Source organism: Lytechinus variegatus, chromosome 3 (genome assembly GCF_018143015.1).
Source record: "Lytechinus variegatus isolate NC3 chromosome 3, Lvar_3.0, whole genome shotgun sequence".
Taxonomy (NCBI): Eukaryota; Metazoa; Echinodermata; class Echinoidea; order Temnopleuroida; family Toxopneustidae; genus Lytechinus; species Lytechinus variegatus.
Window position 1 is genome coordinate 64,742,987 of NC_054742.1, and position 121,368 is coordinate 64,864,354.

At 35.6% G+C, this 121,368-nt stretch overlaps 3 protein-coding genes, 3 long non-coding RNA genes and 2 pseudogenes across 6 annotated transcripts; 2 read left to right on the forward strand and 6 right to left on the reverse strand.

The window, feature by feature from the left end:
- Positions 1–7,779, forward strand: part of LOC121411669 — a 15,215-nt pseudogene extending 7,436 nt beyond the window's left edge.
- A 5,814-nt stretch (positions 7,780–13,593) lies between these two features.
- On the reverse strand, positions 13,594–106,325 carry LOC121412114 (plexin-A4-like). Its single transcript, XM_041605020.1, is given in 36 exon segments — positions 13,594–13,691; positions 14,271–14,408; positions 15,071–15,212; positions 39,307–39,473; positions 40,196–40,306; positions 40,994–41,076; positions 45,175–45,280; positions 45,743–45,834; positions 46,250–46,403; positions 47,584–47,730; positions 48,424–48,490; positions 52,883–52,960; positions 53,282–53,347; positions 58,309–58,430; positions 59,373–59,512; positions 60,501–60,729; positions 60,845–60,907; positions 68,537–68,773; positions 69,764–69,863; positions 70,446–70,622; positions 71,395–71,528; positions 73,386–73,500; positions 74,292–74,446; positions 74,679–74,869; positions 75,740–75,833; positions 77,383–77,484; positions 82,009–82,146; positions 83,281–83,398; positions 85,132–85,231; positions 86,035–86,188; positions 87,737–87,866; positions 90,317–90,432; positions 92,693–92,766; positions 92,769–92,829; positions 93,583–93,856; positions 106,051–106,325. Coding segments are annotated over 36 exon segments (4,737 nt in total). The 3' UTR covers positions 13,594–13,604.
- LOC121411670 lies at positions 27,773–30,772 on the reverse strand. The gene is made up of 3 exons (XR_005969519.1): positions 30,666–30,772; positions 28,807–29,062; positions 27,773–28,311 (listed from the first exon to the last, which is right to left on the reverse strand). It is a non-coding gene; the product is annotated as an uncharacterized LOC121411670 (long non-coding RNA).
- Positions 31,091–34,355, forward strand: LOC121411671. Its single transcript, XR_005969520.1, has 3 exons — positions 31,091–31,130; positions 33,776–33,894; positions 34,328–34,355. It is a non-coding gene; the product is annotated as an uncharacterized LOC121411671 (long non-coding RNA).
- Positions 64,855–67,339, reverse strand: LOC121411672. Its single transcript, XR_005969521.1, has 3 exons — positions 67,243–67,339; positions 65,461–65,599; positions 64,855–64,882 (listed from the first exon to the last, which is right to left on the reverse strand). It is a non-coding gene; the product is annotated as an uncharacterized LOC121411672 (long non-coding RNA).
- Positions 106,326–106,365: 40 nt separating the features above from the next.
- LOC121412115 (plexin-B2-like) lies at positions 106,366–108,761 on the reverse strand. The gene is made up of 2 exons (XM_041605021.1): positions 107,756–108,761; positions 106,366–106,544 (listed from the first exon to the last, which is right to left on the reverse strand). Exons 1-2 carry the CDS (start codon positions 108,759–108,761, stop codon positions 106,366–106,368), a joined length of 1,185 nt encoding a protein of 394 aa, XP_041460955.1.
- Positions 108,762–111,547: 2,786 nt separating this feature from the next.
- Positions 111,548–113,673, reverse strand: LOC121412116 (annotated as a pseudogene).
- A 4,009-nt stretch (positions 113,674–117,682) lies between these two features.
- Positions 117,683–118,798, reverse strand: LOC121412117 (plexin-B2-like). The gene has a single exon (XM_041605023.1). It carries the CDS (start codon positions 118,796–118,798, stop codon positions 117,683–117,685), a length of 1,116 nt encoding a protein of 371 aa, XP_041460957.1.
- Between the last annotated feature and the right edge of the window lie 2,570 nt (positions 118,799–121,368).

Sequence of the window (121,368 nt, forward strand, 5' to 3'; positions counted from 1 at the left end):
CGTCCAAAGTCTTTTTACAAGACCCGGTTGTTTCAAAATTATAATATACGTCCAAAGTCTTTTTTCCAGACCAGGTTAATTCAAAAATTATAATGCAAGTCCAGAGTCTTTTTTTTCAGACCCGGTCGTTTCAAAAGTTATAATATACGTCGGTGAGGGGTAAAGACAACACTCTAAACCCAAGCATTTTAAGTGGGTTTAATTTTGAAGATTGGTCTCAGCTGTCATTTTTTTCAATATTTCTTTATCTTTTAAATAATCGGGTCCAGACGAAAGACTAAGCATAATACTCGTGTTATTCCACAAGAATAAGAATATGAGTCTTTTGTTTTTAGGATTGTTTAAATCATTTTCAAATCACCGGGTCTGAAATAAAGACAACGCTCTAAACATGTGCTTTTCTACATGCATGGTCTTAATTTGGAGGATTGTTGGTTCTTAGATTCGTTGTTGGGGGTTGAGTTTTATTGATTTTTTATTCCTGAAATAATTTTGTCTGGAGGAAAGTCGATCTTCGACAATCGGTCTTCATGTTGTTCCACAGTAATTAGATTATTGGGTATTCGTTTTAGAATATTTGTAAAAACTATTTTATTTTTCAAATAGTAACCAAGTCTGGAGAAAGGATGTCTGCTTTACCCACGCGTTATTACAATGTTTTGTAGGGGTAGTAGTATTATTAAAAAAAAGACATATTTTTACTGGGTGAAACTTTGGAAATTTGGTCTTAGATTCGAAGTTTTTCAGTTACTTTTTTTAATAGCCGGGTCTGGAGGAAAGAGTGCGTTTTAAAACTCGTGTTATTCCACGAGAATAAGAATATAAGGTCTTATGTTTGAAGATTTTTTCGTAACTGTTTTAGGTCTGGAATGAAGACAACACTCTAAACCTCTTTAAAACAGGTTCTTAGGTTGAAGGTTTGTTTGGTCTGACTTTGATTTTTTTTTTAAATTCTTACTATTAGCGTTTTTTTAAGAAAAAATGGTCGGGCTGAAAGACTAACGCTATATCCAGCATTAATAAGATTATGGGGGTCTTTATGCTGTTTTTAAACTGTTATTCATAATGTTTAAATAACAGGTAACCGGGTCTGGAGAAAAGACTACGCTTGATTCTCAATTTACTCTTAGTGCATATATTCACAATATACACCGTATAAGTTGAAACAACAACAAAGACATTAATTCCACCGGTTTAAATAACTGGGTCTGGATAAAAGACTAAGCTCGATTCCCAATTTTTTTCACAGGAATATCATTATCGTATCTTAGTTTGGACTTATATTATAAATTCTGTAATAACTGGGTCAGGAAAAAGACTTTGGACTTATTAAAATTCTTGAAACAACCGGGTCTGGGAAAAAGACTTTGGATTTATATTATATTTTTTTAAACAACCGGGTCTGGAAAAAAGACTTTGGATTTTTATTATATTTTTTTAAACAACCGGGTCTGGAAAAAAGACTTTGGACGTATATTATAATTTTTGAAACAACCGGGTCTGGAAGAAAGACTTTGGACTTATATTACAATTTTTGAAACAACCGGGTCTGGAAAAAAAGACTTTGGATTTTTATTATATTTTTTTAAACAACCGGGTCTGGAAAAAAGACTTTGGACGTATATTATAATTTTTGAAACAACCGGGTCTGGAAGAAAGACTTTGGACTTGTACTTTGATGTTTTATTAACCAGGTCTGAAAAAAAGACTTTGCACTTTTGTGCTATATGAACACATTACTATAGGATTTTAGTTTAGAACGGATTCGCCAAAAATCCCTTCAAATTTATTACATTTGTGGGTAAAGTCATTATTACATTTGTGGGCGATCAAAAATTATTACATTTGTGGGTAAAGTGTTATTACATTTGTGGGCGTTATTACATTTGTGGGTGCAACAGGGGCACTGAATCATCACCCCCAATGATTTACCAATTTGATAAAACTTAGTATTTTTTAAAATAATATTCATATTCATTATAATGATGATAAGGGTAAGATAATCAGGTTAAGGAGGGATTACAAGATGATCATGGTTGATCAGATGGTATACAAATAGCGAATAGGCATGAGTGCGATGGTGCGAGATTTCGCATGAGGTGAAAGAAAGATGCTCTATTCAACGAGGCGTTAGCCGAGTTGAATAGAGCGTTTCATTCTTTCACCGAATGCGAAATCTCGCACCATTGCACGAATGATATTCGCTATTTGTGTTGTACAACGCCTCGGAATCTAGCGAAAATATGAAAAAACAAGAGTTTTTCCCTCCAGTAATCTATAAAAAGGGAGCAAAAATATTGAAAGCGAAAAGCAAAATCCCACAAGCCGGGCCCACAAGCGCACATGATCTTGGACAGCATTGCGCATTTAGCCAGCGAGCTGTACGCGCATTGTCACCTTATTCAATGAAATCGCATTGTGACGTCACCTCCTAAAGCCGTGCAGTGGTACATTTTGGATGGTACGTCTTGTGTGCAACGGTACGATTGTATGACATTCAGCCTCCCATTTGATCGCGTACAACTCGCTAAGTAGGCGTTGTACAATACTGATTATTGTATGTACGCATGATGATCATCGATTTTTTTTTTTTTTTTTGGACTCAGCTCGGAGCCATTTTGGGGGGGGGGGGTAGTTACTCTCTTACTTTATTAGAGCGTTTTCGCATTTACTACGGGGAAACTCTCTAGAACGCATCGATTCTTTTGAAAATACAATTGAAATAAGAGTGGAGGACTGAGAAGATTTTGTCGAAATTTGGACTGGGACAGCAGATCATCAATGTCAACAGATGAGACTAGTTTAGGCCTATCCATATCCTGTAACACAACAAACAAGAAAGCATGTCAGGGACTATTGTACGCGTTGTAAGAGAGCGCGCGAGAGAGAGTAGCACCCGAAAAAGAAAACAAACGTTTCCCCAGTGAAACTAAGCATTTTGAACACCGTATAGGGGAAAGCCCATGATACTGCAATAATTAGTAAAAGGTTGTGTGCATGTTTGACGCGAAAGTACAATCCAGATAGTGAAATAACGACAATTTTTGGCATGTACAAATGAATATTGTCCACTTTCTCGAGCACCACTAAATCCATAATTTATTTGCCCCTCTTTCAATTCATTTTTCTTAAATACAGTGAACTTAAAGACCAATCTAGTCGCGAAGAAGCCAATTACAAGGCCCGTGTTGATCTCGCTGTGACGTACAGGGCATTGGAATACTATGGTATGGGGGAGGGCATCTGCAACCACTTGACTCTTAGAGCGCCCTCTCGTGTCAGAGAAGAAGATGTCATGCTTCTCATTCCATATGGAATGCACTGGAGAGAGGTAATTGATCACAAGGGAGTTCCGATTGACACGTTCGCCTCCCCTCCACTCTCCCCCCTCCATTTACCATACCAATCATACCATTAGGCACATACCACTGAGACCATTGGGTATATGGTATACCATTCACCATACCAATTACACCATTATTAGAGGCACATACCACTGAAACACCATTTGGTATATGGTATACCATTCACCAACCAAATCATACCATTATCAGAGGCACATACCACTGAGACACCATTGGGAATATGGTATACCATTCACCATACAAATCATACCATTAGACACATAAAACTGAGACACCATTGTATAGCACTGAGACATCATTGGGTATATGGTACACCATTTACCATTAAACAGCCTTCCACGTACCATTAAGAATGTACCATTGAAACACCACTTAAACACCATTCACGTACCATTTACCATTCAATTCACCATTCAACTACCATTCGCCACCATTCAGATTCCATTGGCGATTTTCATTGGGTACACTGTTAGAAAAAATAAAAGAAGTTCCTGCAGCAGAGTCTCGAGAACACCTGTAATCTTACCGAATTGCGTAATAATCATTCTGTAAATTCATAAAACAAGAATTTTTCTGCAATTTAACAGAACAGGTCTGTTTTAAAAGGGGAAAAGGGTGTTTTATTCAAGGAAATTTGTAAGATTCCATACATCAAATACCAATTTCCTGTAAGATTACGCAATTCGGTAAGATTACAGGTGTTCTCGAGACTCTGCTGCAGGAACTTTTTCTATTTTTCTAACAGTGTATTTGAGGTGAAATAATTTGTCAGTTGCAAGTGATGCAAAATACTGAAATATAAGCAATGGGGCAATTTGAACATTTCGAAAAAGCAATATACGTATGTACATTATTTTTGCAAGGTGACTGCTTCGAGCCTAATGGGAATTGATTTCTTCACTGGCGAAGTTGTAGAGGGAGAGGGAGAGCCAAATATTTCTGCTTCCTGTATACATAGACCTATCCATAATGTACGTTATCCAATAGACGGAATGAAAGCCGTACTGCACACCCATCAACCATATACCACAGCCATCGGTAAGCTGTCAATTAAATTTTTGGCAATAATTCTATTTCAAATATTTTACAACTTCGGAGAGTGAACTGCTTATAATAATTGGTTCAAAATTGGTCACATGACACTCGATTGATTGCACGGTAGCATCCAGAATGCACTATACAAACAGTATGTCCCTACCAGAAAGAAGTCAGCACAGTGTGTTACATTATTGAACACATAGTTAATTGCATGAACACAGTCTGACCAGAGTGAGAACACAATTTGACAATGTTTATTCATTACATTTTCAGTTTTATTTAATCAGGGTTGCCTCATCAGCTAACAAACTGCTGTTGTCTTGAGGGCAGTGCGAATGCAATGTGGTCTCATTGTGTCACATATAGTTGCACACAGTGAAACATTCCAGTGGGTTAATAATGAACACATAGTCATTTTGTTATGAACATAGTGTGACCACAGTGAGAAACACAATTGAACACAATGTGGGCTCAATGTGTCATTATATTGTTGCCACACAGAGAAGAATCAGTGTATTAAAATTCTAAACACATATAGTCTGTTGTGTGAACACAATTTGACCACGGTGAGAACAATTTGAACACAATGTGGACTCATTGTGTCACACAGTGAAACATTATAGTGTGTTAATATACTTAACACAGTCAATTGAATGAACAGTCTGACCACAGAGAGAACACCTTTTAACAAAATGTGAACACAATCAATGGGGGTCATTGTGTCATTTTAGTTTGCCAAACAGTGAAACATTTCAGTATGTCATACTGAAACACATAGTCCGTTGTATGAACACAGTCTGACCACAGTGAGAACACAATTTGAACACAATGTGAAAAAAGATGGGCCCGTCGTATCACATGTAGTTGTTGTGCAGTGAAACATTCTAGTGTGTTAATATACTTAACACCTATAGTCAATTGTATGAAACACGGTCTGTCCACTGTGAGAACACAATATGGAATACAATGTGGGCTTGATGTCACATTTAGTTGCTACACAGTGAAACCATGGAGCTATTACAGAAACAATTTACGGCCATGCACGCTGCCATCTTGCTTCTTCATTGTGTGATAATGACAAAAACACTGCAATCACATAGTCAACACACAGGAAGATACTTGCAACTCTGTGACACATTCATTTGCCTCAGTGTGTTCACATACCATAAAACCATTCTGTGAACAAGATAGCCTCTGTGTGGAATCAGTAAACGGGGCGGGGGCATGTTCCAGTACACAGTGAAAAGAGAATTACTATGTGTGGTTGTTCAGCACAGTGATGATGACATTATTTGCTCTTTGATTTGTATATGGTTTTTGTTAATATATTTTACTTTACAAATTCCCCCCACTATTTTATTTGAACTGTCGGTGTGAATGGGAAGCTGTTATGGTAACAATAAACAATATTTCTAATATTTTATTCCATTACTCTAACAGCAATCAATATTTATAAGTTTAACATGAGTTTGACAACAATGTAATCACGCTGTGTTCAGTGCAGAAATTGAAAACTTGTTTTTGCAACGTTGTGCAGTGGTTTGTCTTTTTTTTTTTTTTTTTTTTTTTTTTTTTTTTTTTATAAACCAAACAAGTGCACACTAGTAACCAATAATGCACAAAAGCATTTCCATTTATTTGAAAGCAGGATAAAAGGCATTGTAGATTAAATGCCTTGCTCACGGGCATAGGTGCCGCGGCCGGGATCGAACCCCGGACTTTTCTGTATAGCCGGGCGCCTTAGCACTCGGCACGGCACCTCCCAGTGTCGACTTGGCAATCGATTAAAATAACAATAATTAATCAAATAAATCACGGAAAAACAAGTTTTCAGACCTAATATCCCACATATGTTATTAATATGGATATGCTCTTCATAACTTTGTCTTTTTCACCTTTCAACCGATCTATCCAGCTTGCATGAACGATCCTGAACCATTCAAGATAGGTGGCGACTCAAAACAGCATGCGATTCCTCGACAAGATTGCTTATGACGGGATTACGAGGGTTCGCAAACGCTTCTGATGAAGGCGAGAGGCTGGCCAAGGTGTTGGGAACCAAAGATATTCTCCTCATGAAGCAACATGGAGTTTTATCGGTGGCGAAGAGAGCGTGTGATGCCTTTGATTACCTATACTATCTCGAAAGAGCTGCACAACTACAGGTATGTGATAGCAAGATGTACATACAACACTCTCGGGTTAATTGCATTTTATATTAATTGTTTTACTTTACAATGGAAAGCTCTCTTTGTAAAGCAACTTGTTCTGTGTGCAAGACATTTTTGACAGGTGTAATCTCTGAATTAAATTCAATTGAAATAATATCACCATAGAATCTTGAAAGTTATTCCAAATAGTAACACACACATCACACACCCTGATAGACACAACCAACACCTATTGTACAAACAAAATTCAACAATTACTTAACAATTAATTTGTTGTATGTCCTTTCTTTTCACAGTTACAAAACAACAAAAGGTTGAAGTGAGTAGCTGAGGATTCAGTGTTGATATAAATAAATGAAAAATACATATACCCTCACAAGTACAACCCTTTCTCAGCATCAGTACCCGACAGCTAGAGTCACAACATCTATAGGCCTACAAAGTGACTAGTCCAGCAACTGGACCCCTCCCCCGATCTGCCACTGTAAGTACTACTCACAACAGCCTACAACAATGTGCTTTCTAATCCTACATGCATGCATATCACAAATTGTGTTCAGTGTTTTAAATTCTTGATCACTGAATTCTCAGTTTCCCTCAGACCATGTACTTGGACAACCTTATTTCAGAAGACAACTTCTAGAACTTCAAAGGAACTACAATAGCATCATGCCTTTCTAAATGTGGAAAATCAAATAGAAGCAAAATCATCATGAAAGAAACTTGCTCCCTATAATTATTTAGTAAACTCCTCAGATCTTTCATTATCATTGCATAATTATGCAGACTTCCTTTTCCCTTTTCTCTGTTCCGTCATTAATTGTAACTCCGGTACTCTACATATGGGATTTGGGATATAATAAATAAATCTATTACTATCATTATTTGCTTTATCCTAAAAATTGTTGCCTTTCATTCCTTCGGAGCATGAACTTCATCTTTTTAAAAAATTTCCCGTCTTTTTCTTTCCTCTGAAACTACAGGTTTTAATAATGTCGTCGGGTGCCAAAATGATGAAAGCTCCTCTTGAAGTCATCAAATCAGTAGCCGATGATGACTGCTATGAACACAACGCATGTGCATTCTTTGAGAGTATGAAGAGAATACTTGCGATGAAAAGCCAAACTTTATGGACTGAGAATTATAATCTAAGTCTAAGTTAACTTAAGGAATTATTGGACAGCACAGAGATGCCAAATTAATGTGCTTTTTTGTTTCATGCTGAATAATCAAAGTGGCTGGCCAACTTACATAGAATGCAATACACAAGTATAAAACAATCGGTTTGCTGGTATATTATTTTAAATGCATTTGACTTTATAATGTAATGGTGATATTAACTGTATGATTTTGATGGTGAACTTGACAAAGAATGTATTTTTTTATCACATGGAATATTCAAGTGACCAGCCACCTTTTATGCAATGTGTAAAGAGACTTTACAATACACAACACACAAGTATAAAAGCGAGTGCTGAATATTTTGGGGAACCGTTATCATTTTGATAACAAATATATTTAGATTAATTATGTAATTTTGTTATTTTCATATTTTAATGAAATTGATGGAGAATTAAAAAAAATATATTTTTGATGGTAAGACTTGAGTAATTTTACTTAAAGGAAATGAAACCTTTGAAAAATTTATTGTGTGAAAACAAAGAATCAAAATACAAAATAAACAAAGATCAACACAAGGTTTGAGAAAAATTGAACAAATAATAAGAAAGTTATGAGCATTTTATCATTATTGTAATGTAGATCCTCCTTTTGGCAATGCGACAAAGATGCATGATGTCACATGTAAGCAACTTTCCCATTACTTTTCTATATGTTTCACTTAAACTGCCTCTTTTATCACATCTATTAGTAGATCATGTATTCTTTCTACAGTGCGTATCAAAAAAAAGTTTACACTTAGAAAAATCCTGTAAAATATATACATTTGTAATATCCTGAAGATTTTCCATATTTTAACGTTGGTACAGATCCATTTAAGCAAAGGACGATACAACTGTCGAAACATATTTCCGCTTGAGTGAGCACCACTTACTTTTGAAAAGTTAGTGAAAAATGACTTGCGCAGAACTTTGAAATAGTTATGTGAATAAAAGTAGACCTTAATCATGAATAACACGTGGAATTTAGCTAGTAAAATTGACTTGAAGATATCTTTTACCTTTTTTAATTTGTTTCCTTGCCCAAACCACTTCCAGGAGTGCATTGCGCCCCATCCCACTCACCCACACACAGAGGCCATTGTGACGATATTTGTTTTACACCGAACTGTGATTTACATAATATGGCTTAGGCTTGAATTTCATTTTGTTAATAATTGTCAAGCTTGGGAAAAGTGTGGAGAAAACAAATATTAAATAAGAAATGAAATGTAAACCCACTTTAAATGATAAAAACTTATTAAAAAAAATGCTAGAGATGTCTGGTATAAACTTTTGTTCAGATTCAGTTATGTCCTCAGATCCAATTGGAACAAAAAGGGTAAAGGTTGTGTTTACTAAATGTTGAAATTTCAACTTGGGTGGCAAAATTGTTAGAAAATGCTTGAATGTATCCGTTTCACTTCAATTGACTAAAAGTGCAAGGGAAATGTATGAGAAATGTTTCGCAGGGTAAGTTTGATTTCGCCCTTTCCCCTTGATACAGCGTACAAACGAGCATTTCTGCGCAAACAGATTTCTGCAAGCTTTACGAAAATGGACAGTGCTCACTCATTGTAACATTCTGTCAAAACTTTTACTTTCATTGGATAGATGAGACCAAAACCCAAGATTATATGTGAAAATATTACCCTCATGTTGTATATATTTTTAATTCCAGGCTTTTTCAAAGTGTAAACTTTTTTTGATACGCACTGTATAGGAGGGCACACAGTTTAATACATATTTTTAAAGAATACATTATGGATAAAGAGTTTGTATCACTATCATATTTTTTCCCAATTCTGTGAGCGAAATTCGAGCTTCTCTCCCTACCGCTCCAACAACGCTCGAGCGGTGTGACCAGGTCTTAAACGACAAAAGGTGTTGTCATAACACCAATGGCATTGAACTCACACTGTAAATATAAACACCAGAGTGAAACGACTTGTGTAATCTCTGTGTACACCGGTTTACACAATAGTTTTTGCTGTGTAGGGTTGCACTTTAGCCAGTACACCAACACATACACTTTCAAACCCATACTAGAAGGCTAGCTTGGTCCCACTGCACTTACGGATGCAGAGAGTATGTTAAATGGAAAGAATCTTGCCGTTATGTATCCGCTTTGTACTCTTTGCATATGTGTTTCATATGCTCTATATCCATCGAGCATCCATCTACTGTTATTTCATTGTTCGCCAATTTTGTACATTGTCTGGAGCAGATGAAAACAGATGGAGCCACCCCAAAAATTTGCTTGTCCACTGTATCCGTTATGAATACGTTTTGTGTCCGTCAGCCAGCGGGCCATAACAGGGACCCCATATCCTTACCCAGAGTGAAACACAGGTTTCCTGGATCAATCCTTACCCATAATGCAACATTTATCTATATTGCAGATATATACTTTATAATATTTAGCCAAAAGAGACAAGAGAGAGAAAGAGGAGGGATATTTCAATATTATGCTCCGAAGTATCCCTTAGTTTTCAATAAAGATTGTATTGATATCATAAATCATAGAAACCTAATTCATAATATATTGTTTTGTGGAAAAAAGTAAATGTATCAAGTCTATATTATAATGCACATATGGTCCTATGGGTAGATATTATCTGTGTGCTTAGGCTCTTTCAAGTTCAGTATCTCTTTTTCATATGTCATATAAGTGGCAAAGTCTATTATGAATAAGATTTTATTTTTCACTATATTTGTAATAAATCAGAGGTGTGAGTGGTCGCAAATAAAAAGAGTTGAAAAATGCTGAAGAGTGTTGAAAAAATCTTAAAATAGAAAGAGCTCCCATATTTTTGTACAGAGGAAAGCAAAAAATAAGCTAGAATTAAGCTGAAAATCAAAACACCTAAAAATCTGTACTCCCACACCCCTGAATAAATGTAATATCCATTTACTGATTATTATTGTTTACTGTTTATACTGCATTTTCATTTCCTGGCCATACTGTGGCAGTCATTTATCATGTTTAATTGTTAGGAATATCAATAATGGAATTGAAAGGATTTGTACAAAATATGTTATATTATACCAGTTTGTGAAAGGTGCACAAGTGCTTTTTCCTCTTTACTTTATGTCATACATTGATTTCCATAAATGATATATTTCACACACTTGATTATTATGAGATATATTTTATTCATTGACATTTAACATCAAATTTGGATATCAGTTGTTATTACTCATTCATTTGTATATTTTCATTACTAATATGGTAAAATATAAAAAGGAAATAAAGTCTAGATCTAATATATGTTGTCTTTATTTCTTTGTGATGGTGATGGCATAATTGAGTTAATGAATGGGGGGGGGGCATTCATGATAGTAATGCGAGCAGATGATGGTTATGAAATAAAATGAAAACAACAATGATAACACACAAAAATGTAACAATGCAGATAATAAGATTACCAGCATTATTACTATGAATATTATTACTGCCATTTATTTTATTATCATCACCATAATATTTCTTCACTATCATTTCTATCATTTTACGCATTATCTAAATCATGATATTATTATTTCTGTAATCATTACCATCTTATTTTCAATGTAACACACTTTTCCAGATAGTGCTTTGCATTAGTTGAAATAGAAAATGTGGGAGAAAACTTCATAAATATTGCAATTCTACAGAACCTGGTATATATACTGATCACTATACTAACTGCTTGATCAAGCTCGATGATTGCAATATATAAAACAACTGTCAATGGAATGTAATCAATAAAACCTGTGACCTAATTTGGAGTCTCATGCAAGTCTTCAATTTTCAAATAATTTCCAAAGAGTGCAATTTTTTGGGCAAAAAATAATATTACCATTACAGGCAAACATGTTGCGATGCAATGCTTCTTGAGGTTGACAATTTTATGGGTTACTACTGTCAATTCCACTATCCGAATCAAGTGTATCAAGAATTTGATATGGATTCAAGATTGAAATCATATTGCTTCCAATCTGGACGAGACAAACAGCTTTAAAAGAAAATAAACATAATTGTTACAACCAGACTTTCACCAAGGATATATATATATATAAATATATTTAAAGACTTCACCAAAATCTTTCACCACAACACTAAATTCTACTTTTATAATCAATTATATTTACAATGAATATGCAATGTGAGTATACCTTGTATCATTTTCCTATTTCATAATCTTTACTTAATAAACACTTTATATAAAAAATACCATACAAATCCCATGCACAGAGAAATAATATATACATTCAAGTGATATCAGGTAAATGGTAAAGATGAATATAATACAACCTTTTTTATTTATTCAACTTGAGGAAAATTCAGATTAGTCAAAAAAGAAAAAGCCCCAAAAGAAATCTCTGAAAGTATCATCCACAATTGTTGGAATTACGCTTTGATTTTATGGGTAGATAAACATTAATGTCATAATTATGGGGCAAAATTTATATTTCTACAGTTTTTATACCTGAATCGGTACATTACTTGCCCCAAACTTACTGGTTTGTGAATAAGTTAATCAGTGGCGTTCTCCTGTTAAAGGGGAATCCAACCCAAATAAAAACTTGTTTTTATAAGGAAAAGAAAAATCAGACAAGTTGATTGGTGAAAGTTTGAACAATATTGGACAAACAACAAGAAAGTTATGAATTTTTAAAAGCTGTAAATATTGGTAATCACTATATTCATGGAGACTTCAAATTGGCCGCATATGGGATGTGATAGTGATGTAAGGCAAGGACTACTCTTCCATGTACTCCAATACACATTATGGCTAAAATGTCATTTTTCCCAAAAGTTTTATTTCAAATTATATTTTTCTTTCATGAGGACATAAAACAATTATACTCCCTGGGTTATATTTAGATTATTGCCCCAGGGGAATGGGTACTTAGGAGAAAACCACAAATCCCTGATAATAAAGTACATGGCCTATGGGAAAGTTGTCCTTGCCCCTTGTCATAATTTACTTACTCAATTGCCAATTTGAAATCTACATAGTATTAGTGATCTCAATTTTAAAGCAGCTATAACTTCCTTATTACTTGTCCGATTTCTTTCAAACTTTCACCATTCTGTTTAATTTATTTTTCTCCTTCCCAACACAACTTTTATGGCCAAGGCTGGATTCCCCTTTAAGCGCGAGGGCTGAACAATAGTCAACCAAACACTGAGCTGCTGGCCTTTAACAGGTCCATATTATCCAGAACAAAATACAGTAAATTTATTATTTGCCTTGTAATTAATCGAAAATTGCCACAACGCGCAAAGTTCGCTAGCCTACTGGTAATTGTTATGTAAAATTCTTCAACATGAGTATGATCTTGTCTAGTCAGTATTTATTTCAAAATTCATTAAAAAAACACAATGAGAACAAAATCATATATATATGTTTATACAAACAAATGAAGATAACAAAAACAAAAGCAAGGTATCAACAGAACATAACCAGAACAAAAAGTGGTAATGATAAAATAATGGTTGGCATATAATTAAAAAAAAAATAGATGTACAAAATATTGAATGTAAATAGGGCATACACAATAAAGCCATAAAAAGGCTTGTTAAAACGTTCATACTCAAGATTTAAAATTGTTAAATGGATAATGCCTGGTATACTGACTATCAAATTTTCTTGGTTTTATTCAGGTCTTTCTGAATTCTTCTCTTGTGGATTTGCATGCTACCCAGCTGGCATTCCATAGATCAGTTAACATTCATTTGGTCTATAAGCAAATGGTCTGCTTCTTACATAGTCTACCACCACATGGGCTAATTAAACCTAATTGAACAGACAAACTGGTTGCAGACAAATGAGATGAAAAGGAAAGTAGACAAAGCGGGGCGGGTACCAATTCACCGAAAGGATCTACTTGAGAAGGTTTTCCACATCACTCTTGGTGCAGTTGTAAAGGTGCATCATATTCGAAAGATTACTGAACTGTCCTTTGAATTCCTGCATTGGCATAAAAACAAACAGAATCAAACTGAAATTGTTGTGAAAAGAAAAAACAGAAAGAAGAAAAAATGAATATGCAAGTAGACCCAACTAATGATAGTCAAGAGTAATGAGCGAGACGTCTAAAAAAAATCTAATCCAAATAATATCAGTTTGTGCTTGACACACAGTTGACATAATAGTATCGGGATATTATGGTATTAAAAGAAATGACAAAATCTGTGACCGCGAGACCCTGTCATAAATCTTATCTCTTGCTTATAATGAGATTATGCGCATTCATGACCATGCTCATTTTTGTGCAAACTATGGAGAAGAGACAAAATTTAGGACAATTTTGATGACAAAAGTTTATGATATCCACCAGAATACCGACAACGTTCAGAATACCGCCCCTGGATATCTGTTCTTGAGTAATAAGGTAGGCCCAGGCCTATCATTATAACAGATGGACTCTGAAATATTAAATGAAATAGATACTAAAAGATCAAATGAAATAGATGATATCAAAACAGAAAGATACCTAAATGATCAAACAAAACCGTCATGAATTTGGAGGTGCATTGTTGTGCATACCTTTGAGACGTTGGAGCAAGCTTTATTAATTTTTCCTGGACTAGTCCTTGGCTGATTAGCGATTTCATTACAGAAGCTGGTCAACATTTGTCTGTACAAGGGATATTCTTTGTAGTAAGGCAGCTGGTCAGGCTCCTCCTGGATTCAAATGGAAATAATGAAATGATCATCAACTTCTATTTTACATAATCATTTGAAATTTGGGGAAAAATGCAACAAAAACAAAGACAACTCAAAACAAATAGAGACAGGGGGAGAGCAGTTGTATTAGTCATAGGGTACATCCTAAATGAATAGTGTTACCAGAGTAAATGCTTCCTGACGAATTTCCTTGACGGCATCACAAATAGTTAAAATATACTTCACATAAGATTTGAAGTTTGATATTTTTCACTTTCTGTTCATAAAGTACAACAGAATACAGTCAAAAGAACTACACCTTAGTCTAATATTAGAAAGTACAAAATCATAATCATAATGATACATATAAATAGAAGATCCAATAGAAGAACCAATAAGGTAAAGGTGATTTCGCTAATAAGTAAATTTGATTTGATTTGATTTATTTCTGCAATCACATCAATATCAGAATTACAAAATACATATATACAATATTTACAAAGGTAATACATGATTATAACAAAATTAATAGTCGCATAGTATAAATATTGTAAATAAATATTAACAAATGAAATGAAATAAAATAGAGGGGCTTGCTAAGAAAAAAAGGCCACATTCACGAGGTTAACTATCCCCCTTTCCCTATATTGATTTAGATCATCCTTCAAATTTATTTTCACCTGTGTCTTTAGGGACATGGTCTTGGTCACATGACCCAGAGCATCAGCAAGAATGTCAACGCATCTATCAGCTGTTTCTGATCTCGGCATCTCAAACAAAGATGGCAGATTGGTCAGCACTAAACACCAGAAATTGGACAAACTATATAAGAAATAAAAAGAACACCAAAAGGACCTTAGTTCCGCACCATGTAACTTAAAGATACAATCCAAATAATCCATCATTCAATTTACATTGACTGAAAAATCTACTGTTCACTTTTAAAGTTTAAATAATGTTACTCAGAATGCTACAGAGCATTTTAACTAAAATTTTAGAAATATTAATTATGTAGTGCAATAAGTGCAATATTTCATTCTTAAAGATAAAATACCAGATCCTTCAATCTTATTTTTACGAAGTTATCCAAAGCCCTCATGATCTGCTCGCCCTCCCTTTTGGCTCAAAATTTAGTGACCCCATCACAAATGCACTCCTTCATTCTGATTGTTGAATGTAGACAACAACACTACGATGTTCAGCGAGCCAAGAGAAACACTCTTCATTGAATCTAATATATTATCATATGGCTTCACAATTCAATATAGAGAACAAGGCAAAACTTGAACACTTCAAATATGTTCAATATCTACTGGTGGGGTTAACGAACGTTTCAGCACCGCTGTATATATTTCTGATAATGTATCACTCATGTAGAAAATATCTACCCCCATGACTTATAATAATATTAATAATAATAATGATATGGAGCTTTTATACAGGTCGGTCGATAATTGCCAACCTATCTCTCTTTTGTCCACATTTTCTAAAATTCTTGAAAGAATAGTATATGTTAGAATCAAATTTTTTTTGTCAATGCATATTTTGTCTGATGTTCAAGTTGAGTTTCGCGAAAAGCACAACACCACTCATGCCCTGATGAATTTTGTCAACAAAGTAATTAATGCTCTAGACAAATCTAGTCACCCTGTGGGTATTTCCTGGACTACTCCAAGGCCTTCGATAACATCAATCATGAAATCCTACTTAAAAAAATATCTGGTGTGCGAGAGAAGTGGTTCAGGAGCTACTTATTCAACAGACAATACATGTTTGTTGAAGATCACAACTCCAATTTGAAATATGTTAACTGTGGAGTCCCTCAGGGTAGCTTATTGGGCCCACTTCTTTTCACAATTTATATAAATGATTTCTGTAGATCATCAAAAATCTTGTCCCTTATTCTTTGCAGATGATTTTTCTCATCAGAATCCACAAACTTTAGTTGATGTTATCAATTCTGAACTTATTAATGTTACTGAATGGATAAAAGCCAATCGATTATCTTTGAACAAAATACATATTATTTAGTAATTCCATAAACAAGTTACCGATGAACATTATGTTTGATAATACCCAATTAGAAATGGTACCTTACACCAAATTTCTTCGAATAACAGTTGACAGTAAACTTTCTTGGGAAAATCATACTGAAAATATATCCAAAATAATTGCATGACATATAGGTATTATTAATAGGCTAATATTTTGCATTCCTTCCACATCATTGATCATGCTCTACTCATCCTTAATCTTGCCTTATTTAAAACTACGGGATTCTTATTTTGGGTGATACCCATCAATATTTATTAGATGAATTATTACTTTTGCAAAAGAATGCACTTTGTATTATTTATAGTACATGATTCTGTTCTCAAACGGACCCACTTTTTCTAGAAAGTAAACTGTTGAAAGTCAAAGACCTGTATTTATTACAGTTAGGGCACTTTATGTATAGTTATATTATTAATGCACTTCCCCATATTTATGATGCCATGTTCCCTAAAAATCAATTTTATCATAACTACCTCACGAGACACTCTGACGAATTTCATATTCCACTTCACAGAACTTTACTGGCCAAAAATACATCCCTATTCCACAGTCCTAAATTCTGAAACTCACTAGCTAGTAATGTTAAACACCGTGTCTCTTTAAATTCATTCAAACGTAAACTCAAACTTATCCTGATAATTCTTGGCAACTAAACTAACACTTAATTATTTTGATTATAATCCTTACATTTTTCACTTTTGTTTTATCTTTTTCATCTGATATTGTCCAGTTATACCATTTTTGTTATTTCACCAGATCAAGCTGGTTCGTGGTCAGCCCTTTCCCATTCTGAGTTTTCCTCCTTTAAAAAAAATTACTTATTATGTTTTTATCTTGTCTTGTACTATCCTGTCTCTTGTTTTGTCTTCTATGTCTTGTCATCCCCTCTCTCTTTCTGCTTTTTCTTCTGTCTTATGCGACATATCCTTCACAACGAAGACCTCTTTGTGTGAAAAGCTTTGCATATGTTCAGTAATTATGTTTGCATCATATTATTTATTTTTGCCCTTCTCTTTTTTTCTTTCCTGTATTATATACATGTACGCATATATGAATAAGTCGACTATATTTTCTTCATTTCCAAGGGGATCCACACTTTACAAGCTTTGCTTTTTAGTGGACCCCCTCATTTCCATTTATGCTCAATATTATACTGTTTTTTGTTGTTGTTAGTTTTACGAAGTAAGAATGCCCTTCTGTAAGATTGTACTTGATTTGTATTACTTTATATTACTTTGTATTATGTTTTGAATGGAAATGGAATAAAGAATTGAATTGAAAATAATATAGCGCCTAATACGATACAGTTTCAAAGCGCTTTACAAAAAACAGAATGTAAATAAAACAAGTACAATATAATAAATTTAGATAGAAACATAATATGAATATAAGTATACAACTGTAGAGAGGTAACTAATACCTTGGTCACATTTGCTCTAAGGCGGCTGTCAAAAACAGCCGTTTTATCGATTTTAATTCAAATCACCTATCCCTTATAAAAATCGCCAATGGTATTTGAATGGTGCCGAATGGTAGTTGAATGGTGATCTGAATGGTAAATGGTACGCGAATGGTATTTAAGTGGTGTTTCAATGGTAAGTTCTTAATGGTAATTGGTAGTTTATTTAATGGTAAATGGTATACCATATACCCAATGGTGTTTCAGTGGTATGTGACTAATGATATGATTGGTATGATGAATGGTATACATTTACCCAATGGTGTCTCAGTGGTATGTGCTTGTAATGGTATGATTGGTATGATGAATAGTATACCATACATCCAATGGTGTCTCAGTGGTATACAATGGTGTCTCAGTGGTATTCAATGGTGTCTCAGTAGTATGTGCCTGTAATGGTATGATTGGTATGATGAATAGTATACCATACATCCAATGGTGTCTCAGTGGTATACAATGGTGTCTCAGTGGTATTCAATGGTGTCTCAGTAGTATGTGCCTGTAATGGTATGATTGGTATGATCAATGGGTATACCATACACGAATGGTGTATCAGTGGTATACAATGGTGTCTCAGTGGTATTCAACAGTGTCTCAGTAGTATAAGCCTCTAATGGTGTGACTGGTATAATGAATGGTATACCATACATCCAATGGTGTCTCAGTGGTATACAATGGTGTCTCAGTGGTATTCAATGGTGTCTCAGTAGTATGTGCCTGTAATGGTATGATTGGTATGATCAATGGTATACCATACACGAACGGTGTATCAGTGGTATACAATGGTGTCTCAGTGGTATTCCATATTGTCTCAGTAGTATATGCCTCTAATGGTATGACTGGTATAATGAATGGTATACCATGCACCAATGGTGTCTCAGTGGTATACAATGGTGTCTCAGTGGTATTCAATGGTGTCTCAGTAGTATGTGTCTCTATAATGGTATGACTGGTATGATGAATTGTATACCATATACCCAATGGTGTCTCAGTGGTGTCAAATGGTGTCCGAGTAGTAAGTGCCTCTAATGGTATGACTGCATGGTATACCATTATATACCCAATGGTGTCTCAGTGGTATACAATGGTGTCTCAGTGGTATTCAATGGTGTCTCAGTAGTATGTGCCTCTATAATGGTATGATTGGTATCAATATGGTGTCTTAGTAGTAAGTGCCTAGTGGTATATATAATCATGTTGGATAATTGTAAAGCCATAGTGGCTTAGTGGTGTTTGCCTAATGAATGCCATTTGTGTTAATGGTGAATGGTATGCCCAATTGCATTACCCATTAACATTTCCGAAGGTTTAAAGAAAATGTATCAAAGATTAAAAGGTATTAAGAGTTAATTAAATATTTGAGCTGTGACTTTTATGCGAGCAGCTTCCCCAAATCAAGTGTAATCGCTCATGATTGTAAACATGATCTCTTGCATTCTTTTAAATTGCTTTTGTCCTTATTTAAAGTAAAAGGTCTATATGTGTTTAAATATTATTGATCCAGTGGTTATGATACAATATCATAAATTTGTTATATTTTACAATTGTACATATTACCTTCTAAATTTAAATCTGATGCAATGGGTGCAAAAACAAAATCAATCGGTCAATGAATCTTTTTTGATAAAAAGGGTTTTAATTTTTAATTAATAAGTTTTATTCTATTTTTATAATCATTTTGCTTGTTTATGGCCGCTTTTCATAAAGAGAACTATGTATTGAGTGTTCCAAGAAGATATTGGCAATCAATCCCAAAATTCGATCAGATGCAAATTTACAGGTGATGATACATTAAGTTTATCTATAGAACATATCAATTTGGATTTTTTTATGGATCAGTTGCAAGTTTGCAATGAAAAGTATGACTCTCATGATTTTGGAGTCTGAAATTGATTTGCGTTCGATTGCAAGTTTCTTGCAATGCCCCATGTTTTGCTCAAAATGAATTCACTGTTGGTTGTCTTGGTCCCCTAACCTCTATCAAATTCCCATTCGCAACCCTGATTTGGTCTGTCTGCAACGTCAAAACCCCTTTGTACCCATTTGTACGCTATTATAGCTGCTTCCAATCATGAATTATTTCTCTTTTTTTACAAATGATATTTTAAAAATTCTAATTCTATTTTTTAGGCCCTAAATATTCTTTCCCACTTGTGGACGGCGTTCATAAAGAGGAGAGCTATTCTATAGGCCGGTCATTATACTTGATTGAAATGATTTATCCACATGGTCTTGCTCCCTCACCCCTATCAAAATTCCCTGCCGCCATACAGGGTATAGAACAATGTAACAGAAAAGAAATCTACTGAATGAAATCTCAATTTCAATCATTACAAAAGCAAATTAAAAGGGAAGAGGAGTGATTAAATAATATATATATAAAGGGGAAAAAACAAGAAAAGAAAAAAGGCAAAGAAGAAAAGAAAAATCAACAGAAAAGAAAAAAAGACAGCGAAAATAAAAAAGAAAATATAAGAGAGAGAACAGGAAAAAAAAGTGAAGGGATCGAAAACTTTTTTCATAGATTCCAAGATCCAAGGAAAACAGTGGCACTCACGCCATCATGGTTTCCAACCCAGAACCAATCGAGAGGAAAAAGGAGACACCCCTAATTTGGTTTTAATTCCCCTCCCCCCCCCCCACGGCTGTTTCACTCCCATAGGCTATGTACAAAATAAGCCCTTTCAAGTACGCGCGCACGAAATCCTCGCGCGCTGCCCAGCCAGCTGATATGCTATTTCAACTTTTACACTACTCGACGATCAACTGTAAGATTTCAATTCATGATGTGTTAAAAAGCTACATTTTTGGAGGTTTGCCTTACCTTTTAAGGTTATTCCTTTCCATCGTCATATGGTATCTCCAAAATTTCACGAGAAATCACATTCCAAATTTCGAAAATCCTTATCATTTTGATGATATTCACATAAATCCTGAAAGTTCCACTCTTATTAGTGACATTTTCAGTGCAATCGCGAATGAGCCTGGCCCCTGGGACTCGCAGAGAGCGACCATTTCAGGCATAATATCTTGAAAAACACTACTCCGATTTGGTGTTCTCAACGTCTCAAAAGATATAATGTCTTGCTTAATAATATATCCGATCGGCATCAATAACCCATCATTAGTTGTCTTTTAATTCTACTTTTGCTACCCAGTACGACTAATGCACGTCAAATACCATATACGGTCTTTGACGTTGCCAAGTTTCTTCTGGGAACTTATAACACGATCATTGTTTCATTATAAAATTTGGAAGGTGTATATTTCATGAATAAAGTAACAAATTCAAATAAAAATAAGTTTGTTAGAAGTTTTAGATATTTTTTGTTAAGTTTTGTCAGAAAAATTATGACGATATGTTGAATTTATTTTATATAGATTTGAATCATTGAAATTTATAAATACCAATTGGCAATCGACCCTTCACCGCTAACGATTTACGATTTATTTGTAAACAAAACTATCTGGACGTCATCGATCACACTTTGAATGCGGAAATGGGTCTAGATCTAACGTTAGGTCCAAGACCGGACCAAACACAGCGAGACCACTTGAACAACAGAGATGCCAAGTTCAAAAAAATGTAATGCGTGAGATTTTCATGACTCGACGTCTCTGTGCGCGCGCGGCCAGTACTTACACTCGTACGTTGCGAAAAGGTGCGCGCGCAACGCGCGCGCGCATGAGATATGGGCTTCAAAACATGCGATGCACGCACGCTATTCATCGTATCACGTACTAGCTGTGCGCTGACTGCACTTTTGATTCGTGTCGTGTGCCGGGCTAGACGCGAAGGCGGTCAGCCAGTCGTATAATCTGGCGAATAATGCTACTTTTTCTCTTTTTTTCTGTTGGGTACCGATATGCGTGAGAAAAATGGGTGCCATGCGTGAGATCGTGAGACGGACCCTGAATGCGTGAGTCTCACGCACAATGCGTGAGACTTGGTAGCTCTGGAACAAATGCATTTGTTTTAGAGGAAAATTCTACTTGAATTATTCCATTACTCTTCTCATAATTAAAATTTGAGAGAAATGTTGCAACTAAAACGATTCACGTTCGTCTGACAGCATTTTGTGATCCTTTTTAGACTTGATCCTGGGGAGAGCCTATTTTAGAATGGGAGATCGAGTCGACGATACCAAGTACATGTACCACGGATCATGATTGATCATGGAAAAAAATTATTTCTTCTAACTAGCTGTCATCATATAAGCCGTGAGAGTACATTGGCCTATTTTTTCAATGGCATGAATTGCTTAAGTTGGCGGTCCTCTAAAAAATAGGCAAACTCTTTCTCATTAAAAAAATGAAAAAAATAAATAACTTGTTATAGTAGCCTAAGTAGGAATATTTAAGAGGGATGGGTCAAGCTGAATGAAATGTTGATGACCCCCCCCCAAAAAAAAAAACAGAGTCTTAGCCTCCAATTTTTGGTCGTCCCTAACCCCCCCCCCCAAAAAAAAAAATAAAATAAAAAGAAATAAATGAAGAAATAAATAATTGAATAAAAAGGGTCTTTCAAAAAATTTAGTAAGGGCGGTCTTTTTTTTCTATCTCGGCGCTTCCCTCTTGAAAACTTATAGATCATTTTAATCTTAAATCTGCCTTTTTTATTTGTAATGTTTCATGATTTTATGCTTTTCCATCATGCTAATCATTTGTAAATATTGTGATTATGATTTACTTCAATAAAAACTTAAATATAAAAAATAAGTGTTTTTTGTGGTGGGGGGTGGGAGGGTTAAAAAATTGAAGGGGGTTTAACCCCTGTAACCCCCACCCCTGTGTATGCCACTGACTTGTTAATACTGAACCAGATCCAGAGACAGGGGCCGGCCCCGGGGCCATCTTACTTTTGAGGATAAGGCAGTCCCCCCCCCCGCCCCTTCTGGAAAGTGGTGTTAGGTGCCATGGAAGTTTTGAAAATGGGGGCTGACCATGCAATAATCATATTTATATGGTAATTTTTATGTTTTTGTACATGGTTTTAGAAAGCCCTCACAGCCCCCCCCCTCACAGCCCTGGTGTTGACTAGTATCATTGTCACTGATTTTTTAAAAATAACTTTACTTGTTAAATTTTTTAAATGGAAACTATGTTTTTTCTTATTGTGGAGGTGAAATATTACCCCCCCCCCCACCGTCATAAATACCCAAGCCAATCCAACCCCACAATACCTCAGAGGAAGGTCCAGTATTTTTAAAATCAAGAGGGTGCAAAGAGCAAAACTGAAAATTGAGTGGGTGCAGATGACAATTTTCTATGCAATTTCCTAAAACTGGCTATAGGCCTATAGTTATATTAGCAGTATGTTCAATTGAGATTTTTTTTTCAAAATGAGGAGGGGGGGGGGGGGACATCCCTTCCAACCCTGCCTTTGACTCTGGTTTTTCAGTTCATCAATACTGCCTTTGTCCCGTTTCATTAATTGTTTGTTGTCAGTGATCAAGGATTTAATATACATCGGCCCCATTGCATAAAAAAGTTACAATTATGATTTACCATGCAAATACAACTTGTATGGAGTCCTTGATCTTGATTGGCTTTGATTAGTGTTAACATGGTAGTTACCATTTGATAACAAGGTTACCATAATACTAACTTTTATGCAATTGGGGCACTGGAGAAGGCAAATTGAGGAAGGGGTGGCGTATTAATGACAATGGCCTTTCATTTGGATAAGGCTGCCTAATCAAGGAGTCATTCTCAAAATATAGCATGCCAGGCAGCATACAAGTACATGTGCCTCACCCTTGTGCCTTTATCCTTGATTATACAGCAGAATGTTAGATGTCTCAAGTAGTCATGGTAGGTCATCCCTTGCTTATAAAAAGAGTAAGATTATATAAACGAATTTCATTCAAAATTTACAATAAAATTGCAGTGAATTACTACATATTTTAGGAAGTTTAGATACGGATAGAGTTTCATTCACATTCAACTATTTATTGAACCACATTTGAAAATTTGCCCTCCAGTGACATTACATGCACAGATATATATATAAATAAACATCAAGACAAAAATTTTACTTGAAAGAAACCTTCCAATAAAATAATATTTTAATAAGCGTGTATAACAACTGAGGTAGGAGGTAAAGTTCAATCTCTACATGTCTGTTGGGTTAATGAAACCCTCGTAACTTTATAAAAGCTATAAATATGGATGAAAGGAGAAGGGATTGAACTCCTAAATGAAAACAATGGTCACTTGTCAGGTCTGCATTATATACCCCCTCCCAAAAAAAGAATTAATATGAATATGAAAAAATCAGTCATTTTAAAACATAATATATTTGCAAATTTCATGTGATCTACCACTCACACAGCCATAAAAATTGGTTATCTATCATTGTTGTATGCATATCAATTACAGTGTACATAACAATTAAAAAAAACACTGAAAAAATACTTTCACCTTCACATGCCTGGCAAATTCAGTACCCGTGGATAATTTTTTTTATGCAATGATACAAGACTTAAAAATACAATAAATATAAATTACAAATCAGATAAGTGACTACTGGTAATTGATTAGATTGGATATGACATGCACATGTAGCTCATTCCTTTATATTCTCAAAATTATTGAATTTGTAAAAATAATCTGAATCTCGTTGTTCTCTGCATTTTAAGTGACTAGAAATGTAAACCATAGTCATAATTCATATGATACAATATAATACATTGCTATTATAATACATATTTTCAGTTGTTTTTAACCTACTATTTAACATACAATTCAATTCAATTCAAGGTTTATTAGAAACATGAGTCGCAGCCAAATTGGCTGAATTGTTCATGTATACAAAGTAAAAACAATAAAAAGACTCATTACATATTTCAAACATTAAAAAACAGTAACCTTTGTAAAAACTGACATGAGAAATATGTGTATAGGCAAGAATACTTTGGCAAAGAAAATTTATATACATGTACATAAGATAATGAGGAAATAGTAAATTAAAAATAATAAAAAATAAAATACGTAAACGTTTGTAAAAGATCAATAAAAATATATGGATATTAAAAAGAGTTGATTTCCTCATTCATTAAAAACTTGATATTGCAAGTAGGCTGGTATTGCTTTCAAATGAGCAATGGGTTTATTGATTGGGCATGTCTTTATTCAGGAGATCTATGAAATATGGTATGGGGCTATTGCGAAATCGATTTGTCCTACATTTGTATTGCTGATATCTAGGAGTATGTCGGAGATTGATGGGTAAGTTTTTTGGAGGAGGTAACCAGGTACTGAATGTTGGATATTTGGTTACAGATATTGCAAAATCCAGGCCGAGTTTCTCCCTTCTGTATTCCAGAGTAGGAATTTCACATGATAGGCAAGCACTGGCATAATCTGTGTAGTTTGCCCGGGTAGTTTGGGCCCAACATGATTCTACAAGCTCTTTTTTTAATTTGCTCTAAACTTCTTACATATTTCTTTGTAAAGCCCACCATTAAAAACTGGGGTGCAATATTCCATAACAGGACGAATGTGGCCCATGTATACCAATTTCAGATCCGATAGAGACAGCCCATATTGCTTCGAAAGCCTAAACATGTACAACTTCCTGTTACATTTTTTGATGATTTCCATGATATGTAGGTCCCATTTTAGATTGGATTGGACGATTACACCAAGAATTTTAACAGACTGTTACATGTTATTAACTTCTTAATCAATACACTTCAAATCGAACAAGAGTGTTGCTAAGGCGGGCACAAGATATATGCTGTCTGTAACATGGAAAATGGAGCTATTGGTCAAACAAGATAAGTGAAAGATGGTGACTTCACCTTTGACCTTCTGACCTCTAAATCAATAGGCTTCCTGGGATCCATGCTAGTATCGTGCACCAAATTATATGAGCCTAGATTCTACAAGCTCTTTTTTGAAATTGCTCTAAACTGAAGTTATCACGTTTACAAGGAAAAGTTAACGGACGGACGGACACCGAGCATGATACCATAATACGTCCCGTCAAGACGGGCGTATAAAAAGTGATGCCTGTAGTCTTTGAATTAAAGTTTGAAGTGAAATATATCTAAATTATTGGAACTAAATTTTTTTTTTCAATTTGAATATTATATTATTATGACATTTTCCTACTAGTGTAGTATAATTAGACATGTCATGAATAATAACTGTAGAGAGACATTCCAGAAGTCTTTTTTTTATTGATAATTGAATTTAATATTATTCAATTATTGGCATTTAACTCGACAAATACTTTTTCCATTATCCACCCATTTCCATACCGAACCTCTGACCATATTGAATTGCATAATAATGCAGGCAAGACTGCCAGAGATGTCTTATTTGTATTGAAATACATTCATGTTAATACCCTCCTTTTAAATAAATTTGTCAGCTTGCAATCAGAATTTGATCAATTCTAACTGCATATCAATTAAAAACAAATATAGCGCAGGTAAGTTTTGAAATTGTTTAAAATGCTTTGACTTGTCTCTTCTTCCAGATGAATAGTTCTGAACTAATCTAGGATATTTTCAGCTACTAACACCTAATAGATGTTTTGGGTGAATTCTATCTTGATCTTTATAAGTACATCAAAGGCTGCAAGAACTCTTTTCCCGTATCCTATGGTTGCGCACTTTAAAATTTCACTGTAGCATTTAACCTTGCAGCAAATATTCTGCACATGGATATTGGTACATATACTTGCACATGTTTCTCAAAACTCTTATTACTGACATCGTTTAATAATTATTGATAAAAAAATAATGAATTTGTCAGATTTGATGGAGAAATACTAAATTTGAAAAAAAAATAATTATAAGCAAAAGATAGGGAATCCAATAAACCACCTTTTCTGACTAAGTAATTTTCAGTTGATTATTAACATTAGGCAGTTGATTATTAACATTAGGCCTTTGACCCATTATCCTAATGAAAGTACATGTATTACCCAAGGATCAGATGTAGTGTGAACATAATTGATGCAGAAATAAAGGAATGTGACCAAGTTGAACAAAAACTTGACCTTTTGACCCCAACTTCCTTTTGTAGTGAGTACCTCAGTAAATACTGAAAACATAATGAATGAAAAGTTTCACCATGTCCAATTTGTAGAACTTTTTCCTAGATAATGTTACAAGTAGACCGTTTTTTAACTATATGTGAACTTGAGGTTTACTGTGTTTGTAGCAAAACTGGGCTCCTAAAAACATTCACAGGACATGTTAACTACAATAAAGGCCAGTAGAAGTAGAACAACAAGAAGCTCTTGAAAAAGCTGGAATCACACTTGAAGCAGCTAAACATTCATTCGTGGAAAGAGCCTCCAGTTCATTGTTTGGAAGAAGCGTTAGGAAGATGGTCACGTCGAAATCGACAAGATACCTGGAACAGTAAGTAACGTAAATTCTTAGCACTGTGAATTAAATGAGAGAATTATCTTAATTCAAAGCTCATCACCTGTACAAATGCAACATACTACTTGTTTATTTCTTTGAAATATAGATAAAACATAATTTTTTTAAAGAATGGTTTACAAGTATAGATGTTGATCTACTTATAGTTGGAAAAAAAAATATATATCCCCTTCCTTATGATATCCAAATCACTTTGATTTCTCATCTTCAAGCATTTTCTTCCATATTGACTAATTTTTACATTTAAAATAATAGTAACTGTGATAGAAATTGACACAATATTCAGAAAGTAATATGTTTCACCCTTTAACTTTCCTTTTCTTATCCCCTTTTCTTTGTGGTGAAAATTTTGGGAGCCATGAACCAGTGTGTACATGCAAGTGAGTGGGGGCATTTTCTTTCAACCTGTATAGTGGCAGATGAATTTAAAAGCACCAAATTTGAATTGCGGGGGGGGGGGGGTGTCTTCTAATGAATGGCCATCAAAATATTAAATTAAAATTGTTATGTATATATGCTTTAGAGCTTATACATGTGAAGAAAGCTTCTTCTTGTTTAATAGTCATTCAAAGAGATTTACATAACAAGATGCAGCAAAGACATTGGCCATGATGAATGATGGGCACCTTAATTGGTCCACAGTACAGACAGATGAATAGGTAATTTTCAATGAGAATTAATGTCATACTGACCTCACTGTCTTTATTATCTCCGTTCTTCTTATCAATGGATAACCACTGAAGACCTGGCTCAAGATCTCTGGCAGTGCATGGCTCCTTGGGGTGGGGGGGGGGGGGGGGGGCTGACCAACGGGAATTGCATCGTCTGATCTTCACAGTCAAAGGTAGTGTCCCATCACTGCTATAGCCCCATTCCTGCATAAGATTTTGCATATGTTGCAATTGCATTCTGTAGGTAATCAAGAAATGACCAGGTTTGCCAATCCTCACTTGAACCATGGACAGTCAACAGTGATTCACTAGGTCCATAGCAGAGTCACAGACTGGAGGTGGTTAGACAACAGAAACAGAAAGAAAAGTTAGCACCAGAATATTGCTTTATTTTGAATAGTTTTAATGATCATAAAGAATGTGAAATCAATAAATTCATCTCAAGGACATTGCCACAAAGGATTATTCATGATCATTTCATTTGCACCTTTAAATGACAATAGATATTATAATCTGCCACCAGATTCATGATTAAATTCATCAAAAGTGAGAATAATATATACAATCATAAATCTTTCCTGGAGACAGAATAAAGCATTGGATTTGTACTAAAACAAGTTTTTGAGCAAATTTTGATCTGATATGCACTTGCATAATTGTATTATTTTTTTAAAACTGTGCCGATTGTCACCAGTGTGGCCTCAAATTTTGCATTACCAGAAGAGAGTAATAAAAGAGTAATAGAAATATCTTTAAAAATGTTGAGGGAGGCCAGCCTTTTTTTTCATAGCTAAAGCTATTGATTGGTAGAAATCATCAAAACCTACCCATATGTTCATGTTCCATCATCTTTCCACAGGAATGGATTTCTCACAACTCACGATGGGGCAATTCCTGAAGAAGAGGTGTGGATTAAGTTTGGGGGAGATCATGGTGGACAGGTGGAGGCTCATTTAAGTTGGTGATACAGAGGTCTGCAATGTGGAAAACACAATGCCTCATAGAAATCCTTGTTTGTTGGATGCTATGAAGGTTCCTTCCATCTCATTGCTTCAGAAAATGACTCATTCCATCACCAAGCAACTGACAAATGAAGAAGATTAAATGTAGAAGTCAGGATATTGGAGACATAAATTTCAAATTATTCTATTTTGTAACGTCACAGATGTGTAGATTATTACTGAAAATTGTGTGATATAATTTTTTAATTTTTTATATAAAAAGTAAAATAGCTGGCAGTTGTTTTAGATGTTTATTTTATCTGATGTAATATAGGTATGATTTAGATTTAACCTCTGATGTAACATACATATTTTTCCTTCAATTTTTGAGACTAGGGGAACTAGTTGAAAGGATACATAAAATAAAAAAACCTATAAATATATTGGTAATAATGTCATTTTCATGTGTGAAATTAGATTTTTCAGATTATGTTGGTGACATTAGTTAAATATGACGTATCAACACTCAAATCAACAAAAAAAGAAATTCTTTGAATACATGTTTCACCAGAGAACAACTATCATGATGATAAAAAAGACGAACAGAATTTATGCTAATCTTCCCTGTACAAAACGTGCACACAGAAGACATGTTATATTAAAGATAAAAGGATCTTTGAAAAAATGAAAGTCATCTTATGATGAAATTTAGTAAACAAGAAATGCCACAAAAGAAGCGCGTGCAGAGATAAACTATCATGTATGAACTATAATAATAAATGTATATTTTGGTCTGATACAATAGAAAATTAAAATTTTAAATAATGATTTAAAATCATTACATGTACAGCAAATGCACTATCAGTCTCATTCAGGCAGTCTGGCTCAGCTAGCTCTGCCTTAACCCAGGGAGCGCCGGCCCGCATAGCGGTCCGGCGCCCAGGAGCTCATGTATTGACCCATACTCATGGTCTACAAGGGTAGATTATGGTCAAAATATCTAGCAAGATAAAATATGAATACAGAAATTATACACTTACCACGATTACGGTATATGGATGAAGGTCTAACGAGTGGCAATTCATAACAAAAATGGCCGATCGAGACGGGGGTAGGAGAAAACTTTTCGTTTTTTTGAGGTTCCAGTCTGTGCCCAGATGTCTGAAAAACTGCCACTCGTTAGACCATCATCCATATAATCGTGGAAAGTGCATAATTTCTGTTTTCATAATTTATCTTGCTAGATATTTTGACCATAATCTACCCTTGTAGACCATTGAGTATGGTCAATTACACGGTAAGCTCCTGGGCTCCCGCCCGCTACGCGGACGGGAGTTCCCTGGGTTAGCTCTGCCTCAGCTCACGAAGCGCAGCTGAGCTGCTGTGTACATGAGCGGTGTCTGACCACACAGCCAGGCGGCCCGCGACCCGGCCCTGCCCGGCTTCACCCGAGGTAGCGGCGCCCACATCCTGTACAAACAGAATGTGCTGTATCGAAAAATGAACCTAAAGTAAATTCTAATGTTGGGTCCCACGAAAAAATGCGCCAGATGAATCTTAAGTGCAATGAAAACAAAACTAAAATAAATACGAAATGCTGACAAACCGGACTTTTTACATTTTGGACCTTATAAAGTTCCATAATTAGGTCCAGATTTGCGAGTTAACATTGGATTATGCAAACGCAAACAACATCACAAAATGGAAAAAAAACAGAAAACGTATAATCCCATTGCCATACTTACGACTTCAAACATGGAAAAAAATGTTTCCTCCACGGAATTCTTGCGAAATAAATAAACTGTTGGGGACAGACAGAGAGAGTTGGTCGTGTCAGCGCCAGATGCCACAACATTCGCCAAAGATTTTTTCATCGCCCCTGTATATTTGCAGCACACAACGTTAAATGCATATGCGCACTTGGGCCGCGAGGGGGCGCTAAGCTTATTTTCACTCTGAAACAGCCGTGCCCCCCCATATGCGTTGGCAAGCAGGGCCGCTTGGCTGCTTGCTAGCTAGCTCTATCGCACGCACGCGCGCGCGCACGTCTAACCGCCGATTGCAATATTTGAAAAAGAAAACTCCATCTACCGGGACCGCCGTTTTGCTGTTGATAAGTCCGCGTCCGTCGATAATTCATCAAAAACTAATACAGGAACACGGGTCAGATTCGGACAGCGACTTCAAAGTCATTTGTAGAAGGCTAAACAGTAAGTTCTATAACAATTTTCTTTGATTTATTTCTCAAATTGTCTCAAAATGTTAGATGTCGGTGTACTGCCACGACCACTGCACTGCCACCGCCATTGCCCCGTTGGCGCTGGCCGCTGCTCTACTGGCCGGGACGTGGCTATGGCGATAGGGAGTGCTTATGCTTTGTGTTGGCTGAGTTTAGCTCGGCGAGCATTGAATAGATTAGTAATTCGCTCATATTGCCTGATGTTTATTGTCAATGTTTTACAAAAACCATCTCTGAATACGTTGAATTCACGAATGAATGATTTGTTAATCTAATGTCAAGACTGTCAAAGCGTTAATTGTGAAACACTGCACAACGTTAATTCACTGAAATTGAAAACTTGCCGACAAATAGTGTTGGAATTAGGTCTATAATTTGTTGTTGTTGATAGATGTTGGTAAATGAGATAAAATGGAGGTGAAACATGGAAGGGGTCCTAAAGTTTAAAAAATGATAAAGGCTACGCAGCCCCTCATGGCACATATGGTGAAATGAGCACTTTGTGTGTGGAACTGTGACTGGACATAGTGACAAACGATTCCTATTCAATTTTTCTACAGAGGCTGCAATAATTATGCAGTGGCGCTAATGCAGTTTTGCAACGGCCGATTACCAGCATACCTCATCACCAAAATTTGTTCCCAAATGTCATGACAGGTCTCTCAGTCACATTTCGATGTTAATACCACAACGAACAATTGTCCATAGACTGTGTACAACGGATAGATCGTCTCCGCACAGCGATTCGAAGACCGCTGATTGGTCAATCGCGCAGATCACGTCATGACCACGTGGTCCCAAAAATAATTCCTTCGGACTGCGTGCGGAAGTATCGATAGCGATAACGATATCCGGTCACTTTGTGTGCGCCGTAAATAGTTTTGGTTCGTGATCGGATCGCTCCGGTATTGATCGAAAATTATCGAAACTCTGCAATTTCATGCATATTCAGGCGACGCTCCGAAACCGGAAGCCAATTGACTTTGTGCACGTTGCGATAGACTCTACAAATTCCAACGAACACGATGGCATATAGACGCTAATTCGTAAGATTTTGACGGGAAAAGCAAGAAGTAATCGAATTTGCTTACCTGTGCAGTATCGGTGAGAAAATAGATCCTCCGAGAATACTTTCATAATTCATAAAAAATATGGGAAAGTGAAATTCTAGGTCGATTTTGGTACGAGGTGATAGAGAATTGCACACTTGTTTTGGTGGAATTCTGTGTGAGGAAATAAAAGGCTTGCACTGCGCATGCTTACTATATTTTCATTCATAAATTGGTTCTCGGCAGGGGCTGGATGACGTCATGTAATAAGCAAAACTGTACACGACCGCTACGTTCACGCTCCGCTATCTGTTGTACACAGTTGTTCGTTGTGAATACCACCGCTTTTCAAAATATCTGGAACGGCTGTATTTAGTCTTCGATCTCGACGCGTTGATCTAATCCGTAGACATCACTTCGCGGATTGCTTGGATTCGCTGTAATGTTTATTGGGACTGAAGCTAGCAAACAAATGATGTTTACATGTGGCGAACAAACAGCCAACATGCCGCATGCGAATCTTTTGGTCGCATAACTTCGGTCCATATCAACATGACGGCAAATCCAAGCGATCCGCAATATTTTGAAAAATGTGTGTAGACAATTTCTGGTGGGGAGTTTTGCTCGCATTTGGCTTGTGTGAAACTTGTGAAGCATTAATGCGGGAGGATATTATTAGATCTTTTCATGGGGCTAGGCATATCAATTTTTAAAGTAAATTTTATCCCTTTTTTAAGTTTGTCCTGTGATCACATTTTATCTGTTTTTATTTATTTACTGATCAAAACTTGCCTAAAACAATGTCTGGAATTCATCCACTGGCATATGATTTTCCATGAACGGATCCATGATTTCTCAAAGGGGGTAGTGGGGCAGATTTTCCCCAAGGAAACTTTAAATAACAAGCAAACCAAAAAAGAGATCCTCTTGTATGAGACAATATTTTCAATATAAATATTTGCTGTAACTATCGAGGGGGGGGGGGTGAACACTTGTGTAAGAAAGCCACATTTTTATCTTGCTCTCAAGGTGGGGGCACAGGGTTCCATTGCAGAAAGAGTTGCGTTTAAACGCAGGTAAAAAATCAATCGCAAGTCCCAAATGCGCGCTGTTGATTGGTTGAAAATCAAGTTGCGCATGATATTTAGAGTTGCGATTTATTGCAACTGTAAATATACAACGGACTCCAGGTCAAATGTGCCCACTTGGATCCGCTTCTGCGATTGTCAATACCAGGGAAATGGAATTTATGTCATCGATTACCCTCCTTTTGAAAATTGCTGCTCTGGAAATTTGATTCCAGATGACATAGCTATTACTAGTATAAAGCATGCATAGTTATAATACAGCCTTGTCTGAACTAAGCTGAACAATATCACATTTCCTTATTGTTTTCCTGAATTCTGGGCTGATAATCAGAGATCCATGAAAAATATCTCTAAAACTAAAGTTCTAAGATCATTCTTTTTCTTTTACTATATTAGTATTCTATTTTTGCTTGTATCTGCATTCTGCACATACATGCAGATTTTACAACACTCAAATTGATTTTATTTCATTTTCAAAGTTTGGACGACGGATACACTGGATGATAAGGTTAATGGTCCAGCCTTATCTGGGAGTGACACGACGGTGTTGAACACAGAAAACGTGCCGTGTACAAGAAAAGAATGGAGTTTATGAAAGGTATGTGTGTAAGAATTTTCTTCAGTAGGAAAAATTGCAAAGCTTCATGAGATAAAACAGATTGTATTCCTGCAGTGGCATAGCTGAAAAAAAATCAGTATGTTGGCTGAGGGGGAGGGGTGGACACTTTGTCCTCAGGTATTCATTTGTTGTGGTATTTGTCATCATTGGGGCCTCCATGAGATATAGGTTATTTTCTTCCCATCTATGGTTAAACATAAATTTATTTATCATATTTTACAAAATGTTTTGTTGATATTTGTTAACTGGTACCATTCAATTGAATGGTAGTGTATACTGCAAATTTCTCGATATTTAAAAAAATATATGAACTTCTAAAGAAAGCTTACACACACGACAAGCATTGATGTTTTGAACCCTTAGCTAATATACTGTCCTTTGCATTGTTTTCATCCAATATTTCTTATTACAGCTTCAAGGAATTGATCCTGCCGGGTACCCATTCACTTCACCTGGGTCTAGTGCAGCACAGTGCGGATAAAATTTTGGGCTGAAGGAAAACACACATGGCTAGGACTAAATTCATGACCCTCTGTTTGTAAGGTGAGAGTCAGAACCACTAGACCACGACGTACCCAAGCTGATGTTATATCCCACTTGTTCTTTTGTATTTTATTACAATAAGTCGTGCTTATTTACACTTTGTCCTCTGAGAACTCTAAAAAATGGAGTGAAAATTTATTTCAAAGACATTTCCCCTAACAAAAAGTTGATTTGATTAAAAAGAGAAAAATCAAACATAAAATCGGATGAAAAATAAGAAAGGTATGACATTTTTTAAGTTTCACTCAATTTCACTTAATAGTTATATGCATATCCTGGTTGGTATGCAAATGAGGGAACTGATGACATCACTCATTCACTTTTCTTTTGTTTTTTTAAATATGAAATATAATTTTCTCCCCATTGACCTATGAAATAAAGTTTTATTTCTCACTGAACATGTGGAGTTACCATTGCTTATACATTATTTGGTTCAGTCCAGTTGGTCCTTATTGTCAAATCTGTAAAATTTGAAATATTGTAGAATTCAAACAATGAAAAACAAAACAAAAAGTGAGGGACATCATCGATTCTCTCATATGCATGTGGGTAAATTGTGCATATTACTATTTTGTGAAATATAAGCGAAATTTCAAAATGTCATAACTTTCTTATTTTGCATCCGATTTTGATGAAATATTTTGCATGATGCTTGCCTGATTTTTCTCTGTTGATTCAAAACAACCTTTTCTGTGGTGGACTTGACCTTTAATGTGAAGATATGCATTGCTGGAAATAATGATATGATACTTGGGACATATCATACACACATGTATGAAAATATTAAATAATTATGATTTCATTTTATACAATAAGCCTAGCAAATATTCCTGACGATCATGTGTACATTAGGTTAATTTTTACCAAAATATTGTTAAAATTTCAAATTCAATAACTTTGTTATTATTAGATGTTAATGAAATTTTCAGCATGATGCTTTTCTGATTCATTCTCTCCTTACCAAAATCTGCCATTTTCTCATGCTTTCTTTCTATGGTCCCCTTCATTCCTTATAACTATTTCATGTGTAAAATGTAACCGGTCGTCCAACCCATTTGATTGGAGGGCTAGAGGTACTCGAGACTGAAAGTTATGTGATACAATTCAAAGTGTACATCAGACAAACAAAAAGCACTGAAAATTTTCATGAAAATTTGTTGCGGATTAAACGAAGTTATGACGAATTAAAGTTGTTATTTTTTGGTAAAACTGTTCTCTTCAAGTCCTCATGAATATACAAAATCACAATTTATATATATTTTGTATTATATGAATTCAAATTTTGTCCAAGCTAGGTTGTAAAAACTTACAATTGACTACTGATTCTGTGTAAGACAATAATCATATTATTTCTCACACATAGTTGAGTTATTCACTGATTCAGCACAGCAAAATTAGACAGAAAAGAAATAAGTGGGTATCTTGTATATATTATTTTCTATATATTTTGCAAAAAGAGGTCTCTATTTTTTATGTTTTTTAGTGTTCCAAATTAAATAATTTTCTTTCCCTATTTTCATTATATTTTCTTTCTATGTGTGATATATTATTTATTTCTTAATTTATCTTTATTGTATTTATGATAAACATTTGGCGTTTTTCTACAGTAAATCATTAAAAAAAGTTTATCTTTTCCGGACTCGAATAACCTTATCGCTCTTAAACCAAGCTGTTTCTACAGACCAAATAATCTGATCAACTTGCATTTCGCTTCGCAAATACGGCAGAAATCGGAAAATTCAAACTATAACATCAACATTGCATTTTGGTATGTCAAAAATTGCATCTCGTTAGGAAAATTTTCAAAATTCATGGTACATCTCACTCATTGTAGCAGGTATATATGTTTCGCGATCAGCTGGCGAGATTAAACAGGCAGAATATTGTATACTGTGAGATCGCACTTCTGGGTTCAAGCACTTAAGCCAGACATGAATGCTATTTTGCCCCATGTTTACAGAAAAGTTAAACGGATTAACATGGCAATAACCACCTCTCAAAGATGGTTATGTGAAACCATATTTTGCGCGATGCAATTAATCAATTAACCACATCGCGTCTATTTCTACAGGAAACTTATCCAGGATTCTGGATACTTAGGCGGGTAATACTTTTTAACAATTCTTTGTAGAAACACGCCATTGATATATCTTTTTAGGTGAAAAGAAAAAAAGAAAACAATTTGGGGGACGGGGGTACTATTCCCCCCCCCTTTTTGAGATATTTCATTTCTTCTAGGTGTGGTACCCTTTATTCATTTGGCCATGTGAAGGCTATCGCACATTTTGAGTTTAATCTTCGAAATTTGGTGTTCATTAGTTTGTTGTCCAAATTCTGTCTTGCATGTAAATTCGTTTATAGGAAGATTAACATAATACCTATGTGGAGTGCAATCATTGATCTCTTGTAGTGTCGCGCAGTCACATGTATTCATAATATGGTGCTTTTATACCATTCCTGTCAATACTCTTTTGTACTTGAACTTATTAGTAAAAAAATGTTTATTAATATTGTTGAAAGCAATTCACACAACAGATTTAACATCAAGTATCAGATTTGTATGCAGAACAGTGGTTTTGCCAAGTACTCAATCCATGTAAAAAGCAATAAGAGAGAACAGGTTTATTCTTGGAAATGTTAGTCTTCATTTGTTGTGTTTTTCAATCAAACTCGATCTGTCTTGATACATGTTTATTTTTTTCATAACAAGATTGACAGAGATATCAACGAGTAGCTAAGTCATATATATTAATAACTTATGTGCTTTAATTATAAAGTCTATACTTGTGAATACTCTGTGCCATTTATGCTGTACTTAAACTTCTTATAGTAAAAACATTTTAATGACGTTCTTGAAATAACTGCTTTCATTTTTTTTCTTGTGTATACTTATTCCATTATTAAGCCTACCATTAACCCCAGATATATGCTGTACACCATTGGTCTACCATTCACTGTACTTTATTGGCTTACTATACATTGCACATCTTTGTTCTACTGTCTACCATTGGTCTACCATTGAATGTACACTTGTGGTCTATAGTGTATGACCAATGGTGTTATTTGAATGGTTGACTAATAGTATAGAGTGTATGGTATGACAGTATTGTATGGTAAATGGTAGGTCAATGGTGTACAGTGTATGGTAAGCCAATGTTGTATGGTGTATGGTAAGCCTACGGTGTACGGTGAATAGTAGTATGGTGTATGGTAGGCCAATGGTGTACTGTAAATGGTAGGTCAATGGTGTACGGTGTATGGTAGAATGGTGTAAAGTGAATGGTCAATCAATGGTGAACGGTGTATGGTGTACGGCGAATGGTAGTTGAATGGTGAGCGATGAATGGTACACGAATGGTGTACGTTGAATGGTACGCGAATGGTGTACGGTCAATGGTACGCGAATGGTGTACAGTGTATGGTACGCGGATGGTGAATGGTATATGAATGGTGTATGGTCAATGGTAGGCGAATGGTGTATGGTGAAAGGCAATTGGTAGGCCAATGGTGTCCAGTGAATGGTGGCTGAATGGTAAATGGTAGGCCAGTGAATGGTGGTCAATGGTAAACCTGTCTATAGTGGCCATATGGTAGATCAATGGTGAATGGTGTTTGATCAATGGTATATGAATGGTAAATGGTGCTCATGAATATGGTAATAGTAACGTCCGAATTATTTAAATTAGTTTGAATGGTATACCATTGAGGCTTGAATGGTATACCATTGGTGTATGGTGGGTGCTGTGCGAATGGTATTCCAATGGTATATCAATGGTGTATGATAAATGGTAGTCAATGGTATACCATTCAATTTTTTTATAAGGGATATGTAGTTGGTACAAAAAAATGTGAAAAAACGGCTGTTTTCGACTAGTCGTACGGCCCCCGTAGAGCAAATGTGACTGAGTTACAATGTCAACAACAAATCAATAAATAAAATAGAAGGAATAAGAGATAACTGGCAATTATTAGTGTAAAACATAAAGAGGTAATGAAATATAAGTTATCAGTATAACAACAAATCAATAGAAAGATAACAGAAACTGGTCATTGCAACAGCTTACTTGTTTTGTTGATTAAAAAAGATGGGTTCTGAGTCGATTTTTATCATATACGAGTGTACGTTGATGGCCCTGTCCTACTTGAAAAACACAAAGCCGCACACCGCATTCTCAGTGTGTTCACAGGGCATTCAAATCGTGGGTTATGTAAAGATATGAATCACACTGCTTAAATGCTCAAGTTTAATTTGTTGAGTACTGAATTCTGTAATTAATATAGTATTTGTACAAGGACCAGCCACCAGGATCCCCAATGCAATGGGTTAAAAGTGTGGAGACAATGCCACACTGTGGCTATACTTCTGTCTGAATGTCCACAGTGTATTCATGAGGAGTACATGTATATACATACACACACATATATATATATATATAAATGTGTGAAGTTATACATGTACAACAGCTTTGGCAACTCTTTTAGCTATCTACCCATTTGGAAAAATTGGTGGTGCCCAAAAAAATGTCTCTGCCGGGAATCGAACCCGGGCCCCCAGCTTTGAACGCCGGTGCCTTAACCACAAGACCACAGAGACGGGTTAATGCCTAGGGCGACCCCGATCCGATTGACCGTTGGATAGACAGATACCAATTATAATTTCCTTTGTCGGGTGAAGTTGGGTTTTGAACAATGACAAGCCGCCTTGCCTCAGCTGGATCAAGCTGATTGAAACTCACATTATATATATATATATATATATATATATACTGTGACTCAACAGAATATGATAAACAAAACATGTTATGCACTGGAATCTTGTTCAGAGGTTTTGCATGAATATCCGCTCACCAATTTTTCTTCCACTTTTCCGACTTGACTCCAGGATGGACCCCTTCAGTGTATTTCACAGCGAGATCATCGAATGTGTCAAAGAGGTGTTTGATTGGTAGTGGTACGATGTCTGGCTTCTTGAACATTACTTCAAAGACCCCGTCCACACAGGGGCTAATAGCAGCCTACAGACAATTAATTGAGTGTATGATATGATGTACCATGAAATGTGGGCAAAATATGTCTGAATGGCAGATACAAGTCCAGAATAATCTTAATGTAGAAGTTATTTTTTTTGTCTACATATTACTCTGTAACCAAATTATGGAAAGCCAAAAATGAAGAAGTTTGTTTAAATCGTATCTCTCTTATGCTTAATTTGCTCTTTCCTCATACTTTAGTACTGAAGAAAACTACTCTAGTTATTATTCCCAATCAGTTATGAATGATTTGAGCGCTGAATGAGCAGATAAATTGAACCTGTACTGTAAGAGAATCATATCACAATTGGCTATCCAGGGGTTAAACCACAACTTTAAGAACAGAGATTAAATTAAACCCTAAGTTCAGAATATGGACCATATTTTAAGCTCATCATTTTTACAATTATTTCTCATTTAAATTTTCTTTGCTAACTTAGATATAACAAAAGAAAAGAGGTGGTGAAAATGAATTAATATTCCCTGCTTGCCATTCATTGATGGGTGGACATAGAAAGAGCATTTCAACTCTAACTTCATTTTCATCATCGTTTGTGAATACTATGTAACTTCTGAAGGTTTCCATGGCAAAGAAGAATAGTGTAGTATGTTTCACGGTACACCATGTATCTTTCTTGGGCAAGTGTTTGGGCAAGTCCTTTCCTTATGATATGAGAAAGAAATAGTATTGGTAAGGTAGCACCCACTTTCATTGTCAGCATATGAGGAATTGCAAGATTTCGATCCAAGTTCTCCCGCTTCTGTTGGATATGGGAGGGCATAGCACTCTCCTTCATCTTAGCTTGTTCTTCAAGATCCTGTACAAAGCAATTGTATTTTGTTATTTCATATGGTACGTCATAGCACTCTCCTTCATCTTAGCTCGTTCTTCAAGATCCTGTACAAAGCAATTGTATTTTGTTATTTCATATGGTACGGCATAGCACTCTCCTTCATCTTAGCTTGTTCTTCAAGATCCTGTACAAAGCAATTGTATTTTGTTATTTCATATTCACAACAATCACGATTGATTGTGATTTTATCGATCTTGATTTATGATTGAATCGTCAAATGAAGCCAGGATCTTAATTCATTAGTTTATAATGCACCTTGCACATTTACCTTGGACTGCATGCTAAAATTCACTTGATCATATTTCTGACATGGAATTTATAGAAGTGATCTCATTGTTAGCTCATTTCTCTTATAAATGTTTGTATATGTTATGCACCAGTGAACATCAAATTTCCCGTACAAGCATAGTTCATTTTTTAATTTGATCTAATTCAACAGAATGGTAACTCGATCCCTAAAATTATTCTGAAAACTTATATTCTGCAATGCAGCTAGTACGACATAGCCTTGTGAATCAAATGAATATAGGCAGAAATCTGCAAATTTTCTTACTTTGAATACTGATTATCAGTTGGTTTCATAAGGTTTGGTTATTAATTTCTTGAAAGTCAGTTTCTTTGGTAAAAAAAAGTTACTCAAGACAGTTATACCTTCAGATGAATGACATTTGAAGCCTCTTGAGTGAGTTGTGCACCGAGAACATCCACAGATGTTGGGGGTAGTAAACTTTCATCTTAAAGGGATTAAACCAAAATAATTGCTACTTTCCACACATGAAAAATGACAGACATGAAAAATATAATCATATTTCATATGTAATATATTGTTAATCATAGTTCCAAAGGCTGATATTACCTTCAAGGAAACTATTTAAGAGCAATGTATAGAATGCAAGAACTGTCACCATCAAACTTGGAGAAAAAATACCCCTCTTCCTTAAATCTCTTGTCAAATGATTTTTTTTTCATATTTCGATATTTTTATTGATACTTTCAATAAAACATGTATATATAAATCAATAAGGATACATTCATATTTGTTTGTTTAAACATAGTAATGTATACAACAAAGTAAGTCCAGGTACATTGCATCATGTAATAGATGAGGTAAGTATAAATAATGAGAGCATTGACAAAAAAATACTAAACATAAAACATCGCAGTCACAAAACTTTAACCTTAGTACAGTTTCCGCTGACACCGGAATTGCACAGCAGAGTGACAGGCGAGACAAAACAATGGTTTCCTTTAAGTATCTATATTGAATCATTTCAGAGGAAGATGAACCATGACTTTTAATACATCTACTCTTTTTACTAAAATCGAAAAGATACGTTTTAATGAAAAGGGTGGAGAAAAGTAATTTTAAAAAGTCCCATCAAAATCAAGTACAAAATGATAAAGGTTATCAAAATCTAAAAGGTCTTATTTTCAGTTTCTTTTGCAATCGCCGATTGGCAACCTTATGCATTATACTGCTTGTCTTTGTGTAAACTCAACATGTTGTGTTGAATAGGCAGACATTTTCCTAAGATATACCTTGGGCTATAAGGAGACAAGCTGCTCCTTGACTGTATCTGCAATTCATATCTTATGTCCAAATACCTTTTCAACATTAAATGAGCATGAATTGAAACAATTCAAATGCATTTCAATGATCTTTTGGTCCATTTTGGACCATTCCGAGTAAAAACATGTTTTTTAATTCTCACTTATAATTGCAATAGTCTTATGAAAAACTAAATTGTCATGATGCACTTCCCTATCATGTGAACATAAAATTGGGTATAAAAGAAATATACATGTACCTGTCTTCAATTTTTTTTCTATATATTTAAAAAAAAATCTCTGTGGACCTAACCCGTTTTGCAAGTAAACTGAAATGAATCCAATCTCTTTTGATAAAAAAAAGTGATTTTTCTTTGCCACTTTCATTAACGTTTTCATTTGAATTACAAATTGTCTTTGATGTCATCAGAGTGACTAAAAATTTAGAGGTTTAGAGACAGAAAACAATAAAATATATAAACCAGTGGAATGCCTCTGGCCGTCTCACCTGCATCACGCGGTTCAATATAGCAGCAGTGCTGACTTTGAATACTACTCTAACTCGCACAAGATGTTCAGTGATACATGGTTACTCTTATGTCCTCTTTTATGAACTAGACCAATAAACTTAGAGATATGATGGTTATTCAACAAAAAACCCCAACATGGCCAAAGTTCATTGACCTTACATGACCTTTGACCTTGATCATGTGACCTGAAACTGGAACAGGATGTTCAGTGATACTTGATTACTCTTATGTACAAGTTTCATGAATCAGATCCATAAACTTTCAAAGTTATGATGGTAATTCAACAGATACACCCAATTCGGCTAAAGTTCATTGACCTTTGACCTTGGACATGTGACCTGAAACACGCACAGGATGTTCAGTGATACTTGATTACTCTAATGTCCAAGTTTAACGAACTAGACCAATAAACTTTCAAAGTTATGATGGTAATTCAACAGATACCCCCGATTCGGCCAAAGTTCATTGACCCTAAATGACCTTTGACCTTGGTCATGTGACCTGAAACGCGCACAGGATGTTCAGTGATACTTGATTACTCTAATGTCCAAGTTTAATGAACTAGACCAATAAACTTTCAAAGTTATGATGGTAATTCAACAGACACCCCCAATTCGGCCAAAGTTCATTGACCCTAAATGACCTTTGACCTTAATCATTAGACCTGAAACTTGCACAAAATGTTCAGTAATGCTTGATTACTATTATGTCCAAGTTTCATGAATCAGATCCATAAACTTTCAAAGTTATGATGGGAATTCAACAGATATCCCCAATTCGGCCAAAGTTCATTGACCCTAAATGACCTTTGACCTTGGTCATGTGACGTGAAACTCATGCAGGATGCGCGTTTCCGTTTTACACCCTGGCGAAGGCATTTTCCGGAAAAGTAGCCAAAAAGCGACTAGTGAAGAGTCTACACACGTCGCTGGTTGCATGCAGCGTGCGACACAGGTTACTGATCAGAGCACAGAGTTCCTCGGCACTTACTGGCACTTCATGTACAGAGAGAGCGGCAGTCAGGAGTGAAATCCGAACATGCTTTTGCAGTCGCGTTGTTTATGATTTTTTTTTCTAAAAATAAATTATTAACTAAATGAATAGAATGACAGACAAAATCAAAATAAACAGATACTTATAATGGAAAGACAAATTGAAGTTTGATGGATTGATACACTTAGAAGCTGCCGAAAGATAGATATAGAAGACTGATAAATAGATAGAGACAAGATAGACAGATAGATAGAAATAGAGAGAGAGAGAGATGGGTGGATAGATAGATAGAGGGAGAGAGAAAGAGGGAGAGATGGATGGATAGATAGATAAATAGAGAGAGAGGGGGAGAGACAGAGAGGTCGATATATAGAGGGAGAGGGGGAGAGAGAGAAAGAGAGAGAGAAGGATACTAGATAGATAGATAGATAGAGAGAGAGAGAGAGATGTTCGGTAGATAGAAATATGGACGGACAAAGAGAAAGAGAGAAAAAAGACAGACAGATGCTAGATGGAAGGAGAGAGATAGAGAATTTGAGAGACAGATAGATGTTAGATAGATAGAAAGATAAAGAATGAGAGAGACAGAGAAGATAGACAAATTAACAGATAGATAGATACATAGATATAGATATATAGATAAAGAGAAATAGAGAAAGACAGACAGATGGATAGATAGGTAGATGAGAGATAGATAGATGTTAGATAGATAAAGACAGAGAGACAAAGAATATTAACAAATTAACAAATAGATAAGTTAAAAAAATAGATAGATAAACTGAGAGAGAATAAGAGAAAGACAGACAGATGGATAGATAGAGATATTAAATAGATAATTAAAGAATGAGAGAGACAGAGGAGATTATTAACAAATTAACAGATAGATAGATACTCTAGTTAAAAATAGATAAATAGATAGAGAGAAATAGAGAAAGACAGACAGATGGATAGAGAGATAGAGAATTTGAGATAGATAGATGTTAGATAAAGAATGAGAGAGACAGAGAAGATTATTAGATAGATACTGCAGTTACATAGATAGATAGAGATAGAATTTGAGAGATAGATATATAGACAGAGAGAAAGACAGACATCAGCAAATCGGCAAGGCAAATGATCAAGGCAAACATTCGTATTGAACCTGGAAAGTATAAGCTCAGCTGCATTTGCAAAATTGTACGGTATGTTCTGCGGATAACTTCGGTGCGGACTTTGGATCGCGCGCCCAGCTGATAATGTAAACAAACGTAGACGTAGACTCTTCACTAGTCGCTTTTTGGCTACTTTTCCGGAAAATGCCTTCGCCAGGGTGTAAAACGGAAACGCGCATGCAGGATGTTCCGTGATACTTGATTAACCTTATGTCCAAGTTTCATGAACTAGGTCCATATATTTTCTAAGTTATGATGACATTTCAAAAACTTAACCTCAGGTTAAGATTTCGATGTTGATTCCTCCAACATGGTCTAAGTTCATTGACCCTAAATGACCTTTGACCTTGGTCATGTGACATGAAACTCTGATAGGATGTTCAGTAATACTTGATCAACCTTATGGCCAAGTTTTATTAACTAGGTCCATATACTTTCTAAGTTATGATGTCATTTCAAAAACTTAACCTCAGGTTAAGATTTGATGTTGACGCCGCCGCCGTCGCCGTCGGAAAAGCGGCGCCTATAGTCTCACTTTGCTTCGCAGGTGAGACAAAAAATGAATGAACATATTAGCATATTGACTGGAATTAAACCAATACATTCTTACATTTGTCAGAAGAAACCTCATTCAAATCAAGAGTTTTATATCCATCATCCATGCCAGCTTGACCATATTGCTTTGGTATCAGTGCTACACAATCTCCATTTCGAATCTTTTGGGAGTAAGGAGAGTTATCAAAAATGCAAAGTGTGTAAAATAATTGAATTAAATAATTGAATCAAAATATGAGTGAGTGTATACCAGTAGGCATGCCAAAATTTAGTCAATCAGAAACAGCACATTGAAAGCCAACATCTCATCAGAACTCTTGGTCCGAAATATTTCGAAAGATGCAAATTTATTTAGGAAATTAATTTATTGTGCGCATGAGGTGGACTAAATCTGTTGACGAAATTAAGCTTTTGATATCAAAATGTTTACCATTTTGTTTAACCCACCTAATATAACATCTTTCATAAACTATGGATATTGTTTTTTTTTCATTAAAATTACAGAATAATAAATACATTGAGGATTTGCTGTACATCCTGTATCATCAGAACATACACATATTAATGTAACCCATGTGGTCTGTGCCAATGAATTATACATTACCCCCCCTTTATTGACTTACCCCATAGCTTGTCATTGTATTGGCAATGGTTTTCCCTTGACTCTCCGATGTTTCCTGAAGCAGTACTGACTGTCCATTGCCTTGCACCCACACTGTAAAATTAAGATCGATCACAATTTTGATAAATGTGAATGACAGTAGTGCATTCACGACATGTATTTCTTTGTAGTTTCAATTCCAATGAAATGTAATATATCTATTCATTTTACACACCACTTGCGCACACTGGCAAAGTGTTTATCTACATTTGCCACTCTCCACCCAGGTGTGGTAAATAAGTACCATGAAGGAAGAAATTCTTGTAATGCTCTGAGCACCTATATAGGAAGCCTAGCTAAAGCCAGGTAAAAACAACATAATCTTGCTAAGCAGGGCCCGCTGGGAGAACAGTTTTCAGAATCAAAAGGCTATACTGGGTAAATATGACCTAATTATTATTAATTATCCATTATCATTATCAATGAGGTATCATTAATATTTCCTTTGATTTCACGTTCATAATCTCACCAACGTCTACAGCATCCACGTCTCTGGGAAGCAGACAGTATCCTTCCCTCCACATAGAATCTAGAACCTTCCTTTTGACCTGCTTCACAGTGTCAACATCCAGGGCATTAACATGAAGATAGATATGGCCGTCTTCATCCACTACATCTAGACCCTTCAATCAACAAAAATTGTAGAAATCATTAGCAGATAATAAATATTAAGAAATTTCTGGGTGCATTTCTCTTTTGTGCATCAATCATCATTTCATTTACATGATCGGGATAAGTTATCTAACGCTGTAAGTGTAGGCCTGTGTGCAAGTCTGTTCTCAAAGGCCTTTCAAATCACAGTATAACAGATTTAAACACAAGGGCCCATATTCTGAACTCGGGTTTAAAGTAAACCCTGGTTTTAAGTTGTGGTTTAACTATGGATAGCCAATTGGGGCACAAATCCCTAACAGTACAAATCCACTTTATTAACTAATTTGACACTCAAATTGTTCATAATTGTCTGGGAATGATTACTGAAGTATTTTTATTCATTATGAAAGCAAAAGGAACAAAATAGTAAACATAAAAACATACTATATAAACAGAATTTTTGAAATTTTGGCTCCCCATAATTTTAGCACAGAGTTAGATCATGGTCTAAGTTAAACCTGACTTCAGAATACAGCCCCAAAAAATGTAAAGTAGGGGTTGGGAATGGGAGTAGATTATATCTTATGTGAAGTGGGAGTGAGAGGAATAGGAGTGGGAGGAGAGGGAGGGGGTGGAAGAGTGGTAATTGAAGGAGTAGTAGAAGTGGTAGTGGCAGTAGGAGAGGGAGAAGGAGTAGGAATAGGAGTGGGAGGGGAGGAGTAGGAGTGAGATTAAATGTGGGAATGGGGATAGGAATGGGATCGGGAGGGGGGGGGGGAGTAGGAGTGGCGTGGGAGTGAAAAGATTAAGAGTGGGAAGAGGAGTGGGAGGGGAATAGGAGGAGTGTGAGTTGGTGTGGGAGTAGGAGCAAGAGTAGGAGAGTGAGTGAAAGTGGGAGCAGAAGTAGATGTGAAGGAGTAGGAGTGGAAGTGGGATATAGTTAGGAGTGGGATTAGAAGTGGGAGATGGAGAATTAGGAGTGGGAATAAGATCAGGAGTGGAAAGTGTAGAAATGGGAGAGGGAGGAGTGGGATTCGGAGTATAGGAGCAGGAGTGGGATTTCATTTTTCATATTATCATAGAAGTAAACATTTACATATCGATAAGTCAAGGCAATTGTAATGTAGCCATAGGATATTGAAAAAAAATCTATCATGATGCCTGTACGCATATAAATTCCAGGACAGTATCGGCACACCATGTACTTACAAGAGAGTGAAATTTAATGATCTGATCAAACAACTTGCTGTACTCTAGCGTATAGTATGCCTCGCCTGTTCCCTCATCTATCGGGCCTTTCTCAGTCTGGGTTTTAATTGCTTGATACAGCATATATAGAGGATAAAATGTGTATTTCTATAGAGAGAAAAACAGGTACAGGATTACAAATGGAAAAATGAACCCATCTAAATCCAAGCTATCATTATGTATTGAAATTTGCATGTAATATCACAAATTTCCAGTTCATCATTAAACAGTATATAAGGAGAATTACAGTTGAATTTACATCTCATTAAGATAATCAATCGAAAACTGTTGTTTTTCATAAATTTTCATCATAACGACTTAATCAGTGCAAATACAAATTTACCAATTGCATATCTGCCAACAATTAGAAAAATGCAGAATGCAAAAAAAAATCTGGTACCAAAATCAATTTCTATTGTATACATGCAGGTATGTATCTTATTATTTCTTATGTTTTTTTTTTCAATCTTTATCTTTTTATCATTATTTCAACAAAATAAATAAAATGTCAAGGGGGGGGGGGGCTGGAAAGGCCCCTCCAAGATAAGCTAGGATGAAGGACTGGGCAATTAGAGTTGTATCAAGGACTGGATGGGGGGGGGGGGAGGGGCACGGATGGGTCTCCAGCAAATCTTCCCCCATTTTTTTTCTCTCACCAAATTTGAGAAATCAGGATATCCTTATTCTTGGCCATTTTTATAGTTGAAAATCAAGATGATCTTGATAAAATCAGAACAGTTGGCAAGTCTGCAATGGTGCCTCTTGAAAATACTTTTCCCCTTTATAGAAACACCCAATTACCTCCATGTAAGAGAACATAACCAAGGCAAACCAGTTGCTGAGTAATCGTTCTGTTATTGTTTCCGTGCTGCATACATGAAGAAAATAAAATATTTAAAACATGAACACTTTTTCTCTAAAGTAATATAAAAAATGTCATCAAATGCCTGTAACACAAAGATTAGCAAAGATTGTAGGACACTTTTAAACAATTGATTGCACTGGCAACAATGTACAATCAATCGTGTAAATCAAGCGTATGATTAATCACTCACTTTTGTGTTATGGGTCCCAGATGGTTTCAGAGGCAACACTTATATCTTACATACTTCAATACTAGTACATCAATCAGAAAGTGAGTGTTTTACACTGTTATACAAGTAAAGAGCACCGGCTCCACTCCCTACACTCTTGTTAAAAAGGTTAAGAAGTAAAGAAAAGTCAAGAATCACAAATTTACAAAAAAGAGAGGAAAATATGTGTAACTTTGATGTAGACATATAATAGCTACTGCAGCCCATGCGTGCAGTGGCATTGTACCTGATCTAACCTTATTTACAATGGACTATTTGCTGTGCCAAATTATAGTTTAAGCAATTTATTTAATACGATACATAAAGAAGGAGAGAGTATAAATTATAAACAGCACTCAGCAATAACGTTTGTATTTTTCATTTTTTCCTCTATAACTATGACGGTATTTCCCCCCTTCTTTAAATGAACGACTCTTATAGCTTCCCTTTCATGACAGTAGATGATGACAGTTTCTCAGAAAGCTTGCTAAGTACCCATCCCCCCTCTGATAGGAATAATGCTCTTTTTGAAGACCATATCGTTAGAGAAATTGGCAATTATGTGCAAGAAGTCAATCACATCTATGATATTAATGACTCTGCCACCCAAATCCCTTCGTCTTCTTATTTAACAGAAAATCATTTCAAAAATTACATAGACTCACAGAGGAAAAATGACATGTTTTTTCTCCACTTAAATATTAGAAGTGCTCACAGCAATTTTGACAAGTTTCGTTCCTTCCTTGAAAACGTAAATCTCCCTAAGACCTCTATTATTGGTTTTTGAGCGAAACCTGGTTTAGTGAAACACCTAATTACTTATACTCACTCCCCGATTATAATATTGTCACAAAAAATAGATTATTGAAAAGGGGTGGCGGTGTTGCGCTTTTAATACCAAACTGCTTTCATTTCTCCATTTTAGAAGACATATCTTATATCGATAACACAATCGAAACTCTGTTTGTTGAAGTTCACATCCCCAGACGTAAGAACATGATAGTTGGTGTTATATATAGACCCCCTCAATCCAATTGTAATAATTTCAATTCACAAATTCAAAATATTTTGTCAAAACCTTCTATAACTAATAAAGATTGTCTAATTATGGGAGACTTTAATATTAACCTTCTTACATGTACCAACGAAAGGGCAACTCAAGACTTCTTAGATGTATTCTTGTCTTCATCGCTTCTTCCTGTTATAACCAAACCCACTAGAATAGCGGATACTTCTGCAACCCTTATTGACAATATTTTATGAATTTCCATCCTTTGCTTCGAACTGGACTTATAGTTACTGATATTTCTGATCATTATCCAATCTTTGTTAATTTACCATTTGAACCAATTTCTCAAAAATGCTCTAATCAACCTAACAAGTATAAATTCACCGATGAAAACATCATCACCCTACAAAATAATTTAACTCATACTGATTGGTCCACCATATACTCTAGTGAAGATACGAACGCCTCTTATGGTTCTTTCATGACCACTTTTACCTCCTGTGTCGATAATACCATCCCTCGGGTCAAACCAAAGAAATTTAATCGTAAAAAAACTCCGATATCTCCGTGGATTAATAAATCTTTATTGCGATCGATTAACAGGAAAAATAATTTATACTACAGATATATATGCGATCAATCTGATTCTAAACCTGACCTAAAGCAGAAATATGTCAAATATAAGAATACTTTAACAACTTTATTACGTGTGGCGAAGAAACAGTTCTACGCACATCAGTTAGCTTTATATAAAAACGATATGAAAAATACCTGGAAAGAAATAAATAAAGCACTTAATAGATTTAAAAAGACCACTCAAATATCTCAATTAAATATTGATGGTAAAACTATTGACGATCCCCACGCTATGGCGGAATCTTTCAATTCTTATTTTTCTTGTATTGGTGAAAATCTTGCCCGAACGATTCCTAACTCATCTAAACAGTTTCATGATTTCCTAACAAATCCTAACCCCAACTGCTTTTTTTTCAAGCCTACTAGTGCTCATGAAATTATCACTATAGTAAGTAAACTGAATTCCCATAAAAGTCCCGGGTGTGATGGGATAAATAATTACCTTTTGAAAAATGTCATACACCAAATCGTTGACCCCTTAGTTTATATTTTCAATTTGTCCCTTTCTAATGGTCAAGTACCCAAAGACATGAAAGTTGCTAAAGTCATACCAGTCTTCAAAAAAGGTGACAATGACTTAGTAACTAATTATAGGCCAATTTCATTATTAACTTCACTATCAAAGATCCTTGAAAAAATCGTATATACTCGTATAATTACTTTTTTAAATAAACATAATATTCTGAATAAAGAACAATTTGGGTTCCGTGAGAAACATAGCACATCTCATGCTCTCTTAGCATTTACTGATAAAATTGCAAGGGCAATTGACGCTTCTCACCATACTGTAGGCATTTTTTTAGATCTTTCCAAGGCCTTCGATACTATAAACCATAATATATTATTACGTAAATTGTCACACTATGGAATTCGAGGAAGACCTTTAGAGTGGCTTAGTAGTTATTTAACTAATTGTCAACAATTTGTTTTTGTCAATGGTGTATCTTCTTGTAGTAAAGTTGTCTCTTGCGGTGTTCTGCAAGGGAGCTTATTAGGTCCACTTCTTTTCCTCATATATATCAATGACATTCGAAACTCTTCTAATTTCTTGGAATTCATCCTCTTCGCCGACGACTCTAATATTTTTTATTCTCATCCTGATCCAACTGAATTGATCGACAAAGTAAATGAAGAACTTTCTCATGTTTCAGAGTGGATAAAAGCCAATAAGCTATCCTTAAATCTGCAAAAGACAAAAAGTATGCTCTTTAGTAATACCCTGAATAATTTTCCCAAACCTGTTATATTTGATGGTATTGTTATTGAAGAGGTTACATCGACCAAATTTCTTGGAGTCACAATTGATAACAAACTTTCCTGGAATATACACATTGATAATGTATGTAAAACAACTGCCCGTAACATAGGTGTTATTATGCAACTTAAACATGTCCTTCCACAAACCAATTTACTAATGCTCTATTTCACACTAATTTCACCTTACATCAACTACGGGATACTTGCTTGGGGCAATGCCTGCTCTTCGTTACTTAACAGATTATATTTACTTCAAAAAAAGATACTTAGAATAATATTTAATGCTGAACCCCGATCTCACACAAGTGACTTATTTCGAGGAAACAAACTCTTAAAGATATATGAGTTATATCAGTTACAACTAGGCCTCTTCATGTATAATTTACATACGAAAAACCTTCCGTCCATATTTTCTCCTATGTTTGTTTCGAATAACTCGATCCATTCATATCCTACCCGACAGGCTAGCTGCATTCACTTGCCATTAAAGCGTACTCTTTTTGCTCAAAAGACATTTGTTTATACAGGACCCAAACTGTGGAACTCGCTACCGAACGAAATTAAAAAATCTCTCAGTGTTCTCTCATTTAAATGTAAATTGAAAAAGTTCTTACTTCAAAGATATTAAACTACTCACAAATGCGCAAGCTTACATGACAACACTGTCATCTCAAATGCTGTTGCTACTGTCAATAGATAATCTGTAAGCTGACCTCTTATTTCTTGTGTTATCTTACTAGCCCTATATGTGATTATATGTAATTGCATTGTTGTGTTTTTGTCTTCATGTTATGTCATGTCTGTTCTACTTGTCCCTCTCTCATGTATATCTCGTCTGTCTGTCTGTCTTTCCCTCTCTTCCTCCTTCTGTTCTTAGTATCAGGTGCACTATTATTATTCTATTATATTATTATTATTCTATTATTAATATTCTATTGCTATATAAGTAGTAATATATATATTGTTTCCCTTTTCCTTTTTTTTTTAAAACTGTACCTATAGCAAGAATGTCCGTTCTTATTTATTTATTTCCTGTTTAAGGATAACTTATGATTATTACATACTGTTATTTTAGGGAACTTGCCTTGTAACAAGCTTTGCTTTTTTTGCATGTTCCCCCCATATCCAAATCTGTTCATTATTATTATATGCTTTATCGTTCAGTAACATCAATTGTGTAATTTGTATGTATGAGTTATATTATATACTTTGTGATATCATGGATATGGAAATAAATGAAATGAAACTTTTAAAAAGTGAAAATAGTGATAAACCAAAATGTTACTTGACGAAGAGTGCATCCATCAGTCTTCTGGATTCAGATGCTTTTCTGATTTCATCTTCAACCAGTGACAGCAAAACACTGAAAAAAGGGAAACAATAAGGAATAAAATAAGAAGAAAAAAAGATGACGAAGAAAAGGAAAAAGAGGAAGAAGAGGAGAAAGAAACATATGTAGCAGAAGAGGAAGAAGAAAGAAAAAATAACAGAAAAATAAAAAGTATGAGAACAATTAGAAAGACAGAAGAACATATTTCAGCCAGCATCTTTTACTTTTTCATGATAATATGCAGGTATGATTTTAATAATTATAGGAAACACCTCAACATAAAATTCAGTTAATTGCCACTGAAATTAGAGCTAAAAATATTACTCTTGCAGGTCTTATGACTTTATGACTTACTCTGTGAAATGGATGGCCATTCCTTCGCTGACGAGTGATATTGTCAAAAGAGAGGCGATGATTTCCCTGTTTAGAAGAAAAATGAATTAGCTTCAAGCTTATTGAATAAATACCAATAAAAAGGGATTGGGTCATGATATGTCAAGCGAAAACAAGTGGACTAGAGACTCAAACCAACTATTTTTCAATAGAAATTCATGATCAAAACAGGGTTTTAAAAATAAGCGTTGAAAATGTAGTGAAATAACATGTTAGCCGTATTGTTATGTACCAGCAAAAGCGTTTCATCTATACTGGAGATTGTTAATTACACTTCGTATTTCTGAAGGTTCGTAATTCCGAAGGTTCTTTATTCCGACACACGTAAATTGCCTATACCTCGATGTTCGTTAATCCGAAAACGTAAATGGGTTTGGTAATCCGAACATTTGTGGCGTTATTCCGAGGGTTCGATATTCCGATAACGAAATGAGTTTCGATGTAAATGAAATAAGGTTCGTTGTTCCGAAGGTTCGTTAATCTGAAAACGAAATAAGGTTCATTAATCATTTCGTTTTCGGACTAACAAACCTTCAGAATTACGAACCTCAATTAGTTTTTGGACTAACGAACCTTCGGAATTATGAACCTCATTTCGTTTTCGGACTAACAAACCTTCAGAATTACGAACCTTCGGAACATGACGAAAATCTCTCGTTTGAGGGCTGTATACCCATTTTTCCTTATCAACAAATATCTTCTCCCAGTAATACAAATCCTATTGCCCTCAAGAGATTAAATTTAAGTATAGAAACACCTGTTTCTTGACCTCGGTCCGCGAAGATAATTCACCCCAGCATCTACGGTCACAGCAGGGGGCCACACACGATGGATTGCAATGTGTGTAGTTCCGGCGAGCGCATGGCCATGGATGTATACACGCGTTGATAGAAAGTTTTTTCTTTCTTTCTTTCCTTCTTTCTCTCTCTCCCTTCCTTCCTTTCTTTTTTTTTTCTTTCTTTCTTCTCTCTCTCTCCTTCCTTTCTTTCTTTCTTTCTTCCTTCCTTTCTTTCCTTCTTTCTCTCTGTCTGGCTGTCTAATTCTTTTCTTTCTAGACTTATTTTCTTCCTTCCTTTCTTTCCTTCTTTCTCTCTGTCTGGCTGTCTAATTCTTTTCTTTCTAGACTTATTTTCTTCATCCACCCCCTTTTGATCTACACCTCTAAAGAACGTGCATTTGCCAATCATATCTGTAGTAAGGCCTATGAATGTCCTTTTCTCAAAGCTGAGGTGTAGGCCTATACATAGAACATTAAAATACAAAGACCAGCATTATGAATCACAATGTTTGGATAGCATTTCATTGTTCTATTCATATCTATTCAGAACGTTTTCTAATTCACATGCGTTATTAGCAGGTGATCTTCTTTATCTCCCATTATTGTTCTTATTTTGTAGGCCTATAGCCTGTGTCTACGGTAAACCTCCCTCTGAAATACCTTTCTTGGTTTCATGTTTTCTTTCAGATTTGTTTCCACCAAGGCGTGCCGGAACACTTTCAGTTTTTTTTTTTTTTTTTTTTTGGGGGGGGGGCAAAATCCCGAAGGGGGCACAATATTTTTGAAAGCGTGAGATACGGAAGCGATCGAGCGGGAGAGGGTGTGGTTGAGGGTGTAAAAATTGAGTGTAAAAGTTGCGTTTCTAAGAGCATTCAAAAATAAATTTCTTGAGAATTAAACAGTCTTGGGGTTCTTTTTGATCCTGTTTCCTCCCTTCTGACCCAGACTGGTGTTTCTTCATGATCAGGGTCGCAGTTCCAGCAAATTACGAGCCTTATTGCAAACTCTATTGTTTTAAACCAATGTAATATAGGCCTTTTAAAGACTTTAAGATGACAAACATGCATGACCGTATGCATCCGGGGGCCACCGATCGAGAGGGCAAAATTCACCCAAAGTGTGCACGAAATCTTTCAATTTTATTCTAGAAAATGCAAAAGCTCCCCCATCACCATGGGAGGAAATCCCAGGGGGACAGGGGGGACGCGTCCCCCTACCATTTTGGAAAGGGGTACATAATATCAAATGTCCCCCTACTATTTGTGCTCTTTTATTATGGAAAAAATACATAATTTCAAATCGAAATTATATCCTCGAATTTCGAAATATATATAAACAGATAGTTTTTGTTAAGAACTTGGTTAGGAAAAGAAAAGGCATACCGGCCCAACTATTCTCCAACTCTCATCTAGCCCTTTATACCAGCCAAAGAGTGATGACATTGATGACATCGATGGCCATTGTCAATTTCATAACTAATAAAAATGATGAAAAAAGAAAATCGCCTCTGAATTTAGTGCATAGACGGTTAGACGAGAATGTTCCATACCCAGTAAAATCATACCTTTGTTAATCCAATTCACTTTCCCTTTATTCCAAATTTACTTGGAATATACTGAGAATATTTTCATTGTTTGCGTACTCAGTATAAAGAATAGTTTTCATGAGTTATGATTAATCCTTCACAATGAACTTTAACTATGCTTTATCCCCCAAATTTGTTTTTAAACACTCTATTAACGAGACTTATACTCCATTTTTACACAAAATTCCTGCCGTGGGAGGGGTCATCATAGGTAGATCAAGGGGCGAAGCGGCGGAAGGTGAGGCGAAAAATAAGAAGAAAGATAGGACCGGGAAGAAAGTTGAATGATGGAAGGGAGGTGAATAATTGGGAAAAAAGAAAACTTTCAGGACATGTTATAAAAATAATAAAATCGCTTGCGCTTTGCATAAATACATGCACAGCCATCTTTTTATTTCAAAACGTGCTTGATTTTTTTTCACTTTTTTTGATCGAAATATATAAAATCAAATCATTTATCTAAGAAGATATCCATCTTTTTCATAATTTGTAGGTTTAGATATTAAAGAAAATTAGCTTGCCATTCGGTTTTAGTCTGAAATGTATTCATTAAAAGGTTAAACGTTATCACACTGTAATAAGATGGAAAAGGGGCTTTTCAAAGGTATGTTTCACAGAGGAACTGTTCGTCAAAAGACGCCAGGCTTACTATGATAATGTCATTGCTCCGTCAGGGGCAAAATTGTTCATTTTTGACAATAGAAATGACAATTTTTGGGCATAAAAGTGCCTTCATCGTATACTTTTGTCCTTTAATTATTTAAAAATTTATCATTTTTCTACTTTCAGGGGGGCACATTGGGGGGGGGGGCAAAATCTCGTTTTGCCCCCCAAAAAATTTATTTGGGGGGGGGGGGGCAAGTGCCCCCTGCCCCCCTCGCTTCCGGCGCCCTTGTTAAAGATATATAGAGAGAAATAGAGATGGGGTGGAAATTCCACCCCATCTCTATTTCTATTTCTCTCTCTCTCTTTCTCCCGACAAAAAGGACAGGGCGCTAATTTTAATCACCTCATATTAGCAGAATGATAAATTTTGAACTAGAAAATAAAACAGACATTTATCACAATCAAATATGGGCATGTTCAAATGGGTCGCTTGATCAAAGATAAAAAAGGACACTGCAAAGGAACTTTCACTATGAAAAGGGGGCTAAGGGGGGGGGGCAAAAAAACAACTTTTTTTAAAGTGATTATTCAACAAGATGTACTTGAGGAAGGGGAACATATTAAAAATGGGCACTGAAGGGATCGGGGTTCAACGGGCACGCGGTTTTGTAAACTAAGACACGTGATCGATCTTTCCAACACTCCATCTTCCCAACTCATCAATCGCCTGAACTCGCTCTCCAACGATGAACATTTTGACTTACAAAAAAATTAGCACAACATATCTAAGTTAGACATTTAATGGTGGAAACTAAAAGTATAAACGACCCAAAACAAACGGTGGAATGGATGCAGCGCACATGGGCAGTTTACCGGAGAACCACGTATGGTGCAATAATACGTTTGCGATTAAAAAATAGTTACAGGCATAGTTTGTATTTAAATTATGAATAAGACTTTGGGGTAAAAAAAAATAATGATTTCATATTTTTGTGCATATCAGCAGCATGATTATTATACTTTGTATGTTGGTATGCCATTACTTCTATTTTTCGAACGTTAAGACTGTATCATTGCGCGAGTGAACCCATTTTCTTGCTGGACGGACAGAAACTATGCATGCATCGCGGTCCTTGCATGCTAAGCATACCGTAATTTTTATTCGCTTACTTTCCTTATTTCAAGGTCGATTTTCTTCGTTCGAAATTGAAAATGGACTAGTATTGGATGTCTGAATGTAATATGCCTTTGAAAACGTGATTAATATCGAATACAATAATTTCATTCCGAAGATCCTTCTACAGGCAGACAAGTCTTACGTAATAGCACAGCGTTGTTTATCATTTCGTCCTTGGCTCAACGCTCATTTAGCTGGCCCGTGGTGGTGAAATCGAGACAAGGGGATTACCTGGCCAAGATGGGTTTATCGGGGTTGGAAAAGTTTCCAAACGCGAATCGGGGTATAAAACCGCAGTTTGCAGTCCGAAGTGAGGTCGAGAATCAAACGGGACATTTTCGTAATGATAACAAAGCTTCGGAATTACGAATGTATGCGGAGATTATTATGATGACCATGATTGTCAGTATTCATAATTAAGATAACTATCATCAGTCTAATACCATTAATTATCATAAGTGTAATTATCATCATCACATCATTATAACTTTTAATATCAGTATTTTAAAGGAAGAAAATAAATAAGTATTCATTGCACCTCTTCAAATTCAAATTCATGTTCATGTTTTTTCAATTCCAACAGAAAAATATGACACAATTTGATAATGCAAATGAATGTTAACAAATTTTGTACACATATTCTTTTCTATAGACAATTTATAATACACATACCGGTACACTACTATAAAATTGTCAATATCTGGAAATAAATGGATTCACTCCAAAGCATAGCTTGTGTAAAAAAAAAGAAGCTGTGATTTGCCTTTGAATAGGCAACAAGATGAACAGGGCTTAAGAAACTTGTATAATCAAAGTCTGGAATAGCATCACAATTTTGATACCTTTCACGGCCATGATGTTCTTTCTTTTTCTCTAATTGCCTGATGAAGTCCATCAAATTGTCCTTCTTCTTAAGCATACGATAGAAGGATATTACAGAGTGCTCCATAAAGTCTTCCATGTACTGCAAATGAAAATAATATGTAATGCTTGTATACAAGCTTTCATCCATCAAAGACATAATTAGGGGAAATAACAGAGTGCTTACTTAAATCTTCCTATCTTCAATCTTCCTGCAAAATAAAAAAGTAATTCTCGAGTCCAAGTTTTCCACTTGCCAAAGAGATTTTGTTTTTAATGCTACTGTATATATGCAATGGCGATTTGCGAAGTAAAATGAATGAATCAATCGATCAATCAATCAATCAATCCATCCATCCATCAATTATTATTATTATTTGTTTGGCATCACATGCCTGGGAGGAGAAAAGCGAACTGAATCACTATGACCCGCAGGTCTCTCCTCCCGATGATTGGGGGAATGCAGGTGGACCACTACACCGGGGTTTCCCCCTACTCTTATACGAATAGTGTAGTGGGTTCTTAACGTGCAAAGGTAGTGACTCTCCTCTACACGGGGCCTCCATTTAACGTCCTATCCGAGGGACGGAGTGTTTTCCATTGTAACATAGCCTGCATCTATGAAAAATGGGAGAGACGTTTACACACAATGCACTGGCTTCAGTCATCCGCCGCAGGGTAGACTCGATCCCACGATCTTTGGTTTGACAGGAAGACGCGTTACCGACTGAGCCAACACCGCTCTCTCTCAATGAATGAATGAATGAATGAATCAACCACATCCATGCATAAAAAAGACAGAAGAACTATTACACTAATCCATACACATGCAACATCGAAAAACACTGTTTCTTAATAGTGCAATTAGTTGACCAATATTTTTCTGTCAACCATAAACTCTATATACCCACTTGCAATATTTTAAAAGGAAATGAAATCTACATACTATTCTTCGATTCTGCGAACATAAACGGTATATACTTTCATATGCTAAATAAACACTAATTATTTGATGTATCGTCGTGTACAATGATATATTACTAACCTCTGGGTCAGTTGTTTCTGGTTGAACACCTAAGCCTTTAAACAACATCATAGTCACATATTGGACATGTCCTATGAAAGGTACCCCATGTTTCTGCACTCTGTTGTCAGCTTCAGATAGGTCCAAACTGGTGTTTCCCACTTTAAAAAAAGCAGAAAGATTTAGTATGACCTAAGCAACGCCATATGAAGGTATGATATAGACTAGGTGTATGTGAAATTTGTGTCATCTCCCCCCCCTCCTCAAATGTAAACATTTTCAAGTTTGTGCCCCTGATTTTGGCATCCTGACCATGTTTTCTTCCTCTGGACACACCATGGATTTGAAAAGAAAGGGGAGCACAAGCTCTGGTTTTCATTTTGGCCCGGCCCTTAAAAATGCAAAGTATAAATATACAGATATATACAAAGTGAGTAAACTGAAACTACACAATTATGTATACAATAGATTGATTCAAAATGTTACGCAACAAAATGCAAGTTTGGTATGTTCATTAACATAAAAACAATGTGAAACCAATGTTCAAAAGTAAAGATACCAAGACTGTGATAACAGTGACAAAACTTTTAGAATGAATAGGTAAACATAACTAACCAACCGATGAACATTTTGACAAAATAAAAAAATCACCAAATATTGAAAGTCATTTCGTCCAAGTAAACATTGACAAGCAAAAAAAAAACCCTAGAAATTTGATGTGTCCAAAGGACACAGATACCCCCGCTTAACGCAATCAGAAATTTATAAAATATGATTGAACATAATATGCAGAAACCAATATGCATATATATAATGAACTAATTTAGACCTTTGAACCAACTCGCATATATAATGAGCTGTGACCTTTGACCTGCAGACTCCGAATTCAAACTTAGCCTGTATTTTGGTGTCATCTACCTACACACCAAAAAACTTTTAATTCCATGAAATATTTTTCAAGTTATTGCGCGGAAATTAAGTGGGGGATGGACGGACAGGGCCATGAAAAGGTTGTGACTTGTGTATGAACAACATATTCCCACTAAAAATATATTAATGATTTTTTTTCATACTGATGAAAGCACCCTGATTATATAATAAAAGAGAAAGGAATATATCATCAAACAAATGAATAATTATAATACAAACCTTCTTGTATTCTCTTGAGAATGTTACTACGAACCATTTCAACCTCCTCCTTCGCTCGTTGAGCATGACGCTGTTTCTTCCTCAACCATATAAGCACAATAACCATGAGCGTGATGGTGACAATGATTCCCACAACCACTACAGATATTATAGCAGCCCACGGTGTATCATTATTTGAAGACCATGCCGAAACAAAGCCAGGATAAAATACCAAGTTCCCATGTCGAATCTAAGTAGACAGTTTAAGAATTAATATACAGATAAAGAAGTGTAGTTTAATGGTTGCATGCAAATGTTCACTTTTTAATCTTCCTCAATATCAAGAGCGATGTCAAAAAGAGAGCTGTCATGATTTTTAAGGTGTCTGTTTCATCATCTTCAGTACTCGCCAAGTCTAAATTCATGCCCTTGAATACAGAGTTAACAGTTTGTTACGATTCACGTCTTGCAAATATTGCTAAAACTGTTGTAAAGTCAAATTTACATTGATAAATCAAATATAAGATCTTAGAATTCGAAAAATATTATAATATATATGTATATAGCTATATATATAACAAAATAATGCTGAAGATAATGTTTGATTGCCAAATTTTTTTTATTGTAAACATTGCAAACTCTTAAAGAAGACGGAGGACCATCAAAAATTCTAGAGAACAATTAAAAAATTTACTGGCTATCAAAGCATTATCTTCAGCATTAAGGCCCGTTTACACAGCATCCGGTACGGCGACCGTGCACGGCATTCCGGCACGGCATACGGCTAGTCGTGCCGATTTCCAGTTTCCACTGCCCCACGGCACGGCAAAAAAGCCGTGCTCGGATCCCGTCCGGCAGGCAAAAACCGTCCGATGTACCCATGAAAACCCAAGGCAAAGAAGCCAGCTTCAGGCGTGGCAAGAAGTAATTTTTAGTGGTTTCGTGTATCTATGTATAAATAAATCTTGTATTAAATTCCACCAAGAAGCCTCAATCTGATGGACTGCTCATTTGACAGACACAATATTCTTTCTGTTATTCACTCATCTATACGGGATTAGATCGTTCTATTTAAATGTAATTGAATTTTGTCATGATTAATCTTTTTATTTTACACTTTGCTTTCCATACTTCACTTCCCATTTCTATGCCATTGTCACCTGTTCATCTCATTTCTTAGTTACATCACATTTTATTGCCATTCCAACTTCACTTGTTTCTATTGTTTTCTCATTTATATTCAGAACATTCTTCTTCATTCATGACCTCGATCGTGCTCATTAGTTCACCTTTCACCCTTAGTTCTTCACTTTTCTCGACTCTTCTACTATATTCTCTCTGTTTCTATTAAATTGGTTATACCAAATAATTTCTGAACATATTTGAATACGGTATATTATTTGTTAAAGGTCAATTCTACCCAAGAAAACTGTTGATTTGAATAAATTAAAAAAAATCATACTAGCATAATTCATGCAGAATCGGATGTAAAATAAGAAAGTTATGAAATTTTAAAGTGTTGCTTATTTTCACAAAAGAGTGATATGCACACCTCAGTGACATGCAAATGAAACAGTTGATGTCCCTTACTATTTCTTTGTTTTTATTTTTGGAAAAATACAATATTTCATTTGACAACAAGGACCAACTTGACTGAACCAATGCTAATTCTACATGTTTAGGGAGGAATTGATCGTTGTTCTCTTGACAATGAGAAGAAAATTACATTTCATATTTCACATAATAAAATACAAAAGAAATAGTGAGCGAATGATGTCATCAGTCTCCTAATTTGCATACCGATCAGGATGTGTATGTACAACTGTTTTGTGAAAATTAAGCATAACTTTGAAATGTCATAACTCTCTTATTTTACATCCGACTTTGATATTTTCAGTGTTGTGCTTGTTGAATATTTCTCTTATTCAAATCAACTTTTTTGTTGGGATGGACTTGTTCTTTAAAAGCAATGCCAAGTGAGGTCTGGCCCAATAAATAAGAGCAACACTGGACTTCATTTTGTCGACATCTTTAATTTTAGTTTAGTTCAGCTCCAAATATATTTTAGGTTCTTCAGCAATCTACATTATATTTGTTGTTGAAACAAAAGTGATGCTCATTAATTTATTACAGAAAATAATCATAAGAGATATATAAACAAAAAAATGCATGGGGCGTCAAAAATTTTCTTAAGGATGAATGTATTCTTTTTATTTCACCATCAACTTTCTTTTGTCAGTATTTTTCATGTCCAAGGGCCCATTTCAAAAGTACTTTAACATTATGGCAACTTCCATGGAAACCACAATTATAATTGGATGTTGCGCCATATTACCATTAAAGACAAAGTTATGATAGTTGTACCTCTCTATGAAGCAGGCCCCAGGAGTGTCATTGCCATTCTGTTTAGAGATGAAATTTTGTTTCTAACATTTTGACATATTTCAAACAATCCTAGATCTCTGTTTCCAAAATAAAACATTAGTCCAGAAACGTTCCGTCCAGTACCCATCATTTTTATTTTCACAGTAACTGGTTTCATGTGTTGATATTTGATAGTACATTACTAGTTATCATGTTAATATTTGCATGAACCAAATTTCTGTGATGTGCAACTTCTCTTATCTGTGAACAAATCCTGATTTTAACTTCAAGTATAATTTAAGAAATAAATATATTTTTAATAAATGGTGAACATGCTCAGACGATATTTTCCAGATCTACAAAAGAGAAAGATCATTATCCTTCAAAATCGTAATTTCTGCAAATTGAGACTGACTTGCAACTGCAACAATGGGAGATAATAAAGTGAAAAATTCAAGTGGAAATTAGAATAACACATTTTATGGTGTAGTTGTTTATAATACGATATCAGTCATTAAAGTTGTAGATTTCCTGCAAATGATTTATTTCATATGGATTTATCATAAGTCATTCAGATGTAATCATATATACACTGCTTTTCATTTGTTGGTGATGCTGCATGTCTGACATTGCATCTTTTATTGTGAGACTATTGACAGGTTGTTAGCTCTGGCAAACTACAAACCACTGTCACTTTGTTAGCTAACAATTGGATGAGTATTGAGTAATGTCAGAGGGAATAAGATATCAGCTCTCTTTTTAGCGGTGAAGCATAGCAAGTTTGAATATTTTCCGTTACCTTTTTTTAAATCTACGAAACATATTTGGATTCTTAAATTGTGAGATGTTTATCACATCAATAGGAATCGACTTGGATTTAGATGACACGAAACCTTTAATTCCTATAGTAGTATGTTCAATGTTCAGAAGACCAAAATTAACCTCATAGCAATCATGGCAATGGAGCTGGCATTGAGGTAACTTTTACAGTGTGGGACAATGGGGGACAAACTGGAGAAAAATTGATCTACAGTTATGTTGTCACCATGACTATCGGTGCTTTGAAATTACTGCAACATTGTGTCCTCGATTTGAAGTGAAGTTGGGACTCGAAGACTGGACTGATGTTGCGGACGTGCCTGAGGTTGATGACGAGGAAGTCTGACCCACGTTGTGGACATATGTCACCATTCTCCTGCTCAGTTTCTTCCTGCTTGGTACAGGCTTCTCCTGGTGTGTCCACATCAAAAACAGGATCCAAGACTGAACTTGTTCTGTTGACAAAAAAATCATATGTTCAAATTTACTTCATATGTTTTACACAGAATACTGAATACTAAAAATCGACTCTCAGGTACCAAGTCGATACAGTCTTCTTTTCTTCAATTCATTAATATTCTTATCGTCTGTAGTTTTATTCTATATTACTTTTTTAAGGGGCGGGTTACTTTTCAGAAGGCAAATGGCTTTCACTTCAAGGAAATGGAACACCTAATAACCTGTACTACTTTGCACAGGTAGTCAGGTACAAATATGATCAATCATATTAAATGAAAATGTGGATGTATATAATAATTACAGGAAACGGGTTGATGTAAACATGAGAGAATGAGCCAACCATCAATGTATAATCTAAATTGATTCGTATAGTTTGTACGAGAGCTCTCATATCCACCCTGCAGAGTGCACAAAGTGCAAATTAATACCATAGCTGTTGCCTGACTGTTTCCTGGTGCAAGGAATTCCTGTCAGAACCCCAAAACTAAACCTGGGTCAAGTGCAGCATAATATCAGAATTCATATCTACAAAATAAATTTCTTCGCATGAATTCAAATTGGTATACATATTCTCTCATCCCTGGGACAAAAAACAAAATAATGAATAACTTACTCTCGACTATGTATGTATAGAGAACTAGGAATTCCATTGCCTCTCTGTACTTGTATTTACGTGCTTTGTTTGAGAGAGCTCCGTCACCAATCTTCCACTCCATTTTCTGCCTTTTTTTAGGTAGTTGTCCCTCACCTCGCTACGTCACCTTAAGATGATTAAAAAAAAAAAAATCTAATTCCTGTAACCTCTGAAAATTTTCATTTCTGTTTATGACTCATCTCAAGTCCTACCCCTACCCAACCCGCCTACCCCCGAAATATTTAAATGCGAAAATTAACAATGTGCTTTTGAAAGTAAAGAATTTTGCCTCCTTCATTTTTTTTATCTTGTAAAAGTGACGTGATATTTATATTACGTATTTGTGAGGGGTTGGTATAAAGTTTCTGGTCCACATCACAAATCAAGGTCTCTTTCTACATTTACATACCCTTGCTCTTATTTCTTATTTACTTTCCGTTATTTTTTAAATTCAAAACACTATAGACTATTTTACACATGTGGAAACAATTTTTAAAATGGCCATAAAGACCAAAACTTACCATTGATATTCATTGAATTATAACAACCGGGAGGTAGCTGCAGTTGTAAGATTGTGAACTTGATTTGCTTTCAAACATCCACATACTCTTTTCTAAAGATGTTTATTCAATATATTTCTTCATATTGATAGTGAAAAAAATCGTAAAGTTTGAAAAAAATAATATGACGTTAAACAATACCAACCTGAGATTACAAGCTGACGCCCAATGTCATGTCATACATCGCTTTTTACTTCTGTGTCCTTAATCATCTCCAATCTCTTGTCATACAGGTTTGGATTTTCCCACACTTCTAGGATAAGGGCTTCCTCCATGTCGGTTATCTGTCATGCAACACATTCCATATAAATGTTATTAGCAAATAATAACAAAGGTTTTAAGGAAGAATTGCAAAAGCGTTTCGGGAAAGGCCAGTGTCCAATCAGCATTTTTAATGCACAAATAGAAATTCTCCTAAACAAAATGATTTCATTTGTTGTAGAGAAAAGTGATCGTCTAGAATTTTTTTCAAGAGGTTGAAATAATACATTTTATCATTTGAAAAGTACATGTAAAACATAGGGTCATGCTAAGAAAAAAAAGATTTTGCCCCTATATGGCCCTATATTCTAAGCCATATAATGATTTTTTTTGGCATATAATGTTTATTGAATAAAATGTCAACAAATTATGTCTTCTCTGTATGGTATACATACCCAATCACTTCAGCCCCACCCCCCAAAAAAAATACTAAATAAAAAATAAACCAATGAAAAAAAAAGAAATTACACAAATAAAGCAATCAAATTTGGGGACAGAAATGTGCAGATTAATAAGTTATGCCAGCACACAAAGGATATATTTCATATTGAAAAAGGGTCACTTTTGTTCTGGGGATTTTTTTCGGCAAGCCACACTTTAAAAAATGAAGTGCTAATTTAGCACTTACAGAATACAGTGCTTGTATAGTCACTAATAGTGACTGCACTAGTGCTGATTTTTTAGTTCAAATTTAAACTAGAAAATTAGCACTCGTAGTGCTCGTTTTTTACAGTGCAGTGCCAACCCAAACCCCTTCCCATGATCCATCGCCCCCGATTGAGCGGCCCCTGGATAAATTAAAGGAAAGGGCGATCATTTTACTTTCACCACTCCTGATCCCCTCTTTGTCTTATTATTAATTCATTGCCACCCTCCTATCTGCAGTGCCACTCTTGCTGCTGACAAAAAACGACCCAGTGCCTCTCTCAAATAGACCCTATACTATAGGGCCTAGTACTAGGCTAGGCCAGTACTAGTAGCGGTAGGCCTAATTCAGTAATTGAAAATTCATTCGTTCAGAGCCTGAGGTCTAACGACGTTAACTTACTTAGGTCTAACATTAGACCTAACAGGTCTAACTTTTGTGGACGTTATTGGTCTAACGTTAGAATTTTACTTTTAGATCTAACTAACGTTAGGATCTATTTAAGCCTAACGTTAGTTAGACTCGACTACTAGTCACTAGTCCCCTGCCCTAGTCTAATCTAAGTCTTACTTTCTTTAGTAGGCCTAGATCTAATCTAACGAAGTTAGGCCAGTCACCTGGATTATCGAGTCTAAGACTAACACAAAACAGTAACATAGGCTAAAGCATAACGTTAGACCTAGACTCTAGATGTGACTAGGCTATAGGATAAATATCTAGCCTATCTAAGTTAGATGTTAAGGTAGGCCTGACTTTTAACATTTCTAACGTTAGAGACGTACCGTAGGCTTAGTAGATCTAATTAACGTTAGACCGAGTCTATCTTCTTACAATTAGATTTAACTTAGGCCTAGTATTAGGGGCCTAGGCCTACATCTAAGTTCTAACGTTGTCGTTAGGCCCTATTCCACATTATTATTTCCGGTCTTATATTATTTGGCCTTATTTTCTTGTGCTCTACTTTCTGGGGCTCAGTTATACAGTATGCGAAATGACACTTGTTCTTAATTAGTTGCTTACCAGACCAAGAATGGCAAGATCAAGTCCTCCTTCACCTCTCTTCAGCAGGTTATACACGTAGACCTACGTGTACGTGCGATTTTGCATTTAACACGTAAACTCCGATAGACTCTCACCGCAGGCCATTTGTCGCTTGATCAGAAAATATGTGGGCAATGACGTAATTTATCTGGACGGTGATTGGCCAGAAGTGAAAAAACCATGTGCCGTGCTCTGAAAATGGCTTGCTGATCGATCTGCAAATCCGGCAAATTACGCCGTGTTGTACAACACGGCACGGCACCGTTGAAGTGGAAACAGTTTCATAGGATTTAGTGGTGATCGATTTTTTTTGCCGTGCCGGATTGCCGAAGTGCCGTGCACGGTCGCCGTACCGGATGCTATGTAAACGGGCCTTAACTTTGTTACCTTACAGAAGCCAATACGTGAAACTTTAAGACATAAATATCCATAAATGGATAAATGTAGAAGTCACCTTTAATTTGACTTAAATGTTGATATAATATTTTTCCCTCAGGAAAAAAGAGAAATATTCGGTTTTTTTTGGACGCCCTAGCTCCCCCACACACACTGACCTAAAGACACATACACTGCCAAGCACGGCAGATCAATTCATTGTGTCCATCTTACTTGTATCACAGGCCTTAATAATTTCCCATAGACTCGTGTGTTAAAGTGGCACTTTAAAAATTGAATGTTTACTAGTTCTAAAGTGGTGATATATCTTTCCAATTTGGAAAAAGGAAGTTCAGTAGGTACCCTCCCTAGAATCAGTGTTAGATTGTCAGTCATATTCATTCATTCTTGTCAATCAGCAATATCAAATTTAAAAATCGAAAATGGGTTGGCTCGAATGAATATCTTTTGACTGCCAGTTGTAATTAGGCCAGTGTAACCTTCCCGGTGCACATAGCACAGGGAGGGGGGGGGGTGCCAAGCGATCAGAATTAGATGAAATTATTCAGAAGATTTTTTTTTTCTTATTTGATGTGATGAGGAATGATACAGGTGGAAGGGCTATCAAACAAAGATATAATGACTCATTCTCGGAACAAGCTAAAACTGTTCACACTTTGATGTGAAGAGTTCAAGCCAGATTTTTGAGCATCATGGTATATAATAAACAGCTAAAACAAAATGCAAAGCAGTTCGCTTCTGGAGTCATATTATTAAACAACTGTTTTTTCTTGGCTGAGGTATATTTTCTCTGTGATCAAAAGGTTTACGGTGATAATTAAGCTTTCATGATTTTATAAATTAATGAATCTTATATACAAAGTATGTATGCCCTTACATTTATATTCAGTCGGCGGTTGTTACTTGTGAAAATATTGCTGTCTCCATCAAAGCTTTCATACACAGGATCTGGGTAGTATTCTATTGTCCCACCATCGATGATGTAACCATCAAAGTCAAAGGTTAGGCTGGCTGTCATTGAATCTGGTGCTCTTCTCATTCTGGTCGAACTAGGATCATTATCAGGAAAACTTGGTGTGGGACATATTAGAATGGTGGCAGTTCCGTTGCACAGCTTTAAGGATTGCAAAAAAAAATATATGTGAAATTTTCAGTTTAATGACCACTTGTTTGAACTAAAAAATGTATAACTTCTAAAGATAAACTAGGGAATTGATGTTTTTTGCTTTCCTAGGGAATTATAAAACCCCATTTGGATATTAATCAGCCAGATTAGAATGAGATTAATTAACAGCAGACATTTTGCAATACCACTGGAAAATCCATTATGGTAAAGTCATCTAATTGCCCTTTCACACGGTAAAACAAAATGTAATTTGAATGATTCCAGTGAAAAATAAGGCTAATGACAAATTTTCAGCACATGTGACACCAAACTGGAACACGATTAGAATCATGAATGCTAATCACAATCAAGAATGCAAATTCTACTCCGGAGGTGAATTCCAGCTAAGTCTCACTCAAATTGTGGTACAAATTTTGCGTGTGAAAGGCTTGACCTTCAAAAGATCTTTTCGGGGCAGTGCTTACGTGACATTTTAAGCACTTTCGTATATAATACAAAATCATGCACTCATCATAGTTTGTAGTTGCGATGCAGTGCTTTGATATCACCAAGGACACATACCATTGGGAATTAGAGTTCAAATCACAGTTTTCGAGTGAGCGTGTGAAAGGTCCGATGATTCTTAAGGCGAATTGCAATCATTATTACAAGGATGATTCAAGATTCACCTGTGAAAATTAAGGCCCTTACTTTCCCTGGCCTGACAGTTGCCCGAGGCTATGCAAGCTTGGCCTTAGGATGTCTTACTTTTGATCGAGTTCACCCCTTCCCCTTCACTGTCTTGAATACAGGTATTCCAAATGCTGATAGAAATACCAAAAATATTTATGTCTCTATTGCTTTCAGGGAGGAGGCAGGTAACATTAAAAAAATAAAAAAAATAATAAAAAAAATAAATAAAAGACAAGAAACATAATAACACATCATAGCCCACTACTGATACATATTAATGTATTCATGTACACAAATCTATCATACCTCGTTATTGCTAGCATTGGTAGCAAGAGATGTAACTACTATCAGCGGTTCTTGGATCAGATCAAATCTGTCACCAGTTAGTATGATATCAAGACCTCCTCTGATTAAGAAACAATAAAATTTATATTTAAAATGATAAAAAGATATGAATATGAAAGTAAGCTATATTTTTTGTGATTGTTCAGACAGTTAGATATGAATACCCATAACTAACCTCAATTAACTGATAAATCACCACATACATGTACATCGGCATGCTCACTTTTTATGAATACCATGATAAAATAGGTGAAGGGGGGGCGGTGAGTTAGATACAATGAAAATAATCCTTGGTCAAATAATTCATATATTCTATATAACATATAAACAGGCATATATGAATGAAATCAACAGCTTACTGATAATATATCCTGCTTATGAAAAACTGCAAATATCTAGAATGCCACAAGTTTCTCACTCTACATCCTATCATTCTTCAGTTTCCAATGTCATTCTGAATCTTGTTTCATTTCAATCTATTTCTTCAATCCAAACTGAAATGCCTTGTACCTTGTAGTCATTTTCCCTGAAGTCCTCCGCAAGGAAGTGTTACTCGGGGCTGACGAGAGTGGTGGTATTATCTATAATTTGAGGGGTTTGTAGTTTGCAGATGAATACAAAATAAGAATCCTGTCATACTTACGCCATGATTGTTGCTGTGGTATCAATGTCATCAATTATTGGATTTGGCATGTAGGTGAACTGGTAACCATTGAATTCTCTTTCTACTCCATCAAATGCCATGGTTAACGTTACAGAAACTTGGTTATCTTCAGATATCTCACTTGTCATACAGATTGCAGAAGTCCCTTCGACATTGCTGAAAAAGGAAATTCAAAAAGCACATTACATATTTTTTCTGTGACCCAGGTTCTTAACATGTCTTATATTTTTTGCTCTCTCTTTCTCTCTCTCCCGTATCCTTCTCCTCTTTCTGCCTCTTGTCTTTCCTTTCTTCTTATTATCCCCCACTCTCTCCCCTATTTCTCTATCTCTTATTCATTATCTTTTATGGTATTACATATATGTATGTACATTAAAAAAAAGGAATTGAAACTAAGAATCATTTAACAAACTTAAAATTATTATTTATCATTTTTGACATATAAGAACCCCCCGCACTATCCTATATTCATTTTCTAAAGGAAACAAACATTTAAAGAATATCTAAAAAGCCTTCTGCATACCCTCACCTTTTCAAAAATATTTTTGTCCAAAACTATAACTTTGGGGAAGACTCTTTCCTTTCAAGTCCTGCATCTTTTGAGTACTTAGGATTATTGAAAACTTTTAAAACCTGAAGTAAATGAAGATCCTTATAACTGATTGAATTTGTACCGTTCAAATTTTATCAAATTAGTCTGACAGGCTCTCATAAGGGACAGATTATAACATGGAAGTTAAAAAGTTTCTCTGCAATTTCTGCACGGCTTCCTTTCCCCATGATCTGTGACTTCACTCTCCCTTTAATATTTCTTTATCCAAAATTAAAATAGCATTGGAAGTTGATTTATGCAGACTTAAGCAACTAATGAGTATGAGGTGGATTTAAAAATGAAATGAAACACCCTCTTTAAAAAGGATTTACTTACATTACTTTGCAATCTGCATCACCGAATCTTGCAGTAATATCCCTTCCAGTGTCCAAGTTCTCCCCACTTATTGTGACTTCTGTACCCCCTGCCACTGGACCTTCTATAGGGTCGAACCCTGTTAACGCAGGATCCTTAAAACAGCAACCATACGATATGATATTGTAGAGTTTTGATTAGTTAGTTAAGAAAAAAATAATATGTTTACATACATCATATAAATGCATCTCTTGACACAATGACTTCTTATATTATTTTATGAAGCATTGTGATGTAGCAGTTCTGACTCTCGCCTTGTAATCAGAGGGTCGTGTGTTCAAATCCCACCATGATATAGCATCCTTTGGCAAGGTGTCAATCCATACTTTGCCACTCTTGGTACCCGGATGAGAAAGCCTATATGTAGTATACCAGTCAGACTGCAGGTCCCAAGAAAGTGGCTTCTTTCATCCAAGTGATATTCATAACTTGAGATGTTTTGCATATTTAATGAGCTTGATGCAGACCAAAACACCTCTTTTATTTGGTCACTGCTGCTCTAATTGTGCATCGAATTTCATGAATTTGGTACCATTGTAAAGAAGAATTATTCTTTCAGGTCATGTGTTTGGATTTATTCAAATATTTTGTAATATAGGTTAAAATTTTGATCTAAAATATGCTATAAAATAAATATTTTCACCAGACAGAAGCTGCTATTTTCACACTTTACTTTGTTTGAGCCCAAATGATTTCTATATCATGATAAAGCTGAATATGTATGCTTTGAAGTGATATAGGTTTCAAAATAAGAACTGGTTTAATCGGGTCAAGATCACACTTTTAAAGCAGTTTGAAAACAAGAATACTGCACTCTGATTGGTCAAAGAGACCACACAATGGCAAATTCCAATGGTTCCAGTGCCTGGGTTCGTGGGAAGGTCACACTTCCCATGTGGTAATCTCCTCAAATACCCTGCGGCTGTTGTTCTGTGAACCTATCTAGCCAATCAAACTCTTGATTTCATGCAAGTACAAAATTTCAAAAATCTTGTCTTGTACCGTGGTGGGAATAGTGTGATCTTGACCCGATTAAAAGATGCCGCATATCGAGAGTGGCATTGTGTGAAAGTACAGAAGTTCAGCTTTATGGTGATATAGATATCATTGAGGCTCAAAACTAAAAGGTTTTGCACAATTTGCAAAAGAAAACAGAGGAAGAAAATTCCGTTTTGAGGCACATTTTCAGGCCAGAAATTTACTTATTTAACAAAATATTATAAACAAAATAAATGACCAATATGAAAGAGTAACTTTATCTGATGGTGCAACTCTTGTTGGAATGTTCCCCAGAGAGTGGAGAAGGTGCATACATTGTATGCAGGCATGGAAGAATCCGATGACCGGGTAATAATATATCTGTAAAGCGCTTAGAGATGTTATTCCAAAGTATTAAGCGCTACAAAAATGCGCCTATTATCATTATTTATTAAAAAAATATTAATGACAGACATCCCTGTCTACTGGAATGGAAGAATCCGATGACCGGGTAATAATATATCTGTAAAGCGCTTAGAGATGTTATTCCAAAGTATTAAGCGCTACAAAAATGCGCCTATTATCATTATTTATTAAAAAAATATTAATGACAGACATCCCTGTCTACTCTGAATAAGTAATCCACTCATGAAAAGTATTACTTGGAAGATTAGTTAAAAGTATCCACCATACATGTAGATCGTTCTGCATTACATGAACATCCGATTTTACAAATATAATAAGTTAATAAAGCTTTAATTAGAGCATAAAAGAGTTTCACTTTTGATGTTTCATATGAATGATAATAAAAGATGGGATAGTAACATCGGCAATGCATCCAGAAATACAAATGCCATGTACGTGTATATCCCGTCTACAATTTAAACATTTCATTGTCATTTAGCGGATGTATACTAAATTAAATCTCCCATGAATATTAGGGTTACACAAAAATAAGAAGAAATCCAACTTACCCTATACTGAAAATCTTGAGTACTTCGCCCGGTCTTATCTCTGTTACCAGACATCACAATGATTTCAATGGGTCCTGATAATACTTCGGTAGATATACTTGTCATGCAACTTACACTAAGGAAAAGCAAAAGAATATTAACATATGACATGGAGGTACATGTATATATCTAGAAGGGTAATAATGCAAATAAAGCTCTCTCTCATCCAACAGTGACTTTCAAACCCACTGAAAAAAGTATCTTTCTTGTCATTTAGAAAGCTAGATATACCATAGGTGAAAACAACGAGTAAAGAAATATACAACAGCTAAGGACTTCAACACAGGACGGCTTGAAATGCCACTCTTTCCAAGAAATAAATTCAAAGTGTTGCAGTTGGTATTTTATCTCTATTCAACTCAAGACAGTGCCCTCCCCTACCCTCTTCCCCCACTATTTTTTTTTTTAAACCCGACATTTTCCATCATTGCCATTGCTTGTCAATTTAGCTGTAACCAATTGTTTAAATTCATCTGGTTGACATACCACGATAAAATGCGATAGAAGCAAGATTCCAGATTTAACACGGAGGAAAGGTGATACCAAGGAAAATACAATAAAATGCACAATCAGTTTTAATAGACAAAGATAATAGTCAGCTCAAAACGGTTCCATGACATTTGCTCTTGCGACAACTGCTCCGATGGAAAAAAATGTATGTTAAGCCAAACATAAAACCTAACCTCCAAAATTAAATAAACCCTTATCTTTACCGATATATTATTCCAGTCCAAAAACTCTATTACAATCCTAACTCTAACCCTGAGACATAAAAACAAGAGCAATTGTTGCAGGAGCACATGTTCTGTCACCACTAAAACACCCATATTAATGGCCTAAAAATTGTTTGTATCATTAGAGATTTACCTCTGTCCTGGCTGGTAATATTCATCCATGCCAGTCTTATCACATTCCAAGTCTTGAATATGAATTTGAAGAATGTCCTCAAATACGACTCCCAGATCAGTTCCGATGACTTCTAACCTGGTACGGCCACCAATTGGACCTGACATTGGGTTGAACTTGAAGAAAATAAAATATATATGATGATCTTATTTAGTTTTATCTTATCCTCATCATAGAGTTGAAAAATATGATTGAAAACTGAGAAGATAGTTTGTAAAATGTCAAAATGATGTATTCTCTATGTGAGTCTATGAAGATGACAATTAAATACCAGGAATCTCTATTGGGTATCACCAGTAAACCAGTTTCTATTTCATCTAATATTTTGTATGAAGAAAATTCTCTTACTTCAGTTATAACTGGCGCTGAACATTGCTGCGTCTCATTCTGATGTAGAAAGCCATTATTCTGGCAAACATCACTCTGAATGACATTGCAGTCATCACCGCACCAACCACAGTTCAAGAAAGACGGAGTAGTTTCTTGGGATAGGCAACGACTGCAACTCCCACCATTAACTGAACACTTATAAAGGGTGACTGCAAACAAAAGAAATTAACATGTACGAAATCTATCATAGGTCTTTCTTCAGACAAAGAATTTTATTTTTGAAAAATAAATGCCACTCAAAAATGGGTTCCAGTGTACAGTTATCTGCAATGCTCTTATCATAACATAACAAATATTTATACATTTTATAGCATTTACACAGTTGAGAGTAATAAAATGAGCCCTATCTGCATCTATTTTTCCCCCGTTTTTAAAATAACTTTATAACAGAATGTTGCTACATACACATTGAATGTCTCTCACAGTTTTCAGTAATAAATAGTAAACTGTGAAATGATTATGTCAAATTGTTACTATTGTAATAAAAATAAATGATTTATGCTAAAAGCACAAAAATGGTGTATCCTATTGCTGGAAATTCAAAACAGCAGGTTAAGTTCTCAAAGGCTCAAGGCATTCATTCACCAAGGGGAGGGGTTCTGAATAGAAATGATCAATATGGACTATTATAAGAATTATTGTTACCTAATGTCCAAATATTTTGGCTTCCAAAATATCAAAGAATTGAATCCCATATTGTGTTGTGGAAAAGCCTTATGCATTCTGGAAGCCATTGGAATGGGAGATGAGGTGACCATACCAATATGACAACCTATTCCAACTACTTCCAGAGCCCCTGGTGGGTGTTTCATAAAACTGTTCATAATTTACGAGCAACTTTAGGAATGAATGGTGATCCTTACATGCAAACATCAATGAAATTTTGGTGCATATATTATTTACCACAATAATGGATCCCAAGTTGTTCTTGTAAGTCGCTTGTAACTTACGAATAGCTTTATGAAACACCCACCTGGTGGGCCTAAATGTGCACATATTAGACACCTATCATAGCTTACCATAAGTATCTGAATGGTCGTCTATCATGTTCTGACCGTTCCACTGTACAGAGACACTGATGTTCTTCTGGAGAGTATTTTCACCGTACATGTACTGAAAATGAACAACCAAACACAAAAACAAATTCTTAAAAATTGAAACATAATAACTGAATTTTACAATATATTTCACATAATGCAAACAAGTACAATTCTTGAAAGTTGGAACATAATAATTAAATTTTACAATATATCATATTATCTAAACAAGTACAAGACCCAGGCTGAGAAATTGTTCCTAAGCAAATAAAGACTTCACATAATTCATAATATTATTATATTTGAAAATACTCTACTTAAATCAGAATGGCCTCAAATTTTGAATACTTTTTACTAGAAATATAAGGTTGCTTTTGATGAAGAATTGCAATGTCCTCTATTCCGTGCCCTTCAGATTAAAAACCCCAAATTCATGAATTCATGAAATATATCACACACATAATCATATTGCCCTTTTTATTATTCCATGGCTTATGTATTATACTTTGCCATAATGAAACATTTACAGTTAAACACCACATTACTTAACCATGCTGAAGATGCTTAGGCCGGGGCAATTATGCTGCATTACTGTAGAACACTTAGAGACTGCTTACAATATAAGTGTAATACAAGCCACTATATAAGCAAGTATAATTATGCTTATCATTATTTTCTAGTCTAAAACATATTCTAAATCTGTGGTTTGACTATCGATCTAATGTCATTTTGGCATCCAGTATTTCAGTTCATTCCTGTGAACAGCTGAACATCTTTGTTGGCCATGACATCAAAATACATACATGTACATCATATTTCAGCTACAACATCTACAAGGAATATGAAGCATTAAACAAGTGAAGCATTAAACAAGTGCTTCCAATCCAAACTCTTTAGATTCTATATTATCAAGTTTTATAAACTTTAAAAGTTACGATGGTAATTCAACAAATACCCCCAACATGGCCAAGGTTCACTGACCCTAAATTACTTTTGACCTTGGTCATGTGACCTGGAATTTGCACAGGATGTTCAGTGATACTTGATTACTCTTATGTTCCACTTTTATGAACTAGCTCTACAAACATTAAAAGTTACGATGGAAATTAAACAAATACCCCCAACATGCCCAAAGTGCATTGACCCTAAATGACCTTTGATCTAAGTCATGTAACCTGAGACCGTAGCAGTATGTTCAGTAATAATTGTTTACCCTTGTGTCTAGGTTTCATGAACTAGGTGCATATACTTTCTAAGTTATGATAACATTTCAAAAGCTTAACCTTAGATTAAGATGTTGACAAGGCGGCCGCCACCTTTGGAATAGTGAAAAAACAAAGTTTAGATATTTAGTGGCTGCCAAAAACACTATTAAAGCCTTGATAAATTTCCTCAAAGGCAACAGTGTTTCAATTTATTTGTTATCTTTTGTGATTATGCTACTATGGAGGTGGAACAAAATGAAAAACAGCTTTATGCTTTAGACAAGCTTTAAAGTACACTAAAGTAAGTTCAATCAGAGTTGAGAATAACAACCATTTTAGTGAATGAACACTGATGTTCTATTTCATCTTGAGTTATGATCAAATCTATGATAATGCCAAGTTTAAGCAAAGAGATTTTACCACCCTATCATTGCAGAGAATGTAGGTTTCATTAAATTCAGCACTGGCAACCCTCGCTTCTACTCCTTCAATGTCAAGGATGCACTCATAACTTTGTAGGCCCTGGAAAAATAAAATTGACAATATTTCATTGAACATGGTAAGTATATCCAATTCAATTAAATTTAATTCATTTCATTCAATCATTAAAAAATCAATACATATATACAAATCATACATGAACGCACAATTATAGAAAAAATATAGTTTAAACGACTAGGGTGCTCCTAAAAGCAGAAGCCTGATGAGTGGGTCACCCAATAAATAATAAATAAATTGCATATAAGTGAAAAGGAGATGCACATAAATCTAATTTACATGTACCCAGGACCAAAATCCAGTTAAAACCAATTAGAGCAAAACCAATTGAAACCAGTTGGCCAACTGGTTTCAACAGGGAAATTTGAACAACTGGTTCCAATTGAAAACCAGTTGCCAATTGGTTCCAGTTAAAACCAATTGGGCAACTGGAACCAGTTTGCATTTGGTTTCAATTGGTTTTTAATTGGTTCCAGTTGTTCCAATTTCCCTATTAAAACCAGTTGAATCCAATTGGAGGCAACTGGTTTCAATTGGTTCCAGTTGAAACCAATTGGAGGCAACTGGTTTCAACTGGAATCAGTTGAACCAATTGGTTTCTGACTGGATCCAATTGGAACTTCCAGTTGGAATGAACTTAATTATTTACAAATTAATTAACATTTGCACTAACTATTGCTCATGTCAACACAGAAGCAGTGTTATATGTCTATTAATACCAATGTAAAGGGCATTGATAAAATACAGACTTTCATATGTATATATGTATATGGAAGATCTTCAAGTCATACGTATTTTTATTTGATGTAATTTGGAAACAGTTAGTGGTGTACTAATTATCTTTTAATCTGTTCTAATTATAATCTTTAACATTTATGAATATGGTTTTCACTGCTAAGTATTCTAAACACTTATCTGAAAAAAGTGTGGTACTTCAAATTGAAAAAAATTAAATAGATACATTGTAAATTATGATGAATCTCATAAAACATTAATATGTGCACACTGGCAGAAAATATGTAAATTAACTGATTTCAATTGGATCCAGTTGGGTTACTGGAAAATTTCCAATTGGAAGTCATTTCCAGTTACCCAACTGGATCCAGTTAGGATTTCCAGTTACCCAACTGGTTCCAGTTTTATTTCCTGTTACCCAACTGGTTCCAGTAAGAACTCATTTCCAGTTACTCATCTTTCCAGTTAGAAGTCATCTCCAGTTGCCCAACTGGTTCCAGTTAGGAATTCCAGTTACCCAACTGGTTCCAGTAAGAAATCATTTCCAGTTACCCAACTGGTTCCAGTTAGGTTTCCAGTTAACCATATGGTTTCAATTGGTTTCAACAAGAAATTGTTAAATTCCAGTTAAAACCAATTGAAACCAGTTGAAACCAATTGAAACCAATTGAAACCATGCAGTTGGAAATCCAACTGGTTTCAGTTGGACTTTGGTCCTGGGCATTTGAGCCAAGGACACATATCACACAACAAAGACATCCTGAATACACAAACAAAGAAAAGTACTTCCGGACAGAATCTCCCTCATACACACGCTTTTACAGGGAAAAATACGTGTCAATAGGAAACTGGTCAACCTAGCATCATAATGACAATTAACTTTACAACCGAGGACAACTGATCTTGTGGTTACGAATCTCGTCTTTCTGAGAGGGACGTGGGTTCGAATCTCAGCCACGGCGTATTTTCCTTCAGGAAGAAATTCATTCGCATTGTGCTGCACTCAGCCCAGGTGAGGTGAATGGTTTCCTGGCAGGATTAATTCCTTGAATGAATCAATTACCTTTAGCAGCTGAAGCTGCTGTACAGCCAGAGCTACAGCTGGGGGTAATATATAGTGCACCATTCAATAGGAAACTAGATAAATCAGTGACTCATAAATGCTATATTATTTATAATATGGAAGCATGCCATTTGCAATTGTTTGTGTATTCAGGATGTCTTTGTGGTGTGTTTTATGTCCTTGGCTAAAATGTATATTAGATTTGGGTGAGTGTCCTCATTTTCCAACATGGGTAGGTGCAGACATGCATACACACACACCCATCTAAACATGCACAAATGCATGCATATTATCTCTATTCCAGGGCCAGTATTCAATTGAAAGTATTTGAAAAACTATTGGAAAAAAAACATTTTAACAAGTGGAATGCCTCTGGCCGTCTCACCTGCATCACCCGATTCAACATAGCAGCAGTGCTGACTTTGAAAAGTACTATAACTCACACAAGATGTTCAGTGATACTTGGTTACTCTTCTTTCCACGTTTTATGAATTAAACCAATACACTTACAGAGATAGGATGGTAATTCAACAAATACCACCGATGTGACCAAAGTTCATTGATCTCACATGACCTTTGACCTTGATCATGTGACCTGAAACTTGCACAGGATATTCAGTGATACTTGATTACTCTTATGTCTAAGTTTCAAAAGTCAGATCAATAAACTTGCAAAGTTATGATGGTAATTCAACAGATACCCCCATTATGGCCAAATTTCATTGACCTTTGACCTTGGTTATTTGACCTAAAATGTGCACAGGATGTTCAGTGATACTTGATTACTCTTATGTCCAAGTTTTATGAACTAGACCAACATACTTCCAAAGTTATGATGGTAATTCAACAAATACCCCCAATTCGGCCAAAGTTCATTGACCCTAAATGACCTTTGACCTTGATCACGTGACCTTAAACTTGCACAGGATGTTCAGTGATACTTGATTACTATTATGTCCAAGTTTTATGAATCAGATCCAAAAACTTTTAAAGTTTTGATTGTAATTCAACAGATACCCCCAAATCGGCCAAAGTTCATTGACCCTAAATGACCTTTGACCTTGGTCATGTGACGTGAAACTCATGCAGATTGTTTGGTGATACTTGATTATGTCCAAGTTTAATGAACTAGGTCCATATATTTTCTAAGTTATGATGACATTTCAAAAACTTAACCTCAGGTTAAGATTTTGATGTTGATTCCCCCAACATGGTCTAAATTCATTGACCCTAAATGACCTTTGACCTTGGTCATGTGACATGAAACTCTATAAGGATGTTCAGTAATACTTGATTAACCTTATGGCCAAGTTTCATGAACTAGGTCCATATACTTTCTAAGTTACGGTGTCATTTCAAAAACTTAACCTTAGGTTAAGATTTGATGTTGACGCCGCTGCCGTCGTCGTCGCCGACGTCGGAAAAGCGGCGCCTATAGTCTCACTCTGCTATGCAGGTGAGACGAAAACTACACACATTGCAAATGCAAGAGGATATTTACATCAAAATATAATAATGCACAAGAAAGCAAACTACAACTTATTGGGGAAACAAGTGGAATGCCTCTGGCCGTGTCACCTGCATCATGCCATTCAACACTTGATAGCAACAGTGCTGACTTTGAAAACTACTATAACTCGCACAGGATATTCAGTGATACTTGATTACTCCTATGTCCAAGTTTCAAAAGTCAGATCAATAAACTTGCAAAGTTATGATGGTAATTCAACAGATACCCCCATTATGGCCAAAGTTCATTGACCTTTGACCTTGGTCATGTGTCCTAAAATGCGCACCGGATGTTCAGTGATAATTGATTACTATGTCCAAGTTTTATGAACTAGACCAACATACTTTGAAAGTTATGATGGTAATTCAACAAATACCTCCGATTCGGCCAAAGTTTATTGACCCTAAATGACCTTTGACCTTGATCATGTGACCTGAAACTTGCTCAGGATGTTCAGTGATACTTAATTACTATTATGTCCAAGTTTCATGAATCAGATCCAATAGATACCCCCAAATCGGGCAAAGTTCATTGACCCCAAATGACCTTTGACCTTGGTCATGTGATGTAAAACTCATGCAGGATGTTTGGTGATACTTTATTAACCTGATGTCCAAGTTTAATGACCTAGGTCCATATATTTCCTAAGTTATGATGACATTTCAAAAACCTAACCTCAGGCTAAGATTTTGATGTTGATTCCAACAACATGGTCTAAGTTCATTGACCCTAAATGACCTTTGACCTTGGTCATGTGACATGAAACTGTAGTAGTATGTTCAGTAATACTTGATTAACCTTATGGCCAAGTTTCATGAACTAACTTGGTCCATATACTTTCTAAGTTATGATGTCATTTCGAAAACTTAACCTCAGGTTAAGATTTGATGTTGACGCCGCCGCCATCGCCGTCGGAAAAACGGCACCTAGCTCACTTTGCTATGCAGGTGAGACAAAAACAGATCAATCAAATGTACATTCTTTTATCAATTATTAATATCATTTCTTCAGAATCAAAATGCACACATAGAAAATAAGACTCACCATTCTCAACTCTGCACACTCTCTGTTTTTTTTTTTAATTCAGTTTTAGTGAAGAAGGCAACAGAATTTCATTACCCCAAACTAAATTACATGTTTTTGTATTGGTTAGATATCAACGTTCTATGCATCTCTCGTACATGCAAACTATCCGGCATACAGACGTACATGTACATGTATACATGCTTGACACAATTACCTGAGACCGATCTGTAGGAAGATTCTTTGCAAACAGTGAGAAACCAGAAGGAATGTTGACTGGGATCAGAAAGGATTCAGTTGTTCCAAGCAGCTGGGGACAAAATTCCTGTCCTCGATTTCCAGTACCAACAGGATTCTACGCAAATACGAATAACAAATGATAATAATGAAGAAAAGAGAAGAAGATATTTAGTAATATACTAGAGTAAAAGAATGTTGGCCATGGATGTGTGTGATAAATATGACCTTAATATCATTAAATGTGAGAGAACATGTAGTACCGGAACAAGAAAGAATGAAACAACATGGTAAATAACTTTAATTTGAGTAGGTTAAAAGCTTCTAAAGACTATATGTACTAAATGGAGTGGTCCAAATTTCAGAAGAAATTACACAATATTTACTGGTAGGTTTGCAGGAATTTTGGCGGCTCCTGGTGCAATATTTCATAGTAAGTTTTCACGTAGATGACATACGTCTCCTTAAAGGTCAAGTCCACCTCAGAAAAAATGTTGATTTAAATCAATAGAGAAAGTCAGACAAGCACAATGCTGAAAATTTCATAAAAATCGGATGTAAAATAAGAAAGTTATGACATTTTAAAGTTTCGCTTATTTTCAACAAAATAGTTATATGAACGAGCCAGTTACATCCAAATTAGAGAGTCGATGACGTCACTCACTCACAATTTCTTTTGTTTTTTATTGTTTGAATTATACAATATTCCAATTTTTACGAATTGGATGATTAGGACCTCATTGCCTGAAGCTCAAAATGTTAAAATAATGGAATTCCACGTGTTCAGGGAGGAATCAAACTTCATTTCACGTGAGAATGACGAGAAAATAAAAATAAAAATATTTCATATTTTATATAATAAAATACAAAAGAAATAGTAAGTGAGTGATGTCATCAACTCTCTCATTTGGATGTAACTGGCTCGTTCATTTAACTATTTTGTTAAAAATAAGCGAAACTTTAGAATGCCATAACTTTCTTATTTTACATCCGATTTTGATGAAATTTTCAGTGTTATGCTTGTTGAATTTTTTCTCTTTTTATTCAAATCAAGTTTTTGTTGGGGTGGACTTGTCCTTTAAATTATGTTTTCAGAGCTACTGATATACCTACAACTGAAATTCCTCGAAAGAAATCATCAGATAAGAAGTCCACAATCATCCAACCTTACTGATCTTCCCCTTGTAATATTACCGTAAATAATAAATACAGGATTTTGCTTCTAACTTGTATCCATGCAGGGAGTGCTTACGTTGTCTCCAATGATCACTGTATCTCCTGCCTGGCATTCTGAGCTGCTATCATCTGTACACTTGTTGTCATACACACACCAGTCACATGGAAAGTCAACCGTGACACAAGCTGAACATCTGCACGTTTTTGGGAATTAATATGGGAAGAATAAACATCAATTAACAATTTCACAATATGTTCCCTTCATATTATCAGAAGAAAGGAAAATTAATGCTAGTTATTTGAAATTTTAGAATTTTTTCTTTGGATGTGGCATTCCCTGTTGCATCTTTTTTTTTTTTACTATGCTATAGATTAAAACATATATTTTTTTACTTCTAAAGAACAATTGTAAAGCATGCATAGTTTGCTTTAATTAGTAATAATAATAATAAAAATAAAATCCATTTATACTTTGCCATCTATCAATGAATTATCTATTCCAGGGCACGTCATTATTATCATTACCCCTATTTTAGCTTGAGCTGCCTTCCAGGAATTCAAGGAATTAATCCTTCTGGGTACCCAGCATTCACCTCACCTGGGTTGAGTGCAGCGAAATGTGGGTAAATTTCTTCCTAAAGTAAAACACACCATTGCCAGGAGTTGAACCCACATTCCACTCATTGAGAGACAAGAGTCGTAACCACTAGACCACAACGCCCTATGAATAAGGTACAATCAAGGTGGATCTTAGAGCTATATTGTTTGGTTTCTTTTAATGACCATGGTAAAAATTTTCATCTGAATACAGGAGTGATAACAATTCACAAAAGAGGGGCAAGCTTCATAAAAAGTTACAACTATGATAATATTGCAATAGACCAGTTCGTAGTTACTTCATGGACAATTTTGGTCAAATGACCTTTCATTTCTTTCATCATGATAGGCAGATTTCAAAGCAAGATATTACGTAAGCTTGCCTTACATAGCAGGATGAAGAAATTTAATAGACCAGGTGACTAGAATAGCACACAAATGAACACTTAAAGGACAAGTCCACCCCAAAGAAAACTTGATTCTTTTGTATTTTATTATATGAAATATTTTGATTTTCTCGTCATTGTCATGTGAAATGAAGTTTCATTCCTCCCTGAACACATGGAATTCCATTATTTTAACATTTTATGCTTCAGGCAAGGAGGTCCTAATCATCAAATTCGTAAAAATTGAAATATTGTATAATTCAAACAATAAAAAACAAAAGAAATAGTGAGTAGGTGACATCATCGACTCTCTCATTTGGATGTAACTGGCTCATTCTTATAACTATTTTGCTGAAAATAAGCGAAACTTTAAAATGTCATAACTTTCTTATTTTACATCTGATTTTGATGAAATTTTCAGCATTGTGTTTGTCTGATTTTTCTCTATTGATTCAAATCAACATTTTTCTGAGGTGGACTTGACTCCTAATGAAGGCATTTGTTGCATCCCTTCTTTGAATGCATATCTTAGCATGTTGCACAATGTACTTCGCAAACTGTGAAATACTAGTCGTTCGTGGAAGTATTGTTGTTTTTTTGTGGATGTAAATGAAAACGACAATTCAAAACAATATATGAATAATCAAGACATCAAAGTTGGTGCTTATCTCATTAGATATTAAAGCGCCATGTCACTTTAGTACAAATGACCTTCTTCTGATCATGCATAGAATCTTTTGATATAATGCGCAGAAAGGAACTACGAACTGGCTTATTGAGGTTACTACCATGGTAACAGGGCTCAGCGGCCAATCACAATCAAGGATTCCATGGCAGATATGATAACTCTAAGGGAGTAACTTTATTACATTTTTGCCAAGTCATGCAATACCAATGAGATTCATCACATTTATTGTAGAGTATGTCAAGCCAAAAGAACTTACGATCTGATGTGACTGCAGTCAAAAAAGGAGAAATCTGTGGTCACAAATTTGGCTTTCGTTTCAGTTGACACAATAGATAGATCTACTGACACGAAGTATGCTACCAAAAAAGAAAGGAAACATTGCAATAAATTTAATAATAACAAATATTCTGCATCAAGTGTATTATCTCATGACTTTATTAGGCATTTATAACACCATCCAGTAGCAGAAATTTCATGTGACAAGCGGGAGGGAACTGTGTGATTTTCTTCTGTGCATGTCGAAATCACCAAGTATGTACTTTACAGCGAATGAATTCTTGTTGATTTCAGGGCAGTGATTGAAGGGTACACATCATAAATTAATGTCTTTGTTAAAAGCAGAAAATTTGCATTTTTTAATGCTTATTTCTATCACATTTATCTTCTGGCTCATTGGGAAATAGATAAAATGTACGATTCTATGAAAAAATTTCATTCATAATGCTAATAAATGCATGAAATCAGAATTTTGCTCAAATCAAGAAATAAAAGTATAATCATGACAATTTTTACAATCAAAGTCAATTCTCTATATTTTGTATTGATTTTAGCTCGAATTGAGTTACACTCCCCCACCTTGCCACTCCAATCATATCAGAGAGCTGCATTTGTCATTGAAATAAGATGTTACAATTCAAGGTAACACTACTTTATATGCAACTCAAACAATTTTGAAATCAATGGCTTAATTTTCCACACAATTCAGTCTATCCCCTTAATCCCATATGCTTTTAAAACAGATACAAGGATCAAAATGGATTAACAATTAAGACAATAACTGTGTCAGAACACTTGTTAAAACAGAAATGTTGATTCACTTTCACACATTTACATTAAAATGACACATCAAAAGAAATACAGTCAGACTACATGAACTTACATCCAGCAGGAATTGTAGGTACTTCATTTGCAGGAGGAGATGTGCAGGTGAGAGTATCACCAGATATAGCGGCAGTGACCTCATAGGTACCAAAGGCACAGTTATATTGGAAGGGGTCCCTAAGATCCGGGAGCTGTTGTACTGTAATGGTAATCTTAACGATGAAACCAAAAAGGTACATTATAATGATACATTCTTCTGGAATTAAAGGTAGTGTCTTTTTTTGCAGGAGGAGATATACAGATGAGAGCATAAGTAGTAGTAGTAGTAGTAGTAGTAGTAAATTATAATCACACAAATGAATAATGTCCCTAGGCTCTGAGAGCTGTTGTACTGTTATTGTAATCTACTAGGAAATTGCAAGTCAAGACAGATCTCAAGTCTATATACAGGTCAGGAATATTTGATTGTCTACGTATCTCAAACTCTCATATGGTCTCATTTTTAGTGTAGTCATATACACTCATCTGTAAATGTTTTGAATAATGTTTACCCATCATGTATTGTATTGTAGTCCTTGATTTATCAATAATGGTATACAGTTATACAACTCAGTTAAGTTATTTGGTAAATAGAAACACACAAAACTGACGGTTACTTCAGTTTGAAATACAGTTGATATCTGTTCTTTGGTACTTGAATATTATATCATAATTAGAACAGAGTAATTATTGATATAATATAATTTTAGCTTCTGGAGGGAGGAATTAGAGGATCCAAAGAGATTTATATATATCACAAAGAACCTTTTGGAACAAAATTATGTTTTAAATGCTTGGCAATACTTCATATCATAAAACCACTTAATGTCACCCAAGGTTTATCACTAAGTTTTGTATCACAGAATTATGCAGGCAGGGGCTTGTCAGAATTTCCCTTTTGGAACCAATTTTGTCTTGTTTGAGAGTGAAAAACTTGTTTTTCGATGTGTTATTTATTTGAAGAAAAATGCTTTCATTATGTGAGAAAGGGGTTTCTTTTGATTTCTTTTTGTTATTCCAACTGAACTGATTTTTTTTTTTTGGGGGGGGGCGCTTCTTCATGATCTAAAGAAAATGATGAAGAAATCTGCCCAATTTCTCTGATCCCAGTTTTATGATGTCCTGCACCCACCACTAGACCCATCAATATTATTCTTAAGTGCCTTTTAACCTTTTGATTATGAGCTACATAATTTCAAGTGTTTTCATCCACTTGTAGCTGCATCCAGGCAAGAGTGTTCAATATAAATTTACCAAGCATTTAATTATAGGAAAATGAACTAAGTGTCTTGACCAACTTGAAGAGGTAAATTGCCAATTCATCTATTGCCAACTTGTCCACTCATCTCATGGTCTATATTCTAATGCCATTCCAACCATCAACATTTCGTCTGACCACCATTTGGTCTAATAACCAATTGATCCAATCATCACCTCGTCTAATCACCAGTTTGCCTATGACCATAGCATCTCATAATCCATCCATCTAGTATCCATTTTACTTTTTTTTTATTCATATCGCCAAATTAACACTTATTCCGATTAGACCAAATGATATATGGACTAAATAGCTATTGGACCAACTGGTTATTAGACGAAAAACTGTGTGGACAAAATAAGCTCATGAGTAGGCGAGTTGGTGATTAAAAGAATTGGCATTAGACCAACTGAAAATAAACCCTTGAAGATAGGAAAGAGAATGAAATATGAATGTAAAATACCTGTTGGTCTGTTAGATCATAAGGAAGATTATCTGGCTGAACATCAGAGATGGAAACACACTGTAAAGCATTGTATGATAACCATCGTGATGGTTCCTCAGGCAGATCGCATGCCTCATATCTTGTGCACCTTGAATAAATAAGAAGAAATGTATACATTAATATGCATATTGTGCAATTTATTTACCTAGGGTAGCCAATGTTATCTGATCTTTAAGCGGGTATTAAGTACTGCGTCATATATTGTATCATTACTTGTTCCCCATTCTAACATGCAGAGTGCAATAAATGCGGTAAATTAAAATTTCATATGTATGTATTGTATGACTCTGGCAGGAATTGAAGCCATGACCTTCTGTGCATTGAATAGGCACTTTAACCACTGAGCCACTATCATGCCAGGTGCATTGTCTCCAAATCAAGGGGGACGGGTCCGGGAAACAACATTCAATTTTGTAAAAGAAATTTAGTAATTCCCAAGGGTGCAACATCAGAACATACAAGAAATAAAAGTTCATAATTTATACATAAAAAAATAATTTGAAGATGAAGTATCATAATGCAATTATAAAAGAAACGTGAATGTAAAGAAGTATAGACATTTTATCTAGATTTTGTCAGTATGGGAAACTTAATTTCCGTGAAATGTATTAACAATGCAAGCAAACTAGCAGAGTGAAAGAGCCTTTAAATTTGTCCTTTGTCATTTGTATCTATACGGCACAACCTTTAAAGAGAAATTCCAGTAGTTGCAGTTGACACTGATTTCATGAAAAAGTCTGTAAAACAAGGCTTAATTGCCAGTATATCATCGAGGATCTAGATCTGGTACAGTTACATTAACTGGACTTCGTGAAATCTTGAAATCTACGCTGAAAAATGTTCACACCGAAAATCCCCAACAAAGATAAGCGCACGTGGGACAATGTATAATTATTGCTTAGGGCGTCGGGCCCGACGCCCTACCCGAATCCCGTGCTTATTTGCTGATTTCTCAGCAATTACACGATTTCTTCCAGAATCCTTTGGCACATGCGTTTTATTTATACAAACAGACACTTTAGTGGTCATTTCATTGGATTATGTACGAACTCATTTTGATATCGTTACCAAAACTAGCATTTACCTTTAAGGGGAATAAGTGGATGCACTTGTTAAAATCGGAAATCACACTTCCTTATATGAAAACTATAGATTTAAATGGCGCGAATGAAGACAAAACTTCAATGTGACTTTCACCCAACATCAATCCACTTATTCACATAGCATATGAAAGGGAAGCTGAAAATGCTCAAACATGGATATACCCATGTTCTTAAAGGACAAGTCCACCCGAATACAAAGTTGTTTTGAATAAAAGGAGGAAAATCCAATAAACACAACACTGAAAATTTCATCAAAATTGGTTGTAAAATAAGAAAGTTATGACATTTTAAAGTTTTGCTAAATTTCACAAAACAGTTATATGCACATCCTGGACGGTATGCAAATGAACAGACAGATGATGTCACTCACTCACTATTTCTTTTGTATTTTATTCTATGAAATATGAAAAATTCTGATTTTTTCCTCATTGTCGTGTGGAACAAACTTTTATTCCTCCCTGAACATATGCAATTACCATAATTTTAACAGTTTGTGGTTCAATCAAGTTGGTCCCAATGGTCAAATCTGTAAAAATTTAAATATTGTTAATTCAAACAATAAAAACAAAAGAAATAGTGAGTGTGTGACATAACTGACTCTCTCATTTGCATATTGAGTTGTGCATATAACTATTTTGTGAAAGATAACCCAAGATTAAAAATGTCATAACTTTCTTATCTTACATCCGATTTTGATGAAATTTTCAGTGTTATGTTCGTTCGATTTTTCTCTATCCATTCAAATCAACAATTTCCTGGGTGGGCTTGACCTTGAAATAAGCCCACAGACATAGCCTGGAATTTTGAAATGAAGGGGCCAAGTCAAGGAAAGAAAGCAATTGTTCAGCAAAGCAAAGGATGTGAAAGAGGTAATTACATACCAAAGGTATAAGAAAACTGTTTGTTCGATATGCACAAAAGAGTAAGGGAATAGTCCAGGATAGAAGAGGCATAGCCTTGTTTTTTTTATACATACAATATTTTTTTATGGTTTCTTGTCAATTCGAGGGTGCTGATTACGAATCTGGATGATGCCACTCGTTTAACCATGAGCATTTTCTGCAAATTGGCAAAATCCAATATGGCCGCCAAAATATGCAAATTACCCATGAAAATCATAAAATTGTCCGCACATTGGCTGTGAAATGCATGAAATTGTGTGGCAGGAGTGAAATACAATCTTAATAAATAATTTTTGACAAAATATTTTTTTCCCTGATATTCAAAATGGCCACCATAGGTCATTGTATACCTTATTATGTACAATATGAATAGGGAAAAGTAATTTCACAAAAGTGAGCACTAAACTGCAAAAAATCGCGATGTATGAATGAAGTAATATATGCAAATCATCATTATTAATGAGATATATCATTTATGTCAAATAAGGGAACATTGCTGTATTTTGATATCTAAAATAACAAAAATCTCTCACCTTTTTTGTAAAGTACACCATCCACAGTAAGGGTCTCCATCGTTTCCTCCATTGCCACCAATGCACTCATCACAGGTTTTGTATTGGCCACAGTTTGCCAAATTCAGTTTAAGAACCTGTAAAGATTAGGTTAAATCAGGAGTGGATCCGTGGGGGGGGGTGGGAGGGCTGAAGGATCCTTGCCCTCCCCTAGCAAAATCTATATCCGCATCTGTGTGTATAAGTCCTATCAGTCCAATGTTCCTTATGCTTTATAAAAGGTCTATGTATAATGAATATCATATACTTCTTCAAAAACGTGCTATGATGATTCCCCTGAAAAAAATCCTGAATCTGTCTCTGGGTAAAATCATTCATTTTATTGCACCTATATGTACATGCTCTTTATATCAATTATTTTCCATTTAGATATAAATCATTATTTATAAATAATCAGATATTAATTGTATGCCCCTACCTTTTGTTTAATCACAACAGGAATCAGGGTTGGCGGATTTAATCACGTTGATTTAAATCACCATAATTTTTTTTAAAAAAATCATTGATTTAAATCACTTCCATTGAACAATGTACAAATCATGGACAAAGTATTTGTTCAATGCAGTTTTAATTCTTCAAGTCAACTGAAAAACTTTGAATTAACTTTATATCAACAAAAGATCAACAAAGTCTTCATATCTACTTAAAACAAATTAAAATCAAATTAATAAAATCAGGTAATTCCTTAAAAACTACAGATGTTGTCAATAGGTACTCATTTTTTGTAAATTATGTCGAGTTTTTCTTCTGAAATTTTACATTCTTTGTCAGTTATTATTAGTCAATTTCTTTCTTAACATAAAGTTTTCACATAATCCAAAGACTTTTCAGAGAGCAGTTTGTAAAAAAATATATAATATATAAAAGTCAATGAGAAAAGGTTTGTTGGCAGTTTTCCAGTTTTGATCCTTCGCCTACACATAACTACTTCTGTCATGTAAAATAAAAAATGATACCTGCATGTAATCAACATATTTAACATGCCTCTTATTTCGTATTGTTACATTTATCATACATTTGATGTTTTAAATAACATAATCATAAAAATCACATTAACATAATGTAGTACAGTCATAATTTGACTGTTGATAAAAGCTTTCTCTTATAAACCTTTTAAGTCACTGCAGCCCATTTTATGTTCAGTGCTACAAATAATGGAAGTTTTGTATCTGCATGTAATAATGGAAAGAGCTCTATAACAACAATTTGCAAAACTCAGAATAAACATTTAAACACTGCATTTAAATGTTAAGATGCAGGTACTTCAGTTACAATCATTGGCAGTTGTAAGCAGTGTCTCAATTAAAATAAAATACTTCTTTTTGTAATACATATGTTGTAATTTAAGCAGTTTTGCAGTTTTTATCCTTTAAGTTAAAAGTAAGTAGATTTTTTTCATACTTCATGGATCAAACAGATTTTTTTGTAGAGAATATGGGAATTAAAATTGTAGATTAATGTAAAAAATCACAGTAACATAATGTAGTATAGTCACCCTTTGACTAAGCTATCTCTTATATTCTCCAAAAACTGAGAGTTTTGCATCTATATCTGTAGCAAGAGAAGAGCTTTTTATCAAACTAAAAAGATCCTAAACATATACATGAACAGTTGTAGTCTCTCTTTGACTATTGTAAAGCTGTGACTAATTGAAAAAAATCATTGATTTGAATTATTTCTCTTACAATATACATGAATACTAGTAATTGGCAAAGGGTTTGTTGGCAGTTTTGATAAGGGATTTTTTCTCTTGGATTTTTTAAATATTTGAATGAAAAATCCCAGAGGGGAATTTTCTCTACTCACTGGGAATTCCCTATGGAATATTCCTTCATAGGCCTATGTATGATAGAATTAAGTTCAGATACATGATTCCTCAAATTTATTTTTAATTGTCCATTTTTACTGGATTTTAATTACAAAACATGTGGTTAAGAACAATATTAGGGGTGAAATGTATAACATCAATATTGATGTCATTGTAAGAGTAAGGGGGGGGGGATAATTACCTTTTTTTTTCGAAGGAACTTTTAAAAAAATAAAAAAAATCTGATTTAAATAAAAAAAAATCTGATTTAAATTTAAAAAATCTGATTTTTTTAAATTAAAAAAAAAAAAAAAAAAATAGCCAACCCTGACAGGAATTGTATTTTTTTTGCATATTTTATATCTTGAATAATAATAACAATGACAACAGTAATAATAATGATAATAATATTAACAATGATAATGATAATAATAATAGTAATAGTAATAAACTGGTGCTTAAATAACACAATCAATCAAAACTGCTCTAGATGCACTTTACATGTACAGCTCTCCAATATTACAACTCACCTGTGAGCCTTGATCTGAAGTTGTGGCTAATGTTATCTGTTCTGTAGATTCATCAAGAAACACTTCTCGCAAACAGACCCATGTCCAAGAGGGATTGTCTCGTAGACATAGCCAAACGTGCTGTTAACAATATTCACCTGATGAAACAAGCAGGTTCGAAATATAAAACAGGTCAAGTCAGTGAAAGTTGTGTAGATGAACATCACAATGGACTATCGATTCTCCTGTTCAGTATGCATCGCACCATGTCAATATCAAATGAAACGCTGATTTAACTTCATTCATTACACAACAATAGCTGAGATTTAAATGGGTAAAGTCAGAGAACTACCAATAATGCCTCCCTGAAAGCAAATAACCAAAAGTTTAGTGTCTCTTTTCTTCTAAAAGAATGGCAGCTCTCAAGCAATATGGCAAAAGTCAACTATTGACACTCTCAAAAGCAATTTCATTATTTGTTTATTGTTACTTATTATTTTCTTCTGCCATTATATTTTCAGAAGCCTCTATTTTCATGTTAAATCGATTCAAATATTGGATTGAAATAAAAAACTATACTTTGATTCAAGTTAAATCAATCAATGAAAAGAGTTGCTGAAAACTTTCTATTGAGTAGTCCACCCTAACCTTTTGAAGGTTTCCTTGTGTATCTCCTATGAATGCAACAGTATGTTGTCTCTCTATGGTTGTTACAATGGAGGTGGGAGATGCAGCACCAAGAGGGATGATGAGTGATGCAGGGAGGGGATTTACTCCACTGGCATACTGGTAGTACAGAAACCCATCATCATCTTCTATTAGATAAGCTGTACATAGAACTGAATCAGGTGGTTCTATGCTAACCTGCGAAGAAAAACAAAACAGTCATTTCACTTTTTCAGAACACTAACCTTTTGAAGGTTTCCTTGTGTATCTCCTATGAATGCAACAGTGTGTTGTCTCTCTATGGTTGTTACAATGGAGGTGGGAGATGCAGCATCAAGAGGGATGACGAGTGATGCAGGGAGGGGATTTACTCCACTGGCATAACGGTAGTACAGAAACCCAGTACCATCCTCTATTATATAAGCTGTACATAGAACTGAATCAGGTGGTTCTATGTTAATCTGCAACGGAAAGGAGCGGAGAAATGGAAAAGAAAATAAGATTATCACGGAGAAACATCTTTTGAAATTTAGAGTATATATCCCCCATGATCATAGTTTGACTTTGACGATGTCGCTTAATGGTGGCGAAATAGTTTAAAGTCATCAGTCTGATAGTCGATTTGACAGTCTCATAGGCTCAATACACCAACCTAGAAATGTTCTTTCCGATGAAGTTTTTTTCTTGATTCGTGTTCCTAAGGGGTCCTAGAACAAATTCAGCTTGGTTGCCAAAAGTTGCCGTTTGGGCAATTTTGCTAATTTGCATAAATCCAAAATGGCCGCCAGATGCCATCTTGAAAACCTAACTTTTGAACCCCTGTCCACAAAATGATGAGTAATGACTCGTTTTAGGGGTTTAGAGATGTGTAGAACTGATTTCTGTAATCATTTTTGCAATATAAGGTCATCTTCAGGTCAAATCCAAGATGGCCGCCATATGCAATCTTGAAAAATTGACTTTTGTTCCCTTGCCCAAGAATGACGAGTAATACCTCTACTTAGGGGTTTTGGGGTGTGCAGAATCCATTTCTGCTTTCTATTTTGCAATATAATGTCATCTTCAGGTCAAATCCAAGATGGCCGCCATATGACACCATCTTGAAATATCAATTTATGAACCCTTTGCCCCAGAATCATGCATAATAACTCTATTCATGAGTCATAAGGTATGTTGATTCAATTCATGTAGTTATTTTGCACAAAGGATAATCTTCAGATAAAATCCAAGATGGCCGCCAACCGCGATCTTGAAAAATTACTGTCTTGAGGCTTATACGTGTTAGAACTAATGTAAAGGGATTTCAGTAAGATACTCATTTCTTTTATTAATTCTCAAGATTTTGTCCCAGAATCATGAATAATATCCCTCTTTTCGTGAGTTATTTGGTATGTTTATTCAATTTCTGTTCATAATTTTGCAATGTAGGATCATCTCCAGGTCAAAATAATCCAACATGACCACTAAACGCCATATTAAGAAAAAAAAAACTACTTCCGAGACTATTGAACCTTGAAGAAGTGCTGTCCCTAATAAGGTTGTTGTTATGTATTGGAGCTCATGTAAGGGGATTTCAGTGAGAATGATTCATTTCTTTTAATCACTCCATTTTTAGTTCGAGGTCAAGTCATGTCTAAGATGGTCACATGGTTGATAGATTTCGTCATTAACCGCTTACCTTAGAATTAAACCATTCAAGGTTTGGGCTATGATTTCGGGAGTTTTGATCCCTTTTTTATTTCTGTGCAACCATACTTTTCCAGTGAAATGACTTTAAAGTATTATTTGAATTAAAAAGTGATTTCTCCGTATTTTTTTTTCAAAAAATTTATTTAATTATTAACTTCCTTTATAATTATTATTGGACTTTTCCTCCTGACAAGAGCCATTGACTTGGTCAGCAGGAGTGCACTCTTTAGCCTCCTGCAGAAGATAGGCTCCCCAAGACTGTTCCACGGTCAGGATTGTTCTCATTCGTGAAATGTTTTACGGAAACGATGTCGCCCCTGCCTCTCAAGAAGTGGGAGTACAAGACCTAGTCATACATAACAGCTGCCTGTCTTGTGCATGTAAGGGGTTTGGACCATCCATCAGACTTTGAGACAGTCAGAAATCCTGATAGACTCAAGACACCGACTGTCCTCCAGATATGTATATCAACAGCACACACTCGTCTGGTTATGGTGGACTCCTCACCTACCTTGGACCGACTATATGTCTCTTGTCCCCTTTCACAGGACAAGCATATAAGCATCAGGATTGTAAAATCTGTCACAGTCATGGCCAAGCTCCTGCACGGAAGTAAGTCCTGGAAAACGTACGCCGACCAAGAAAAGTGGCTAAACACCTTCCATGTCAGCTGCCTCGGACGTATCATGCACGTTAAATGGCAGGACAAAGTGAAAAATACAGAGGCCCTTCAGCGTACGTGCTGGCATCAAAAGCTTATTCTCGCTCCTTAGTCAAAGGCACCTCAGGTGGTTGGGGCATGTTTGCCCCATGAAACCTTGGCGAATCCCTTCTTGGATTCGCCAAGGTAAGGTAAGCTGTGTGATTGGTCTCACCCCCATCGATAGATCACACCTCCGTTTGAAAGACACATGCAGATATGACATAAAACTTGCCGGCATAGACACTAACACTTATGAAGGTGTAGATGATAGTCGCCATCCATTCTATGGAGAGCTACTAAGTACAGGGGTCAAGACGTCAGAAAATCATCGGAATGCTAAATTGGCAGACCAAAGGCCTAGGAGGAAGGCTAGGGCAGCATCTCTATATAAACATGTCTCAGCGCCATCCTCCTTCATCTGTAAAAATTTGCTCTAGAGACTGCCACTCTAGAGTGGAGCTCTATAGTCACTCTCGAAAATGTAAGGCCTAGCGCTACACCATCGTCTTTTAAGGCGAACTGATGCCTACCAATCATTGGACACATTGATTTAGAAAAATAATATTTATAAAACACTTTCAAATTGAAATAAGACCCTAAAAGCCTCTTCAGTACAAAGGTATGAATGGACCTTAAAAAAATACACTCGAAATGGATAGCCCAAACCTAGAGGATTCATTCTAAGTTGAGCAATTAATGTTGAAATGAACTTGAGAATTAATAAAAGAAATGAGCATTCTTACTGAAATCCCTTTACATTAGTTCTAACACGTATAAGCCTCAGACAGTAATTTTTCAAGATGGCGGTTGGCGGCCATCTTGGATTTGATCTGAAGATTATCTTTTGTGCAAAATAACTGCATGAATTGAATCAACATACCTAATGACTCATGAATAGAGTTATTATTCATGATTCTGGGGCAAAGGGTTCAACAATTGATATTTCAAGATGGCGTCATATGGCGGCCATCTTGGATTTGACCTGAAGATGACATTATATTGCAAAATAGAAAGCAGAAATGGATTCTGCACACCCCAAAACCCCTAAGTAGAGGTATTACTCTTTACTCTTGGGCAAGGGGAACAAAAGTCAATTTTTCAAGATTGCATATGGCGGCCATCTTGAATTTGACCTGAAGATGACCTTATATTGCAAAAATGATTACAGAAATCAGTTCTACACATCTCTAAACCCCTAAAACGAGTCATTACTCATCATTTTGTGGACAGGGGTTCAAAAGTTAGGTTTTCAAGATGGCATCTGGCGGCCATTTTTGATTTATGCAAATTAGCAAAATTGCCCAAACGGCAACTTTTGGCAACCAAGCTGAATTTGTTCTAGGACCCCATAGGAACACGAATCAAGAAAAAAACTTCATCGGAAAGAACATTTCTAGGTTCGGAAATGTCAAATCGACTATGAGTGGAAATGTTGCGTGGAGCACACTGATTCTTCTATCGAGGCCAATACTGTTATCTGCTATTTTCTCCTGTAAAGGAAATCACGTACGCCATGGCTTGGATCTCTATACGTCCCAATTTGCATACATGCAGAGTCTCACAATAAAATATAAATGAAGAAAATTAAAAGAACATCAAATAGGGGACGTAGCCAAACGGAGGCTAGCTGTATAAGCTAGTCTGCCAATTTTTGTTCTTAATTCCTCTCCACTTTTCCTGGTGTTTCTTCTCCCGTTCTTCTCCCTTTCTTTCTCCACCCCTTTGATGATCTGCTTTGATCCCCTCATTTTCTTCTCGATCCTCATCTTTCCGTCTCAGTCTCTCTCTCTTTTATGGGGGGGGGGGTGCACTGGGGGAGGCGGCCAAATAACATCCCCTCCCGTCCTAGCTATAAAATCTGTTTCTTTATCTTTAACCTGTTCTTTCTTCTCTCAATCACTTTTTCTTTATTTTTCTTCTTTATTATACCCTCTCTCCCCTTTCCATCCTTTTTCTTCTTTCCGTCTATAGCTGCCTGTCTGTCTGTATAGGCCCGCCGTACTTGTCTCTCTTCCTTTTTTTTGGGGGGGGGGTTGGGGTAAGGCCTCAGCCCCTCGGGGGCTGTATTTCCTTCTCTCCCCTTTAATTTTTTTTTCGACAAATTCGAATTATTTTGGCGTTGACGTTTTTTTGAAAAAAATCTTAAACATTAAATCGAGGGTTGCGGCCTTTTGCTTACGGTCGGTATACAGATGGGGGGGGGGGGGTGGCTGGCCGACATGGGGTGCCACGGATCCCCAAAGAAACATTTTTTTTTTTTCACTCCCTCCCTGCGTTATTGAAGGACAAGTCCACCGAGACCGGCCACCAACAAAACGTTGATTTGAATATGCGACTACTTGCCGCTTATTTGCAACTAATTGAAACTGATCGATGAGCATTATTAACAGAAAAAAAATGATAAGCAAAAAAAAAAGGTACGCTAGTGATAGATTCCCTTGGAACGATGAACAGGCATATCCTACAAGCATTGGATAAAAGTAAGTAAAGTAAAGTAGTAGGATATAAGTAAACAAAAAAAAAATCAAACAAGCAAATAAAGCACCGAAATTAATTTCGATCGGTAATCCACGTAGGGCCTACTATCGGGAAGTGGTCTATGCATGCTGTTGCAATTTGACAATGTCTTGTGTCACATCTACATACCCGCGGCCTAGCTTAACTCTTGCAATTAACAAAAAAAAGTATTAAAAACAAGTCTTCGATTTTTATATATTTTTTGGCACATATTATGGGAATTAATGTCAATAGTGTTCACAAAAGGGTTTATTGTGTAGGTGCGTGAAGGGGGGGGGGGGGAGGGTGGATGTGTGATGAGATGTAAGAGCAAGCAACTGCATAGATTTATCCACATCATGGGCTTTGGACCAAGTGGGAATTGGACCACTTTCAATTGGACCAAGTGGCCGGGGCACTACACACATAAGGTTCAGCTTGGACATAGGATCTTTATTCTGTTCCTCTATACTATATTCGTGGTGTTTACACACACATGGTGTTTACCGTAAAAACCTTCACTATACTATAGCAATATCCAGCTCCTGGTGATATACAGAGAAGTCTGAAAAGTTGGCACGGTACGACCCAAAGTTGGACATTCGAGTAAGCATTTTTAATCATCATGGACAGGATGGGTCTCTCACCCAATATTTTATGCGAGCGCGAAGCGCGAGCTGATAAATTTTTATCTTTCGACCGTCAAAGTTGGACATTCTAAGCACTTAATGAACAGGATCACCACCTTACCAAACAATAATAATTTATGCGAGCGCAAAGAGATGATTTTTTTTTATTCTCTGACCTAAAATTTGGACTTTCTAAGCGCTATTGTAATTCATAAACAGGATGGGCATCCGACTATAAGAATTTGATCTGAGCAAATATGAGTTTGCCCCCCCCCCCTCATGTGAAACATGAATTAGGCGCCCCGTGGTCAAATATCATTGGAGCCCCAAAGGTGGAAAATTAATTTGGCACCCCCTCCCTAGGTTTAACATGAATTTGACTCCCCATGACAAACATTCAATAGGCACTCCAAAGCTCGGCGCCTCCGGACAAACATCAAAATGGCACCCCTATGCCGAACATAATGCGCCCCCCCATGTCGAAAATTAATTCGGCGCCTCTATGTCGAACATCAATTTGTCGCCCCTATGTCGAACATCGATTCGGCATCCCCTAGGTCGGACAAAAATTCGGCGCCAATATGCGAACTTCAATTCGGCGCCCCGCCATGTCGAACATCATTATACGGCGCCCCCTATGTCGAACATCAATCGGGTCGAACATAAATTCGGCGCCTCCTATATCAAGCTTCAATTCGAATATGAATTCGGCGCCCCTCCCAGAGATCAAAAATAAATTCGGCACTCCAATGTCGAACATCAATTCGGCACACCCTAAGTCGGACATCAATTCGGCGTCCCCAACATGTCGAACATTAATTCGGCGCCCCTAAGTAAAACATTAATTTGGCGCCCATTCCATCTTCTTTTTTCCCCCTTCTCTCTTTCTTTCCCCTTCCTTTCGTTTTCTCTTCATTTTCTTTCCTCCCTTTTCTTTCCCTCTCTTTTCTTCCTCTTTTTGGCGCCCATTTTTTTTTCGCCTACCGGGGCGCCCAATAGATCGTTTATTATAAACAAGAGTAGGCAAATTGGCAAAGTGGGTATTGGACCAAATTTGACGAAATGGATATTGGACCAAACAATATCAGACTACATGGCTATAAACGAAGTGCATTTTGCCTCAACTTGCCATTGGACGAAATCGTTATTTGACGATCGCCGTATTTATCGTCATCACCAATCTGGCTTGTTCAGTACAAGAAATGTCGGTGAAATATCCTTCCCTTGGTAGATTCAAAACATACTGGAATCATCTACCTGCTGCAGCCAAGACGGCCTCCTCTATTGACCAGTTCAAGATCGAAAGCCATGAAATTCCATTTATTCTGCTATTAGAGGACAACTGCATGGACTAAGATGATCATTCTGAGGTTAGAGCCCCAGTCACATATAAACACAGATCCTCAAGGATCAACACGGCAATGCCGGCATGATCCGGGAGGTCCGGGATAGTTTTGCCCCGGATGACTGTAAAACACGGCATCAACACGGCAGCTTCACACGGATCTACACGGACCATGCCGGCAGAGCACGTCGTCAACACGGACCGACACGTCAGCAACACGGACCTACACGTCAGCTACACGGACCAACACGTCAGCAACACGGACCAACACGTCAGCTACACGGACCAACACGTCAGCAACACGGACCAACACGTCAGCTACAAGGACCAACACGGCAGCTATATTGACCAGCACGGCAAATGAAAATCTGTTCATAACAATGAGCTGATATTTATTTAATTATTTATCTATCTATCTATTTATTCATTTTTGTCTCATCCTTGTCCCAACATTATCATGTTGTTTAAAAAAGATATAAAAACTTCCTAAACCAGTAAAAACGCTGTTTTTTTTATACAACACAGTTTACTGTTTTAACAGTAGTTGTTAAGTACTTTAAATCTTGAACGACAAATGTAATTTCGATTTGATTTGATATCACTTCATTGAAATCACAATAAAGGAAAGAAATTTACAAAGTCTATAGAAAACATAATAACAATTAAGATAGGCCCAGGTCATAACGCATATAACTGTAGATGCAGGGCAGTAGTATAAAAACTTAATGTACAATTTCGATGTAAACAGGTACATACCACATAAATATAAAATATTAAAAAAAATGAAATGTGAAATAATGATAACAGACAAAGTTGGGGGTAAATATTAGAAAAAAAGAGAGAAAAAAAATATTCATACATGCACTAAGTTTACAAATATTAGGTTGGGGCCAATCTCCAAAGCGTAAGAAAATCTCCTGAATTATTTAATCATCCATCTAAATAAATTAAGCATGTTTGTGTTAACTGTTTAACAACTTCTGAAAAGTTCATAAAGTAAATAGCGTTGTAATGATTTGATGGGAAAAAAGAACACGGACTGCCAAGCAGGGTGACCAGATTTCACAAAATGAAATATAGTCCAGGATAGGCCCCATAGAAACTTGACCAAACCTTGTTTTTTTATATATACAATATTTTTTGATGGTTTCTTGTCAATTCGAGGGTGCTGATTACGAATCTGGATGATGCCACTCGTGTAACCTTGAGCATTTTCCGCAAATTGGCAAAATCCAATATGGCCGCCAAAATATGCAAATTACCCATAAAAATCCTAAAATTGTCCGCACATTGGCTATGAAAATGCTTGGAAGCGTGTGGTAGGAGTAAAATACACTCTGAAAAATAATTTTTGACAAAATTTATTTTCCTGATATTCAAAATGGCCGCCATAGTCCATTGTATACTCTATTATGTACAATATAAATAGGGAAAACGTTTTTTTTTTTACCAAAATGAGCACTAAACCGCAAAAAATCGCGATATATGAACGAAGTAATATTATGCAAATCATCATTACTAACGAGATATATCATTTATTATGTCATAAATGGGAACATTTCTGCATTTTGATGTCTAAAATGGCCGCCACTGGCCCAAACAGTATTGCGTACAATGGCAATGGGGGCCAAAAAATTCACAAGAGTGATCACTAAAATGCATATTATTAAGATTAAACGAGTGGAATACTGACTAAAAACATAATTGTTAACGAAATATATTATTAATATGCCATGTATGTGATGAATGTTGTATTTAGATATTCAAAATGGCTGCCAAAGGCCCTAAAAGCATTATCCACAATGAGAAAGTGGGACAAAGAAATCACAAGAGTGATCACTAAAATGCATATTTTATGTGATAAATTCATGGGATACTGTTTAAAAATGTATTTTCTAACGAAATACATCATTCAGGTTTAAAGTTGGTGTTAAATACTGTATTTTTACTTTCAAAATGGCCGCCAGAGACATTAACAGTGTTATGCACAATGCAAAGTGGGAAACCAATATTCACAGGAGTGAGCACCATAAATGCAGGTATTAGTGATCTATGAGTAAAATATTGTCTGAAAGCATAATTTCTACTAAGAGATATCATTTATTATGCCAGATAGGTGATACATACTGTTATTGGAAAGTCAAAATGGCCGCTACAGGCCCTACGATATTATGCACAATGTGAATGGGAACAAATTATTTCAGTATAATTTGGCTTTGCTTGGCCAATTGGGGATGAATGATGAAATATCATCTGAAAACATGATTTATAACAAAATATATGATATCTTATGTAATTTATGTGATAAATGCTGTATTTTGACATTCAAAATGGCCGCCATAATCCCTATATTTATCATGTACAATGCGAATGGAGAAACTAATTTTCACAAGAGTGAGAATCATGAAATGCATATGACTGTGATATACGAGTAAAAATATTGTCTTAAACATGATTTCTAACTAAATACATCACATATTGGTTGTGGAGGTTATGAATGCTGTACTTTGAAATCCAAAATGGCTGCCATAGGTCCTAAAAGTATTATGTACATTGTAACATTAGACATATAATTTTGACAGAATTTGGCTTTGTTTGACTCTAAATATTGCCTATAATTGTGAATTCTGATGCAAGGGTGAAATATTGTCTAACACCATGGTTTCTAACGAGATATATCATAATGTTGTGTATATTTAAGGTGATAAACACTGCATTTTTAAATTGAAATTGGCCAACATAAGCCCTTATCGTATAATATACAATTTGAGTGTAGACAAATAATGTTCACAAAAAGGGCATATGGCAGCCATTTTGTATGTTGAAATACAGTATTTATCACATAAATTACATAACAGATGATATATTTTGTCATAAATCATGTTTTCAGACGATATTTCACTCATACATCACCATTTGGCCAAGCAAAGCCAAATTCTGATGAAATAATTTGTTCCCATTCACATTGTGCATAATATCTTAAGGGCCTGTAGCGGCCATTTTGATTTTCCAATAACAGTATTTATCACCTAACTGGCAGAATAAATGATATCTCTTAATAGAAATCATGCTTTCAGACAATATTTTACTCATAGATCACTAATACTTGCATTTATGGTGCTAATATTGGTTTCCCACTTTGCATTGTGCATAATACTGTTAATGTCTCTGGCGGCCATTTTGAAAGTAAAAGTACAGTATTTAACACGAAATTTAAACCTGAATGATATATTTCGTTAGAAAATATGTGTTTTAAACAGTATCCCATTAATTTATCACATATATATGCATTTTAGTGATCGCTCTTGTGATTTTTTTGCCCCTCTTTCTCATTGTGCATAATGCTTTTAGGGCCTTTGGCAGCCATTTTGAATATCTAAATACAACATTCATCACATACATGGCATATTAATAATATATTTCGTTAACAATTATGTTTTTAGTCAGTATTCCACTCGTTTAATCTTAATAATATGCATTTTAGTGATCACTCTTGCGAATTTTTGGCCCCATTGCCATTGTACGTAATACTGTTTGGGCCAGTGGCGGCCATTTTAGATACCAAAATACAGAAATCTTCCCATTTATGATATAATAAATGATATATCTCTTTAGTAATAATGATTTGCATATATCACTTCGTTCATATATCGCGATTTCTTTTCGGTTTAGTGCTCACTTTTGTGAAAGCTAGTTTTCCCTTTTTATATTGTACATAATATAGTATACAATGGACTATGGCGGCAATTTTAAATATGAGGAAAATAAATATTTTGTTGAAAATTGTTTTTTCAGGGAGTATCTCACTCCTGCCACACAATTTCATGCATTTCGTAGCTAATGTACGGACAATTTTAGGGATATTTATGGGTAATTTATTTTTTGGCGGCCATATTGGATTTGCAATGCCAATTTGCGGAAAATGGCTCAAGGTTACACGATTGGCATCATTCAAAATTCGTAAAAAATTCGAATTGAATTGTATACCATCAAAAAAATGGATATTATAAAAAACAAGGTTCGCCTCTTTAATGACTAAAACGGGGACCGACAAAAACAAAGATCAGCAAAGAAGGCTACACAGTGTTAGACTTGTAAAAAAAACACCAAAGAATTGGAAGGGAGGGTGAACGAAAGAATAAAGGAGAGAAAGAAAAGAGATGAATTGAGAAGGAGAAAAATGATGAAGAAAAGTAAAAAAAAAATAAAAACAAAAAAATAAAAAAGGATAGAATAAAGAGAGAAAAAAAAGTTTTTTTGTCATTCTTTTGAAAGGAATATCGAAAGAAAGAAAAGGAAAGAAAGGTAGGAAGATTAATAAATGGGTGTAAGACAAAATAAAAGGAGAGAAAGGAAAACAAGTAAGAAAAAAGGAGAAAGAAAGAAAGAATAAAGAAAAGAAAAATGTTTCCATCATTCTTTGAAAGAAAGAAAAAAAGGGAGGGAAGGGGGGGAAGGAAGGAAGGAAAGGAAAAGGAAGGAAAGAATAAGGAAAAGAATAGAAGGAAAAAAACAAGAAAAGAAGAAAGAGAGGGATGGAAGAATGAAAGGAGATAATGAAAAAGAGAACATAATGGAAGGAGAGAAAGAAGGAAAAGAAACAGGAGAAGGGAAAAGGAAGCAAAGAAAAGTTTAAGGAAAGAAAAATAAGGAAATAAAAGAGGAAATTTGAAGGAAGGAAAGAAAGGAAAATGAACACATAGACAGAGAGAAAGGTTTAAGAAAGAAATATATGGAATAAAGATAGAAGGAACAAAAATGGCAAGCAGGAAGAATAGGCCGGGTAGAAAAGAAAGAAAGAGGAAAAAAGTTCAAACTTCAAGCAAACCAAAGAAATCCAATCATCTTACAAAAATCATAATGTTATTTAGGGGTTTTTTGAAATTTATTTTAAACATTAAAAAAAATTAAATGTTTTAGAAATGAATAAAATTTCAAAGTGAAACATTGTCAAATTTAAAAAGTAGATGAAACATCGCGGCATCGTACACACCAAGACTCAAAACGAAAGCTGAAACTAGATCTAAAAAGTTATGAAAACTCAAATCATTAATCTGAGAATCCACAATATAATTTTATTAATTTCCCGCCGATTTTGTGATTATTTTTTGTGGAAAAACTGTTTCTCATGTGAGATTGTTCGCACCATGGAGAATTGCTCCGATCCCACATGCCTAGCTAGTGCTAGTAGCCTGCCACACACAGGCAGGAGGCCAGTTTGTTTGCAATGCACTGGGTTAACAAGAAAATCGCCGCAGAACTTTACAGAAAAACTTTACGCAAAAGTTTACGGTTAACGATTTTGGTTTTGTCTCTGCTTCGTCATCTGCTGCTTATTTAATAAAAATTCGTCACTTGTAAATGTATTAACTACATTTTGTTCAATATTCTAAAATACGGGACAAATAGGCGTCCCGGGAAGGGTTTGTCGGGACGCCGGGACAAAGGAGCCAAATACGGGACGATTCCGGGAAATACGGGACGTCTGGTCATCCTGCTGCCAAGGATACTCCAGGCAGCCACACGGACCTACACGGCAGCTACAAGGACCTACACGGCAGCCACACGGACCATCCCGGATGGCTTTGCCAACCCGGCAGTCCACGGATGACGCCGGATGTTTTTGACTGTCAAAAACATCCGGCGTCATCCGTGGACTGCCTGTAATGTTTGGACCTCATTGGTACTAGGAGTGTGGACTGCCGGGTTCTGAAGAAAGCCGAAAGAATTCTACATCATTCGTATTACCAGATGCATAGATCAGACGAACTACAATTTTGACGGACAGGAGCTCATGTTTGAAAGAACTATCAATGAGAAATATGACAAAACTATTTCTGGACAATCATACTTCAGTGGACTTACACTGTTACATCGACTACCTTCAAGGTAGGAGTTCATTGTTCCTCTAGTATCTCCATCTTGGCTACATCCCTTGGCAGCATCATCAAAACTCTGTTCTATATCACTCATCTTATAGATACATAGAGCAGATGAAATATTACTTCCGAATACAGCATACAGAAGATCATCAGTACTCTCCAAGCTGAATAAATCAGCTAGCTGGGATCCTGCTGCTCCTATATGACCTGACTGGATTTGACCTTTATGGAATTGTGTATTCATATATCATGCAGCAGTGTTACCAAGACTTTGTTGTAACGGGTCAAGATGGCCTTATGTCTGAAATGGAGGTATTTAAGGGTAAGTCTACAGTCATGACAGTGCAGTTCACGACAAAGCCATCTATTTCCCACACTTTTACTAGCCTCTTCTTATCCCGCGCCTTTATTCTTACTTGAAATCCAGAGGGCAACCACCCGCTGTCCCTTTGTTGCACTGCACCTGTTAGAATGATGATACCACTAAGAACATGATCCACTGAAACATGTTTGTGTTCATGGTCTCTCCTTAAATTAAAAAAAATGCTCTGAATTTGATATGCTTTTGTTGAGGAAAGAATCATGGCTAGTTAATTAATCGGCATCCAGATGTGCACGCGCCGTTCATTGATCGTGTTGATATAAGATTAATTTTCGCTCTTTTTTCCTTTTTATATGTCGTAACATATAACATAACTTATCTCGCCATGTTGACATACAACATTTTAGTATGTTGACTTTATGACAAGTCGATGGCATTCTAAAGCGTTTGTAGAACGAGGAATTGAAATCATGCTCATATTGAAATATCATGAATATGAAGGAGGAAAATGATGTACAATTTCAGAAAACGATGAGGCTTATTCTTAGATATTGTAGATAGATTAAGAGTTAATTGACTGTGAAAATATAAATAATCACTTAATGTGAACACTTAATACAGCGTTTTGGGTACGGCATGATTGTTTAAAGTGACTATTTCTCAGATAAGATGTCAAATCTCGCCATCAACTGAACTCTTGAATGCAGCGTAAAGTGTGTATCGGATAACCACTTTAAGCTGAACATCCTAGTGCCAAGTTTTTGAGAACTCCATTATAGCGCCATACAATACAGTGAATCTTCATCATGAAAATCAATAATACATTTTCATGATAATTAATGTGAATGTATGGTTTTTAATTTAATTTATGCATTTCTATCATCATGAATATGTTATAAATGAAAATACACGGCAAACTAAAATACCTTGTGCAGTCATACTGACTGGAGTATAATGTTGTATTGCCCATTATCTGGATATAGGTCTATAGGCCAATTTCGAAATTGGCACTCATTCAGTTTTTAAGAGATCAAACTACCATTCTGATTGACGAAGGCATGTGACATTTCAATCAATAACACTACCTACAAGAAGTGTGGTAAAAAAATAAATTTAAAGTTTTTTTCAGCTGACATCCACACTCATTGGCGGCGGAAGCCAAAAATTTTAGGAGGGGGAACCAAACAAAATTTGACAAGCAAAAAAAAAAAAGGTTCTCAACCCAAAAATTTTAGGGGACGTAGGAAAATAAATTGACAAGCAAAAAAAAAAGGTCAACAACAAATTTAGGGGGGGGGGCCGGGGGACACGTCCCCCGCTTCCGCCGCCTATGTCCACACTCACTCTATTACATGTACTATCTTGAAGGTAGTTGCTCTCTGTTCCTCTGTTATCTCCTATTCGGCTACATCCCTTGGCAGCATCATCAAAACTCTGCTCTATATCACTCATCTTATAGATGCATAGAGCAGATGAAATATCACTTCCGAATACAGCATACAGAAGATCAGCAGCACTCTCCAAGCTGAATGAATCAGCTAACTGGGATCCTGCTGCTCCTATATGACCTGACTGGATCTCATTGTAAGATCCACATTGTAGTTGTATCTCTGTGTAGGATGCAAACTGTTCATCTAATGAATTACGGCACAGTCGCCCCAAGTATGCACTCTTCTGATTGTTTCCCCTAGACATTAAATAGTAGAGGTTTTCCACGTAAGCCATCAAATATTTGAAAATGTTTTGTGGGGCAGAAGATAGGGGTTGTGTTACATGTTGTTCATTCTTTAGATCAAAAAGGTTGTGTTTTGAGATGGATCGAAAGGTAAGTGATGCATCACTGATCCCCGTAAATAAGTATAATCTCTCATCTGCATTACCAACTCCATCATCCTGGTAGTCTGCACCCAACACCACAGTTCCAACGACGGGTGCATCGGATGTCGTAACCACATACTGAGTACCAGAAGAGTCATGTCTCACTACATCATGTGATAAATTGGTTAAGTTTCTTGTCTCACAGAAACCATCACAGCCACCACATGTGATGAGTTTATTCATAGGTGATGGAGCTACCAATAGAAGCCTATTGCTATTGGTATTATCTTTATAATATGGAAAAAAAAGGCACGATCCAGTATTGACGGTGTGTTTGAGAGTCAGGTCTGAGTTGAGTTGATAGAGTCTCTCCCGTGCTCCAATGTAGACATCTCCGGTGATATTGTTGATGGTGATGTGGTTGAATGTTAGGTTGAAGTCGGCATCAGGAGGGGTAAAGGACGATACCAGGTAGGAAGAGAGTGGAGCTGAGTAGATGGGTGGATTGAGGTGAAGAAGGTAAATGATCAAGGTGGCCATCTTAAACCGTAGGCCTATCCGTGAGACATGATTGTTCCATTTCCTCAGTAATTCGCCGAGATGTTCAGTGAATGTTGGTGATGCTCCTGTTGTAAATGTAAATTAACTTCATTATTTCTCTACATAAGTATTACCTGAGTACAAACACCATACCCAGCTGATCAAAATGAAATCCAGGGGTGACTGGCTACCAGTGACAATACCTACAACAATCAAGCAGTCTAAATTCAATAATGATTTGTAGCATGAATATATATGAATATATGCGAAATTATTATTTTGCGATCCATTCTGATATTACTTACATGAATCGAAAAAATCCAAATGAAAGCATTACAGACAACCCCTTAAAAGTGCTTTCCACCAGTGAGCAAGCAAATATTGACTATGGTATTTCTTTTACACCGGTACTCCTTGACTGTATCAATTTGTCCTTTCAATCGGATTTTTAATCAAGTACAATAATGTGAATTGAATTGTTCCAATTGAAATGTAGAAATGTAATATGTATAAAATCATTTCAACCTATTTCAGATTTAGATCTTCAATGATAGTTGCTGTGAATAGGCCCACGCATCATCATTGTATGCAACATTAAATTAACATAAAATTGGAGGTAAATATGTTGTATACATAGTGCACCTCAGAATCCTTCAGACCCCCCCCCCCTTTCTGGGACGTTGCCCTCGTAACATAGTTCGTAATGGACCTTTGCTACCACATCGCAATCTCTAAACTCATATCAGTAAAAAGTTCAATAATTTCAAGAAATATTAAGCAATGAATGATATACCCGAATGTTCATTACCTTATTCTCACGAAGGAATCGCGGTCTTTACTTTCAACTCCCTGATTGAAGCGAGTAATATAAATGATACCTGTGCTGCAAATGAGGAAGTCTTGCCATGAAATTCAATATATATATATGTGTGTGTGTGAAGAGTAGAATCAAGGATGAAGCAAAGTATACACTATGTTGTAAAGCTTTCGGCCCTGGCCTTCTTCAGTTTTTATTTGCTAAACAAAACAAATAAAGCAAATCATAGAATTTACATTATGTTCTGTTGCTTATTCTATGATTTGCTTTATTTGTTTTGCTTAGCAAATAAAAAACTGAAGAAGGCCAGGGCGAAAGCTTTACAACATAGCGTTAACTTTGCTTCATCCTTGATTCTACTCTACTCTTCACACATAATATTATAAACAATGATCAAAGCGATTGGTACATATATCCACGCCCCTCTCATTATATATCATTATATATATATAATATATATATATATATATATATATATATATATATACAGCAAAAATGATAAGTTTTATTTTCTTGTTATAACAATCATATTGCGCACCAATGATGCTGCAAACATTTTACTGTTTTTTTCCGAACCCTGATAAGAATTAGGCAAACTTTCGATGAGTGGAACGTAGAGGAGATTATAGGCTGCCATATTTGTCAATATATCACATGAATGATTTATCATGGCAAGAAATATGGAATTGTGTATTCGTATATCATGAAGCGGTGTTACCAAGACTTTGTTGTAACGGGTCAGGATGGCCTTATGTCTGAAATGGGGGTATTTAAGGGTAAGTCTACAGTCATGACAGTGAAGTTCGTGACAAAGCCCTCTTTCCACACTTTTACCAGCCTCTTCTTGTCCCAATGTATCCCGCCTTTATTCTTACTTGAAATCCAGAGGGCAACCACCCGCTGTCCCTTTGTTGCACTGCACCTGTTAGTGTGATTATACCACTAAGAACATGATCCATTGATACATGTTTGTGTTCATGGTCTCTGTTTAAATTAAAAAAATGCTCTGAATTTGGTAGTCCTTATTGAAAATGGTATATGCTTTTGTTGAGGAAAGAATCATTTCTAGTTAATCGGCATCCAGATGCGCACGCGCCGTTCCTTGATCATGTTGATATAAGATTAATTTTCGCTTTTTTTCCTTTTTAATATGTCGTAACTTCTAACATAACTATCTCGCCATGTTGACATACAACATTTTATGTATGTTGACTTTATGACAAGTCGATGGCATTTTAAAGCGTTTGTAACGAGGACTAAAATCATGCTCATATTGAAATATAATAAAAATGAAGGAGGAAAAAAATATACAATAAACATTATGAGGCTTATTCTTAGATATTGTAGATAGATTAAGAGTTAATTGCATGTGAAAATATGAATAATCACTCAATGTGATGACTTAATACAGCGTTTGGGTATGGAATGATTGTTTAAAGTGGCTAATTCTCAGATGTCAAATCTCGCCAAAAACTTAACTCTTGAATGGAGCGTAAAGTGTGTATCGGATAACCACTTTACGCTGAACATCAAAGTGCCTAGTTTTTGAGAACACTATACATGCTATATGATTTTTCATACTGATTCCATCATAGCGTCATACAATACTGTGGATCGTCATTATATAAAATAATCAAGTACATTCTAATAATAATGAATAAATGATAATAGATAATAATGGATGCACGATTTTTGGATTTTATGCATTTCTATCGTCATAAATATCTTATCATTCATGGAAATACACGGCAAACTAAAATGTCATGTGCAGACATGCATATTCGGTGTTACTAGGCCTACTTTGACATTGAACTCATTCCCTTTTGAAGAGATCAAACTACCATTTTGATTGATTGGGGCATGATTCAATCAATAACACTACCTACAATAATTATAGTAAAAATGATTTTTATAGATTTTTAGCTCACTTGACATTCATACTTACTCTGTTACATGTACTATCTTGAAGTTATTTCTCTGTTCCCCTGTTATCTCCAATTCGGCTACATCCCTTGGCAGCATCGTCAAAACTCTGCTCTATAATCACTCATCTTATAGACGCATAAAGCAGATAAACTTTCACTTCCGTATACAGCATACAGAAGATCATCAGTACTCTCCAAGCTGAATGAATCAGCGAGCTGGGATCCTGCTGCTTCAATATGACCTGACTGGATCTCATCGAGTGATCCACACTGTAGTTGAATCTCTGTGTAGGATCAAATTGTTCATCAGAGATTAGCATGTACGGCACAGTCGCCCAAGTATGTTCTCTTCTGACTGTTTCCCCTACACATGAAATAGTAGAGATTTCCCATGTAAGGGATCAAGTGTTTGAAAACGTTTTTTCGAGAAAAATAATTAGGTTCTGTCACCTGTTGTCCGTGGCTCAGGTCAACTAGATTATGCTTAGATAGATCGAATTACAGTCGCTGCATCGCTGATCCCAGTAAATAAGTACAATCCATCATCTGCAGTACCAACCCCATCTTCCTGGTAGTCCGCAACCAACACCACAGTTCCAGCAATAGCTGCATCTGATGTCGTAACCACCCGCTGTGTATCAAGAGAGTCATATCTCACCACATCATGGATATATTAGTCAAGCTCCTTGTCTCGCAGAAACCATCACAACACCACATGTGATGAGTTTATTCTCAGGTGATGGAGCTACCACCAGAAGCCTATTATTATTGGTATTAATAATATTATCTCTATTTGGCGGACATGATCCATGATCTACAGTGTGTTTGAGAGTAAGGTCTGAGTTGAGTTGAGAGTCTCTCCCGTGCTCCAATATAGACATCTCCGGTGATGTCGTTGATGGTGATGTGGTTGAATGGTAGGTCGGAGTCAGCATCAGGAGGAGTAAAGGTTGATACCAGGTAGGAGAGTGGAGTTGAGTAGATGCGTGGAGTGAAGTGAAGCAGGCAGAGCAAAAAGGTCGCCATCAGCTTCAAACCATACCCATGAGTCATGATTGCCCCCGTTTTCTCGTTTATTCGCCAAAAATCTTTGGTAAACGAAGGTCTATTCTGTTGGAATATAGATTATACGAAATATTATATCGGTACAAAAATTAAGGTACTACAGTATATGTCCTTTCGTCACTTAAGCTGTGGCATAAGACGAGGCCTATATCAGATTGTTTAAAAATTCAATGGTGACTATATTTAGACTGACGACCTACAACCTGCGGCGGATCCGGGGTGGGGGTGGATATCGATCATCCCACTTTTTAGAGCCATGATAAGAATTTGTAATGGGACAAGTGTGAAGACCCTTTTCCTCTTTTTTTTTTGGGGGGGGGGTGCTGTAAAACTTTTCGTGACATACGGTTTTCCTCCATTCTGGAGCGACTAGCTCCTTTTAGTTTTTATTTTCTTTTGCTTGTCAAGTTTTTCTGAGCAAAATGTCACTCTTGTGAAATCCTACAAGCACCAATCCCCATATATCAAAAGATGAAATTCACGTTTTCGCGGAGTTATTGATTAAGGTCTCCAATGGACTTTTGCTTCCAGCCTTCCACATCACAAGATCAAATTAATTTTACAGTAAAATAAGTACAATGATTTCAAGAACATTAAGCAATGAATGACACCCGAATGTTCCTTACCTTATTCAGACGTAGGCATCGCTGTCTCGACTGAATACAGAAATGTGAATGATACCTGTGTTGCAAATGAGGAAACACTACCCTGAAATATACCCTTCGTGTTTGCGACAATGAATACATGAATTGGTGTATTGCTCTTTGACTAAAGGTAATGGAATTGCGTGCAAGAATTGAAAGCAATTTAACAATAATTCTATACACTGTTGTTAACAAATAAAATGTCACTGTTCAACCGAGAATGGGTTAACGGGTTAGTTTATTCTTTTCACGATTTTTGTATGTAGAGTTTATAAGGACATGGTGGGCATAGGATGTGAGAATGATAGACGAAATGCAAATTGACACTTTGTTTCCCAAATGTTTACCAAAATCGTAAAATTGTAAGGAGATATCGTAAATATGAAAAGGTTAAAATAAGTAGGAATCTTTTTTTGCGAAACGTTTTTCTGCTCTTTTTTAAGCAGGCTAGTGGTACATTCTAAAGAAGTTTAACAATACTACATGCATGACATTGGTAAAATAGGAACATGCATGATTGCTGGGTAAAATGATATCAAATAACTTTGTAAATCTAACGCAATGTTGCATTGATATTTTTTTGGGCAGGAAGAACACAATAAACATGGTTCCCCACCTACACAATGTTGGGTAAATATTTACTCAATCTTTTTTAGAGTGTACAGAACCGTATGTATGTATGCATACACGTGAAAGTATGTATTAATGTGAAATAATGATAATTATGATATGTTTTGTATCTTCATTTTCCCCTTAGATTAGTCAGATTCGTTCTCGTCCAATTGCTTACACTTAAAATACTGGCCTGAGTTTTTACATGAATATTATGCTATGATTGCATTCTTATATTTGACAGAAAATTATGTAAACAGTTGTATTTTAATGAAAAAAAAATATGAATATATAATACAAGTTCATACGGTTGGCTGTAGGTTTATCAAATTTTATGCTATTTCTCGCAACCAACGTGAGGTGCGATCCGCAGGCAACTGATAGAGCTTTTCAACAATACCATTTTATATATATAATATATATATATATATATAATATATATATATATATATATGAGAGAATGCTAATGAAGCGTGTAAGCTGCAGAAGCAGTCTGGCCTGGGTTTCATCGGATTTTATTACAGCTTTCGGCCATCGGGCCTTCTACATGTTCTTGAAGTACCTGAAGTTCAGAAAAATTGGCTATTACGTACAAACATCCATTATGAGAGGACATTACCAAATAGAGATACATAAAAGTAGGTGTTACTACATCAGTGATACCTGATTAGGACTAGCTCTAAATTTATCGAAGTCACTGTCCCCTTCTTGCACTGCACCTGTTAGTATGATACCACTAAGAATATGAATAAAATCAATTGATACTTGTTTGTTGTGATGGTCTCTGTTTGAAATACAAAAATGCTGTGAATTCGATAGTCCTGATTGAAATTGGTATGTGCTTTTGTTGAGGAAAGAATTATGGCTACCTAAAGATCGGCATCCACGTGCGCACGCACCGTTTATTGATCACGTTGATATAAGATTTTTTTTTTCTTTTTATATGTCGTAATTTATAATATAATTATCTCGCCATGTTGACATGCAACATTTTATGTATGTTGCCTTTATGACAAGTCGATGGCATTTTAAAGCTTCTTTAGAACGAGGAATGAAATCATGCTCATAGAAATATAATAAAAATGAACGAGGAAAAAGGTATACAAAATATTTTTTCGATGAGGCTTATTCTTAGATGATGTAGATAAATAAAGAGTTAATTGCCTGTGAAAACATAAATAATCACTTAATGTGACCACTTAATACAGCGTTTGGGTAGGGAATGATTCATTGTTTGAATTCGCTAATTCCCTTGAATGGAGCGTAAAGTGTGTATCGGATAACTATACATAAATATACATAAAAGTAGGTTACAACATTGTACTTGATTAGGACTAGCTCTAAATTTATCGAAGTCACTGTCCCCTTGTTGCACTGCACCTGTTAGTATGATACCACTAATAACATGAATAAAATCAATTGATACATGTTTGTTGTGATGGTCTCTGTTTGAAATACAAAAATGCTCTGAATTCGGGAGTCCTGATTGAAAATGGCATATGCTTTTTGTTGAGGAAAGAATTATGGCTACCTAAAGATCGGCATCCACGTGCGCACGCACCGTTCATTGATCACGTTGATATAAGATTAATTTTACTATTTTTTCCCCTTTTTATATGTCGTAACTTATAACATAACTTTTCCCGCCATGTTGACATGCAACATGTTATGTATGTTGACTTTATGACAAGACAATGGCACTTTAAAGCTTCTGTAGAACGAAGAATGAAGTCATACTCATTGAAATATAATAATAATGAAGGAGGAAAAAGATACATTTCAGAAAACAATGAGGCTTCTTATTCTTAGATGATGTAGATAGATAAAGAGTTAATTGCCTGTGAAAATATAATCACTTAATGTGGCCACTTAATACAACGTTTGGGTACGGAATGATTGTTTGAAGTCGCTAATTCTCAGATGTCAGATCTCGCCAAAACTCTTGAATGCAGCGTAAAGTGTGTATCGGATAACCACTTTACGCTGAAAATCAAAGTGCCATGTTTTGAGAACTCTGTGTGATTTTTCATATTGATTTTATTCTAGCGTCAATACTGTGAATCATCAGAATTAAAATCAATAAGTACATTTTTAAAACAATATGAATGCACGATTTTGAATTTTATACATTTCTATCATCATGAATATGTTATCATTCCTGGAAATACGCGGCAAATTAAAATGCCTTGTGCAGGCTGTGACGAAGTAGTCCTCATAGTTAAATTATATTCTTTCTAAATGATAGGTGTGTACCTAATATTAAGTAGGCATGTGAAAGTCCTGAGAGTATATACACGAATCCATTTCATATGCAAGGATTTACGTTCATATGGCTTCAAATTGGCCGTGGCTCAAAATAAGCCACGGTCTTTTTTCCCTACTGCAGGAGTCTTTGTCCTTGATACAAACGTCAAGGGAGGGATAAACATTCATTACCCCTGTCTGGAAAACCACACGTTATGTAAGAAAGCACGAAACTGCGATTGGTCAGAATTATTAAGAGTTTTTCTTTACAAAACTTTAGTTCATTTCCAGACACTTATGCAAGATAGCCCTGTAGTATCATTGGCCAGAAGTGGTTCTTCTTTGTAACTCTTTGTATCCATCTCCAGACAAGGAACAACTTAACTTATGTAAGGAACTTGTAGGATGTGATTGGTCCGAAAAAGTTTCGTTATGTATTTTTTATAAATGCACCTCCCAACGCTTATATGTAAGGTGGTCCTGTGAGATGATTGGTTCCAAGTAGTGTCTCTATGTTTCCCTTTATATCCATCTCAAGATAAGGAATAATATAACTAATATAAGTCAGTCCTGAGCCTTAATTGGTTACAGTAGTTTATGTACTTTCGGATGAGGAGAAACATAGGGTAGAGAATTCTCTATTCCTTTATATATTTTTATGTAACAGTGGCTTATATTTATGTAATGGTACGTTATAAACAGTGGAAGGAAAGTAAATTCTAGTCAGAAAGTAGTATAGCTACGAAAGAGAAGGAGATGTAATGTCTCAGAGCTGGTATTTTTTGCGCTTGTGTCGAAATATATACACATGTGTGTTGAAGATTCATCTTAAAGTCTCAGGATCCGCGGAACGTTTTTTCAAAGGGGGGGGGGGGGGCTGAGCCAAAAGTGGGGGGCTGACCATGCAAAAAAATCACAATTATATGGTAATTTTTATCTTTTTGTACACGGTTTTGGAAAAAAGTGGAGGGCTGAAGCCCCCCAGCCCCCCCCCCCCCGCTTCCGCGGCCCCTGTGTCTTGAACCTGTAATAAAATCAACTTCTTCTCGCAAGCTTTTAATCACGGGTATTTCGTTGCGTTGAGGCGAGAAAATACTCCAGCTTGGTTTCGTTGTACAGACATATTCGGTGTTACTGAAGCACCATGCTGTATTGTGCCCATAATAGGCTTATATAGGCCTATTTCGAAATTGAACTCATTCCTCTTTAAAGAGATTAAACTACCGTTCTGATTGCCAGGAGCCATATGTTCAATTAAAGTGATTGGTTAACATTGGTTTGACTTTTTAAAATCTGAGCTAAAAGGTCACATTTGTCACCTGTGTCTGTGATATGTTTCAAAAATGAAGCCCAGAAAAAATTGCGTTCGAAAATAATTATTTAGTGCTTCAAAAATTGAAATATAAAGTGACCGGAAACACCATCTTAAGTTCATTCCATACACTTATGTGTACTATTTAGGCGCCTTTTTACAAAATCGGGTTTTGCCTTGTAGTTTTAGCTTTTCATTATCAGTAATGGTTGTTTTCAGGGTTTATCAGTTCTAATACATGTACTTGTACACATGTTTGATCTACTTGGTTTGAGAATTTTTTGAATCGGCTGCTCACAAAGTTAAACAATACCTTTAATAACATTAACAACAAGAATTATGGTAAGAATGATTTTAAAGATTTTCAGCTTGACATTTACACTTACTCTATTACATGTACTATCTTGAAGATAGTTGTTCACCGTTCCTCTGTTATCTCCTGTTTGGCTACATCCCTTGGCAGCAGCATCAAAACTCTGCTCTACAACACTCATCTTATAGACGCACAGAGCAGATGAAATATCACTTCCAAATATTGCATACAAAAGATCTTCAGTACTATTAATATTGAATGAGTCAGCTAGCTGGGATCCTGCTGCTCCTATATGACCTGACTGGATCTCATTGTGAGATCCACACCGTATTTCTATCTCTGTGTAGGATGCTAACTGTTCATCTAATGAATTACGGCACAGTCGCCCCAAGTATGCACTCTTCTGACTGTTTCCCCTAGACATTAAATAATAAATGTTTTCCATGGAAGGAATCAAATGTTTGAAAATATTGTGTGGGGAAAAGGGTGAAGGTTCTGTTACCCGTTGTCCGTGAATCAAGTCATCAATATTGTGCTTTGAGATAGATGGATTCATAATTGTTGCATCACTGATCCCTGTAAATAAGTACAATCCACCATCTGCAGTACCAACACCATTGCCTTGATAGTCAGCACCTAACGCTACCGCTCCAACAATGGGTGCATCTGATGTGGTCACCACAAGCTGCTCATTCTTGCTATCATATCTCACTACATCGTGTGATATATTGTTCAAGCTTCTGGTTTCACAGTAACCATCACATCCACCACATGTTATCAGTTTATCCTCAGGTGATGGAGCTACCACCAGAAGCCTGTTATAGTTGGTATTATCTTCATCTGGAGAAGGGCATGATCCTGTATCAACGGTATGTCTGAGAGTAAGGTCTGAGTTGAGTTGATAGAGTCTCTCCTGTGCTCCGATATAGACGTCTCTGGTGATGTTGTTGATGGTGATGTGGTTGAATGGCAGGTTGGAGTTAGCATCAGGAGGGGTAAATGATGATACCAGGTAGAAGTAGAGTGGGGCTGAGTAGATGGGTGGAGTGAAATGGAGCAGGCAGAGCACCAAGGTCGCCAGCTTCAAACCATATCCATGAGTCATGATTGCGGTCCCCGTTTTCTCGGTTATTCGCCAAGATCTTTGGTAAATGAAGGTCGATTCTGTTGGAATATAAATTATCTGGATTATTGTATCGGTAAAAAAATTGAGATGGGGGGGGGGTGCTGTAAAACTTTTCGTGACACAGTTCTCCTCCATTCTGGAGTGAATACCTTCTTTTTAGTGTTTTATTCTATTTTGCTTGTCAAGTTTTTCTGAGCAAAGTGTCACCCTTGTGAAATCCTACAAGCACAAATCCCTATGAATTAAAAGATGAAATTTACGTTTTGTTTTTTGCGGAGTTATTAAAGGTCTCTGGCGCGCAAAATTTGGAAAGCAATCTACATTCAACTGTTCAAGAGCTTTGCCCACCAATGGACTTTTGCTTCCACATCACAAGATCAAAATTACTTTTACTGTAAAATAAATATAATATTAGGTGTAATGACACCCGAATGTTCCTTACCTTATTCAGACGTAGGCATCACTGTATCGACTTGTTACAGAAATGCGAATGATACCCGTGTTGCAAATGAGGAAACACTGCCCTGAAATATGCCCTTCCTTTTTGCGACAACAAATACATGAATTGGCGTATTGCTCTCTGACTAATTGACTAAAGGTCATGGAATTGCGTACAAGAATTGAAAGCAATTTAACATTAATTCTATACACTGTTATTAACAAATGAAATGTCACTGTTCAGACAAGAATGGGTTAACGAGTTACTTTATTCATTTCACGATGTTTGTAGAGTTTATGTCCTAGTGGGCATAGGATATGAGAATGATAGACAAAATACAAATTTCCCAAAAGTTTATCCAACTCGTTAAGGTGTAACGAGATATCGTAAATAGGAAAAGGTTAAAATGAAGTAGGAATCTTGTTTGCGAAACTTTTTCTGCTCTTTTTAGCAGGCTAGTGGTACCTTCTACAAAAAGTTTACCCAATACTGGGTGATATAGGAACATGCATGTTTGCTGGGTATATCCAGACATTTTTTTAGTAGTAGTGGCGCCCTTGGTTGCACACACACTGGAGAGCTCCCATGATATTGCCTAATTTACCTGGAATTTGGAAGTCATTATCATTTTTGTATCCCCACAGAATCATACTGTGGTTACATCTTTCCAAGATTACTGTTATCCCATGTATAAAATTATTGTTCACTTCTCCTTTCTTAATTTCCAACACATAACATTTATTTTATTACTTTTACATGTCATTTTGTTATATATTTTGTATTTTACCTTGTACAGAATTTCGCAATTCAGCCTTCGGCTGCGATGAAGTTTTCTGAATAAACCATTTCAATTTCATTTTCAATTTCAATGATAACAAATAATTTTGTAAATATCACACAATGTTGTGTTGAAATTTGCCATTACAACATGCATTTTGCCCATTATGGGGGAAAGAGTACACAGCAAACAAGAAATGTTTGATTTACACAGCAGACATGCATGTTCCCAATCTTCACAATATTGGGTAAAAATTTACTCATTCTTTTTTTAAGTGTATACTGTGTGTGAGGGTGTATGTGTGTGTGTGTAAGGATGCTAATAAAGCATGAAAGCTGCAGACGTAGCCTAGCTACAGGCTGGCATGGGTTTCATCGGATTTTATTTATTCCAGCTTTCGGCCACTGGACCTTCTTCAAAAGACATGGAAGATATACGAGAGAAAAAGGGGCTATCACGTACAAACAATTCATCATGCGATGACATTACGAAATACATAGACATAAAATGGGTTACTATTTTAGTGAGTCCTGATTAGGACTAGCTGTAAAGAAAAATTATCGAAGTCAATTACGTTTTGCCAGATATTTATAACGGATGTCTTTTGAAAATATATAAACATATTTCACGTCTCATAAAAATACATAAACATATGCGGACGGCCTGTTATGAATGACGTATAGTAAATATTTTGGTTAGCATGATGTACCGTTGATATATATTGCAAATTCACATTCAGATTATTGAAAACACGCACACTTTTGTACGCATGTATGCACATAAGCATTCGCGCGATCGCACGCTCTCACTTACACACATACGTACAACGCACACCCTCACACGCATGGTACCACTGATACATTATCGACCCGATTGACACATGGTGATAAAAGGTCAGTAATTTTTCAATGGTATTTGGGTTGAATTATTTCAACCGATTCATTTGGATGGAAACAATCAAGAATAGTGGGTCATTATTAAACTTGAAAAACAAACTTTTGGATGGAACCATTTGGGTGGAATAATGTGGTTAGAATAATTTGTATGTAATCATTTGGATTGAATAGTTTAAATGAAACCATTTGGTTGGAATAAGTTGATGGAATCCTTTTATGGAACATGGTTATGGAATCACTTGGATGGAAATCAATTAGACGGAATAGTTGGATGGAATCATTAAAGGACGATTGAAGGTCAACCCAACAAAAAGTTGATTTGAAAAAAAGAGAAAAATCCAACAAGCATAACACTGAAAATTTCATCAAAATCGGATGTAAAATAACAAAGTTATAACATTTTAAAGTTTTGCTTAGTTTCACAAAACAGTTATAT

Excerpts from the sequence above, each read along its gene's own strand:
- LOC121412115 (XM_041605021.1), bottom strand. The coding sequence starts at position 108,761 with ATGGCCACCTTGATCATTTACCTTCTTCACCTCAATCCACCCATCTAC. Across the intron at positions 106,545-107,755 it reads CTACCTTCAAGATAGTACAT|GTGCAGTGCAACAAAGGGAC; the intron begins GTAATAGAGTGA and ends TCATTCTAACAG.
- LOC121412117 (XM_041605023.1), bottom strand. The coding sequence starts at position 118,798 with ATGACTCATGGATATGGTTTGAAGCTGGCGACCTTGGTGCTCTGCCTG.